This window comes from Melanostigma gelatinosum (genome assembly GCF_949748355.1).
Source record: "Melanostigma gelatinosum genome assembly, chromosome: 5".
NCBI lineage: Eukaryota > Metazoa > Chordata > Actinopteri > Perciformes > Zoarcidae > Melanostigma > Melanostigma gelatinosum.
Window position 1 is genome coordinate 17,023,376 of NC_136638.1, and position 141,976 is coordinate 17,165,351.

General features: G+C 43.6%; 11 protein-coding genes across 17 annotated transcripts in view; 8 read left to right on the top strand and 3 right to left on the bottom strand.

Moving 5' to 3' along the window:
- Window positions 1-8,369: 8,369 nt before the first annotated feature.
- Window positions 8,370-25,222, bottom strand: LOC306777665 (catenin delta-1-like). Of its 5 annotated transcripts, XM_079268866.1 has the most exons (22): window positions 25,102-25,200; window positions 20,263-20,375; window positions 19,425-19,588; window positions 16,223-16,291; window positions 15,998-16,117; window positions 15,595-15,857; window positions 15,183-15,470; window positions 14,838-15,078; window positions 14,512-14,734; window positions 14,232-14,424; window positions 13,998-14,115; window positions 13,741-13,894; window positions 13,509-13,526; window positions 13,185-13,253; window positions 12,556-12,683; window positions 12,213-12,363; window positions 11,834-12,026; window positions 11,491-11,687; window positions 11,343-11,384; window positions 11,164-11,231; window positions 10,864-10,965; window positions 8,370-10,027 (listed from the first exon to the last, which is right to left on the bottom strand). In XM_079268866.1, the coding sequence occupies exons 3-21, from the start codon at window positions 19,581-19,583 to the stop codon at window positions 10,906-10,908; spliced, it is 2,754 nt and encodes a 917-aa protein (XP_079124992.1). In that variant the 5' UTR covers window positions 19,584-19,588; window positions 20,263-20,375; window positions 25,102-25,200; the 3' UTR covers window positions 8,370-10,027; window positions 10,864-10,905. The 5 variants fall into 5 exon arrangements, with proteins under 5 accessions (XP_079124992.1, XP_079124995.1, XP_079124993.1 ...); XM_079268869.1 differs by lacking the exon at window positions 19,425-19,588; XM_079268867.1 differs by lacking the exon at window positions 13,509-13,526.
- A 1,004-nt stretch (window positions 25,223-26,226) lies between these two features.
- On the bottom strand, window positions 26,227-29,814 carry LOC306777884 (uncharacterized protein; the record flags this gene model as incomplete). The annotated part of the gene is made up of 4 exons (XM_079269191.1): window positions 26,227-28,099; window positions 28,366-28,441; window positions 28,525-28,619; window positions 29,532-29,814. The coding sequence occupies 4 exons, from the start codon at window positions 29,812-29,814 to the stop codon at window positions 27,330-27,332; spliced, it is 1,224 nt and encodes a 407-aa protein (XP_079125317.1). The 3' UTR covers window positions 26,227-27,329.
- Window positions 29,815-30,552: 738 nt separating this feature from the next.
- On the bottom strand, window positions 30,553-34,201 carry smtnl1 (smoothelin-like 1). Its single transcript, XM_079269259.1, has 5 exons — window positions 33,900-34,201; window positions 32,133-32,785; window positions 31,925-32,039; window positions 31,648-31,799; window positions 30,553-31,125 (listed from the first exon to the last, which is right to left on the bottom strand). The coding sequence occupies exons 1-5, from the start codon at window positions 33,978-33,980 to the stop codon at window positions 30,786-30,788; spliced, it is 1,341 nt and encodes a 446-aa protein (XP_079125385.1). The 5' UTR covers window positions 33,981-34,201; the 3' UTR covers window positions 30,553-30,785.
- Window positions 34,202-48,407: 14,206 nt separating this feature from the next.
- slc43a3b (solute carrier family 43 member 3b) lies at window positions 48,408-58,827 on the top strand. The gene is made up of 13 exons (XM_079268859.1): window positions 48,408-48,520; window positions 48,948-49,208; window positions 49,894-50,023; window positions 51,692-51,738; window positions 51,842-51,918; window positions 55,588-55,680; window positions 55,768-55,907; window positions 56,379-56,482; window positions 56,621-56,764; window positions 56,958-57,065; window positions 57,380-57,566; window positions 57,687-57,810; window positions 57,937-58,827. The coding sequence occupies exons 2-13, from the start codon at window positions 49,022-49,024 to the stop codon at window positions 58,045-58,047; spliced, it is 1,452 nt and encodes a 483-aa protein (XP_079124985.1). The 5' UTR covers window positions 48,408-48,520; window positions 48,948-49,021; the 3' UTR covers window positions 58,048-58,827.
- Window positions 58,828-66,182: 7,355 nt separating this feature from the next.
- On the top strand, window positions 66,183-74,735 carry LOC306777661 (equilibrative nucleobase transporter 1-like). The gene is made up of 13 exons (XM_079268860.1): window positions 66,183-66,243; window positions 66,644-66,844; window positions 67,157-67,286; window positions 69,154-69,200; window positions 69,315-69,391; window positions 69,869-69,961; window positions 70,039-70,178; window positions 70,604-70,701; window positions 70,833-70,976; window positions 72,368-72,475; window positions 72,880-73,066; window positions 73,332-73,455; window positions 73,582-74,735. Exons 2-13 carry the CDS (start codon window positions 66,658-66,660, stop codon window positions 73,690-73,692), a joined length of 1,446 nt encoding a protein of 481 aa, XP_079124986.1. The 5' UTR covers window positions 66,183-66,243; window positions 66,644-66,657; the 3' UTR covers window positions 73,693-74,735.
- A 15,445-nt stretch (window positions 74,736-90,180) lies between these two features.
- LOC306777662 (equilibrative nucleobase transporter 1-like) lies at window positions 90,181-97,873 on the top strand. The gene is made up of 11 exons (XM_079268861.1): window positions 90,181-90,402; window positions 92,142-92,188; window positions 92,303-92,379; window positions 93,086-93,178; window positions 93,256-93,395; window positions 93,820-93,917; window positions 94,049-94,192; window positions 95,588-95,695; window positions 96,102-96,288; window positions 96,511-96,634; window positions 96,761-97,873. Exons 1-11 carry the CDS (start codon window positions 90,200-90,202, stop codon window positions 96,869-96,871), a joined length of 1,332 nt encoding a protein of 443 aa, XP_079124987.1. The 5' UTR covers window positions 90,181-90,199; the 3' UTR covers window positions 96,872-97,873.
- A 4,101-nt stretch (window positions 97,874-101,974) lies between these two features.
- On the top strand, window positions 101,975-109,175 carry LOC306777885 (equilibrative nucleobase transporter 1-like; the record flags this gene model as incomplete). Its single annotated transcript, XM_079269192.1, has 12 exons — window positions 101,975-102,161; window positions 102,407-102,536; window positions 104,260-104,306; window positions 104,421-104,497; window positions 105,277-105,369; window positions 105,447-105,586; window positions 106,015-106,112; window positions 106,244-106,387; window positions 107,783-107,890; window positions 108,295-108,481; window positions 108,799-108,922; window positions 109,049-109,175. The coding sequence occupies 12 exons, from the start codon at window positions 101,975-101,977 to the stop codon at window positions 109,157-109,159; spliced, it is 1,446 nt and encodes a 481-aa protein (XP_079125318.1). The 3' UTR covers window positions 109,160-109,175.
- An 11,302-nt stretch (window positions 109,176-120,477) lies between these two features.
- LOC306777307 (reticulon-4 receptor-like 2) lies at window positions 120,478-125,396 on the top strand. The gene is made up of 4 exons (XM_079268367.1): window positions 120,478-120,617; window positions 121,978-122,204; window positions 122,321-122,551; window positions 123,078-125,396. Exons 1-4 carry the CDS (start codon window positions 120,569-120,571, stop codon window positions 123,921-123,923), a joined length of 1,353 nt encoding a protein of 450 aa, XP_079124493.1. The 5' UTR covers window positions 120,478-120,568; the 3' UTR covers window positions 123,924-125,396.
- Window positions 125,397-131,334: 5,938 nt separating this feature from the next.
- On the top strand, window positions 131,335-133,329 carry selenoh (selenoprotein H; the record flags this gene model as incomplete). The annotated part of the gene is given in 5 exon segments (XM_079269193.1): window positions 131,335-131,350; window positions 131,353-131,494; window positions 132,121-132,263; window positions 132,891-133,010; window positions 133,325-133,329. Coding segments are annotated over 5 exon segments (426 nt in total).
- Window positions 133,330-135,883: 2,554 nt separating this feature from the next.
- On the top strand, window positions 135,884-139,268 carry clp1 (cleavage factor polyribonucleotide kinase subunit 1). Its single transcript, XM_079269062.1, has 6 exons — window positions 135,884-135,950; window positions 136,664-136,981; window positions 137,081-137,188; window positions 137,295-137,414; window positions 138,001-138,138; window positions 138,284-139,268. The coding sequence occupies exons 2-6, from the start codon at window positions 136,688-136,690 to the stop codon at window positions 138,968-138,970; spliced, it is 1,347 nt and encodes a 448-aa protein (XP_079125188.1). The 5' UTR covers window positions 135,884-135,950; window positions 136,664-136,687; the 3' UTR covers window positions 138,971-139,268.
- A 1,230-nt stretch (window positions 139,269-140,498) lies between these two features.
- The window catches only part of zdhhc5b (zDHHC palmitoyltransferase 5b), a 10,004-nt gene continuing 8,526 nt past the window's right edge, over window positions 140,499-141,976 (top strand). For 2 of the 3 annotated variants that reach the window (XM_079268682.1, XM_079268680.1), the window contains exons 1-2: window positions 140,499-140,599; window positions 141,686-141,976. The exon at window positions 141,686-141,976 is cut by the window's right edge and continues 1,144 nt beyond it. The gene's annotated coding sequence lies outside the window, so the exon portion shown is untranslated. Of the gene's footprint in view, window positions 140,600-140,639; window positions 140,725-141,685 lie in introns of those variants that run through there. The other variant, XM_079268681.1, reaches the window with a different exon arrangement.

Genomic DNA, 141,976 nt, shown 5'->3' on the forward strand with positions numbered 1-141,976 from the left:
GCAGTCCGAGGTATTAATAGCAGCCAGACTTTGCGCGACAGCAGACATCATCAGAAGCTTTGGTGGAGACTCGTTAGAAAGGTTTGTCACCTGGACTTCCACACAGCTGTGCTTCTGCAGCGTAACTCTGGCTGGCAGCTGGTCACTCCTCTCCAGCTCCACCACAGGCCTCTGCTGCAGCTGCTTGTCTCTCTTTGCATCAATCCCCCTCACCCTCTTTTTCTCCAGTGACAACAGATACTCATGTTTTCTTCCCCTCTTCCGTTGTTTGGCTGGTGCTTTGACTTTCACCGGTGCTTCCTCTGTGTTTTTGGGAGGAGCGGCGCGGAGAGCAGGAGTCTTGCACGGCTGTGAACCTCTCGGCGTTTCTTCCGCTTCATCCCTCTGATGCAGTTCCATTTTTTGAGAGCGTCCGTTCGGCTTGCTCTTTCTGTACTTGCTCAGGCCGGTGTACGGCTGGCTCGCCTCTGAGTGGCTCTGATCACCCGTCTCCACCTCTTCCCTCGCAGCGCAGCTGTCACCATGCTGCTCAAAGGACTGGAGGAAGCGGTCCAGCATCTCATTCAGCTCTCCCTCGCATTGCTGCTGCAGAGCGGGCGGCTCGCGGTGGGAGCCGACATCTCCTCTTCCGACAACCTGCGTGAACCCGTGAAAAGCTGGACTTGCTTCCAGGAGGCCACTGGTGCGGTCACGGTGTTTGTTTTGGACTAACATATCGCCACAGGAGGCGTAACTGCCGCTCCCTGTTGGAAGAGGAGGCTGAGAATGTGGAGCACTGTTGTTGTTGTTGTTGTTCGGTAGAATGTCGAGGCCCATCATCACTTCCTCCAGCAGACGATCAAAGTGTTCGGGCTGTTCCTCGTGAGGTGGAGGAGCCGGAGGAGGGAGGGAGGTGCTGAGGAGGAGGGGCGATGCTGGAGGCACGTAGGAGGCTGCAGGTGATGGAGAAGGCTGGAGGGAGGGCCTGAGGGCAGATAAGGTCTGGACGTTGTAGAATCGTATGTGAGGGGAAGGAAAGGAAAGTTTCTATTATGATTACTTTTTTATCAATAATACCATCACAGATGTTCTTACTATCCCAAACGTGGATTATACCTCCACTCTTGTTTCTAAATAAAAATGCTCTTAAAGTGTTTGATTGAGAGTGGTGAGTCTGTAGATTGGACTTTATTTTCATACTTAGTTTCGTGTCATGTTTGGATGTTTAGTCAACCCTCTCACCTGGTTAGACTGCTGCGTGTTAGCTCCTCCTCCCGCACTGTAGGGCAGCGCCTCTCCACTCGGGCTGAACTCCCACACTTTGTCTCGCCCTCTTCTCCTCTGACTGCTCTTCGTGGATCTCAGAAGCTCTCTGGTCTTCAGGTGCAGCTTCCTGCCTACGGCTCCTCCCCCCTGACCCGCTCTGGACGGCCCCCACCTCTGCAGGAACAACGTCTGCCGCCTGCTCACCCCCACCTCCTGAACATCCACCGTCTGCGTCAACCCTCCTCTCCCTCCCGTTCTTGCTCGTGTTCTCCTGGCTCTTCTCTCAACCGTCCCAGCTCTCCTGGCCCCTCCCACTCCTGCACCCCGCCTCCTCCTCGCTCGCCCCCTACCGAAACCCTCCCCCTTATCTGGGTTTAGGAAGTAGCTGATGTATCCTGGGATGTTGCCTTGAAACTGCTCTAACCGCTCGTCCCCCCATTCTTCAACTGCTGTGACATCCCTGACAGGACTTGTGGTCACACTGCTGGAGAAAGGAAGCAGGGGTGGGGGGGCGAAGGTGTGTCCAGCTGCTGTGGATCCTTGCATGGAGACCGTGAGAGCAGATAAAGATTGGTGTATTTGGTTCTCATCTAGTGGGTAGACGAAGGATATGGGGATGTAGGGGATTTGAGGGGGAGCAAGATGTGCGTCGGTCTGTCCTAAATCCTGGAGAGCGGCCATGTTGATGGTCTCAAAGGAGGCTGCTGGGTGAGGAGGAGAACCTGAATGTACTTGCAGCTGCTCTGTCTGAGTCCATGTGTCTTTCTTACCGTCTGACGGCGTGTCTCTCCATGGGAAGGGGCTCCCATCCGTCACTTCTCTCCTCCACCTCCCCGGTCTCCCTTCATTCTCCTCAGGCATCAGTGGCTTCGTCTGCACTCCTACCTCCGTGCGCCAGCTCACCTCCTCATTTCTGTCCTCACCATCTCTTTTCGTGACCTCCACCAGCCCGTGGATGCCCAGCTTGGCTGCAGCGGAAATAGCCTCTTGCTTCTCCTTCTCCCCCTCCCCGGCCATCTCTCCACAGTACAGCAGTCTGACCATGTGGAGCAGGGTGCAGGCGCCGAGAGCCCGAAACTCCAACAGACGGCTCTGTCCCGCAGGGGGCGGCGGCGAGGAGGACAGAGCCGAGGAGATGTGGGGGCTGATGGCCGAGAGAATACAACTGTGTGCCGGCACTGATACACCTGGAGGAGGGGGAAGATGTCGGTGATGATGATGGCTTCCACAAGCACATGAAACAAGAACACGACAGTATCAATAACACTGATTAAGATGATGATGTTTGTGTGAGTGTGTTCATACCGTCTGTCTTGAGCAGAGTGTCACAGAACTGGCCGCACTGCTGCTGTCTCTGCAGCTCAGCGAGGAGCAGGGCTTCAAACCCCGGTTTCTGGTAGCACCACATCTCCCCATCAACTTCAGAGGAGCAGCAGAGTGACGATGAATTAATGAAGACGGTGAAGAAAGTTTGTCTTGGTTGCAAATATGTCTTTCCACACGACTAACTGCTTGAATAAGAGATGTAACACGAGTTCATACACTTACTTATACAAGTACCCTTGTGTCAAACACAGGTTGGACTTAAAACAAATAGTATTCAATACAAACATCAGTCCATCTATATATAAAATGACAAAAGCTTCATGCTCAGCACATTTCTAACTCTTGCTCTATGTTGATCTGATGTTATGAGTAGGATCTTGTCTGTTTTGCTGTTGGACTACTCACTTAAAGCACAAGTTACAGTGAGATGCATTAAACTAATCATAAATCATATCATAATTAAGGTTGGGATTTGAATTTATATATATGAATAATGAAATTTCTCGAGTTAGTACTGTAGCTATATTTTAATCCTAAATTCTTGTCTTGGAAGGGAACCGTGTAATTGACAGTATTACATTTTGCATATTTAATCAAACATTTAGTGCACTGACATCAAAAACTTAAATAGAAGTTGATGCTAATCTGCACACCTGCAGGTTAGCATCACTGCTGACAGCTAGCAGCCAGCTAACTGTGCACAACACACCCGCCCGGAGTGGGGAGGAGTAAACTAGTCACCTGTTCGTTAGCATTCATTAGCATTTAGATTATTGACTTTAACTAAACTAACGTTACCGATAACAACCTGAGCAGTTTGAACTACTTTCTCTCGGCTGGCTGTAGCGGTGTTACACATAAACGCGGGCTGGTGACAAGACATCGGCTTCACTCACCGTCTCAAAGCTCCTTATAAATCCGTTCCTACGTCAAAGAAACAACATTGGGTTGTGTTAAAAGTGATGTGTATCAAAGTGGTATTAACAGACAGTATATTATTTTCGTTTTTAGTTGTTTTCTTCTGTCCGTTTTTGGGAGGAGGTCATCCACAGGTCAATGTGGTCGTCAAGGGGCAGCGGTAGACTGTCGCGTATCGCTCCGCCACCAGGGGGCGGGCCTGTCTCCGCACGGCCAACGGTCAGGTACCACAGTCAAAGAGTAAAGACACAACATTAAACACGAGATAGTTCACTTCTGCTACTTCCCTTTTCGCGTTCATTTCATCAAGTACTGTACTTACAATTTTGAGGTGATATTTTCCAATTTATGCTACACTTCTTCGACACAAATATTGTACTTTTTACATCTCCACTACAATTACTTTAAGTTTAAGTAAGATTTAGTCACTAGTTACTTTACAAATGTATATTATCAATATAAAATACAAATCAACTAATGCATTGTGGCATATTATTATAAGTTAAAATGTAAAAATGTAATTAAAAGTATCCCCATCTTTACCTGCAGCAACATTAAAGTGATTTACACAATAATTGGGACATTTTGGATGATGATAGTGGCTTTGACATTTGCTACTTTAAGAAAAGTGAAATAGCAATAAACACCATTGCTAAACTCTGTATACTCAGTGTAAGAGCCATATGAGGCTTAGTAAGAAGTTTGTGGAATTGAAGAAAACACATACATTGAACTGCCAAAGGTGTTTACACACAGCCACATCCCAGTAAAGAAAGAAAACATCCCACAACACGAAGATATTGCACAATGGCCTTACCTGAAAGACGTGCATCCCCCGCACATTGAAGCAGAGGTTGGTCTGCTCATAGGGCCCAACATCCCAAAAGCCATGGAACCATAAATAGTGAAGGTGATGGGCCATATGCTGTCAAAACTGCTCTGAGATGGTTGATCAATGGACCTCTCAGAAAGGGAGAAGACCTTAAGACAGCCAGCTGTAAACTGCAGAGCTACACCGCTAATCGCATCTCAGTGGTGGAAATAGAAGAATTGCTAGTGAAGCAGTACAATACAGATTTCCCAGAAAAGAGCTGTGAAGAGAAGGAAGAAATGTCTCAAGAGGATCGCCAATCCATGCACCTAGTTACAAGGTCAGCAAAGGTGGTTGATGGACATTACTGCATGAGTTTGCCACTGAGAAGTGCCACATAATCGTTGCATTGCTCAGCAGCGGGTTGATACTCTCAAGAGAAAATTCAAAAGAAACCCAGACTTCCATGAAGATTACAAGACCTTCATGAAAAACATAATTGAAAAAGGCTGCGCCGAGAAAATACCCACTGATCAACTCAGTCGCAGTGACGGCGGAGTGTACCACCCTAAGAAAAAGAAGAGAAGAGTCGTCTTTGACTGCACTGCTACGTATCAGGGAATGTCACTGAATGAGCAGTTACTCCAAGGACCCGACCTCACCAACACACTAATTGGTGTCCTGTTAAGATTCAGAGAGCATCCAGTGGCAACAAAGAACCTGGCAGTCAGCCTCGTACAAGACCTCCAAGACTTGTGCTCAAGAGGTTTCCATCTGACCAAGTGGGTGAGCAACAGCAAGACAGTCTTGTTGTCTATCCCTGACAAAGTCACAGACCTGGATTTGGGTCACAACACACTTCCCATGGAACGTGCACTTGAGGTTCAGTGGTGCACAGAGACCAACAACTTCAGGTTCCAGATGCATGTGCAAGAAAAGCCTGTTAATAGACGTGGGATCCTGCCCACTGTTCTATTTACGACCGTCTTGGGTTTTGGCCGCCACTCATGTCGCCAGTGACAATCATCTTGCGAGACCTGTGTAAAAAGAAGCATGCCTGGGATGAAGAGATAGAAAATGGACAGACAGAGGTTGCAGACATTACAGAGGAACTTTGTGCAAGAATATATCATTTTGATCATGGATGAAACTGCTTCTGGCAGCTACTGGATCATTGGTCGTGTAGTAAAGACATTACCAGACGACTCCAGTGGAACAGTCAGTTAGTGTGAAAACCAAAACCAACACACTGGACAGACCTGTAAACAAACTCTGCCTGCTGAAGCAAGCAGTGTAAACAAGTACCGGTAGACCCCAAAAAGTGGATAAAAGACTCTGTATACAGTTTATTTACCTTTTGCATATGATGTGAACATGACTATGGATGCATGTTGAATGTTTATGGTTGAATACACTCTATACTGAGACACGGAGACATAATAAAACATAATGTGTTAATTGTCCACCTATATGTTGTCTTGTAGCCTGTCGACCCCCGGCCTCTGTTTGAGTGTTAGTGTAAACATATATGATACAGTGTTACAAAAGCTGCTATTAGCTTCAGGAGAATAGTGTTTACTCACAGCCACTGCTCCAGACTGTACCTACCAGGCAGCCACACCTTCGAATTAAAACATGACTACAGAGACAAACTAGATTCATAAATGGCAGCACGGTCTAATTGAAAAGGTCGTTACATGATCATGGCCCAGGTGAAAAACACAGGAGGACACTGATTGATTCAAGTTGCTCTTGATTTTAGAAGCACCTGATGCAGCCATGCTGATGGAAAATGTTCAACCAGTCTACGTTGGTATTTTTCAACCCGTAACATAACTAGTCCTGGGTTAAAAAGGACAGGCAGGTGAACATGTACAGCAACACACACACAACCAATAATAAATTACTCATGAAGAAAGTCAAAGTATCAGTCGGTGTGCTTTTAATAGCACTGAAACCTGGTGTAATCCCTGATGAGTCCTTGTTGCTCGTATCCAAAGTAAAAAGAAACATTTCCTCCAGTTCACATTGTCTCGTTGTCTCTGTGCAGTTCAGAGAGGACTTGCTCAAAGGACGAGGAGGGGACCGGAGTGAAAAACGTGGAAGGCGTTGGAGAGTCCTTTTGGTTCGCAGTGGGCCTCGGCCAGCGCTCGTTGAACTTGACAAAGAAGTGCGGGTCCTTGAAGGGCCCCCCGAAGATGATGGCCTGCATCAGGTAGATGAGGACCACGACCATGAAGCTGATGAGGAAGAAGGGGATGAAGGGCCTGAGGTGGTCCCAGGCCACCAAGACCCCGTAGCGCAAGTCGCTGAACCCGTCCTGCTTGCCGGTGTGGCGGGTGGAATCCGGGGCTGGAGTGTGATCGGGACTAGGGACAGCGAGGGAATCCATGAGTCACAAGTACAGACGGAGCAGTTCCTTTGCTCTTAAACGGATCCCTTTGGACTCATTTTCCTCCACAAATCAGCTCCTGGGATGATAAAGAAGAATGCTTTAGGCCTCACATAATCTCCCACTGACCCGGTGCTGTCCCGAAAGTGGACTCGCTCTGCTGAATTCCACCCAACAATAATTCCTCTCCGAGCATGCGTTATATTCCTTTGGTCTTTTCCAGTTTTCCTGCCCCCAACAGATCTTGGGCGCTGGAGTCAAATGTTGCTGCTTCTATTTGAGCTTGAGAGAGAAATTGAGAGGAAAATGAAGAACAGCGGTGGAGCCCGAAATAGATATGACTCCAAATGACAGGACACGGGGAGGGAGGGAGGATCTGCTGCGTTTGGTGGGCTCAAATTTAAGGAAGGGTGCGTGCATGTTACAAACATTACACACATGCAGTGACTAACACAGACACACACTTGTCACTCAGATATATGATAGTAGCAGCTTAAGGGGTCAAAATAACATGTATGTTTATTGCAGCTCTACTAATATGACACTGTGGCAGGTGCAGCTTTAGGATTCTTATTAACCTCCACACACTTTACACTTCAGGCTTCAGATACACTGGGGTCATGAGGCAAGGTACCACCAATGTACCTCCAACTCTCCACTGTTTTATCCATATAGAGTATATACATTTTCCAACATGAAGTCTAAACGCTGTTTAAAGCCAGTCTCCACACTATAAGGAGTAACGTTATACTTTACAGAGCAGACCTTAAAGGATCTGTCCATATTTTTTTTTTTTCTTACAGCAATACTCACTCGCCCACATGTACATTTCAGGAGGTATTTCTCTCTGTATTGTTCTCTCTCGATACCAGGCGTGAAGAAATTCCTTCCTAAAGTGATTCAAATGTAAGTGTTGGGGTCCTATGATGCCTCTGCCGCAGCTCAGCAATGAAACATCTGGGAAAAAAAATCATCAGAACCATATTACGGTTTGTCAACTGGACCAGCCTCTAAAAATACTTCATGTGAAAGATCATAATTGCACTGTCACCTGAACTAATAAAACCACGAGACATAACCCTCACGGTCTTGATCATCAGCTACAGCCCTGCATCATACACAGAACTGTAGCGTATCGTTCTCCATCAGCATTCACTTTATCATTTAGAAACCACTCCGTGAAGTTGTGTGACTTTGTAGGCCACAGCTGACTCATGCGCTTCATAAACCTGACGAATATCAAACTTTCACACTCCTGACCTGCACTTACAGCCCTCGTGATCCAGCAGCTGCTTCTCCATCTGCGCGAGATGCATTTAAGATGTGTTGCATACTGGAAACGGCGCGACACTTTGTTAAGCAGCGTAATGCCGACATGAAGCCGAGCAGTTTGGAGTCTTAAGTTGAGGGATGAATGCGTTTGTAGAGTTTAAAAAAGGTCTGGTGGTGACAAATTACCTCAGACAACGAGCCTAAAAAAAATATCCAAAATAGAGCACATTGGTGTTACAGAGTGAATATCTGACAGTGTCACGTCTGCATGTTTGCTTTACCAAGACAGGGGATGAAATTACAAAACCGGACAGACTGGCTCTCCTTAATTAGACGTGTTTATCTACACGATACCGCAGTCTCAGCACAGTCATATCAATCACAAGTCACCACATCTTGTCTAAGAAAAGATCTTTATTTAGAAAAACAGTTTTACCAGTTACAGACTTTACTGAAAAAGCAACTTCTCAGAGCCAAGGCAGGTATGAGTCGTACATCATAATTTTACATGGACAGGCAACATTACAAATATACTATGTGTGGAGTAAAAAAAACAAAGACGATTGGTCTCTTGCCTGAAAAACAAACTAAAACTGTTACGAACAAGTTGAACAAATTGCATAATGCGCTCTCCCACCTCTCCCACACATACACACCTGAAATAAAACACAAACCTGACAAAAGTGGAAAAAATATGAAAGAAATGAATCATAACAAATGGATCATAGACAAAAATGTGCTTTTCGTCCACCTCCCAAATTAAATTAAACGTCAGTATCTCTGCCCAATCCGCCTGTTGAGTCTCTGAGTGAAGACGTCTCCCATATTTAGCCGCTTTCTTTAAAACGACACATCAGGAATGCCAATATCAACTATTATATCGTAAAAAAAACAACTAAAACAGCAAGTAGTGATTATTTTAAAGGATTGAAAGAAGAGATGATTATTCTAGAAAGACCCTCCTGAAGTGTTTGCTACTTTAATGAAGAATAAACCGCTGAGTAGGTCGTTTCTATAGTGTATTGGTTAAGTAGTGTGTAATGTTCCCAGCTTCACATTTCAGATCCAAGTTTGATGCGTTGTACTGGTCTCGTTGGCTAAAAGTCAAAACACAGCAACTCAAATTGTAATTTTTCTTTCACTTGGGTGGGAAATTAAGGTTTAAAAGACAAAGAGAGGCAGTTGGTAGATAAAACAAAAGCGTTATCACAGGAGTAGGAGCACACCATGGAAACAGACGACATGAACGGATGAAATGAGTAACGCGTGGTCTTATGGGTCTGGTCCGTGCACACAAACACACTCACTCCAAGGTCCATATTCATTTTCCACACACACACACACACACACACACACACACACACACACTGTCGGACAAATATACACACACGCGCCCTTTTGTTGTCTACACCTGTGCTCATCCCAGCCGAGAGAAAATAACTAGACAGGAAAATAACTCCGATATAAACATTCTCTATCTAAAAAGGGCAAACCTCCCAACGACCCCAGTAAAGAGACGATTTAAATAAATGAGCCAAAACTAATGCAGTCATCCCGTTTTCCTTTTATATACAGTATATACCCTACATGGACGTCTACGTACAAATTCATCAGCGGGATGCGGGTGTTGGCGTGACGAGATTTACCGAAATGTTGACAAGAGCAAGAAAAAATAAAAACAAGCAGGGTGACAACACCGGAATCAAATGATTGTCAACAAAGGTGATTGCCTTTGGAAGAGAGTTATAATTTAAAAACTGAATACATTTCTGTTGCTACAATTGAATGAATTCGTAAAAAGAAAGTGTGTGTGTGTGTGTGTGTGTGTGTGTACGCGCGTGTGTGTGTTGAATGAAATGGTTTGCCTGCAACACGGCCACTTTCTTTGGATGCCAACTCTCATCTTCTAATCCCATCTGTGTGGTGATAGAGAGAGAAAGAGAGGAGGAGAGGAGGGGGGGGGGGGAGGTAGGGAGAGAGTCTGTGCATCTGGATCTTCTCTCCTCAGTAGCAGTGGTAGGGCAGCGACGGCCCAGTCTGGGTGATGCACACGATCAGTTTTTCTGGCGGATCAGAGAAAAATACGGCGATTAAAACAGTCAAAATGTGAACACAAGAAATATCTTGTGTGGGCAAAACAAAGACCGTCTGGTATCAGTGCACAGTAGTGCCGTCACAATAATCACATGTTCAATAAAACCAATCTAAAACTTCTCCAAATACAGTCAGCATGTTAATCTTCTGTTTCATCCTTATTCTCAAACTACTATGAAGTTACTTCGACAATTGCAAATATCTAATTCATTAAATCAGTTTGTGTTGTTGTGGCTCGTCTGTTGTTGTAATACTCTGCAGAGCCACGGGAGCACACTGAATCACACATCTAGCCCACGACCAGCAGGGGGCAGAGGACAGAGCAGCAGTACTTGGATCCTGTTCTAAAATGCAAAATTCAGTGGATTCAGATATTTCACAACATGGCAATAGTATCAACACACTACGTTCCTCAAGTGACTCTACTCAGGCAGATAAAAAAAACACAACTATATTGAGTGGAAAACCGATCACACAAGTCTTTTATTCTTGTTGTAGTAATTACGTAGTGTTTTCATTTTACAATTAGCATTGGTATCAAAGTACTGTGACAACACTACTGCACAAACAAAAGCTTTTAAATCTTAATGATCAGCTTTACGTTCCTCTCTACACGGACCACAATGCACCAGGAGCACCTTGCAGCATACTATACCAGCATGTACACATCACACTGGGTCGTCTTATAGTTAAACATCAGCACGCCGTCATAGACCAGGTTTCACTGGCGCTCTGAAGTTATAAAGATACCAAAAGGAACAGAGCTCATAGAGCCCATGCAGGACGAGAGGCGAGTTGGACATACCATGCTGTTACATGCAGAGGGGGTAGAGGGGAGGGGGAGGGGCTAACCATCGTAGGAGTCCAACAGGGGCAAGGAGCCCTTCCTGCCCCCATACACCCCTCGCTGAGAGACCACCAGAGAAAGAGAGAAGAGGAAGTGAGTGAAAGAAAAGAAAAATGTCAGTAATTGTGAGGCTTTTAAAAAGCTGCCAAAGGAAAAGTGTTAGTCAGGAAATACTCATATTGGAGCTGGAGATTAGGAGTTAGTGTAGTTAAGTGAGCATGACATGTGACATGTGAGCGGGGCACAGATTTAAAGTACCGGTAAAGTGTCTGTGGTGTCATCCAGAGTGTGTCTTCTCTCCCTCTGGTCCAGTGTCGAGTAGGCCTCTGAGGAAATAAGACGACAAGAATGAGAAAGAAAGAAAACAACGTCTCACCGTGATTGATCATGATGATGAATGAGTCTTTATTAAAAGCTGTAATGATACATGAACTAACCAGGGCCAAGGTCATTTAGTGGAATCATGTCTCTCTTCTCCCCTAAAATGAAACAAAACAGAGTCACAAGTTACACTCAACTTTCCAAATGAAGTGTTTAAAAGCCGTCCAAATGTTTTTAACCATTAGTTGCTTGTTGCACACTGACCTCTGTCCAGCAGTGGCGTGGTGCTGTCCTCGTAGGTGCCGTTGGCTCGGGTGCTCGGGCCGTTGGCGGTGCCGAGGTTCAACATGAAGTCAGTCTTCTTCCAGCCGTCCTTCTCGAGAGGCTTGCGCAGCTCTTTGTGGGCCCAGACGAGCTGCAGCACCTGGCCAGCCCCACGCACCTCACGCTCCGAGCGCTTGCTGTCGGATACACAGACGTGCGTCCACGCGTTTACCAAAGTATTCATATTTGCTAGATATTCTTAAACAGCCAGTTCATAAAGGGTCAGACGCTTCATTCCTCAACATGTCGGAGCTTTTTTTTCTCCTGTATCTGAAACACGTACCCGTCCTTGTTGATGAGCACCAGCCTCTCGATGCCCTGAGAGGCTCGGAGGGTCTTTGCTGCCTCCACACTGTTGCCTAGCACCTCGGTGAGCGTGCTCAGTACAGACACCACCGTCTCCTCTGACAGAGCGCGCCCAGACTGACTCTGGCCTCCGGGCAGGTTGGCCACAAGGTGAGGCACTGCATGCAAACCTGCAGGTGACAACGCGGCGAGGTAAGACTATGCGACCGGAGTGATACAAATACAAAACACCCCAAAATCAAAGTCTGAAAACTTGCACACGCTTGAAATATTGTCTGTAGAATAACTGGAGTTGTCCAGCAGAAGAGAAGTTCAGATATGTTACTCATTTTGGACGCACACTACGACATCCTTACCGAGCAGTTGGCAGTTGCGTCTGTCGATGGAGAGGTTCCTCAAGGCTCCGGACATTGCTCGAACCACGCGGTCGTTGCCGTGAGCCAGTAGCTCTGCCATCATGGGAAGACCCTTCTCCAGGCGCACAGTGGCCCTGATATACCGCCCATACTGAAGGCAAGCAGAGAGAGAGGGAGCAATGCATATGTTATTATTGCAGAACCATGGACCTTATCACAACCGACTACGTGTACTTTAATAGACCCAAAATGCTCATTCAAACTGAGACTTCACCTGAAAACACTTCTAATATATCCCCCCCCCAAACAGCAGAGGTTCAGTTTATTAAGAAGCGGTACTAACAGTCCATCGGCCAGCACACAGGTTCTGGATGGCTCCGGCAGCGGCCTCGAGCACCGAGGGGTTCTTGCTCTCTCGGAGCAACGATGTGTAAACACGAACCACCTCTGGTTGGAACAACAGCTCGTAACCTGAAGCCGACAGACAGCGAGAAAGAGAGGGAGCGAGAGCGAGAGAGAGAGAGGCGTTGGTTCAGATCTACAGTTTGAAAAACAGCAACATTTGTGTTATATTTACTGATTACTTCTACCAGTCTGGACTGTTTGTCTGTGTGACTGGATGGCAGCATTTGTCCATTAGTACACATTGTAGCCTCACTTAAATATTTTAAAGCACAAACTACTACCTACTATTGTGTCCACTAGTTTGAAACCATGATCATATTGTGAGTGTTAACGGAGGAAGTATCAACATGTTCAGCTGGTTCCCCATTCTTAGCTAAGATCTTATCTTTTTACAGGAGAACTAATGTTAATGTTTAGCAGTAGCAAATAACGCCAACAACCCCAAATAAATGTAAGAGCTGTCGGTTTTCCCGGTGGGAACATTGCTAAACAAGACACGACGAGATTTAAGATCAATTCATCTGATCAATTCTAAATGATTTGAAGGGAAAAGAGAGACATGCACACCTTTGGCGGGTGTTGTCCTCTTTGGAATGTCGACCTGATCTCCACTTCCATCATCGCTGTCCTTCTTTCCTGCAGCGAGAAATCAAAGAAAAGGAGCGAACGTGAAAGACTGAACTGAGGAAACAGTGACGATGTGACGCTGGTTGGGATGAGCAGGCAGTTATCCTCAGTGCGACCATGCGCCCAGTGGAACAAACACCGTGAACATGCGTCATGCTCATGAACTGAATGTGAATTTAATATTTCTCTAGCAACGTATTAATGAGTAATGATAGAGTGGCCAATACTTTCAAAAGTTCACAGACACCAAGAGGAGAAGCTTACCTTTTGAAAACCACTCATCTAAACATAGCAGAGAGAAAGGACGAAATGAAGGAGGGTTGGAAGAAAGACGAGGGGGGAGGGTGAGAGAGAGAAGAGGAAAAGGAGGGAGACAGATGTAGAGCGTGAAAAACAGCGACAGGCGCTTCCGCCACCAACAAGCTCACAGCCACCAGCAGCTTACCCATCGCTCAACATCTCGTGGACACACGACTCTGAGCTGTGGGACACTGACCTTTTCCCTTGCGAGAGCCAAAGCAGCCGCCCTTGGTAGCGGGGGCCGGCCCCTGGTTGACGGGCGTGGTCTCGGCGAAGCGCTCGCAGCCGGGGACTTCACGGTGAACGTGGTAGGACAGGTTCCTCAGGAGGCAGACGCAGTTCTCCACCAACTGCAGGAAGAGAAGAAGAAAAGGAGATGATCAAAGATGGCGGCAGAGAAGCGTTTTGGATTCATAAGATAAAATCTGTCATCCGACTTAAGTGAACAGGCACCTTATTGTCCACATTTTTGCGGTTGATCTGCGATTGGACAATGTACATGAGTGAATCCACCAATCCCGTGCATTCCCTCAGCTTTCGCCTGGCCTCGCTGCGTTCTGAACTCACATTCCTGTTGGACAGAGGGAGACGTTTAAGCACATAATTGCACGTTTTTCCCCTCAAAATAGTCTGCCTTTCTCCTTCTTTGACTTTGTATGCTCTCAGTCCATTGAGCCCCTTGCATACCTAAGGCAGCCAGCAGTGTTGGTCAAGGCGGTCTCCCACTCCAGATGGCGTGGTTTGCAGCTCTCCTCTCCGCCGTTGCTCGCTTGCTCCCAGCCGGAGTGAGGAACGACCACCTCGTCAGCGAGGGCGTGCAGGGCGTGGTCCACGATCTCCATCTTGACCGAGTCGTGGGATGAGAGGTTCCACAAGGTGCCTGAGACGATAGAATAAACACTGTTACCATAACGGCAGACAAAAGAGACAGTTTAACAAACTTCAAACGATGATACAACGCTGATACCTGTGATGGTGTCAGTGAGGTCCTGGTCGCGGGTTTTTCTCAGCAACCTGGTCAGTCCGGGCACTCCATCGCAGTTCTTGATGGCGATCTTGTTGTCGTGGTCTCGCCCGAATGAAATGTTCTTTAGTGCTCCGCAGGCCGAGTTGTGCACGTCCTTGCTGGGATGGTCCAGCATCGACACCAAGGACGGGATGCCCTTCAGGCGACGCACGTCCGACTTCACCTACAACACGCACGCACAAAATGAGAAAACTCACATTAAGGATTTGCCAAATAGATACAGATTTGATAGTTATAAACACATTTGAACGCGACCATTGCGTCACCTTATCATTTTTGAATGTGAGATGTTGGAGGAAGGCAGCAGCGTTGGTCTTGACCGGGTCCAGGCGGTAGTTCAACATGGCGATGACCTCTGGCAGCTCTGGCTGCCTCCATGAACCGGGAGGAGCCTTCCTCAGTGTGCTGTCCAGTGACGCCATGCTCCCCCTCTCCATCGTCATCGGAACACCCCAGGCGTAAGGGTCGACTCCCCTCACGTCACCATCCAAAGTGTCCTCGCAGCTCCTGCATGTCGCAGGAGGAGATAAAGAGAGAAACATTGGTTTGATTTGTTTGTTTGCTCACATACAAGAACGATATGACAACACAGCAATGCTTCAGTGTCATACCTGAGTCTCCGTCTGTCCATGCCCCCGGGGCCGGCCCCTAAGCGCGGCATGGTGCCGTAGCCTCCAGGGTGCATTGGTGGAGGACCCATGCCGTAGTCGTCGTATCCCACGCTGCGCTGGTCATCCTCCAGACCGTAGTGGCCGGGGCCTTGGCCGTAACGCACCTCCAGCGCTGAGCCCAAGGCCCTCATCCCCCGGCTCACCTGGGGCTGCGCTGCATACGGGTCAAGCTGCTGACGGCTGGGGGCGCGGTAGCCAGAGTCCAGGGTCCGGTAGCCGTCAACTGGCCTGGGGGAGGGAAGAAGGGAATGAGAGAAGTTGTTGAAGTGAGATCCCATCCTGTGTATAAACACAATGAAATGTGCCACACAAGAAAACAGTCACAGCACTCTCCTACGGAGGGGTGTTGTACCTGTAGCGCTCGTCCATGTGCGAGCCCCTGCTCAGGCTCGTGTAAGCCTCTGACGGTGGGCCGCCCCGGTAGTCATCATAACCCCCTGCAGGGGCATAGTGGTAGTTTCTGGGCACTGTGGCTGTGGGGTAGTCTGCTGGTGCAGGCTGGCTGTAAGGACGGTCCAGTGTGGCGCTGTAGCCGCCCATACCGGACACAGAGAAGCCCCCGTCAATGGACATCGAGTCAGAGGGCAGGACTGTGCGCGAGATCGGTTTCTTCATCTAAAAAGGGAGAGCGATGATGCAACGAAATATGTTTACGGTAGAGGATTACCAAGTGGTGTCATATCCTTGAACATGTTTTTTTTTCTTTTCTTCTTCATGTCTGATGAAATCACAGCTCATGCGTCATCATCACTTACGCCATTGTCCAGCCGCCGTGTGGGTCCCTCGTCAGAAAAGGCAGAGTGCACCTCCTGGGAGTCGTCCTCTGGTGTGTAGCTCTCATCTAGAGCGCCGTGTGCTGGGTCCACCATCCTGTACTGTAGTGCAGAGGCACACCGCACTGTTATATTTCAAATCACTGGCATTTACTGCTATAAATACAAGAAGAATTGGCACGATAAACTAAACAGACAAACACGTACCTGTGTGCCGTTTATGTACGAGTCTGTCAGTTTCAGTCGTTCTATGTCTGCATCCCCTAAACGCCCGTTCTGAGATGATAAAGAAAGACGAGAGAGAGATATATATATATATAGTACACATATTGAATACAATATAGTTTGGCTGAATCAACAAGTAAAAGTGAGGCTGAAGGCCTGATGCCCAGTAGCCGGGGCCGTCTACATTCTTCAAACCTCCCGGATGATATTACTCTTGCATTATCTGCTGACAAACTGTCCCTGCATGTTTATAGTCTGAATCACTGCCAGACATGAGGGAGGACATTTTGGAGCACAACCACTCATCCTCACACCCCACTTCCTCCTGCTGTATTCTGTTACATAACCAATGACTGTCGCACTGTAAAACATGTTCTAGCTAACCCAGAGCAACACTCTTGCAACATTAACTGCCTCAGTTATCAGCAATAGCCTCGAGCTGAATCACACGGGAATACTGCATAATTGGGATGCTCTGGCAGTCTTTCCCAGCAATGCCTTCTCCTCGCATCTTACTATCAGTATTTCTTCGGCACGAATAACGGCTGATGAATTTGTGTTGAATTGTCACTATAAGAGGCTGACGATCCGGCGCACGCAGCCTCATGCAGAATACACTGCATGCAGATTGATGCACGTAGTGCATAACCAAAGTATGAACCGAACCCTGACTTCTGTGTACCGTTATGCCCAATACAAACCGCTGTGAGGCTTATCAAACAACTCCATTTGCAGTAGTACGTCATACTGCACTTTAGATTATGTCCATGGGGAGGCAGAGCTGCTAGTGGAAATGAATGGGAAGTGTACTTTTACAACAAGTAGGGCTCACTTCCTCTACAGCTGGTTCTTCCTAGAATGCCACCTCATTTACCAACAACTCCGTCATGGTCTCAGATAAAAGCGCAGACTGAGGCGGACAAAGCACGAGTATCTTCATCAGCAGTCATATCTTTTCAAACATGCATAGTTATCACAAGGCCAAAAACACAGATGATTGATTTCTTAGCGTTCGTCCTCCAGCTGCCACATACTAATCACACCCAAGGACTCAAAGAGACAAAACACAAGATAGCCAATGTCAGTAGGCCCTTAATGAAAGGACAAGATTTCAAACTATTCTACTCAGCGTACAACGGCAAGGGCTGGACATTATGCTTTAATGTCAACCCATGAATACAACACTGATAATGAGTTTGCTTTAACTGCTCTCCAAAGCCTAACGCCATCTAATGGAAGCAGACTCATCTCCGTTTGTCAAGTCTTTTGGTAGAGACAACAGAATAGGAGAAGAAGGCAACAGTAAAGCCTCCGAGGAAATAACTCTGCTCTAAACAAAAAACAGCAGAGTTCACACCGGTCGCGTTGATTTTTTGACGCACTGCAAAAAAGCGTCCAACGCACTGCAAAAAAGCGTCCAACGCGCCGCCGGTTGTGTTCACACCGATCGCCGCAAAATCTCGTAGCGCCGGAGAGGGGGCGTGGTTTATCGTCCTGGAAGCCTCCATCTGGCCGCCATTGTTTTCCGCCGTCAACCATGACAGGAATAAGGACAATTGCTGCTCTGTACGTGTTGTGGAAGTCCCTCAAACATCGGAATGCCAAACGCCGTCATGTCTGGTTCATAATATTGTTCAGAGGAGCTCCGTGGATTGTATCGAGCTGTATTCACTGTGTCTAGCAAGCCACCGGTCGCTGTTTACTACAGCTGTAGGAACACAAAATAAACTGATTTGGCTGTGATTCAACGGCAATAAACCGACAAAAAGGGACTCCGAAATAACTACGTAATGATGCCGATTTGTACTTGTCTTCTCCGACAAAAAGGGACTCCGAAATAACTACGTAATGATGCCGATTTGTACTTGTCTTCTCCGACAAAAAGGGACTCCGAAATAACTACGTAATGATACCGATTTGTAGGTTACTGGTCTTCTCAATGGAGCTCTGATGGATCGGTGCTAGGCTATGCTAACATCGTAGCAGCTCCACCAGCACTCAATAACGTCACGTAGACGTAAATACGGCAGCGTCTATTCATTGTTTGTACCGTATGGTTTACACACACACATGCATACACATAGTTTGGTCCGGTCTCTGTTGATATGAGGTATCGTAGCGCTCTGGGTGAACACAGACGGCGACAGGATTTATTTCCTGATTCAACAACGGCAGGAAGCCAGTGATGACAGGGGGAGCAACTCAACGCTGATAGGCTATCGCGCCACAGCGTCACGCGATTATGTCGCTGAAGTTGAAAAATTTCAACTCGCGCGTTGGCGATTTTGCGGCGTCCAACGCGTCCACCGCGTCCACCGCACTGCAATAACGCGTCCAACGCGCCGCGGGATCGCAAAATCGAGGCGGGCCAGTCTCATCGCGTCTGTGCATAGACTTTGTATGTAATCTCGACGCGCGTCAAAAAATCAACGCGACCGGTGTGAACGCAGCATAAGAGCCTTTAAACTCTCAATACAGGAAAGCTGGTCTTCAACTACAAAACTGATTGATAAAACGATACAATAATGAAATGTCTGGTTTTAGTTCTCCTTGCAGATCAAAGCAAATGGGCTTTAAGGCAGATATAATGCAGCAGAAACCTAACACATAGCAGTGACATCTTAAAAACTATTTCATAAAAGAGCTTGCAATATCATGGATGGTCAACACACAAAAAGATGAAAGCGCTTGATACAGGATTGAAATGAAAATAAAGACAACATTTTTTGACGAAGGACTGTGCGACACATGCATGACGGATGCAGGACAGATGACTGCCCTTGATGACACGAGTCACGACATGCTGGAACAGCGAGGAGGATGACTGAGATTCCACAGCGGGGGCCACTGAAAGGCGTGCATGTCTGTGTCAAGAGTATCCGGTGAGCGACAGTGAAGGCATGCAGAAAATGTTTGATGACCATCTCAGGCATGTTGAAATAGTGGACCTATGTTCAGGAAAGCACTGTGTTGGCGGACGATGGCTGAACGACTTCAGCGACGCAAGCAAACACAAACCGACTTGCCGAGCGTGGTGGAGAGGAAGCAGGCGGCGGCGGAAGGGATGAATGATGGAGGGAGAAAACTTTCAGGATTGGATGAAAGAAAAATGGTGATCCATGGATTGGATGTTAATTGAAAGATGGGGGGGCTCTGGATGGGGGTGTTTATTGGAGAGTGTTACCTGTGTGTGAGGGAGGAGGTGACCCAGGGCAGAGGGGCTGGTGGCGGGGAGGCCGACTCTCCTCCTCTCCTCCTCCAGTGCCCTGGTCAGCTGTTCAAACTGCACCTCCTGCTCCCTGACAGACTCCAGCAGAGCGGCTGCGCTCTCACGCTGCTCCATACACACTACACGGCCCCAAGGGGAGAGGGGCATTACAAACATCCATCCACACACACACACACACACTCTCTGCAGCCCAGACATCTCTCTCCATACAAAGTATTGCAAACAATCCAGCGGATGCAGGATTTTTTTGGGGCCGATATTAAGTGGGAGGAGTTATTTCACCACATCTGCTTTGTTTGGTGATTACTGTCGCGAAGCCTTCTTGGAATCGGCACTGTGCGGATTGCACAATACTTCCTTTGAACTCAATAATGAATATACAGCAGTCACAACTGTAAAGACATGTTTCTGGCTCAATCGCAGACACAAAACATCCCCAATTACACTGGGCTCTTGTGTCCGACGTGTACTCCTTCGTTCTGGTTTGCATCACTCAACTGTAAGTGAAACAGTGAAACCATCCCAGGGTGGCATCACGCGAGAGGAAAATACAGCAGAATAATAAACCAAAGCCTAATTCATGACACGTGAATCTTTAAATTTTGGGTCGGTAAAAACGAAAATGAAAATGAAAATGAAAAACACCAATTTATGATGATACACATATCTACAGAGGATGAGGCCCGTTTCACATGAAGAGAAGCATCCATTATACTTTGTGGAGGCAGAATACCTTACAATTCAAGCACAGACACTCTCGAAGCTCATTTCAGAGAAAAACAGATATACACACCTTCCCCTGTGGACGTTGTTTGGTAGTAGATGTGAAAGGTGAGAGGTTGAGCTCTAGTTGCTCATGGGAAGAAGGTCACCGAACCACCGAGCCCAGAAACGGGGAGGAATGGACTGCAGAGAGAAGGACGGTAAATAAGGAGAAAGGGGGAGAAATGTTTTGGTGAAGAACGAAGGCACCCCGGTTTGAAAAACAGCAACATGGTGAGAATACCGTACAAGTGTGTCAATGGGATTGTGTTTGCTCTGTGAGCTGAAAAAGCCCAGCAAGAGACAGAGGCATACAGTAGCTTCAGGCTTTAGACACACCCTGTATTTACTCAACATAGGCCTGCATACACTGGGAAGTGACTGACCAACCGGCAGCTCTTTCTGGGCCAGACAACATCCACCGTCAGCATAAAGAGAAAAGGGATTTCAGAGATAGTAACAACCTTCAAGAACCATATCTTCAACTCATTATTTTCCTCTCCTTAAAGTTTTTCTTCCAGCCTTTCCTCTCTAATCAGTCTTCATCTACCTCTGGCACAACTCTGTCAGTCCTCTACTCTTGTTCGCTCAACTATACTGGCTTTTCCCCCCCTCCCCCCACGTCCCTTTGTTATGTTGGCTGTGCTATGAGAGAAAGACATTGTTATAGCGGAGCCAAACAAGTGTAGAATCAGATCCTCTTATCTGTTGATACACCCTCTACTGCAGAAGCCCAGCTCCCCACCAGCCCTGCTTTGAAAGGTGAATAAACACAGGCATTGTCACCACACACACACAAGACCGGTTGGACAAGGCAGAGGGCGGGGGGGCAGGCATTGAAGTTACTCAATGCCTGCCTGCCCGTCCTACCAACATGCACAGACACACTCTGACGATCTGGAGAGAAATTCCAGAGAGATTTGGGCAACAAACAGGGACCTGCATTTACATTTCAGGCAGCAGGTGTTTGTGTGAACGACAGGTAGAAACTTAACAAGCATAAGTGTGATGAGATAAAGTGGAGAGGTGGTGATGAATGACTCAGTTTCACCGGTATTAGATTGTGCAAACAAGAAAAAGAAAGGACAGGCATGGTGAAATCACCGTTTGAGCGACAGACTATTGCGACACCCTTTAACTGTTTAAATGAAGCCTGGAGAGGCCGAATCTGTTCCGGTACGTCTGTTAAATGAATGACTAACACACAGTCCCACGCACGTATACCATTTGTTGCATGAAAGAAACCCAGCTTGGGGTGTTCCCAGTGTGGGAAAAAAGGGAGGAAAGTGAGATGGCCTGATGAGAAAACAAGGAGTGGCTGAAATCTATTTCACAAGACAAAGGAATTACTCTGAACCAAAACCAGGATTTGTATTCGCAGTAAAAAGCCAACTGACGATATAAAATGACATCACATACACACACTATCCTTTGCATAGTGGCCGAGGAGCCCCGGAGCTATAACCTCCCACCTGAACATATCACACACTGCTGTCCTGTACCACACATGCCTATATATGGTCATAGCCAGGACAGGGCTGATATTATCCACGAGACAGACGGGGAAGAACAGAGTAAGAGCTGCCGACAAATACAGCAAGGCGAAAGACTGGCAGTGAAATACGCACAAGGAGTGTCATCTGGAGCAAACGAGGGGGTAGAGATAAGGAAAGGAATGCTAAATAAAAGATAATGTTGCATTCCTAGTATTGTCTCCTGCCAATTCAGCACAGCAGCCCACCCACTCATCCACTATAAAGCGACCGTAACAGGACACTGGCAAATGATCCTTTAGAGGTTTGTGTTTACCATACTGTCGCATAATTATAAGGCAGTTCACTGGCGGCAAATACCCAAAACACAGAACGGCCAACTATTTACTTTAGTGTCTTCTCCTCTGGCATCTTTCCATAATCTAAAGCCACATGTAAACACTGCCTCGCTCCTCATCTAATCTCAAGACTGAGCGAATAAACATATTTAACCATGCTAACCGCTATCGTATTTCACTAATGAGTGCAACTGTCATTCACGCCAGATATATTATAAACTGTGATTGATATTTCTTGGCAGGTGTACTTGCGAACGTAATTCTAAGTGTGCGCGTTTGAACCGCAGTCAAAGGAGGGAATTTGCAGCTGTCAGTCTGGGAGCTTGGTGTAACAATAAGTAGTTTGTGCAACAGCAGGCCAGGATGATATTATTGGACACATTTGAGTGAGCGTACATCCATGTTTGTATGAGTCTGGAGGGGGTCGAGTTAACGGCGCTCTTTACCCCCTCCTGACTTCTGTTCTCCACCCGTATTCCCCTTTCACAGCTGTTAGTTTTGGCCTTGAAAGTCACCGGTGAGTTTCGCTGAACAATGCAAACAATCACTGCTCTCCCATTGCCACTCCCCTCCCCCCTCTAACCCACTTCCTGAGAAACAGGATGTTATGAATTCAACATCAGAGATGAGTAGAGGGACGCAGCGGTTACTTAAGCTCACCAAAAAACATTTTCCTCAACAGAGCCGCTTGTACACAAAACCACAGGAGCCTGTAGGATATACACTCCAATAAACAACCTACTGACGGTTGGAGGAAGTCTGAGGTGAAAACCCCCCACGGTCGATATGTCGATCACTTCCCATTTTGCTAATATTGTTCTCCACCTACTGTTTTCTGTTCTGCTTTCAGAAGAAATCTTTGTGAACCTGCGTGGCCAAATAGCCTTCTTTTAGTAAGTTATTAAATTTTGATTTGTTCCCATAGTTTAACCGCTGAATCCTGATATTCTTACATTTTGATAACTGGTTAATGATAAAACTCATTTTTCTAAGCACATATAGGGAATATTCACCGGTTTCAATGTCTCAAATATGAAAATGTATTGTTTTTCTTACTCTTCTACCATAGTTCATTCATTATCTTTAGAAAATCAGTGGAACAAATAGATCCTAATGAACTATGAATGGCATGAACCATTTTAGTCATACATGCTGATCCTTCATTCACTATAAATGTATATTTAGACATGTAAAAGTTACCATCAGCAGCAAAGCAATACGTTTTTAAAAGCTTTAAAAAAGGGTGAGGAAACAAATATGCACAAAGAGACTTACGTTCTGCTGTCCCAAACATGACACCAACAAATGGTCAAGATGTCAGTCAGTGCCTTGAGGTCAACATGCACAGAGCCCTCAAACACCTGATCGAGTCCCGACACACCACAAGTCACATATCTCCATCTGATTCTGCAGCCATCAGTCAGCATGACTCACTCAGCCCCGTCAGAAGACATCTGTGATCCTGTGCACATGTAGCCAACAGTGCAGCCTTTGTCCACTGAATGGAACTGGTGAATGAAATAAGCGCCTACACCTGCCATCAGCAGCCAAAACTACCACTGAAACAACACAGTCACAGTAAAAAAAAGAAGCACATCTGTTCTTACGTCTCAGGGTAATAGACACTGCAGTTATAGCTGAAGTCATTGTGACGTCACATGGGTTGGTTTAACCGAGCATGGCTTGTAATGGGATTGAAGCTTTAGCCCGCTAATCCACTTACCTCCCAACACATACACACATGATGTTATGGTGCACGCACATACGTAGACACACAAATTAGGCCCTTTGTGGCTTAACCTGCACACCTCAAGAGCGCAGACACGCTTGCAGTTGGCATTTGGGAGCATGCATCAACAATCAAACAGTGACTTTAAAGTTGTGAGGAAAGATTCAGGGTGTTTACAGGCACAGCTCAGCTGGTGTTATTAGTGGTGGCTCCTGCAGCACATTAAACCACCTACATTAAACCACCTGCTGGTACCTACATAGATACTGTGTACACATAATCCAGGACAGTCCTAGAGGCCCCAGGGAAATCACTTGCGCTTATTTATTTTACATATACATATACATCCAACGTTCACAAGGGAAAAGCAAGTTTATTTGTTCTCACACACTCAAGTAGACAGTTAAGTTGTCCCCACCCTGGCATTTTCCTACCACAACAAGTTCACACAGGACCCACCCAACAGGTTCACAAGCGGACAAACTCAACTTCCCAGTCCGTGTGCCAGACTACAACCGGAGGACCACCACCCTTTTTAGACTCAAATACACACAACAGGCTCAACGTGTAAATATGTGGTCAAACTAGTTGCGAGGTTTACAGTTACCTTAAACCACATCAACGGTAACAGTCGAGGTGTGGACATCTACCTATCGGCCGCTAACAGTTAGCATCTCCCTGATTCAGCAAACCCCCCAGACTGTCGTCAACCGACTTGCTAACGTAGCATAGCAATCTATGGCAGCTAAAACACAGAGGCAGTGACAACACGACGTGGGTATAAAATGACTCTCGGGAACAAAGAGCAGTGGAGCATTGAGTAACTGTGTGCTTGTGCTAACGCTACTGTCCACTTAAATGACAATGTTTGAGATCAAATCAGCCCAGTTTCCCAGAATGTTCGCTCAGCACCCGCATGACCTGGTTTGTCTGTCTCGCTACGTTAGCATCACAATAACCCACATAACCGACCAAGAGCCAGGCTAGCGCTAGCATAGCAAACACAGATGAGCCACAAGTTAGCGTGTTTGGCTAAGCGGCGTTTTAAAAGATAATTTAGACGTTATTATCGGGTAAACCCGTCGGTGTCACGACCGCTTTTGAATAAGGTATACCAGTGTGCACGGTGAGCAACGGAACCGCGGGGTCGCGGTGTGAACTTTTAACGTTAGCATTGTTAGCTAACGTTAGCCTATATCGATGATGTGACCACTCCTTGCCAACGCTGCAGTGCACCCAGTATCTGTGGGGAAAAAAACCCACGGCCGCTGCTTTATCCACCCTCTGGTGACATTTATGAATGAACTTACCTTGCTCGTTGAACGCCTGTCCCGACCCCTTCCAGACTATTCCGTTTATTTTGTGTTTTCTCCCCTCTTTTTCCCCTCCTTCCCTGGGTTCTGGGTCAAGCTCGTTAAAGACGACGCGACATCACCGAGTTTTCTATCAAAGGGGGGCGGGATCAACAAGCAGGCCTTACCGTAAAGACGGCGCACTCAGAATTCCTTTTCTCATACAGGTGTTTGTCACAAGTTTTTAGACAGGCATTCAGTAGCTGGACTCGGAATAAGGATACAACACGCACAGACTGACAGGGCAAGCCTACGATTATAAAAAGAGGATAAGGGGGATTTAAATTCTGCTGCAGTAGGAGAATAAATAGGCGTCCTCCCACAGCCTCCCATTCATTTCCGTATGTCGCCCCCTCTCCCTCAAATATACACACACTGATGTCATTTCATTGATTGCCCAAGAACAATGGCCTGAGAGGAAGCTGCATTTCTTGTGGAAGTACAACAGCATTCCACACCAACATGATAGAACTATTGGCACATAAAACCCCTACCAGTGACCATCACATCCTCCGCATGTGCCCGATCAGTAAATAGATTGATGGAAAACCTCCTCTGCAATCACTTGACTCAAATAAATCATGCTTGACAGCCAAACTATTTGGGGATCTCTGCACGACTGTAACTCCAACTTAAGCACCAACATCATGTTTTCTCTTGATATTACAGTAATCATTGCACTTTTAGTACTATGTATTAGTGTTTGATAAAAGTCCATCTTTTTATTTTTTATCTTTGAGTGAAACCAAAGCCAAACAAGTAGGATGTCGATAAACATCACTCTAGTGTGGGCAGGGTGGAAAGAGGAACAATGCAAGGAATTTCCCCCAGTTTCCTTATGAGTCCCCCCACAGCCCGACAGTATGAGTAAACCTGAGTCACAATAATCACTGGGAACACAAACAATGCTGCGCCCTAGGGGTGTAAAATAATAGGCGACTCGTCAGACATTGAAAGCTGTTTTTAAAAATCTATATTTATTAATAATTGCATATCCAGGATACAAATCCACAGACAACATACACACTAAAATGATTATTGCAATCATTCTGAAACTATATGAGAAGTACAAAAAGAGTGTAAGAGAGCTGCAACAGAGACAACAGTGGAGGTAGTTTGCTTTTTAAATGAAACACACTTACACATATTAATGAAATAAAACGTGTCTCCTTAAAAGGCAGCTTACAATACAGTAAGCAAACATTTTAAATTCCTAATAAGTTATAATGTTCAGATTGATAAATCAGTCAGACATTTAGTCTGTGTATCTTTGTCGTCAACTCTGTCATGTGAGAGACTTTCAAAACAGTTTAAAACACTCAACATTAGCATTATTGTAACATTTGTACCAAATTATACCAAAGGTTGGCAATCAGTAGAAATGTATTAACCATATCACAACTGATTTTGCCAGACAGGTTATAAAATGCTTTTATCTACATTAGGCCAATGTGGGCACATGAATGAAGGGTATAAATCACAATATATATCAAAATCGTGAAAACACACTTTATATTTTATCCATAACACCTATCAATAGCTCTGCTTTTTTTGTATTTCAGTGTCATTGTTGTTAATTCTATCAATTTAAGTGTTCAAATCTGCATTTGTTGCACGCTTAGCGTTCACATGGTTTCCTCCTGCAACCATGGGAAAGATTCTCATGTGTTGCATGTGTTGTAAGATAACTCAAGATAGCAACCGTGAATGTTTCTAATAATGACTGTAATTCACACAATGCACGTTTACTTATCGAGCATTGAGCTACAGTTGTATCATATGCAGAGCTGGTCATGTTTTTGAGTATGTATTTAATTCAAATTAAATTAAGCTGCTGTATGTTCCATGATCAATGATGAATAAGGCATTCGTTTTTCTGCTTTTAAAGACAGTTTAAAAAAGGAAGGATGAAGGCATTTTAGTTCAGCAGGTTGTTTTCCTTGAATTAAAAAGTCTGTTCTTATTGAACAGATATCAGGCTTGTTTGTGTCCTTATGTTGAAACACAGTCAAATGTACTTGTCAAGCACATTTGACCCACGACAGGTTCTTGACAACGACACAAACACACATGAAACACATAGCACCCAAATACACACTGTGGCACACAAAGTGTCAGTAAAAGTAACATGCTGAAAAATGTTGAATTCCATGTTAATTCGTTTCTATCTTTGTGTACTTTCATGGTCAGAGCACTCCGTTAGTGTTGTGTGTGATCATGTGCCTGCGCAGATTGCTGGGGTTGTTGAAGCTGGCGATGCACTGATTGCAGGTGTACGGCTTCTCTCCGGAGTGAGTCCGCAGGTGGATCTTCAGGCTGCCGTTCTGCGTGAAGCGTTTCCCGCACTGCACACAAGCGTACGGCTTCTCCCCGGTGTGAATGCGCATGTGGATGCTCAGCGTGGTCTTGTTGACGAACGACTTGCCGCAAAAGGTGCAAAGAACGGGCGACTCCCCGGTGTGGCTCGCCCGGTGCACGATCAGGTCTTCGCGGCTTAAGAAGCGCTCGCCACAGAAGCTGCAGTCCAGGGATTTGCTGGCGCCGTGAGGGAAGATGTTCTGCTGCTGGGCGAACTGGCTGACATGACTGGGGTGCCCCACTTGACCGTCAGCTCCTACTATCTGTGTTTTCGTTGAAGCCATTTGGGTGGAATGATTCTGCTCCAGTTGGCTGTTTCTGTTATCCGGCATCCCTCTCGTTGGGGCTCTGTCATCGGCACCAGTTGTGAAATTCAGGAGGCTGTCGTGGCTGACGTTGTGGTTCGGAGACAGAGAGGTAAATGCCTGGAGTTCAGAGGCAGTAAAGAGGGAGTCGCTCTCCTCCTGCAGAGGCCCTTCCCCTCGTCCGTGAACACTCACGATTCTCAGCTCCTCATTATCACCCGTCAGGCAGGACTCATTCGGAGTCCCTGTAGAAACGCCAGCCTGCGTGCTGTGGTTTCCAAAGTTGTCCTGACCTAAAAAGACAAACCACAAAATTTGTTTTTGAATCAGTTGGTTTATGAAACTTTTAGACTGGGGCTTGTATACAAGGACATCATTTGTATCAAGAAGCTTTAAGTAGCTTCAGCAAAGTCTACGTTGTAGTACTGACTGAAAATAATGTCATGTCAACAAATCTCCTAAAAAGGCAAAACTAACAATGGAATACTACAATTAACAATACTAACTACGCATTGTCAGTGTAGACACTACATGAGAGTGACACTCCTGTGTCAGTCACCTCCAACTGGTCCACATCCTCCCACGTCGTCTTCATCTTTGATCAGGATGATATCTGGGCTCTCCACATCTGCACACTAACAAATAAGAATATTTACGCATGAGCAAAAAACAACAACTTTTAGTTACTGAAAGTACTTGCAATGTATTTTACCCCCACTTGAGTTTCAGAGGAGGAAATCTTGTTCCCCAATTGTAGAGCGATAGAAGCAGCTTCCACAACAGGCTTTGGAGCCAATGGTAGCTTAATGACAACTAGAGGGAATAAAAGACATCAAGAAGCTGAGTACAAACATCAATCTCCTAAACATGCTGCACCTACTTCTAGCTGTGAATTCACCAATTTACAGAGTAAGAGCTTTATAATTGGTCACACGGTGAAGCTATTGATAAGATATTTCAATATGTTGAGCACTTCCCCACTAGGCCCCTGTGTAACAAGTATTGTTTCTTTAGCATGTATATTATTTGAGATTTTGATGATTTAATGGCAAGTCCAATACATCCCCATTCAAATGAAACTTTTTTTTCCCCATTAGTTATAACATATCAAAAAGCAACAAATGTACAGTCTCCAAAATGTGATGAACAAGTTAAAAGTAGAAGCATGTTTATTAAAATAGTGAAACATCACAGTTTCCTAGAGTCCAAGGTGACATCATTATAGTCATAATAACAATTAGCATGGATCATTTGTCCAGCATTTTAACTTGCAATACATTAAGTTAGAGGTAGATATATTAAATCAATATTTAATCGAAATCGTGCCGGTCACAACTGAGTCAGTGATGTATCTGAAGAAGATAAACTAGTTTTAATCTAAATGTGCATTCACTTTATACACTCGAGCCAAAATACAATCAACATTAGAGATATCTATATTTAGCCATAATAATGAACTTAAATTAAACTAACGTTAGTCAGAAATCAAACATGTTATTTGAAGTGAATCAGTTAATTAATGGACCACCTTCCGGGTGACACGAGAGCAAAGAACCATGCTGTTGTGTGTGTCACGTGATGAAAAAACAGCAGTTCATTGACGTTTTCTTTTAGAACTAGAACCCCAACAGCAACTGTTACAGCTCGTTTTAATTAGAATACAACTAAATTGCTTGAAACTTTGCATTTGACAAAATACTCGTTTGAAGTAAAAGTACTCGTTACCGTGTGTTTTAGCCCGTGGTTTGGGGATATTCCCTCTGATCGGGGAGAAGCGGCTCACCGGCCGGTTGTTCCTGGTCTGCAGCCGGAGGGAGAAGAGCTCGCTCCTCATCACCTTCATCCTCATCCTCAGGGCTTCGTTCTCCCTCACGCTCTGCGTTAGATGCAGGCGGAGAGCTGACGAGCCCTCAGAGAACAGCTGACTGATCTCCGCCACCGCCGCCTTCACCAGCACGTCCATTACGGACAAAAGCTGAGACTCCAGATTCTGACTGCCCAGCGGCATGTCTGTGGACATGTTTCACTTTGCTACCGCCGAGAGTAACGTAGGGGGGAGAAAAAGAGCTCCACCCAGTCGTTGGGTTAGCAAACAAAAGGGTCAACACAATGGCTTTTCCGGTTGTGTGAGGCTGGCTACCGTAATCCATAGAAAGCAGGGGCAGTTTCAGTTCCTGTGTTTAGTTCATGTTTTTCTTGGTTATTCTGGAGCCTATCTGGTCAGAATTGTTTTTGTATTGATTTATAATAAAACCTCAACAGTTAAACTGGGCTCTGATATCAACGAGCAACAAAAAATAATTATTTAAGACACAATCAATGATATCTTAATGGTCTAATTGAGAGATGATAGAGTGAAACTACATGGAAAAAAAGGCTTGTTGTTTGACTCATGTGTAAATCTTTGTTTTATTAGAAACTATTATAGCTGGTAATCCACTGCTATTCATTTTAATGTTGGGGAAACTGCTCTTTGTAGACCTCAGATCCTCCCTTGAATAACATACAATAACAATAGCGTCATCACTGATAAAGAATAAAAACAGTATGCTATAGTTATTGGCTGAAAATCACAATGGATTCTTATCCACTGTATAGCTTTTGTATAAAGTAATATAATTTGTGTACTACAAACTGGCAAAATTGTGAAAATTCAATAATCCATTATACTTGTTGTCATTCATTCCCATTCATATTGGCTGAGCATCACATCAACACAAAGATTGTCTGCACAAATAACTTTCTAATTCACAAGTTTATTATTTTTTTGACTAAAAATGTATCTCAAAACAAACATATGCAAAAAATCATCAACACACAGCATAATACACTTTCAAAAATATAGCTAATTAAAGTCACATTGCCAGTAGTCAATCCAACACCAAACTAAGACTTACTCATTGAAGTACCACAACCATCAACCGTCCTTTTGGTCTTTTCAGTCTTTCTGTTTGCAGTCAGTCTGTTTTCTTGTCTTGATTAACACTCCTCCCTCTCACAGCTGTTTGATGCATTTTCTTCCTTGCCAGCACCCTCTGTCTCTGTAACATCTCCCTGTTGCTCCTCTTGGCTCTCCATCGCCCCGTGCTCAGTAGACTCACCCCTCTCCGGTGACACCTCTCCCTTCTCTTTCTCCTCTCCCCCATCGCCAGATTTGTTGTCTTTCTCCTCCTTTTCTTTGTCCTTCCTCTCTTTCTCTATTTTAGAGAGGCTATGGCAGAGGGACTGGACATATGTGAATACACACATGGGGTCCGGGTGTTTACCCATCATGATCATGTCCTCCACTTCCAGCAGAGGGCAGCAGTCGGCCAGGGACCTGAGTGAGGTGGGGGGGACAGAGAGGAAAGGAGAGAACTGAGGTGAGACAAAACAGTGACATACAGAAAAGTAACTACAGAGAGAAAGAGTGGCCTGATCTTTGCACTGATTTGGGTGTGGTCATTTTAAATTGTGGCAATGAGGGAACATACATGCAAAAACAGATTGTTTTGGCAGCAGAAACAAGTTATGAAGAGAACATTGACTTATCGTCAAGTTCAAATGGCGAACATGTTATCATACCTATATATATTCCAGGAGCTATGAGCAACGTTATCATTCATTTGGAGTCATGTTTCTGTCCTGATGAGTGTGAACATTGTTCGAACAACAACTGCTTCTCTGTAATTGTTGTGCATACTGGATGACAAAGAAGTACTTGAAACGCCATCTGTCTTATTGTATTGTTACTGTGTTCATGTTTCATGGTGCCTTGATGCAAAACAAATGTATTCTTGTGGGATGATAAAGATCTGAACTGAGAAAATAAATGAAGGGGAGGTAGTTAAATACTCCATACTCTGCAGTTTGGAAGGCCAGAGTGAAGTTTTTCTCCCTCTCCTTTGGACTTAGGGAGCTGTAGTCAAAAGCATCAGGAAAAAAACGATGGATCAGAGCGCAGAACGCCAACCCGTCACACCAGGATGATGAGAAGTTTTCTATGTCGACACCCTAAAAGGTCAAGGGACAGGAAGATAGACAGACCAAGGCTTATTTATGTTATTGTGTAAAATCTCTGGTCCCAAATGGGCGAAAAATCTTGAAATGTGGTGATGTAGGTTGTGTGTTGAACTCACATCATAGTTGCGAGTCTTGCTGCGACACCACTGAAGCATCTTCTGTTTGATTGACGCTCCTGTCGCAGCAGCTGCAGATGACCTCTGAACTTTGAAGTTGCGGGGTGTTGCTGTCCTACAAATGACACAATATCGCACATTTTCTACTGAAACCCCAATTTTCATATTTACTGTCACTGAGGTATACTGGTATCGTACAATCACTTACTCTGGCGCACCTTGCTGGAACTTGGCAATGATGTCTTGTTTAGCTGCTGCTCTCATAGAGCGTGCAGATTGTCTTGGTCGGGAGGCAGAAGAAGAGGGAGGACCACTCTTTCTTTTGGGCTTCCCTTGCTTTTCTACTTCCTTCATCTTTGCTTTGTCTTTCGTTTCTATGTCCACTTCCTCAACTTGTTTTTTCTTCTCTGCCTCTTTTGCTGCCTTTTCCTCGCTATCTCTTTCTGCTTCTTTCGCCTTTCCCTCTGTTTTGCTCTTCTTTTTCTCTTTGTTTTTGTCTGTCATCTCCTCTCCATCTCTCTCAGTCTCGCAACTCTTGACCTCTTCTACCTGCCGACCTTTCTTCTCTCCCTCCCCATCTTTTTCTCCACTTGTCGGTTCAGGATCTTTCACATCAGCGTCAGTGGAGGCTTTGTCTTCTGAATTTCCAGCCTCTTCAGCATCACCTTCAACATGCTCTGATGGAGGAGTCTGGAGCTTGTCTTTATCTCCAGCACTGGCCTCCCCGTCTCCTACCGGCTCTAGTACTGCATCATCCTCCCCTTTCTCCCCCACTTTCATTACCCCCAGACCTTCCACTGTCTCCCCTGCTGGAGGCTCCTTCCCTGGGTCTTTACTCTCCTCCAGCTCTGGCTCATCAGTCTGGAGGACAAGCGGCATAAAAGAGAGTTTAGTATAACGTCCATTTCCAATATGATCATTCTCCCTTGGCCAAGGTATTGATCGAATGGCAGACGAAAACATATGCTTATTTATTTTCTTAGGTAGGATAATGTATCTTGATGTATCTGCCAATAAATATTTTAAACATTTTTCTGATCTGACCTGTTCACTCATCAATGTGTCAAACGCAAATCATTTAAAATCAGCCTGACTGAGCCATGGGGGAAGTAGCTGTAGCTCACAACTACATCAAATATCTTCACCTCACTTCACTCATTCGACATGTTTATTAGTCTGGGAGCTAATGAAGAGTTTTAGTTTATAAAAACTATAATTATTACTTAAAGGATATACATGAGGGGAAGCCTGACACATTCTGTTGTTTTCTTGCTCCAGTTTCACTGCAGAGACACATTAAGGTCTCTGTTTAAAGGATTTTAAAAGTGCAAGGAAGAGTTTTCAGTTAATCTGGTGTAAGGGCCTGTTACACTGGTGACAGACTTTTTGGAATCATTCCTAAGAACATGACTTGTGTTTGAAACACATCATTTAAGATGTTCTAAAATTAGTGTCCACACTTTCCTCTGGGGATCACACAGGGTCCTCAAACTAGAACGCCTGATGTAACGTGAGACCTGAAGCTCCACTCTGGGACTTGTTGAGTATCTCACTTATTTGAACACAGCTGAGAGGTTGAACTTTCAGATAGAAAGTGTTCCTTTTGTATTTTGTTAAATCACACCCGAACCCTAAAATATGGGTCAACTTCATTCCAAGGACACCTTTTTAAAATCCACAACTACCGGTAATCAATAAACAAAGACCATGCACCGGTGACTCATCAGAGGGAACAGGAAACTCCACTTTGCATAACTTGTGTGTCTCTGTGTGTTACGCTCTGCAGCCAGGAGTAAGAACAGGTGTAGCACAGCAAATTCAGCCAAAACCAGGTCAACTGTCCAAACGCAACACCTGCCATGGCCACAAATAAACTCACTGCCTTTTCCTGGTACTGATGGTGACACCGGTCATTGCTAGAAGTGTGAACACTTTAAAGCTGCAACTTAAAAGGAAAATGCAAAGACACACAGACCTGGTTGTTGTTGTTGGTGTCAATCTGACTAGTGGTCTCTGTAGACCCAGATGTCTCCTGGCTGGGCAATTCCCCATCCATGATGACAATAAATGTCTGTTTGTCCACGGGATTAAAGGTCAAATCAGACTTTCTTTTCAACTAATGCCCCAGGACTCTGAAACGATCACTTCTGTCTTCCCGAGAAAGTTCTCATTCAGTCGAAGGTGAATCCTCCTCACAGGAAGCCTGCTCAAAGTCTTCCCACTACTCTACTTTGCTTGCCCTGTTCCTGTCTTACTCGCTCCCCCTCTGTGTCAGCACTGCCCGTGTTTGTGATGTGTGTGTATGTTGGTTTGTGGATACCCGCCTTCACCCCCTTTCACCAGACACCCCCACCCTCTGCTTTGTGAAGATGCCTATGCCTCTTTATCTGACCTTTTGAGCAACACAAGGTCCCGAAATAGAGTCCCAGTGACATAGGTGCAATCCAACGGGCCAGACAGCTGCGTCTGCTGTGGAAACCGTGGCTGTACACACACATATAATGCACACGTGGGTGCATGCATGCAGTTTATTGCACACGCTCACAGACACTCAATCTGCCACTTACATTTCACCCGTAATATGTATCGTTGATTTGTATATATACACCAAAGAATCTTTAAAACTGGATAAACTGGTGCACCATTCGACTAAGCTTTCACATATTTTAATCCATTTAGAAGTTCTCATGCGTTTAATGGGATTTTGAAAATGGCTGAGCAATGAAATAGTTTGATTTTTTCAAATGTCTTTTATTTTTTATAACCAATACAGGAAAATGTAAAGGTGCCATGACAGTGAAACAGAAACCAATGGTTGCTTCCACAAATACCATTTGGGAATACTTATTACTAGGTGTTATAATGCAGCTCAGTCGCCAGGATTATTTTTTAGTATTGTACGTTTTCATCCCTTTTTACTTTTTATGTCATAAAATGTTTACAAGGCGTATACATATAAACTATACATGGTTAATGAAACAAGACTAGTCTAGCTTTTCAACTTCCCGTCCTGTCCGAAGAGTGCATCTACTCAATCAACACAAAACAGATGTTTTTAAAAATAAATATCTATCTTTATTCCCACTCCGTATGTCATTATGTTCTCCTATCCCCCACATCCTTCTTCTCAGTCTTAGGGGCTATAAATATGTCAACGCCTTCTTGTGTTTCTGTCCCACTCTCCCCAACTCAATCTCGAAAGCACAACTGTGCATCTGTTGCACTTTGTGTGTTTGAAAACCAGATTTATAAAATTAAAAAGCAGAAACAAAGGAGATGTAGAGAGATCTACATTTAAGCGTTTATTAAAAATATAACATTGTAATAAAATTGCAATGGATGACAAAACCATGTTTCTTTGTTACTGTCTGTGTGTGTGTGTGTGTGTGTGTGTGTCCATGGGTGGAGTCGAAGCTGCTGTGTGATTACTGTCGTTCAGGGATCATCTGAAATTATTGTCTTTACTTTGAGTGAAGTGCCTCATGCCAGTCATGTTCTCCTCATCAAAATGTGTGTGTGTGTGGTTGTGTGTATGTGTGCGTGTGTGTGTATCTGGCCACAACAGAGGCTGCCTTGCATGCCTCTCTTTATGTGTTGGAGTAAACTCCTCCTGTTGTCCTTTACTTTTTGGACTAGATGCACAACAGTAGCAACATGCTGATAAGAGGTAATTGTTTTTTTACTTTCTAACATCGCAGAGTACACAGTTTGAAACTTTTGTAGACAGATCAAACAAGGATATATATATATTAAAAAACGGTCTGAATTTGTTGCTTCATGAATCGTCATTAATTGTAAACTCATCATGCACATTGAATTACAAATGCGGCAGGAAGTTACGCCTGTTTGACCGTGATGTGAATTGAACACATAATGGGTGGTTGTTACGCCCCCTGACTTAACGATGCCTCTTTAATGGTATTTTAGTGGGATGATCTTGAGTCAAGATCCAAAAGAGTCAAGGGACTACAAAACAATATTGCTGTGTCACAGAACAAACTAGTCTAGCGATCTTTGCACACAACCTTCTGATATTGCGCTGGAGGTCATTTAGGTAGGCTCAGCACTTTTCATATGACACGAAGGATGTAAGGGATGGTAGGTTCTCTCCTCAACACATTGTGTGGGGGGTGTTACGCCCCTAAAACTGACATGGCAGAGCCGTGCAGTCTGCTACATTTTATGTATCTGAGGAAACTCATCTAAAAAAGTGATCAGTGCAGAGACAGTCATACGAGCAAGCATGATTTTAATCCTGACAGAGGGGGGTTGATCATCACGGATTGGTCCAGTTAAAACACACTGACATTTGAGATTCCGACTCAATTGTCCCTTACACTGTTGAATCGTCTGTTCTTCTGCTTTCTCATAGAAACGGATATTGTGGGAGCATATACCTCAGCTTTGCTCTATACGCCACTGTGCTATCACAGATGTGAAAACCACGTCCACCATTGTTTCTTATCTCCTTGTTCAGTCACGTCAGTCATTTTGCTTCCTCTCGCTCCTCCCTCGCCCTTTCACACATTCACGGACACTCACCTAAACACATACTTGTTATAGTAGTTGTAGAATAGTTCGATTATTGATCGGTATTGCTGAATTTAATCAACTTTATTATACTTTTAAAGAGCAGTTGTCTGATCATTTGTGGATGTGTGTTGTGATCCCAGCTGGTCGTGATGGTGAGTGCTCAGATTAAACCCTTCACTGTTCAACTGATGAATGTAAAGCAGTCTTTAAATATTGCCATTCTGAGTGAACCCTTTGAGACCGTATCAACATTTCAGTTATTGGTCTCTGATCCCAGGATGGTCCCCAGTTATCAACGCTTAATATTTTTTTAATTGTGTATTTCTTCATAGTTCCATTGATACTAACCATCCATTTGTTTATAACTGAAGCTTTGATAGAACATGATTAAAGAGTTGTTTGACTCACATTCCAAAGAGCCAAGCAAGGACCAAGCTGGTCAACGAGGAAGCGTCAGGAAATAACATACAAGAGGGGACGGTGAACGAGTGAACTGTTCAGCCCGTCTACTGCAATCTGTAAACACTAAACAGGAGAGGACCAAGGTCGACAATGTATGGTCAGGCATATTAATCAATTACAACTCTATGCAGGCCTCGGACCTTCACTGTTAGACAGGTGAAATCTAGGTGCTTAGAATTCAACATAGTGAAGGTGGGGATATCAAACTAACCCAAGACCTGACTTGCATTTACTCCTGTGTTGATGCACCGAGAGCTGAAGTAGCCCTCAGTCTTCAGAATAAAAAGAGCCAATCTAAACACAGCGCCAGCAAAACACAGACACTCCAGACCTGTAATCAAGGTGAGCCAGCAAGCTGTTCGCAAGACCCAGCACAGTCCCTCACAAAAGTGATCATTTCACCTGCATAGACAAATGACAGCGCCTGGCAAATAAAATACATGTTGACATGAGCGTGCACCTTTAAAGCAGTGGCATTTTTACATAAGAATGAGGCCTGTGCAACACATCAAAAGCTCCTAAAAAGGTTCATCTTAAATTTGCAAAAGCAATATGAGCTATTTGTGTCCAGGCCATTAGATCAGTCCTTTTGTGGAAAGTGAAAAATACTGCAAAAAAAAAAAAAAAAAAAAAAAAAAGTCAGGCTGATAATCAGAAGAAACTAAATTAAGCTTACAGAGCTAATGGAAGGCCATACATCTTTTGGAAACATGACATTTCTACAAAGTAACCTCCTGTGAAACCAAATGAAGTTTTATTGCAGTACTCTGTGGGTCGCGTAAGGTTCTCCCAAGCCACACCTCACTGCTGTGCCACCGTAGGCCAGCTCCTCCATCAGTTCTCAAACAATCTACTGGGCCATCACATTTCCTGGTTCGTAAAGCCTCACCGCCACGAGGGAGCTAACAAAACATCCTTTCCTGGCGGTGTAAAATATGAGGTGGGACACCGCTGCATATGGCTGTTTTATTAGGTCAGACATGCAGAGGGGGAAGACCTGAGACCATTACTAAAACAATTCCATCGCAGTAACCAGTCAGCTTAAAGAAAACCAGCTACGTTGTTGTGGACAATTATTTTTATTAAATTCAGATCTTTGTTCACATTGTATAGATCCACACTCAGTATCCACCCTGAAAGGATAAGAGAAACATTAGTACTACCGGTAGTTACACAACCTAGTTATCATTAGTGCAAATACATTTCATCAACATACCTTGCCCAGGTTGTGGCCACCAGCTTGGCTGCCAACTGGCTGCCTGAAGCGTCCATGGGAAGAGGCCGGTCCACCAGCCTGTGCGCCACCACCTTGTCTATAACCAGCCATCACAGGATAGGGATCCTTAAAGCTCTGGGGGTCTGCAAACTGAGTGAAGGGCTCCATCGGCTGCTCGGGAACGTTGTCTCTCACATAGTGAACATCATCATAGTAGTTGCTCCCATGCTCGTAGCTGTTGCTGGCGTGACTGACTGTGCCTGGAGGATACTGGCCGGTCAGGAACATGAAGTCGTAGTATGGGTAAGGGTATGGGTAGGGGTAGAGAGAGCTTCCAGCGATGTTAGAGTCTGGATTAGGTTGGCTGATGAAGCCTTGTCCAGCATACTCTTGCTGCAAGAACAGTGGTGGAGGAAGAGGGAGCCTGCCTCGTTGCTCAGTCTCCCTCTCGTTGTTACCATAATCAAAGCTTTTCTCAAACTGGGACAACGCTCCCGCCTTGTACATTGGTTCAATTGGTCTCACTTCTTCAGGGAAACCTGGAGCAAACGTCTCACCTCCAGAGAGACTGGGAGAAGCCCAGTTGTCTGAGAAGAATGTAGACGAGTATGAAACTCACATTTGTTCAAGACATGGGCCAAACAAAGACTTGCGATTATGGCCGTAAACTTAACAAAGTTACCAAATTGTAGAGTCACAGAACAATAAGCATCAGATTTTTACCTTGAGGACCAGGTTGAAAAGCAGCTCCTGGTTGTACAGAGCCCACAGGGCTTTTCCTCACTGAAGTGTCACCGTATCCTGAGAACACAGGTCCAGAAGAAGAAATGGCGCCAACAGATGGTACCGGTACTCTTTGAGCAATAGGCTGAGGGACATTGGGCCCCGGCTGTGGTTCAGCCTGATAAGATAGTGGGATGCCTTGAGAAGGAGTTTTGTTCGGCAGAACAACTGCAGGTGAAAACGGGCCAGAAGGAGCTCCGGGGTACGAGCCCAAAACAGGAGCAGCGTTTGGGTAACTGCTGCCATAAGAAGCGCCGGGATTAGAGCCTGGGTACAAGAAAACACAATTTAAATCGGAAGTGAATTAAAGTGAAATATGTTTTACTGGAGTGGATGATACTTTACCTTTCTTATAAGGAAAGCAGCAAATGTCCACAATCAGCAGAACAAAGAGGGAAGCCCTGAAATAAAAGGACAACATCAACAAGTGTTTCCCAGTAAGCAGCCAACATGAAGAAACCAGCTACTTACCCTGAGAGAAACCGCACAGTCATCATGCTGAAGGACAAGGCATGACAAGCTGTCAGATGTGGAGGGTTATAAGAGTTACCTGAGATCAGAACCGACCAATCACAGCTTAACGAGTTAACGACAGACAGCTGCTGGTGAATGACTCTCAGTAGATGGATCAAACCTCAGCAAGGAGCCAATATTGACATCGAAAAAACAAAGTAGGGGGGACATATGCACATGATTCATTTACGTATTGACAGTCTGACATAAGGAAACAGGACACATCAGACCCCAATCCCTTTGTTGTATATAATTAAATTGACATTTAGGTGAATGATGTATTATTGCAGAAAAACTGTAAGAAGTTGGCACCAACTCAAACTATGTAAGAATACAATTTAAGACAACCGTGAAAACATGGACAAATATCAAGAAAACACCCAATTGATTATGACAACGCACTTTTCAACAGGATATTTTGTTCAGTTTGAATATATATATAGAAACAGAGGGAAGAGGGAAGACCTGAAAACATTATGACAATAATATTAACAATTGCTTCCCAGTCAAGGCAATAATGTGTTGCAGTTGGATTCAGCCATGATCCATTTAATCCTTCTAACATTGCAATTCTTTGGACTTTTACTGAACTGTGTGATTCTTGCGGCGCAGTATTGCCTTTCATCAGACGTTATTGTTTGGAAATATATTTAACATTTTTAAGTTGTGGAGAAGTATTTCGCCCAAATCATGAACTGAACAAAATATCCTGTTGAAAAGTGCGTTGTCATAATCAATTGGGTGTTTTCTTGATATTTGTCCATGTTTTCACGGTTGTCTTAAATTGTATTCTTACATAGTTTGAGTTGGTGCCAACTTCTTACAGTTTTTCTGCAATAATACATCATTCACCTAAATGTCAATTTAATTATATACAACAAAGGGATTGGGGTCTGATGTGTCCTGTTTCCTTATGTCAGACTGTCAATACGTAAATAAATCATGTGCATATGTCCCCCCTACTTTGTTTTTTCGATGTCAATATTGGCTCCTTGCTGAGGTTTGATCCATCTACTGAGAGTCATTCACCAGCAGCTGTCTGTCGTTAACTCGTTAAGCTGTGATTGGTCGGTTCTGATCTCAGGTAACTCTTATAACCCTCCACATCTGACAGCTTGTCATGCCTTGTCCTTCAGCATGATGACTGTGCGGTTTCTCTCAGGGTAAGTAGCTGGTTTCTTCATGTTGGCTGCTTACTGGGAAACACTTGTTGATGTTGTCCTTTTATTTCAGGGCTTCCCTCTTTGCTCTGCTCATTGTGGACATTTGCTGCTTTCCTTATAAGAAAGGTAAAGTATCATCCACTCCAGTAAAACATATTTCACTTTAATTCACTTCCGATTTAAATTGTGTTTTCTTGTACCCAGGCTCTAATCCCGGCGCTTCTTATGGCAGCAGTTACCCAAACGCTGCTCCTGTTTTGGGCTCGTACCCCGTAGCTCCTTCTGGCCCGTTTTCACCTGCAGTTGTTCTGCCGAACAAAACTCCTTCTCAAGGCATCCCACAATCTTATCAGGCTGAACCACAGCCGGGGCCCAATGTCCCTCAGCCTATTGCTCAAAGAGTACCGGTACCATCTGTTGGCGCCATTTCTTCTTCTGGACCTGTGTTCTCAGGATACGGTGACACTTCAGTGAGGAAAAGCCCTGTGGGCTCTGTACAACCAGGAGCTGCTTTTCAACCTGGTCCTCAAGGTAAAAATCTGATGCTTATTGTTCTGTGACTCTACAATTTGGTAACTTTGTTAAGTTTACGGCCATAATCGCAAGTCTTTGTTTGGCCCATGTCTTGAACAAATGTGAGTTTCATACTCTTCTACATTATTCTCAGACAACTGGGCTTCTACCAGTCTCTCTGGAGGTGAGGCGTTGGCTCCAGGTTTCCCTGAAGAAGTGAGACCAATTGAACCAATGTACAAGGCGGGAGCGTTGTCCCAGTTTGAGAAAAGCTTTGATTATGGTAACAACGAGAGGGAGACTGAGCAACGAGGCAGGCTCCCTCTTCCTCCACCAATGTTCTTGCAGCAAGAGTATGCTGGACAAGGCTTCATCAGCCAACCTAATCCAGACTCTAACATCGCTGGAAGCTCTCTCTACCCTTACCCATACTACGACTTCATGTTCCTGACCGGCCAGTATCCTCCAGGCACAGTCAGTCACGCCAGCAACAGCTACGAGCATGGGAGCAACTACTATGATGATGTTCACTATGTGAGAGACAACGTTCCCGAGCAGCCGATGGAGCCCTTCACTCAGTTTGTAGACCCCCAGAGCTTTAAGGATCCCTATCCTGTGATGGCTGGTTATAGACAAGGTGGTGGTGCACAGGCTGGTGGACCGGCCTCTTCCCATGGACGCTTCAGGCAGCCAGTTGGCAGCCAAGCTGGTGGCCACAACCTGGGCAAGGTATGTTGATGAAATGTATTTGCACTAATGATAACTAGATTGTGTAACTAGTACTAATGTTTCTCTTATCCTTTCAGGGTGGATACTGAGTGGATTCCTACAGTGTACGAAGCCTTTTGAATACAATAAAAGTGAAATCTCAGGTTGGCGTTCGGCTCGTCTTATTTCCTAATATCAGATTGTTTGTGCTCTAAACTCTTTCATGTTGCTCAGAAATTCATTGCATGTGTAAGTTTCTGAACACTTCATGTCTGCAGCTTGGGTCTTGGTGTCAAAGGAGAAATATACCATTTCTCTTCAGTAGAAGGTTTCTAAAATGACTAACTCTTTTACCTTGAAAGTCAACTTAAATGTTTAAAGTAGCAACCATCAGTATACAGCTATTTTATTTTTTATGTGCATCGAATCTGAATACTGCTATGAAAATTATGACTGGCGTAAAGTAGTTGCCTTACTTGAGACTGGACCTTGTGTCTACAACAGAAACTGCAGAATATCCAAAGTTAATGGCGCCTACTCTTGTAGCACTACGGATTAAACATTTGTTTAAACTGGAGCTCACTCATGTGCTATTGGGCTCTCAATGTATTTCTCAGGACATTGTGTTGAAACCTCACCCTGGAAAGTAAGTGCTGGCTGTAGGTGAAGTCACAAAGTGCAAGTACTTAAAATACTTCACACTTCTGCTGTAGCGGTCAATTTATCAAAGTAACTGCTGACTTTATTAGAGGGAATACCAATTGTCACAAGGCTGTTAATTGGTCACTAGGTGGCGCAAAGCGTAGTTTTCAATTAATATACTAACTTCAATGTTTTAGCCTGTATAGCAGAACTTCACGTAAGTGTACACCCTCCCACGAAAAGATGTCTGACAGCTATAGACTGAAAATGGATCAGTCTCTTCTGTGACCACATGCACATCTCTTACTTGCAGCTTATTACAGGACTGCCAATGTGGGATCCAGTTCAGTGTGGGCAGTAACCGCCCACAGCCTGACCACAGGGCTCAAACGCTCAAACTGCACCACGTAGCAATGCAGATTATCTGCTCCATGAAGTATGCACAACGTGTGCGTGATTGTGCGTTGTTTTTAACCAGCCAGGTCCTATGCTAATCAATTGTATTGTTGACTCACTATAAAACATGCATAACAGCTCGGTCACCCTTTAAATTAACTGTAGCTGAATTATGTGTAGTCTCACGCTATACTCACGAGGTGTCTGTGGTTCTTCAGTGTAACGCAGTAATTCTCTTTTTTTTTTTTAAATTTCTTATTTACATACAAAACTTATTTCTTTGTGAACCTCACAAGTTGCATAACTGAGCAGCTCAGAGTGATTTTCTTATCGGAGATCATTAATTTTGAATAATTGTAGAGTCTTGTAAAGTAGTTCACATATTCTTGCTGTAGCAGAAGGGAGCGTTACCATTCGCAGGGCCTCTGTGTCCCTTCCGCCAGAGCTGCGGCTACAGCCAACTCGGCGTAATTAAGGACGCTGCTGTTTTGTGTACCGGTGTTTTGTCTATGGCCTTTGTCCAACTCACTGCGTTAGCCTACGGCACTTGTGCACTTTGACCGGCGCTGTGTCACCTACAGAGTCTGACGCTGCTGTTATCAGCACTGCGCCCTGTCTTGTGCTGTTGTTAGCAACACCCTTGTTTTAATGAAACCACCTTTTAGCCTGAGCCATTCACTTCGTGTATTCTGACCAACGGATGTGACGGCCCACTCTGGCTTTTAGTGAGTATAGATTGGGTTACTGATCGCCCCCCGTGGCTGATCAGCCAACCCGAGCTATTGTTTTCCTTTTTGCTTATTTTTGTTTTATTTCCTTTCTTGAGAACCAGAGCCTTTTTTATAATTGTGTTCTTTGTCCCTGTAGGAGCTGCTAAGCCAAGGTGGTGGGGTTGGTGCTTCCAGGTGGTGGTGTCTCCCTTTGTGTGCTGTGTCGTTTGGTGTGCCCCGGGTTGAGACCCTCACGTGTGTGCGAGTGTTGTGTACACGGGTGATCGGGGTGCCTCCTCTTTCGGGATCCTCACCTGCACTGGTCCACCTCGCCACTGGTAAGCCGCAGTCCTCCTCTTTTTAAATGTATAACGGCTCTTTTAGGATTTCGTGTATGAACTGTAAACGGTGCACTGTTTAGTATAATAAAGATAATTTTGTATTGGAACCACGTCGCCTGCTCATTTGTATAATGAACCTGAGTGTCTTTGGGACCCTGATACAGATCAGGGGATAAGTGAATCTTTAGGTGCAACTCCTAGGGTGGCGTTGTTGTGCGCTCTAAGACAGTTCGTCCACGTTTCGCCACATTGAGAACACGCACTTCATATTTACATAACTTAATATCTCAACTGCTGGGGTCATGAACATGTGTGGATCTAAAATAGGATTACAGGCCATAAATGTAAATCTGAATTAAACTTCAGATATTTAACGGTTTTGAAAGACATAGTTACAAGGGCTTTACAACAGCTGAGCTGAAAGTTTTTAAAGAGTTTGCTTTCCTAAAATAAATACATTTCGAGAGCTGACAGCAAACTCCTTGTGTTTGAGTCTAGATCTTAAAAGCACATTTTATGCATAAATCTCAAAATTTAAGGGCTCAAAATATAGGACAACTTGAGCTGAAATATGAACTCAAGGTCGTCACATTTTATACTTATTTACAAATCCTCTGCAGTCCGTAGCCTCCGATACTTGGAGCCGACACCTCCCTAGTGACGCTCTGCAGGCCTGGACTGCAGGGTGCTTCTGTTTGAGGGGCTTCTTCCCTTCAGTCGGGTGCTCAGTTGGACTGACGTCAGGTGACCAATTTACAATTTATCGAATCAACACATTACCCAAAATGGTTTACATATGCACATCATTAATCTATAAGGTTAAGGCATTAGCTGTTGCGAGTTGTAAGCAACTCCATGTTCAAGCTAAGGAATGTTGATATGGTATTTCAACATGGCAAGATCTTCGGAGATGAAGTGGAACACAGACGTCACACCTCCACCTCTGTTGAACTGTATAAGGAGACAACATGCGACTTAAGATGAGTTTTGTAACAAGTAATAAACAATTTGAGAAATTCAACCATCTAAGTATTTACACACTATTACGTTTAAACCCATGAGGTCCCTCAATGGAATAATGCATTCCCAGGATGCATTTCCACTCCCAAGAAATATGTCCCAAGAAGGCTTTTCATGAAAAGAAATTGTGGGAAGTCTCTGCAAACTCAACTAACCAGTATAATCACATTGTTAAAGATCGATTACCAACATGCAGATTCCCCAGAACCATCAAGCCTCCAAAATCCTCAAGATCACTGTCAATTGGTTTGTAGTAACATGATCCACTGTTCCTCTGTGCTTTGGTGCTAAACAACAATACAAACTGACATGAAATGTGGCTTCTGCTTTATTACCTGATCTTAAGGATCCGTTTGTCAGGTTAGGTAATGTCCCTCTCAAAGAACATGGAGCTGCTTGTAAGTACACATTTCATCTTGCTAAACCTGTATGCCTCGTTTGCATGAAGCAATCGCTGTTGCAAAATAATACAACATTACGGGCCACCATTACACAAAGCATGCAACTTTAGATATGCCACAACCCGCATTGCATTTATATAATGCGGGTATGGAGTGGTCTCACCGACGTCACGATCTCCTTAGTTACGAGGTCGGTCGGCCATGTTGGAGTACATGCAGATCCTACATGGCGGCGAGTAAACAAGGAAGTGCGGCGAAAATACAATACTTTGAATCACTGGATAGTGCATCAAAGGTTCGCTACCTGGCCAAATTGAAGGTTATTGGTAACTTGGATCCCTATACGATGAGTGCAGATCGTTTCAGTGCCGATCCTACTTATCTTCCATCGGTAAACTACGCCAACATCTAGGCGTATCTCGTGAACACCCCCAGTCCTTACACAAAAGACGAGTTTGAGTGCTACAAAGGGCTCGACGCTTATAATCAGTTTGTCAGTGGATGGGTCCGAGATGTCAAAGCAACGGTCGTCGAGAATTCTCATCTCGTCATTGGAAGGGTAAATATATACAGATCTGGTCCGATATTTAGCAATATTCAATGTTTACTCAGCGCAAACAGACACGTGTGTTTGTTTACATTGTACGTGCATGTCATTGTGTGCGTGTGTGTAGGAATTCACTTTCAACTAACTCCTAACTTCATCCCCCCCCACACATATATACATATATATATATATATATATATATATATGTATGTATATATATATATATATATATGTATATATATATATGTATGTATATATATATGTATGTATATATGTATATATATATATATATATATGTATATGTATATGTATATATATATATATATATATATGATCCGACGTTAAACTCATATCACGCAATGCTGAGGCTGCATCTCTGTGTTTCGCCTGTTGTACACGCTCGACACGTCTCTGGTACCGACTGCTGTCACGGGCCGATGAAGCTTCGGTAACCTTCTCATGTCCACGTTTAATTTATATTTCCTTTATTAAATACTGTTCACAAACGAATTTGCAAATAAAATTACTGACCACTTATAAAGTGATCCGCACATACTCTAGTGTACGCCAAATTCCATTCCTTTATATCTCGAGAGATGCGTGACAGCCATTTCTGGCGACGTCGCTTGGATAGCTCCTTCGTGTCATTTCCTTGATGTGTAATGACCGCTGGCAAACGAAAGAATGATTTATTGTCTCTAACAGCTCTGCTGCCACAACCAAAGACAGCACAAAAGTTCACCACCGATAGGTTATGCGACTCAGCCGTGCATGCCAGTGGCTTTGTGTGTACTCCAACATGGCCGACAGCTAAACTGTGACGTCACACGAGACCACTCCATAGTAATGGGAAACTATGTCATAGTCTCATGTGAAGGTTTAAAGAATGTAAGTCCTAAAAGTGCAGATACCAAACAGTAGTTTCAGTGGAAGATTTAAATTAGTTTTGTATCCAGGTGTCTTATCTGTTATCTTGTACACTGTTTCTTTCTTGGTAAGACGGAGACACAGAGAGGCCTTGACTAACAGTTCCTCTGTCCTTCTTCCCTCTTGCGCAAGAGAATAAACGGAAAAAGACAACTCTGAAACTTCTGATTGACTTCATTATTAATTTGAGAACACAAACTCTCTCCTCCCGATTAACCGAGAAATTTTCCACCACAGTATCCATTTATATCCAAGGCTGCTGCTATTCAATGCACAACAAGCACAGCTTTTTGAGTGAGGGAGGCCCGATTCCTGCATTGGGTTGTGTAGGCTACTTGGTTTGAAAGTTCAGCTTGATGGGGCTTCTGTTGTTTAATGTAAGAACATGTAAGCCAGTGCAACAGTACGGCTTTAATGTGTTATTACAGCTTCAAGACAGTAATGGAGGTACATATGATGTGTAATTTGTTGATAAAAAGTCAAAAGATTAAACAATGGCAGCATTATCCTCATGTGGTCCTCATGTGGAAGTCATGTGGCTCTCGACCTTTGCTGATGATCTGTGGAGTTGGTATCTGCAGGCTCTATCACACGTACACACATACACACATATAGATGTGTAGGGGGTTGAAAACGGCATCAAAGCCAATGAGCCTTGTACATTGTGTTAAGTATCTGGGCCTAACAACGAAGATCATGTAACGGGCAGCCATTAGTGCATTTTGCATCCATCTTCATCAATTAAATCGAAGGTGAAACACTGAAATCAACCATTATCATCAACAGAATGACAATCAATAATAGTCGCTGGAGTCTCAGTGGAGTCTGCCTTGGTAGTCTTACATGATTCCTTTGATAATGCCACAGCTGGATGACTCAGTGGACTTAAGTAACTTGATAACATGCTGACATGCCAATGCCAAATCATCTTGTGTATTTAATAATTTGTTCTGTTGTTGCTGGTCCTGTGATATCATTGTCATGTTGTTTGTCGTTATCAGTGCCAGTAACTCTTTTTGATTTGTGGAATTTGTTCAGAATAATGTCGAGTTCATCATCAAAAGTGCAACATGTCATGTGTGCAGCATTTGAATGCAAGACATATTTACCTATGGGGATAATTAAGTAAATTGTATCGTATCATACACTGCTAAGAATAAACGTGGCGTAGTGTCTCTTGAATTCGTAAGCTTTTCATGCATTTTCATGATTATATATCGATCTATCGATCTATCTATATATATATCTAAACCACTGCTGTGTCGTGTGATTGAATGACAACCCACATTTGGCTCAGCTCTGTCTCACGGGTGTAACTCACTCACTCTCACTCATTCACACGCGCGATTGCATAAACATACTTTAGAATTGAGACTCTGCAAAAATATAATGCCGAGCTGACTGTTAACACTCTTATGACTGTTATGTTAGGTTCTACGGACTGATAATATCCATTCAGTGGCAGCTTTCCTGTGGTTTGGCTTGCAGAAGTGTTTATTTTCAGCAGCCACTGGCATCGCAAGGGGAGAGAGATGCAGAAGTCACTCCTCTGTTGCGCAACAGAGATTCATTGAGGAAGAGAAACACATTTGGGAGTGAACAGATGGAGGGAACTGATGTGATAGAGGAAGGAAGAGATGGCCTTTATTATGACAGAGTGGAGCAAGAGCACAGTGGTGTGGTTTGTGAGAACGGTTGAGGTGACCTACAGAGGCTGAACTGTGAGTACTAGAGAGTAGTAAACTGGAGAATAATACAACTTAACAACTGTGCTTTTTGTTTTTTGTGACTTTACAGGAGCTTACTCTCTTAAGAATCCATGTTTGTACGTTTTAATTGATTCCTATTGTTGTTAAAATGGAAGTTTCATGACCTACCAGTAGGTTTCCATCTGAATTCATGCAGAAGTCTGTGTTTTTTTTGGAAGATGACTCACTTTACGGCCTGGACTCAAGCACAAGATTTTGTGTCTAGATGCTTTAGCGCATGTCTTACTTGTGCAACTTTAAGATTTTCCATTAAAGGGCTTTTGACATGTCATGCAGGTCATGTTCTTTTTCTATGAAAATGTATTTAAAGGTGCAGAACAGGAGTGTGTCAAATGTATCAAAATTACATTTCTCACTTTTTATTTCCTTTGTTTGGCAGGTGCAGTGACAGGAGACATCCGTATGTGTCCTAGTTGGTGAATTTCCTGCCTGTGTGTGAGTGTGTGAGGGACCATGCCGGGTCTTGGCAAAAGCTTGTCGTTGCGACGCGGCCTCACCTTTGCTACGGGTCTGGTGGAGTGTCTGTGTTTCGCTGGAGCCGTGTTCGGATGGGCTTCGCTTGTTTTTGTCCTGAAGACGGAGGGCTACTTCAGCTCTCACTGCACCAACACCACAGGAGTCAATGCAACGCAGGTCTTAGGTCAGTTTGAAATCCTCACCTCCACTGCTTTTCCTTTTGCCTTGATTAGATAGTACAGCCGAAGATAGACAGGAAAGAGGGAAAGAGGGCGTCCCATCACCTGGATTTCTATAATCATTACAAATCTAAATGTTTTTGTGTGATCTGATCACCTGGTCAGCCACTGTGATGGAACATTTCTACGTTAATCGGGAGAAGAGAGAGTTATTCACAAATCAATAACAAAGTCTTCAAAAGATTCAAAGTTGTCTTTGTCCAGTTATTTGCTTGCAAGGGAAGAGTGCACCACAGATACTCATTCAGCAGTCTGCTTCAACGAGATACAACATTCAACGTCCTTTTATACCTACAGAGGCCCCCGCCCCACATGACTCCCATGCAGGAAGTGTCTAGTCTGGTCTTATCTGGTTCATGCAGGTAGCTCAACTGTGAGTCGGTTGTGGTTTCTATGTTCTTGTTTTAAACGACCCTTCCAAGAAACAGAGTATGTGAACATGTCTTCAGTTAGGAAAACGGCTCTTTAGGTGCTAACATCTGTGTCTTGCAGGGCCTGTTTTACTTCTCCATTATACCAAGATGTCAGACTATGTTCTTTAAACACTGTACATGATGCTCATACATATTTTACCATTACACCACATATTTCAAAACCATGGTTCTCTCTTTCTCTATGTTTTATGCGCAGATTGCAGTGGACAGGACGAACAGTTCTCTCTTGTTTTCACCATCGCCTCCTTTATGAACAATTTCCTGACGCTGCCTAGTGGCTTCATCTTTGACTGGTTTGGTACTACAGTGGCTCGGCTCTCTGGAATGTGAGTCCAACAAAACTTTAATGACTGAAGAGTTACAGGTCATTGGATTTAAAAGATTTCCTGTGTAATTTCTCATCAAAACAGTGACTCTGTAGAGGACTAAAATCCCACCAGTTGGGTAGTGAAATGACAAACAGTCAGGTAGTAAAGATCAACAACAAGAGGTTCATCATTAGTGTGATTATTGAGCAACAAGTGTGAGGTGCAGCAAGTACTTTTTCCCTGTAGGTTGCACTTCATGTGTACTGACTAGGGGTGTGATGGTTTAATACGACAGTTTGATTGGATTTTATGTCATTAAGATTCAATGCATCATCTAATTCTGCATCATCAAATGTCTATTATGCCAATGATTGAATTGTTTTAACATGGAGTTTGTTTAATTTTGATACTTAAACACCAAGATACCACTTCAAAGAGGATTGTTATTTTCAAATTCTTTGAGGATACTTTTTAAGCTCTAAGGATCACACACATTACGTCTGAGTCTGTTTGTCTCTTTTAGCTGTGCAGGCAATACACAATTTCGTGTTTCAATGAAGAAAAAAAGTTAAATATTCCAATCTCTTTATTTTAGTCAGCAGGCTTTTATATGACACTGGCTTTAAGAAAGAAATAAGTTAAAAAAATCAAGGAACTGAATAGTTTTTACATTGGGAGTATTTATACCCAAAACAAAAAAAAACTGCAACCGGTTACTTTGCTGTAACTTCCAGTTTTGGATTCATCAATGAAACTAAACACAACAAAGAGTCCCTGCAGCCTGATGGTTTTTAATAAACCAAACACATTTCACGAAAGACATCCCCCCCCGCATGGCTGTAACTCTCTCTGCCTGTGGGGGCTAAGCGAATGCTACAGTGCAAAGAGGCAATTTGCTGTCTGTGGTATTTCCATCTGAGGGATTTCCAAATATGTTTGTTGCTAAAAATAATTGACAAGCTGTACTGTAGGAAAACTGGAAAAGTGAAAGGCCAGAGTAGCTCCCTCGAGGGATGTTACGTAAAGTAGCTGAGGTTTCCAGACAGCAACAAGAATAGAGATGCAGCGTACATCCCAGAGCCACTTAGCAATGCAGAATGTAGAGAAAGTGTTTTATGAGAAAACAAAGGGCAATGAAATGGAAAGAGGAAGAGTGAAAGAATATTTAAGAAATAGAAAGGTCAGGACCATGAATCACCGGCGGATGGAGGAATGTCAGAACGAAATATGTTGAGTTTTTTTGTACAGATGTTCACACGATGTGAAGAAGAAGCCCTCCATACTGCCTCAGAGTTAATATTTATCATATAGCATACTACCACACCCAGCAGATATATCCAAATCCACAGTAACAAACTGGTACTAAAGTTTCCACGAAAGAGGGTGGAGGGAAAACAAAAGGCAAAGGAATGCAAATAATTGGACAAGATGCAGCAAGTGGAGCTGAGAATAGATCGTTGCTAGAAAGCCGGCCAAACTTCTTCTAACAGCAGAAGAAGAACTTGCTTTTTTTGTGACTTTTGACTGAACGTGTATTTCATTTAATTTATTTAAAAACCAATTGTCCCTGTCCCAAATTCTTTGTTGTATAACATATTGTGGCTGGTTACTGTGAAGCTCCCAATAAAGCAAGATGAACATCAGACAAATGACCTGAAAACACTGACATTTCTTTTTTCCCTCCAGATTTCTGTACACCATGGGTACTTTGATGGTGGCCTTCTCGACTGCAGGTGAAAAATATTTCTCCTTCTCTTTGTTTTGTGGCCTCACTGTTTAAAAAATAAGAGTAAAGTTGTAACAGCTTTGGATGCTCATTTCTTCATATGTTTTCAGCTTCATCCAACCTGCTGTTCCCAGCTCTCTCCGTCCTGTCAGCAGGTGGCATCTTGTTTCTAATAACAAACATGCAGGTACTGAAGCACTCGTTCAGATTAAAAAGATTATTGTCCGTTTTATTCTTAACTCATTTCTTATTTTCTTGATTATTTAATTGATTATGTGAAATGTCCGGAAGTTGTGAAAGCTGTCGGTCACAGTTCCACATGGCCCATATTGTAATAGCTGAGTTCATCCATACAAGAGTCTGAAAGCCCAAATATTCAATAATAATTATATATAAATACAAATAATTTCATAATACAGAGAAAAGCGGCATGACTTCAAAGTGGACTGGAGAATTGAACCAAAATTGTTGTTGATGAAGTTCGACGAATCTTTTAATTGTTTTAGCTCTAATTCACATTGTTGTATCTCCGAATGAGATGGTTGATATTTGCTCTAAATTGTAATTCAAAAATTGCTGCAAGGGAAAGTGAAAAAACGAAATGAAAGCTTAGTCCATCAAATTATTCTGTCTCATTATTTAAAATTTGGTGGTACATCTTTTTATTCATTTGACTTTTTCTGGATGCCTGTTTGCGTGCTCTGTCAGTGGAGTATCACCTAAAGGAGAGTAGAAAATGATCAAAAACAACTAACTCTAAATCGCACTGTGACCCATTTGTAAGGAGAGACTGAGAAACACAGTTGTAAAATATTTTGTATCTGTATCTATAAACAGCAAGTAACGAGGGTCCTCAGAAATGTGCAAAACTGAGAAGCCTCCGCCGGCGACCAACAGATTCACCCTCTCCGAGTGTCTGTTTGTCGGGGTGATAAGGATCAGCGGAACGCGGTTTAGCTGGCCCGGAGCCCTCAGAGATAAATTATGGCTTGGATTCTCGGTCCCACAATCCCTTCACCCCCAGTAGAAGCCCGTGTGCGGACTTAATCTCCGTACCTCTCCTGGTCCTTGTCTCTGACTTAAGGAGCCCAGTGGGTCTTCAATAATACAGGAAACAATCCGTGAGAAGGGGGAGAGGAGCGGAGAGCCAGCCCTCCTGTATGAGTTAAATACTTGGCCTGACCGTTGTGTGGAGGTGCGTCTCCGTGCATCTTGCTTCTTAGCTCAGCACAGCTGAGACGGCTCTCACACTGTACACTCACCCAACCTTCGCCTCTAACTCTCCGCTAAGAGAAACCTTTACGGGTCGTCAATTTTATCGAATAAGAATATTGCGTGGAGCCGCGAAGTACGTTTTGGTTAATTCCTTAACTTTTGGTATCTAAGTTGATATAGTGCTCGGATAGCAGTCACTTTAACAGCTCTTTATTAGGGCCCGAGCAACCGACAACGTCGGGCCTGCGAAGGCCCTATTGAAACTGTAAGGGGTATTATTATTCGGGCCCGAGCAACCAACAACGTCGGGCCGGCGAGGCCCTATTGATATTGTACCCGTTGGGGTAAACGTATGCATGGTTGGAGGACTTGCCATGCATGAAAACTCACCAAATTTTGGGGACTTGTCAGGCCTGGTGAATATAGCCATCTGAAAAAGAATGCATCTTTCTGTGTTAAGAAATGGCTCTCTAGCGCCCCCTACAAGTCGGACCGGCGACGCCCCTTGGCCAGTATGTCCGATTAACTTGAAATTTGACACACATGTCCACTTGCGCTAGAGCTACAAAAAAGCCAATCAGACCCCTAAGCTCCGCCTACTTAGTTCACGCGGGATTAAAAACGTCTCGTTCGCGGACACGCCGTCCGACGGTCGCGGACGTTCTCGGACGCGCAGGCCGGAGTCCCGCCGGCACCCCGACGTGCAGATTGCGAGGGCCCGTTCATCGCTGCTCGCAGCTTTAATTTTATAATTTATTTTCTCGACACAGAGATCTAACTGCTCCACATCTCTTTACAAGCTCACAGTTATTTATGACCTGCTATTGATGTGGGAATTTCCCCAGGCTTCTCTTACTGACTGTATGTCTGTGTTTGATCTATATCAGTAATGTCACCGTGGTGGGGACTCCGTTCGCTCACCCAGGGGCTTCACGCTGCCCTCTGTCGAAATCCCCCTACTCGTGTGCGTTGCTCCGTCCACAGAGAGAAAAATAAAGAGAAAAGAAAAACGAAGAAAAGTCAAATTTATTCAATCAGCAAAGTTATTTCTCTAAGTCCGGAGAAGAGTTTTCTTCAGAGGTCAAGAGTTCTGCCTGATGATAGCGCTGCTGTCACTCCACCAGCAACTCCAAGAACTTCCTTACTGGCTCAAGTCCAGGGTTTATATCCTGCCCTGCGCAGCGGAAAAAGACATGCACGTGCTTAAGCCACGCGACCGTTTCTAGACTTCTTGGCGACACAAATATCCCTGACATCAGGGATATTTGCAACTCCCTTCCCCCTTTCTTGTGCTCAACTCAGTGACCTCTGTGTGAACTCTTAGACCAGAATCAGAACCGTTTATTGCCAAGCAAGTTTTCACCTGAAAGGAATTTGTCGTGGCGGAAGGTGCATAACATTCAACAATAAACAATAACATTTAACTATCAAAATAACAAACTATCAAATACCACTTAACTATCAAATAACATTTAACTATCAAAATAACAAACTATCAAATACCACTTAACTATCAAATAACATTTAACTATCAAAATAACAAACTATCAAATACCACTTAACTATCAAATAACATTTAACTATCAAAATAACAAACTATCAAATACCACTTAACTATCAAATAACATTTAACTATCAAAATAACAAACTATCAAATACCACTTAACTATCAAATAACATTTAACTATCAAAATAACAAACTATCAAATACCACTTAACTATCAAATAACATTTAACTATCAAAATAACAAACTATCAAATAACATTTAACTATCAAAAACAGTCAGCACAGTGCAGGACATAGAAACATATTTGAAATGTACAATAAGATATGTAATATGGGATAAAGTGCACACAAAAACAGATAACAGGACTGTAAACCAAGTGAAGTGTATGAATGTTAATAGTGACGAGTGTGTTTAAATAGAGAGACAGGGATGTGCGGGGGAGAGACCAGAAGGAAAGAGACCAGAAGGAAATGTCCTGGGGATGACAGAGTCAGTGGGGGACCCGGGCTCTGTTAATAAGCCCGACTGCCGACGGAAAGAAACCAGGGGAAAACAAACCCGCCCCCCTGGTGGACTTATACAATAATTTTTGTTTCAAATACATCATTGTAGAGTTTTTTGCAGGTTTACATTGGTAACTGGCTTACACAGCATAGAATCATGACAACTGATATCACAACAACTCATAGATGTGACTAAAAATCTAGATTATTGTGTTAATACAATTTTGGCAAGCATAGAGTAAATAGCAGAGTCATCTTTGAAATAGATGTACTCTTTAAGCAAGGTTTGTCGTCTCTCCACTGTTTCCAGGTAGAGTCGCATCCTTAAGCACAAATGATTATTATAAATCAACATAAAATAATTCAAGATGATTAATAATTTTGTGTGTGTGTATGTGTGGCAGTATCATGTGTATGAAGCATAATACAAGAGCCGTATACGTGAGTGTGTGTCATGCCGAGGCACCGTTGTGCCTTTAATATCCTTCTCATGCTGTCATTGCAGTTTAAACAGTAAAATGGCTCATTTTAATATACCATTATCATTATCTGTACCAAATCGCTCCTCGTCTCACAGTAGACACTTAAATGCAACATCTGTTTAAATTCATTTAAATGTCCCTCCTTAAGGTAGGAAACCTGTTTGGCTCACGTCGCTCCACCATCATCACTCTCTATAACGGGGCTTTCGACTCTTCGTCAGCTCTCTTCCTTGTCATCAAGGTGAGAAACATTCACACACACATTTACAATTAAATATATTTATCCCATCTAATAATGTAACGATGATCTTGACATCTTCTCCTGCAGCTGTTACACGAGTCTGGCGTCTCTCTGCGCTCCTCTTTCCTCTTCCTGTCCGCCTGCAGCGCCATTCACCTCCTCAGGACTTTCTTCCTGATGCCCAGACACCACATTCCCTACCCGCTGCCTGATGACTTCACATACGGGTACAAAACCCCACACACACGCACGCGCACACGCACACGCACACGCACACGCACACGCACACGCACACGCACACGCACACACACACACACACACAGGCCTCAGGAATGCATGAAGTGAATAAAGATAATAAGGAAGTTTAGCCGCTGTTGATTTTTAACGAGCCATATCACTTTGTCGTCAATGTGTATGCCCGGGTATCTGCTCCTTTTACCAAAAAAAAAACAGCATTATTTCAGCATTATTAAAAAAGCTCATGATAAATACATTCAGTTGCAAATATTTAAATGCAAATAAACAACTGATTCTGATGAAGTTATTAGCGGTACAGTTTATTTTTACATCAGCATGCCATATTCCATGGAAATATCCTTCATTTGCTGTTATGTGATTGTAGATGGTAAATTAAAGTAAGATTTCCCACAATGCTCTCAGTCTGTGGTTTACCCACTGTAACCTTTGACCTTTGTCAGATTGACCTGTGGTAAATCAAAGACTCTGAGCTTGGAGACAAACGGTGACGCACTGAAAGCGACGGAGGACATGGACCTCAACAAGAACGTCACTGTGCAACAAGGTCTGTTTACTTTACCGTGACATGGATTGACACATAGTAATACGGAACTGAATAAAATAATCATACAATCTATTTCTCTTCATCTTTGTCGTTTCCTCGTCTTCATCAATCTCTGTGGTCTCCCCTCGTGTCTCTCAGAGAACAGTTTCCGTGAGTGTTTGATGTCCAGGTTCTTCGTGTTGCAGCTGCTTTGGTTATCGATTATGCAGCTCAGACATTACCTCTTCATCGGCACCCTCAACCCCATGCTGCAGCGGCTGACGGCGGGGGAGCCGTCACTGGGTAAACACACACCACATCATGTCTGCCTGTCTGAGCAAAGATGGACGTTTGTGCAAACTTTCTTCATTCGGTCCATGAATACTTACCAGTTAACCTGTAAAGGACGTGACTGAAGTAATATCGAAATAGTAAAAGAACTGTTGTTGAGTCTTTTGTCTCTAAGCATCTTGCCCTTGCTTGTGTGTCCCTGCAGTGAGCCAGTACATCAATGCCTTTGCTATAACGCAGCTGTGTGGTGTGCTGTGTGCTCCCTGGAACGGCCTCATCATGGACAGACACAAGGGCAAACCTCGTGCTGCAGGTAACATACTAATACTGAAAAGGACTAGTTTAGAATCCAACAGGCCACAGCCATGGCAGACCTACTATCAGTGTGTCCCAGGTGTGCTCTCAGGGCCCAGCATGTCAGTGGGCTCTTGCATGTCTAAAGAGATGATAAATATGAATTGAAAAAGTCCCATTAATGACTGTGGTGGATGAACAGCAGTCCAAGGACCTTGGACACCAACCACATGTTCCTTTTAAGGAAGTTATACGAACAAAATTGGGCAAGAAAAAGACATATTATTTAAAATGAACAGGTGTGTTTTCATTTGTTCTTGTGTCTGTTTGTAGGAGAGAGTGAACAGGAAGCAGACCTGCGGGCCTCGGTGCTTTCTCTCTTCCTGACGGCGCTCCAGTGTCTGCTGTTCTCAATTTGTGCCTCCATCCCGTACCTGCCGCTTCAGTATTTAACCTTCGTCCTGCAGGTGCTCAACCGCTCCTTCCTCTACGGCGGCAACGCAGCCTTCATCAGTGTGGCGTGAGTACAAAACACACAATTACACACAGCACACACGTCTTTTAGGGACTACACTTCAGTATTCTTGTATCTGCCTATAATGACATCGTAACATGTTTTATTATTTGTGTGTGTGTGTAGTTTCCCATCATGCCACTTTGGGAAGCTGTATGGTCTGGTCATGGCTCTGTCTGCAGTGTTTTCTCTGCTGCAGTATCTCTGCTTTGCCCTGGTGAATGGACCTCTGGAAGGAAACCCTTTATATGTAAGTACACAACATGTAACTGTTAAAACTATAAACGTTACTCTGGTCCTTCTCCTCCCTTTATCACCATCTGTATGAACTCTCCTCTCCCTGCGTCCTCTTTTCTCTCCCTTCATGTGTCTGCAGGTGAACATTGCTCTGACGCTGCTCAGCCTGGTCACCTTCATCCATCCCCTCTCTGTCTTCCTGCACTGTCGAAGTCTCGCCTCCCAGCGAGCCATCAGTGCCTCCTCTTAAAGTCTGTCAAATGGGACTTGCACTTAAAATGTGTTTAATTCCACGAGTGTCACTGTTTAGTGCTCAGTGGTAGTTCAGATGACACTCAACAAGATTAACAACGATATATGATACAAATATAAGACGGACAACAGAGCGTTTTTGAAAGGATTTATTGACGTAGGGTAAGTATTTTGAACAGGCATCGACACCTACCACCAACTTTGTCACTCACTCTGGTCCTCGTTATGTGTGATATGAATCTCAACCACAGCCTCGCGAAAGAGAAGTACATTTTCCAGCAAAGTGTTCCGTTTATATTCCATCAACTCCATCAACAGCCACTCCTACCACACATCTGCCTCAGGCACTCTCACATAAACCAGTTCATCCAAAACCAGTTGATCGCGCCTCTCAGTTAAGCTGATAGCTTCTGAAATCAGTATTGTGCCAAATATCAACCAACAGTAAATATATATTGTTTTATGTTTTAGTTGTATCCAACATATGACGCTTCAGGTGCTCAGTGTGACTGTGAATGATTCTGATTCTGTTTTTTAATGTAAAGAGGGAAATATGTATGATTTTGTTATACCAGTAAGTTTATGTTTAAGCTCAAATGTATATCTTTCTGAAGTGCCAAGACTGCAGAGGTTGCAATGTTGTTTAAATGTAACTTTACATATGCAAACTCTTCAGCGTGCTGCACTAAATATCTATTGATATGAACTTAAAATCCTTTGTGCTAAAGGGAATTACTTTTTAAGATTTACTTTTGTCCAAATAAAAATTGTGATATGCTTTTGCAGGCATTTGCCTAATTCATATGGTATAGAAAATTTAATTGTCATCTGATGAGAAGTTATTTGAAACATAAATGGAACTACACCATATTGTATACCTCGACATACAATTCCATCCGTATGTTTTGCATTTTGATGAGAATGTTGTCGTCATGTTGTGTCACCAGCCTACATAACAAACGGAGTATGAAAGTCACAAACATTTACCAGGCAAATCAACATATGATGTTGATATTGATGATATTAGAGGATATTTTGGGACTTAAAGTCAGGATATTTCTGCTTCTGCTACACGGATTATTTATTCGTCTCTCGCAAGGGTAAAAGTGAAATAACAGGTACACAATAACATCCTTGCAAACTGTGTGTGTGTGTGTGCCACAGTGGAGCAACACAAACACTCATGTAGTTATGCATGACAAAACAATCTTCCACCAGAGCAGTGATTCTCAACTGGTGGGTCACGACCCAAAAGTGGGTCGCGGGCCCGTTTTCAGTGGGTCGCGGGCCTTTGCCTGACAAAAAAAAAAAAAGTGATTTTAATTTGAAGGGCATTTTTTATGCAGCGGAATTATTCCAGCATTTACGGTACTTGTTCAGCGGTGCAGGAAAAACACCCCAATGCGTTGTGAATCACATCACGTGATGAAGCCCAGCCAATCAAATATGGGTATTCTGTCAAGTTTCCTAACTTGACTGAGATGTACACACACCGTGACACACGGGGAGAGACGAGGATACAGAGAGCAGAGGAGACTATTTATTGAGGTGTGAGTCTTGAAAGTCAAATCATAGGACAATCTCCAAAAGAGAGAAATGGCCATAGAGACCAGACTCATTAGACTCTGAAGAATTCACCTCTATGAGTCTGTCCAGTCAAACACTAATTTCTCTTTTTAGAAGATGAGAGAAATATAATATTATGGCTTTTTCACTTCACCCTGAATGAACTGAATTTAAAGCTGCAGGGAAATTCAGTGAAAATTATTTTGCTAAAATTAATTTTGTTAAGTAATTTATTTTTGAATCCAGCTGTTATTTTACTTGAAATGAGAAGAACATTTATTCATGTATTTCTATGTATTATTTATCATCCATCCAGTTAAATTTGAAAAATGAGAATAATATTTGTTAAAATATAATTTATGTGTACTTTCTTTATTTGATTTGACAGTTGTTTACGACACAGACGTTACTACTACTAGACTTCTTGAATATAGTCGTGGGTCCCGGCTTGTCATTAAGGGGTGATGGTGGGTCCCGCAGCCAGACCAGTTGAGAACCACTGGGCTAGAGAATAAAATCCAGAAATATATCAATGTTTACACTCGTGAAACAACATCACACGTCAGAGCCATGATGTCCAAACCAACAACAATGACTTTATTGTCTAGAGCAGCGGTTCCCAAACTTTTTAGGCCGCGCACCCCCTTCTACATCCCGACCGGGTTCGCGCACCCCCCCCCCTTAATAATAATTTTAAAAAAGCAACAGAGCCTTTTAAGCCTTTATAGCCGCATAAGAATCGGACCAATGAGAGAACAGTTTGCTCGCGAGATTTAGTCCGCTGTTAAATGTTGCAGTGTGAACACAAACCGAACAAAGGGGCAACTGCAACATTGTATCATATTAATCCCTGAATCAGAACAAAGCAAACAAACTGAAGGTGTGAAAACGCCCTGAAACACTGCAACAAAGTTTCAATAACTTTCAGTTACACAAGGCGTCACTTTTAAAGAGCAATACGGATGCGAGGACACACGCACAGGCTCAGAGGCAGATTATCACATTTAATTTACAATTAATGAGCGACTAATGTAGCCAGGATGTCTTCGGACAAAGCATCGATGCGGCGCGACACAGTGTTGTTGGACACCGGGATCATGTCCAACTTTCTTGCTTCTTTCCCCCCAATCATACATTCCACCATCTCTCTGGCAGCTGGTGAGCACACGTCTTCAGTGATTGTGTGCGGTAGCCCCTTTCTCGCTATTCTGTAACCAGATATGAAGCCCGTAGTGCGTCATTTATAGGCCCAACACATGAATGAGACTCCAGTTGTTTTTGGCTGTTTTGTAACTCCTCCAATTTCGATATAAACTATTGTAAGGGGCTTTTGACTTGCACTGGCATGCTTGGTGTTCAGGTGGCGACGTAAATAAGAGCTTCAGACTGTTAGCCGGAACCTCACTGCACACCACGCACTGTGGCTTTGGGGAATCTGCGTTGCCAATCCAAGTGAAGCCCAGACACACATACTTTTCATCATATTTCCTCTTTTTTTCCCAGTTTTTTCCCAGAGGTGAAGCTCACCCTCGTTTCCTCTTTTTTACCTTGACTCCGCGATGGGCCGATGTGCTCCCGATTTGTCTGTGCAATCCCTTCCTCCTTTTCGGTCTCCTCCGTCTCATCTTCCTCTGACTCTGGCTCGATTTCTTCTCCCGGTCTCTCCCCAACGCACCTCTCCGTTCCCCTCGCCTCCGATTCCTCTATCTCTCTCTCTCTCTCTCTCTCTCTCTCTCTCTCTGTCCCTCTCTCTCTCTCTCTCTCTCTCTCTCTCTCTCTCTCTCTCTCTCTCTCTCTCTCTCTCTGTCCCTCTCCTCTTTTACGACTGATAGCTTCAGATGTCCCACCTGACAGTTTCCCCGATTTCAGCCAGTTTAGCATATTTAAATGAATGTTGCTGAATGCATGAAGTTCGCTATTAGCTGACGTTAGCTGCACAAGCTAGGCTGGCTAGTGTGTACGACTGGCGGCAGGTGGCAAGTCTGCCGGAAGGAGCTCAAGTGCATTTATTAAATTGTAAGTTTTTAATTTTAAATGTTACAAAGGGGATTTTTATAATTCATGTTTTTATTTTGTGAAAAATCCCACTTTTTAAATTAAAATTAATTTTTTTTTAAATATTTAATATTATTACACCATCAGACGCCATTACACTTTTCCTCTCGTGCACCCCCTAGAGGCAGCTCGCGCACCCCCAGGGGTGCGCGCACCACACTTTGGGAATTCCTGGTCTAGAGAGAAATATTTACAGCCTGTGTATGCAAGTGATTATCCCCTAACCAATACAAAGCCTGAATCAGTAATGCCTTACAACAATTAACCAGAAAGGATAAATAAAATACAAAAAAATGACCAACAATAAATTAAAAAGCTATGAACACCTTGGCGGGTCAACCATTATAGGGTTCACAAATTAAACAACCTGCCACTTTAACAGCAGAATGAAACATCACTGAGGCAACAACACAGGGATGTATAATGTAATGATAAAAATGTTTTAACATGTCCTCATCATATTTTCTGTGAGATATGTTTGTCTGGATGTCTGAACACATTGACCTATTTGGTTTAGTACAAAGGTCACTTTTTATCTTAGTCGGGACAAACAACCGACGTGTTCTTTCTGCAATCAACTGCTTCTTGTTAGACTAAACATTTCTGCCTTAGTCTCCGGTGTGTTATCTGTCTCCTCTGTGCCGGCCTGCCGGCCGGTATAAATACCTTGTTTTTATTCTGCGTCTCTAGAGCATATCCACAGTTCACTGCAATACGTGGTTGTGTTTTGTGTTCTCTGTTTGCAAACATTAAATTGACTTTTTGAAATTTGATCATTCATCAAGACTCTGTTTTTATGTTAAACACTTTGGATAAAACAAACTTCACTCCTGAACTTTTGAAGGAAATATTCCACAACAATAAACAATATAAACTCCAAAGGAGCTACAGCCAGCAAACATATGAAAGCATACACATAACAGTGCACACACACAACACTGTAGGCAACACAGTGGTTGTAGACATTTAACTCTGTGAGAGGAAAGACAAATTACTCCTTGGCTTCCCATTTTGCAGCGCATATATTGATATATTGATCACAGTTAAAATGTATTTTTCCTGATCCCATTGCTTAAGTAATCACTTCTATATTTTTAGAAAACAATGAACCCCCAAATAGCCATTCTCCACCATAATCAAAAGTAAACAAAAAAAAAGGCCATCTCTTACTTACAGGTCAGTAGCAAACAGATGCAATTGAGGTTTTATTCCTGATAGATGGGAGAAAGAGTTTTGCACAATAAAACTAGTTTGATACTTCTCGTTATTACCCAGACCATCTCTGGTTGGTATGACAGTGACCAATGTTCATGTGAAACTGCCTTTACTCTTTTAAATATATTGTTTTATTTTTTTAAACATATTAACATATTGACATTATACTAGATACCAAAATGAGGTTCCATCGATAGCAATACAAAATAAAATTCACAACATTCTTGTTTTTACTTAAAAGTGATTGCAATTTTCTTTATTCTATTACTTGAAAAAGCACAGATGGAGGAGTCACAATGTTGTTTCAATAAAATTCAACATAGACCATTTTGTTACAATTTTGTTGGGACGGTGGGGCATGAACATTTTTCTTCCTCCAAAGTGGGTCGCGACAGAAAAAGGTTGAGAACCACTGCCCTAACAGATGAGAGGGTTATTCCAAATGGAGGAGTAGCTTTGTTTGTATTGAGAAATCCCCAGAATCTACATGCAAAAAAGCCATGTTTGCATGTAATTTTAATTTATTCCTATTGCTGTTCAAATTTAATCTTTATGATCTACCAGACCTTGATGAAGTTAACTTTTTTTCTAATCTGAAAATCATCTGAATTTATGCAGAACTCCATATTTGTTTGGAAAAGACGACCTAACTGCCTGAACTCAAGCAGCACATTTAATGGCCAGATGTGTCCCTTTAATAATTTATGTTTAAGTGATTTCAATGTGTCATGCAGATTTGATATGAAAATTACTTTGCTTTACAAAGGTGCATAATAACATTTATTTTCTTTGTTTGGCTTGTGGAGTTGTGTGAGGAACCATGCTGTGTCTTGTGAGCAGCTTGACAGTGCGTCGCTACCTCACCTTATTTGCGGGTCTGTTTGAGTGTCTGTGTTTTGCCGGAACCATATTCGGATGGGCTTCCCTTGTTTTTGTCCTGAAGACGAAGGGCTACTTCAGCTCTCACTGCACCAACACCACAGGAGTCAATTCAACACAGGTCTTAGGTCAGTTTCAATTACAACAAGGGGGCTGAAGGGGCTGCATAAAGAGTTGAAATTGATTGAAACTCATATAATCAAAACTGCTATGCAGGCTCTTTGAACTTCATTGTCATCTTTGATCTAAAAGATGTCAATGAACGCCCATATCAAGAGTTGTATGTGACAACAACTCTTAATGCAGGCCTCACGTCACACGTTGCTGTATATCATCTTGGCTCTCTCGTCCTCTATGTTTTATGTGTCTACAGATTGCAGTGGACAGGACGAACAGTTCTCTCTTGTTTTCACCATCGCCTCCTTTATATTCCATTTCCTGGTTCTGCCAAATGGTTTGCTCTTCGACCACTTTGGTACTACAGTGGCACGACTCTTTGGAATGTGAGTCCAAAAACACTTTAATTAAGAGTTAATGGTGAATGGATTTAAAATGATGGATGTACCCCTTTATATTAGAGCAAGTACATTTGGTTGCATTTGAGTACTTGCCAATACGAGTAGCTATATGAGTACTATATGAGTTTCACTATCTTAGGGCCCCACCTCGGTGATTTGGCCGGCTGGAGAGTTTTAGGGATGGTTGGTGGAGGGTAGCCTGAGCGAAGCGGTTTGGGGAAAGGCTAGTTTGAGGGTCCACTGCGGCTCCCGGGCCTTGCACACCCCCAAAAGCCTGCCTACGGGAGCAGTGCCGCCTGCCCGTTGCGCATGTCGGTGGCGCTGTGGCTACACTCGCCACAGCGAGTTGGTAGGCGTGGGAGGACCAGCGGCCCAGGGCTTTGATGAGGTGGTCTGGGACTCCTCTGCTCGCTGCGGTGGTGGCGGCTCCTACGCGGGAGGAGTGGCCAGGGAAGGAGCCGGGATTGATCCCGGAGATGGTTAGGATTCCCCTGAAGTGCCAGAGGAACCAGGATCGGTCGGCGATGCGGCCGGTCTCTGTGGTGAACAGTGGTTCGTGGGGGGCGGTTTGCTGTTTTCCTGGTTTGTAGTTAGCGCATGGGGGGTTCGTAGGGGCTCAGGTGTGAGTTGAATTTGAAATATAGTACGGGGAACGGCTCTTCTCTTTCTTCAAGGCTGGTCTCCGGCAATGTCGTCCATCGTGAAAACCCCCCAAAAGACGGCAGAGGGAGCGGCATCGTTGTTGGCCAATTGTGTGAGTTCATCGCTGGAAGTGGGCGGGGTGGGGGCACTGGCATCCCGGTGCCAGATGTCCCGGTTATGGTCACTTGCTGTGTTTTCTGAAGTAGGCGGTGGGGGCACTGGCGTCCTGGGTTCCGTTGTTGCTTTGCGTTCCGTGCTTGCTGCGTCTCGTTGCCTGCTGCGTTGCGTGGCTGCGTTCCGTTGTTGCTTGATGTGATCCGTTGTTGCTTGCTGCATTGCTGAGTCGTTACTTGCTGCGTTGTTACGTTGCTGCGTCCGTTGCACTGTGTTGCTGCATCCCGTTGTTGCTTGCTGCGTCGTTGCGTTGCTGCGTTACGTTGCTGCGTTACGTTGCTGGGGTACGTTGCTGGGGTGCATTGCTGTGTTCCGTCATTGCAATGCGTGGCTGCTGCGTTCTGCCGTTGCTGCATTCCGTTCCGGCGTTGCTGCGTTCCGTTCCATTCCGGCGTTGCTGCGTTACGTGGCATGGCTGAGTCGTTCCGTGGCTGCGTCATTGCACTCCGTGGCTGCGTTGCTGCGGTCCGTTGCTGCGTTGTTGCGTTGTTGCGATTCGTTGCTGCGTTCTGTTCCTGTTGCTGCGTCCCGTTGCCTGCTGCGTTCGGTTGCTGCATTGTTGCGTGGCTGCGGTCAGTGGCTGCGATGCGTGGCTGCTGCGTTCTGCCGTTGCTGCATTCCGTTCCGGCGTTGCTGCGTTCCGTTCCATTCCGGCGTTGCTGCGTTACGTGGCATGGCTGAGTCGTTCCGTGGCTGCGTCATTGCACTCCGTGGCTGCGTTGCTGCGGTCCGTTGCTGCGTTGTTGCGTTGCTGCGATTCGTTGCTGCGTTCTGTTCCTGTTGCTGCGTCCCGTTGCCTGCTGCGTTCGGTTGCTGCATTGTTGCGTGGCTGCGGTCAGTGGCTGCGATGCGTGGCTGCTGCGTTCTGCCGTTGCTGCATTCCGTTCCAGCGTTGCTGCGTTCCGTTCCATTCCGGCGTTGCTGCGTTGCGTAGCATGGCTGAGTCGTCGGCGGCTGGTTTGGAGGAAGGGGGGGGGGGGGGGCAGTGTGGTGCCGAGAGGCAGCGGAGAGGGGGGCAGGAGGAGAGGGAGGGAACTGGTGAGGCAGAGGGAGGAAGAATTGGCTTATGTCAAGAAAGAGAGTAGAGCAAGAGCAGAGAGGTGTGGTTTGAGAGAACGTTTGGAGAGACCCACAGAGGCTGAACTGTGAGTACTAGAGAGTAGTATGCTGGAGAATAATACAATTTAACAAGTGTGCATTTTTTGGTGGCTTCACAGGAGGTTACTTTGTTAAAAAGCCATGTTTGCATGTCATTTTAATTTATTCCTATTGTTGTTAAAATTGAATCTTTATGATCTACCAGACCTTGATGAAGTTAACTTTTTTTCTAATCTGAAAATCATCTGAATTTATGCAGAACTCCATATTTGTTTGGAAAAGACGACCTAACTGCCTGAACTCTAGCAGCACATTTAATGGCCAGATGTGTCCCTTTAATAATTTATGTTTAAGTGATTTCAATGTGTCATGCAGATTTGATATGAAAATGACTTTGCTTTACAAAGGTGCATAATAACATTTATTTTCTTTGTTTGGCTTGTGGAGTTGTGTGAGGAACCATGCCGTGTCTTGTGAGCAGCTTGACAGTGCGTCGCTACCTCACCTTATTTGCGGGTGTGTTTGAGTGTCTGTGTTTTGCCGGAACCGTATTCGGATGGGCTTCCCTTGTTTTTGTCCTGAAGACGAAGGGCTACTTCAGCTCTCACTGCACCAACACCACAGGAGTCAATTCAACACAGGTCTTAGGTCAGTTTCAATTACAACAAGGGGGCTGAAGGGGCTGCATAAAGAGTTGAAATTGATTGAAACTCATATAATCAAAACTGCTATGCAGGCTCTTTGAACTTCATTGTCATCTGTATGCATAACACATGTGGAAACTTTGACAATAAAGTGAACTTTGACTTTGACTTTGACTTTGATCTAAAAGATGTCAATGAACGCCCATATCAAGAGTTGTATGTGACAACAACTCTTAATGCAGGCCTCACGTCACACGTTGCTGTATATATTTCATCATCTTGGTTCTCTCGTCCTCTATGTTTTATGTGTCTCCAGATTGCAGTGGACTGGACGAACAGTTCTCTCTTGTTTTCACCATCGCCGCCTTTATATTCCAGTTCCTGATTCTGCCAAATGGTTTGCTCTTCGACCACTTTGGTACTACAGTGGCACGACTCTTTGGAATGTGAGTCCAAAAACACTTTAATTAAGAGTTAATGGTGAATGGATTTAAAATGATCGATGTATCGATACCCCTTTATATTAGAGCAAGTACATTTGGTTGCATTTGAGTACTTGCCAATACGAGTAGCTATATGAGTACTATATGAGTTTAGTTGCATGAGATGTTCCTCACTTCAACAAATTAAATACATAACATTATGCTGTTGCTGACATTTTAACACTCAACTTTCTGTTTTCCTGATACAAACAGACCATAGTTTGCAGTAGGGATGTTAAAGATGTATTGTGCTGTCGTTTAAACAGTTAAAATAAATAGAAAATAAAATAAAAGCTGAGCAAAACTCAGGAGGATTACTGGTCCACCTTAAGTGAGCCTGAGTTGTTGCTTATTTCAGGGCAGACCAAGCAAAATACAAGAACTTAGCTTGGGTTTCCCAAAGAATTGTAGCATTTACTCACTTGCAACAGCTGGCGGAGACCCTGACAGAGTATATCAAGCAGACACATCTGACAACCTCACAGCTAAACTAACTGATGTGGTGGAGACTAAAGAGGATGCTGATGCTAGTAACTCTCCCGGAGGACTGAACTGGGGACTTTCTGTTTTGTGCATACACTGCAGCTGGAGATGAATGATGGATTCAACCTGTTTGTGCATTGAGTTATCGTTGCAGCTGGGCGGCTTCTTAGGCTCTTCTGATGAGAGGTTAACGTCATGTTGCCATAGTGCGTAGTGTAATTGGGTGTGGTTGTATTGGAGTAGTTTTATGAGTAAGAGTGCTTTATTACAGTATCGATGCATCCCTTTTTCAAATGTGTTCCATGTAATTTCTCATCAAAACAGTGTCTCAGTAGAGAACTAAAAGCCTACCAGTCAGGTAGTTCAGAGTAATGAAATGACATCCAGTAGAGCAGTAAAGAACAACAAGGGGAGGTTGTTGAATAGTGTGATTTGTCAGGGCTTCGGAGTTTAAAGAGGACCCCAATGCTTAACACCAGGCAAAAGCTGGTTCTAAAAACAAAACTGACAGGGAATACGAGCAACAAACGCAAACAACCTGACGACTGAAGAAGGGAGAGCATGCAGATGAAATACACAAGGAGAGCAGGGTGATTAGATAATCACTATAGGATTTTCCAATTGATGCTGTTTACTGTCAACCTGGAAGTGATGGTGGTGTTATGATATGACACTAATTGTATGAGGTTACGAAACAGTGACGCATAACATAACCAATATAATAAAAACATAAATAATCGTAAAAATCAAGAAACGTTGTTAACTCGATTTTTAACACCAAGAAACAAAAAAGTACAGAAACCTGTTTGTCTTGTCAATGGGTTGCTCTCTGAAAATTTACATTTTTAAAGGGAAAAAACCCGGCTATTTTTACCAAACCAATCACATTGTCATCACAGATGGGTTTCTGTCCTCTTTATCTTCCTGCGTGACTCTCTCTGCCCATCGTTGACAATTTAATGCTCCAGTGCAAAGAGGCAATATCTATCATGTCATATGGCAATACACATTCTCATTGGTTGGTCCAGATACATCAAGATCAGCAGTACTCAGGACAAAGCCTACATATGTTTCCACTAAACAAGGGTGGAGGTAAAATAAATATGAAGCCAAGTGCACAGAGTGGAGATGAGGATAGGTCTCGTGTAGTTTAGTTTAGAAGTGTGTTTATTGGGATATTATTGTATCAAATGTCACTTTTCTTGATTGCTGAGAGTGCATTGATTTGTATTCATTTTAAGACCAATTTTTCCGTCTCAAATTATTTTTTGTAAAACCTTGAAAACATCACTTCGCTCTCATAACAATGAAATGACATGTTATCACTGGGATTTCTTTTTCCCACCAGATGTATTTACACCACGGGGACCTTGATGGTGGCCTTCTCGACTGAAGGTGAAACACATTTCTCCATCTCTTTGAGTTGTGCTCTCTCGTGAACCTCATTGTCTAAAGAAACACTGACAACAAGTGACAACTGTCAATGCACGTTTTTTCTTTTCCTATCAGCTTTGTCCAGCCTGTTGTTCCCAGCTCTCTCCCTCATGGCAGCGGGGGGCAACTTATTTCTGTTGACCAACATGCAGGTACTGAAGGAGATTAATACGATTATTGTCAGTTTTGATTCATCTGACAACTATTTTTGTGATTATTATTTTGTAAACAGCAACAAATCCGAAACGAATAGAAGAAAAGACACATGAAAGACCATTAACTTTAAAACACTATGACATATTTTTGAGGAAAGCTGACGCTGAGAAACAAAGTTGGAAAAGCTTTTCATGAAAGCGACAGAGGGTCTGCCCGTGACTCACTTTTGTTTAAATTGTGGTGAAGAAAATCACAAAATCCTAAACTGTGATGTTGAATGACTTTGGATGGTGTAGCTGTGAGTCCAACATTGCATCCTCATATTCAAACAGGTAATTAAAATCAGCAAGAACCAATTTGACATTGAAGTTCAGAAAAGTAAATGCAAAAAAATATAGGAAAGCCCCACAGAGACGTAGACACTCAAACGCAACATTTATCTGTTTAAACCATTTAAAATTTCTCTCTCAAAGGTTGGAAATATGTTTGGCTCACATCGCTCCACCGTCATCACTCTCTACTCTGGGGCTGTTGGCTCTTCATCTGGAATCTTCTTTGTCATCAAGGTGAGAAACATTCACACACTGCTCTTATATATGAAATGTATTTTTATTATTGTGTTTCATGATGTCTTCTCCTGCAGATGTTGTACGAGGCTGGCATCTCTCTCCTTTCCTCTTTCCTCTTCCTGTCCGCCTGCAGCATCATTCACCTCCTCACGACTTTCCTCCTGCTGCCCAGAGATCACATTCCCTACCCAATGCCTGATGACTACACATCCGGGTACAAATCACCAACAAACCACACACACATCAACACCTCACACAGGGACACATCAAGTGTAAATGGGGCTTGTTATTTTCTCTTGTTAAAAAAAAAACAAAACATGAATTTATCAGTTTGTTTCAAATAATGAAAAAAAAAGTATTAAACATTGAATTGAAACAATACAACAACAATACATAATGTACAACATTGCACAAATATTAGGTTTTAAATATGACATTTTATTGCAACTGATTTGGCTTACTTGGTAAATGATGAAAGGATTTACATCTATAAAGTACCTTTTTAGTCTTCCGAACACTCAAGTGAAGTTGTAGCGGGTTATGACCTGAAAAATGAATTTGTAATGTAAATCATATCAAAGAACTCCCCCAATGCCCTCAGTCTGTGGCTGCCCAACTGTGACTTTTGACCTTTGTCAGGATAACCTGTGGTAAATCAAAGACTCTGAGCCTAGAGCAGATAACTGGAAATGCACAGATGACGACAGAGGAAGTCGAGGACATCGCTGTGAAACAAGGTTTGTTCACTTTACTGTGGCATGGATTGATAAGATACAACAGAATAAAATAATCATACAATCTATTTATCTTCATCTTTGTTCTTTCCTTTTCTTCATCCATCTCCTTGTTCTCCCCTCGTCTCACTCAGAGAAGAGTTTCTGTGAGTGTTTGATGTCCAGGTTCTTTGTGTTGAACGTTCTTTGGTTGTCAGTGATACAGCTCAGACATTTCTTCTTCATCGGCACCCTCAACCTCATGCTGCAGCGGCTGACGGCGGGGGAGCCGTCACTGGGTAAACACACATCATGTCTGCCTGTCTTAGCAAAGATGGACGTTTCTTATCAGCTCCATGAAGTTGCATGGATACTGACCAGTTACCCTGTGCTTCAACTAAGAGGACGTGGCTGAAGTAATATTGTACTGTGAAGCCTTCAAATCATGGGCTATAGCTGGTAGACCCAGACAAGGGCCAGTACTTGAGTACAAGAAGCTCACCAATGCAAGATATAAGTATGCCATTCGCTTCATTTGCAAGAATGATCAAGCCATGAGTGCTGACTCCATGGCCAAGAAGCTGCTAAGCAACAACGTCGTTGATTTTTGGAAACAAGTGAGAGCTCTTAACTGTAAAACATCTTTACCATGCACTATAGATGGAATTTCAGGAACATTTCCTGAACATTTCCAGGCAATGTCGTATGTTGTATGCACAAGAAAACAGTCTCTCACGCAAGTTTGGTCTGTGTACAGATGGAGTGAAGATGTCTCTGTTCAGAGCATATTGTACTCCACTCTACACTACACACTTGTGGTCAAACTACAAAAAAAAGAGACTACAGAGACTTCAAGTAGCGTACAATGACGCCATGAGAATACTTTTAAAGAGACCGAGATGGAGTAGTGCCAGTGAAATGTTTGTGGCTGCACGAGTCAACACTTTCCAAACTGTTTTAAGAAATGTACAAATTCATCTGTAGACTGAATGACTCTGTAAATGGGATCATACTTGTTTGAACCAACATACGGTTTAGCACCACACGCTACCAGTCCCAGCTGTGGCGACATTGGTACAGCTGTCTCTTTGTAAGCCATTGATAGGCCTATGTACTTTTATTGTTTGTGTCTGTCTTTTTATGTATCTGTCTGTATGGACCCAGAGTCTGAAATAAAGTCTATCGATCTATCTATCTATAAGCAAGAAGCTGCTTTAGAAGATAGAAAGAGCAACTAGCAGAGCGCTATAGAGGTCAACATGGAGGTGAACATGGTGAAGCATTTTGTCTGACGCAGAAACATGAACCTTTCAAACAGTTGCGTTGTCAAGACTGTGGACAGACACTGAAATAGATGGTCTGCTGGTACTTTCACTCTGCTTTCACTTTCTGCTCCTTCACCCAAACATCACATCGTATCCCAGCCTCCTCTGTTGCTCAGGTTGTCTGGTATGACAGAAAAGTTCTGCACCGCAACTTAACAACGCAATTGTTTGAAAGGTTCATGTTTCTTTCTGCGTTGGAAAAAATGCGTCATGTGTAGCTACGTAGTTCATGCCTACGTCCTTAACAGTCTGTCTTAAAGATTTGATTTGAGAAACAAATCACGTTTGCTTGGAGTCTGAAAGTAGCCCTATTCTGGTAGACCTTAGTCTCAAACCATCTTGCCCTTGCTTGTGTGTCCCTGCAGTGAGCCAGTACATCAATGCCTTTGCTATAACGCAGCTGTGTGGTGTGCTGTGTGCTCCCTGGAACGGCCTCATCATGGACAGACACAAGGGCAAACCTCGTGCTGCAGGTAACATACTAACACTAAAAACGTCTAGTCATGAATAAAACAGGGCACAGCCATGGCAGACCTACTGTCACAAAAGATATTCTTTGTGACAAAGTAGTGCCCAAATGTCTCATAATTTACACAAATCTTTGTCTATCTAAGTCTGTATTCAGTTTTCTAAATTAGTGTTATGCATGCTGACTGAAGAGATTTTATACTTTGAATAAGAAAAAACTAAATGTGTGTTAAATGGGATGATAAATGATCGCAAATATACATACATTAGCGCTTAGTTGGAATAAAAGCCTACAAACAGTGCAGTGAATAGATGATGTTGAGTACTCTGTTCTGTCTGTATGGACATGTCATGTCTGTCTCTTAGGAGGAACAGGTGTGTCTTCATTTGTGTGTGTTTCTGTTTGTAGGAGAGAGTGAACAGGAAGCAGACCTGCGGGCCTCGGTGCTTTCTCTCTTCCTGACGGCGCTCCAGTGTCTGCTGTTCTCAATTTGTGCCTCCATCCCGTACCTGCCGCTTCAGTATTTCACCTTTGTTGTGCAGGTTTTCAATAGCGCCTTCCTCTACGGCGGCAACGCAGCTTTCATCAGTGTAGCGTGAGTATTTGCCTAAACCACGAGATAAAACCTACAAGAGACCTTGCGCGTAATTGTAACTCTATACAGAGATGACTTTTAAATAATTATACCTTTTATCTTTCAGGAATATTCTGATGCTTAAAAATTCTAGGATTTTTCTTTTTTACTCCCTTCCTTATTTTTTTTCCCTGTTCCTTGTCTTTGCTGTGTCGTCACTCTCTGTGTGTGTGTGTGTGTGTGTGTGTGTTTGTGTGTGTGTGTGTGCGTGTGTGTGTGTGTGTAGTTTCCCATCATGCCACTTTGGGAAGCTGTATGGTCTGGTCATGGCTCTGTCTGCAGTGTTTTCTCTGCTGCAGTATGCTTGCTTGGCCCTGGTGAATGGACCTCTGGATGGAAACCCTTTATATGTAAGTACACAACATGTAACTGTTAAAACTATAAACGTTACTCTGGTCCTTCTCCTCCCTTTATCACCATCTGTATGAACTCTCCTCTCCCTGCGTCCTCTTTTCTCTCCCTTCATGTGTCTGCAGGTGAACATTGCTCTGACGCTGCTCAGCCTGCTGGCCTTCATCCATCCCCTCTCTGTCTTCCTGCACTGTCGAAGTCTCGCCTCCCAGCGAGCCATCAGTGCCTCCTCTTAAAGTCTGTCAAATGGGACTTGCACTTAAAATGTGTTTAATTCCACGAGTGTCACTGTTTAGTGCTCAGTGGTAGTTCAGATGACACTTGAACATCATGGGTCGGTCGACGGTTCGATTCTTGTATGATGCATATTTCGACTATTTTTATGTCACCAGACAACAAATCTTATTTTCGAAATGAAGTTGGATAATTGGTCGTGGTAATGCTGTCGAAATCCTAAATTAATACTCCAACAAGCCTCTCCATCGTAATGTTTCAACAGACACCCTAATCCCTGCGTGTTATTATCCCTCGAGTAACAAAACAAGAGTTACCAGTCATGTCTAATCTGGATGAATGTGTGCTGCACAGTGTAGAATATCGTGAACATCAGATGCATGTCCGTAGTCTTTAATATGAATCATGATCGATGGTGGATAGCGTACAGAAATTGAATCACAAATTAATCTGGGTGGATCACAGCTTCCCACAGTCATCTGTATGCGGTGTTTGAGCTCATATGTTTAACTCACAGGCTGTATGGATGCACAGACAGGTCTCAAACCGACTTGACATGAGATTGTAATCATAAATTATGTACATAATATGCTCTATACTTGTATGTTTATATTGCGGAGTTGTGAGGTCACATGTAAGTAGGTCAAAAACTCCGAGCAGGGCATTCCGTCGCCTGTTCGCACGATAGAAACAGATACTGTGGCCCTGAAAAGAAACACTTGCTTAAACCACCAGATTAGGGCGGAAACTGCCATCTTAGAGTAGGAGAAGAGTTCTCTTTATCTATTCACACAGAGACTTCGAAATAGCTTAGAACTGCACCCTTTCCGGCACCTTGAGTGTTAACAACATGCATACACACTGACGATCCAGAGAAGGCGGGATCCGGACGTGAGCCAGTGTGGGTGGAGATGCCCAGTGCTCCAACCAGGCTGCTGTTCTGCTAAACACAGCCCCGCCTGCAACTTTGCTTTAACCAATAGGCTTCCATCAGAAGAACCTATAACACGCATGCGCACTCTGTTTAAGCGCCTTTTAGCTTTCACTTTTCTAGGTCCGTGCACGTATAACTGCTGGACATAATACTTCTGTTTCAAATAAATGTTATTGCTTGAATTGAGCTAAACGCCTCGATCTCAGTCTGTTCACTCGAGTTACATCCTCAACAAGATTAACAACGATATATGATACAAATATAAGACGGACAACAGAGCGTTTCTGAAAGGATTTATTGACGTAGGCTAAGTATTTTGTATTGACGTAAGTATTTTGAACAGACATCGACACCTACCACCAACTTTGTCACTCACTCTGGTCCTCGTTATGTGTGATATGAATCTCAACCACAGCCTCGCGAAAGAGAAGTACATTTTCCAGCAAAGTGTTCCGTTTATATTCCATCAACTCCATCAACAGCCACTCCTACCACACATCTGCCTCAGGCACTCTCACATAAACCAGTTCATCCAAAACCAGTTGATCGCGCCTCTCAGTTAAGCTGATAGCTTCTGAAATCAGTATTGTGCCAAATATACGTCCACACCAGATGAACATGCGTGGCAAAAATTCAAAATCTGATCAAGAAGGTCCGATTGTTGATTTAATGTGACAGAAACACGGGTAGTCATTTCTGGAAAGCCTCCCATACTGGTCAAGGGAGTTTGGGTTTCCAGAAAATGGATCATTAAGTTCCGCTAAACTTAAAATGTTACGAGGGGATTTCGAAATTAAAATGAAAGGAATGAAGAGTGGCAAAAAGGTTCGAGTTAAAGATTTAGATATGATTGTGAAAAATCGGACTTGCCTGAAAATATGGGAAAAAGAGTGTGAATATAGGGAGAGAAAACAGATGATGAAACAAATGACGTGTTTGAAAGAAGAAAAGAAAAGCGTGGACACAAGCGAGGACACTCCACACACACACACACACTCAAATAACCCATTTCTTTTTTCTTCTTCCATGTATCCGAGCCTCACGGGTGCGGGCGGTCCGCTCCTCGACGTGTGTCCTCGACCTTCCCCGCAACCCGTCGTCCAACTCGACCCCAGACCTCAGCCTCCTCCTCCTCCTCCTCATCCAGAACACGGACCCAAAGCCACCCAGCCCGACACACGCCAGCTCCGTGGACGACAACAAGTGGCTGTACACAGCAACGCGGCGTACCAACAGGACCCAACTTCTCCACCTTCAGGCTCTGACCCATTCTCAGACCAGCCACAACATGGCTCTGCAGGACCCCCGAACGTGAAACCTGAGGATGAATTCATTTTCAGTGCCCCGATGATTCAAGTACCAGGAGTGGACGGTACTCCAGGGCTCGTGTTCAGAGCCTGGACGCAAACTGACATTCTGCAAGCCTCATCACATCTGCCAAACATCCACAACGGTACAGCGTTTGCAAAAGATTTCCTGATATTCTGTAAAGAATTCATGCCCACAGGTTCAGAGGTCCATAGACTGCTGGTTAAACATGTCGGCCCGACTGACTTCAGCAAAATCAGAACTGTTGTCACCGGAAATGGCTGCGATTCCAGATTGATAAAACTCGACTGGAGCGACAACGAGAACGGACCCTACAGAACCTTCATCGAGGCTGTCTGCGCTGAGATCGCCCTCAGACTTCCATCCAAAGTCACCATGGCTCTCATCAACTCCACCAAACAAGGTAAAACCGAAGATGTTACTTCCTATCATCAACGTTTAATGTCTGCATTCCAAACGCACAGCGGTCTTGAGGAGCCAGGTGACAAAGCCATCATGACTGTGTGGGAGACACATCTCAAAAACTCCTTTGTCAACGGACTGCTGCCCGACATCAAAGCTGCCACCGAACGCTCTGTGATCGGCCTAGAAGACACCCGACTCGACGAAGTGGTAAAACATGCACGCCACAATTACAAAATGTTTGATGACAATCAGACCCGCCAGGACAGGCACAGCAAACAAACGGGAGAGAAGGCTCAACTTGCCATGCTTCAAGCTGTCCAGCAGATGACGCTAGGCGCAGACGGAGGGAAACCGACTCCTCCTTTCCAGCCACGTAATAACTATGGGAGGGGCAGAGAGAGAAACAGAGGAAGGGGGATGTACCGTGGTAGAGGGCGTTTCCAAAATGGCCGCCAAAGTGGAGTTTTTCGCCAGCAACCAAACTAATGTTTCGAATGTGGCGAAACTGGTCACTGGTATAAGGACTGTCCTCACCACGTCAACCAGGGAGATCCTCGTTTTCGAAACACAAGAGGAGGGGGGACATGACTCATTCGGCACCTACTGACGTGATGCGGGGGAGGGAGACGGCGCCCGGACGGGGGGAGCGGCTTCCGGCCCCAGGCCTCCTATGCAGGGAAGTAATATGCACACACACATGCAAGACACACTCAAACAATCCTTCCTCCTTTCCTCTGACACACACACACACACATACTGCAGAACAACAAGCTGCTCTCCTGTTCGCCATTTCACATTTGGAGCAACAGCGCCTGCTATCATCCCAACGACACACGAAACACATACATGCAATGTTGTCATCACGATCATTCAAAAACATGCCGACTACTGTTGTTGTTGTTGAGGGAAAGGAGTTAGAGTTTTTGGTAGATTCAGGGGCCACTCACTCAGTAATTCAACAAACATTTTCCTCATCAGAAGATGAGCGGGCGGTATGTTTATTCACAAGGGGCTTCTGGTTTAACAGTAACTGAGAAATTTAGCAGTCCAATGACGAGTGTGCAAACTGACTTGACTGACGAAAAACCTGACATTAGAGTGAAACATTCGTTTTTACTTTCGCCACTCTGTCCCATTAATCTGATGGGCAGAGACCTGATGTGCGCTTGTTATGAATGAAGATCGAGTTAACAGACTGAGATCGAGGCGTTTAGCTCAATTCAAGCAATAACATTTATTTGTGACAGAAGTATTATGTCCAGCAGTTAAACGTGCACGGACCCTAGCAAAAGCAAAGAGTGCAAAAGTGAAACCTAAAAGCGCTTATACAGAGTAAGCAGGCGTGTCCATCTGGTTCTCCTTGTGGAGCCATTGGTCAAAATCAAAGCAGAGGCGGATTTGTTTTTAGCATTCAAATAGCCTGATGGAGCACTGGGCAACTTCACCCACAATGGCTCATGTCCGGAACCCGCCTTCTCTGGAACGTCAGTGTGTGTGAAATGTTGATGTCCAGCATATTGTTAACACTTAAGGTGCTGAGGAAAAAGGAAAAGGGTGCAGTTCTAAACTATTTCGAAGTCTCTGTGTGAATAGATAAAAAGAGCTCTTCTCCTACTCTAAGATGGCAGTTTCTGCCCTAATCTGGTGGTTTAAGCAAGCGTTACTTTCAGGGCCACTGTATCTGTTTCTATCGTACGAACGGGTGACGGAATGCCCCATTCGGCGTTTTTGACCTACTTACAGTGACCTCACAACTCCGCAATATAAGCTTTACAAGTATAGCGCATATTATTTAACAGTGAATGAATATATTTTATTTACAAATCCCTCTTTTCACACCTGCTAGGTGTGAACTTCTTAGACTGGTGTGTCGTCGTCTAACTGGGAGTTAGTCAATGAACGCAACTCTGGTTCTTCTTCCTGGTCCCATGACCCCTCTGGGTCAGGGGCCGGCAGGTCTCCATTCAACAGTGGATAAGCACCATGTGGAGGCGGCTGCCTTTCCTTGGAGAGAGCTGTGGTAATAAGACGGCCCATCAAAGTTCGGAGGCAGGGGATGCAACAACAGCCACAAGTGATGAGAATAGCTAAGAAAACCGCAATGGAAGCCGCTATGGACATGATGAGGGCCTTCCATTTGCCAAACATGGATTCCATCCAATCAGAGAAGGGATTGTCTATGCCTGATGCCGCATGCATTTCTTCCGAGAGGGTGCGCAGACTATTTAAAGCCCGAGTGACCGAACCGTCTGGGGCAGTGTTGTTCGGAATGATGGTACAACACATTTCTCCAAACATTGAGCAGACACCCCCTTTTTCAGCTAACATGTCCAAAGCCATTCTATTCTGCATAGCCATAAGAGAGGTCGGCGCGAGTTGTGCAGGTAAGCCTTCAACGGCGTCCCTAGTGAGGTTAACAAGACGAAAGACATTGTAATGGACATAGTTTATGCGGTCCACGTTTTTGTTGGGAGTGATCGGAAAGAAGGCTGCGATTATGGGAATGTTTTCAAAACCTGCGGCGACTTGGTCAGCTAGTTTGTATTCGTCAGGAACGCCTCGTGGGATGCCTATTGAGTCTATATAGGTGGGGCCTCCAGTAAGCTCGAAGGAGCCTGAGGCAACTTCTCGCTTGATGATGTGTCGCCTTCTGCGTTTGGTGAGAGAAACGGCTAGACCGTCTGCTCGTGCTAATCTATGACCTATTAGGGTAAGGGGCGGTAGAATTAGATGGGTGCTGGTGTGTCTGATACATGGTTTGTAGTCCCCACAACATGAGGGCAGCAAGTATCCCCATACCCACCCCCACCCCCATCATAGTTTTCTTCACCTCGGCGGGGTCTACATGAGGGGCCCCTAGAGAGCGTCTAGACTCTCGGTGCATTTTTCCAAATTAGTGCGAATTTCTCCCAGTGTTCTGGTTGGTACCGGTGCTGGGACACAATGTGTCAGGTGGTGCCAAGGGGCGCCTGATTTTCCCTTGACCTGGACTGAGTGTGAAGTAACCTCCTTCACCTCGTACGTAACCTCCTTCACCTCGTACGGCCCAGTCCACCTGGGGTCAGTCCACTTGCGCTTGTGAACCTTGGCCCTGACCCAATCACCTACTTGTATCTGCTTTCCAGCTGCCGCTGCTTCAGGTACTGCTCGAGTCCTCTCGATCTGTTTGAAGAGAGCTTCAGTAAGAGAAGTTAGGGCACTCATATAGTCAGACATTTCAATCTGCTGTACATCCAGAGGTGGCATATGACCTCCATCTCTGGGTGGACCTGGCATCGGCCGGCCAGTCATGATCTCGTGTGGGGAGAAATGTGTTTCTCCCCCTTTTCCGGACCTCATGGCCATAAGGGCCAGGGGCAGGGCCTCAACCCATGTTAATTTGGAGCCCGCGCAAACTTTGGCAATTTTGGCCTTAAGGGTCTGATTCGCTCGTTCCACCAGGCCCTGAGATTGCAGGTGATAGACTGACCCGAATCGGTGTGTGATTCCCAGAAATTGCTCTACCTGTGCGAGCATGGTGTTGCTAAAGTGTGATCCGTTATCAGAGCGGATGCATCTCGGCACTCCGTAACGGGGAATCAGTTCTGTCTGCAGCCACTTTACAACTGTCTGCGCGTCTTCTCTCTTGGTGGGAATTGCTTCCACCCATCTTGAAAATCTGTCTACCATTACCAAGATGTACCTCTTTCCCTGCACTCTGTTCTCTGGTCCCATATCTGTATAATCTATGCTGATGTCTTGGAAACAGGCAGAGGGCACGGGATAAGATCCCATCGGTGTCTTGAATGGTTTTCTTGGGTTGTATTTTCCACAAATTTGACATTCATCGCAGAAGAGGAAAGATATCGCTTCCATGTGCGGATGCCACCATAGTTGTTTTAAATTGTCCAATGTCCGTCTCTTTCCCTCGTGTGTAGGTCCGTGGGCCCCTGGTAGGAGTGCTGCACACAGTTCTGCTGAGGCAACCACTCTGCCGTCGTGGGCTCTCCACAGACCTTCTTTGTCTTTTGAGGCTCCTTTCCGTGTCCATTCGGACCATTCATAAGGTCCTGCTTTCTTTTGATGATCATTGATGTGTTTGATGGTAAGCTCAGGTGGGCCGGATGTTGGCTTCATAACCATTTGGCGAGGTGTGTAGCCTCCAGTTTTCTTGGCTGCTCTGTCTGCCGGCACTGATTCGTGATCTGATTGTGTCATGTCCTTTGCATTTCATGATGGCCACCCCCTTTGGTAGTTGGATTGCTTCTACCAGCCTTCTCATAGCTGCTTCGTGCTTTATGGGGTGGTCATTTGAAGTGGTGAAGTTGCGTCTTCGCCATACAGGGCCATCGATGTGGGCCGCTCCATGGGCGTAAGCCGAATCTGTGAAGATATTTACAATTTTGTCCGTGCTCCACTTCAGAGCCTGAATCAGTGCTTCCACTTCCGCTAGTTGTGCTGAAGCGGGTTGTGGCAGAATCCCTGACTCCACTGTTTGGTGATAGCCATCACTCTTCTGTTCGACCACTGCATAGGATGCAATGTTCCCTTCTTCTCCTTTGTAGCAGCAACCATCCGTGTAGAGCCAGGCCTCAGCTGTGAGGTGGGGAGTGTTTTGGAGATCCGGTCTCAATTTGTTTTCTTGTACTGCAACTTCCTCGCACACATGTGGTTGTCCATCCGTAAAGTTAGCCGACATATTTCTTGTGGCTGGCACAAAGGTGATGTGTGGCATGGTGCAAGTGTGTTGAATCTTTGTTTTTCTTGCGGTACTGAACGTGAATTCTTTACTCATCAGAAACGCTGCCACGCCATGGTGCGTGTGTACTTCCAGTGGATGGCCCATGACAATATGAGAAGTTTTTTCAATTGCTTTTGCCACTGCTGCAACATATCGTGCGCACGTGGATTGACCATTTTCCACAGCGTCCAGTTTTGATGAATGATACATCAGTACCTGTCTTTCACCCCCCTTTTTCTGGAAGAGTACAGCATTGAGTAGGCTGTCTCTTTCAGAAACATCAAGGTGGAACGGTAGGGAGTAGTCTGGGGACATGAGTGCGGCGGCATGTGCAAGTGCTTGCTTCAAGTGGGAGAAGGCTGCTTCAGCCTCTTTTGTCCATGTGAGGGTGGCAGTAAGATTTCTTGTGCCCACTTCCTTCAACATCTCTCTGAGAATGGTGGTGTTGTTGGTGTAGTCTGGGATATGGGCTCGTGAGTAGCCAGAAATGAGAGGAGAGCGGCAACAGTGAGCGGTTGGGGATGTTGCAGGATGGTGGCCCTGTGCGTGTGCGACAGGCCTTGACCGTCTGATGAAACATTGCGACCCAAAAACAACACTTGGCGTCTGATGAACTGTACCTTTGAACGTTTGACCTTGTAGCCCTTTTCGGCCAATAGGGTGAGGAGTCGGACAGAGGAATCAAGACAGAGAGCAGCTGACATTGCTGCCAAAAGCAGATCATCGACATATTGAATCAGAACTACGCCTACTGGGAGGGCGAGGTCAGCAAGATGAAGGCGTAAGTGGTGGTTGAATAGACCTGGGGAGCACCTGTAGCCCTGGGGTAGGGAGGCATACGTATACTGCTGATTATTAAAGGTGAAGGCGAAGATGGGCTGAGAGTCTTTGTGCAGTGGGACACTGAAGAAAGCGTTGGCCAAATCAACTACTGTGAAGTGGGTGTGTGCAGGGCTCAAATTGCTGAGAGAGAGATGAGGATCTGGAACCGGATGACCTGTTGGAACCGTGATTTCTCTCTGCAGTCTGTGCTTGAGCCACTCGTTTTGTCAAATCGTTGGTGAAGAGCCGAAGGTTGTTGACTGATGGAGGTAGTGGACTGGCCGCCTTCCACCATCCCTCCTCTTGCCATCGTTTCATGCAGTTATCCCAATGTGTCTTGTCTCTTTTCCATGCAGTCCTGCCTCCAGTCTCTGTTACTGCTTTTTCCAGTTTTGCACGCAGTACTTCTGAGTAGCCACCAGATGGAGCCACAGCTCCAGCCATGTCTTCTTGTGTTCTTCTTCTTCTTTTTGTCTTTTTTTTTCAAATCAAGTTTTTTCTTCTTTTTTTTTAAAATCAATTCCAATCTTCTTTTTTTCAAAATGATTTTATTATTTTTTTTCAAATTTCAAAGTTCAAATTTCAAATTTCAAATTTCAAATTTCAAATTTCAAATTTCAAATTTCAATTTTCAATTTTCAAATTTCAATTTTTCAATATAAAATGTTTGGATGCAGTACTCCCGAATGTCCACCAGATGGAGCCAAAGCTCCTGTCGAATGTTCTTCTTGCAGTTCCTGAAGTACCCACAGAGGGAGCCAAAACTCCTGTCAAATTTTCTTGTGCAGTTCCTGTAGTGCCACCAGAGGGAGCCAAAGCTTCTCCCAAATTTTCTTCTGCAGTTCCTGTAGTGCTACCAGAGGGAGCCAAAGCTTCTCCCAAATTTTCTTCAGCCCTCTGACCTTGGCCTAGTTACTACACTCCCTTAGAGCTGCAGCTGTGTTTCTTATCTGCAATTTTCACTCCCTTTTTCAGTGTCTCTCTGACTGTCTGAATGCCTGCTCTGTCTTCGCTCCTAAATTTGTTGACGGTCCCTATGGAACACAATTTCCAATAAATCTGTAATCTTTGTAACTACACCAGTAAAACTGACACGTATATTAACCCTCAGCTTTCCTCTTCTATCCTCGTGTTCGTGTTTCTGTGTTGAGTGCAAAACTTGTGTCTCATGCGTGTGTTCTGCTCCACTGACCGTCAATCACTGGCAAACACACACGAGCCTCTGCAAACTTCAACTCCAAATCTCAGCTGTCTCTCACACATGTACGCTTCACGCAATCACTCTCATCCATACCAAATTGAAACCATACACTGCCATCACTGAAATACGCACAAATCACATATGGATCTGTTCTTATAGCGTTTTCACGAGCCCGGTCCCGAAGGAAATGGATACCTCCCTGAGATATTACTCAACACTCAATCGACCATACAGTGCCGTGATTCCACAAATAATCGCACACAAACATCGTCAGGGAATATCTATTGATCTTATTGTTTACAGTGTACGCCTTGTGCGAATACGGTCCCGAAGGAAATGGCGATATCTTGTGCTACAATTGAATCGATGTCTTCCCAGAGTACATCTATGCTGCATGCAAAACCATACACTGCCACTTCTGCAATACTGGTACACAAACCATCAATTCAACCTCATCAATTTAACCTCATCAATTTATTTTTCTCAATTAAAATTCTCTGGATGGATCTTCGTTTTACAGTGTACAACATGCATTAACGTGGTCCCATTAGGAAATGGCGTTTTGCAGTCTCCAGACACACTACTTTCACATCAGCATATTTCAACAAGAATTTCTATATACTTGATCCAAACCTCAGTTTGCAACTTCGCATAAATCAACAGTGTGGCCCGGAATTCAGTCTTTCAGACCGTCATTGGTCAGCGAACCGAAGCTTTCGCCACGGCTGTGTAACCTCTGAACAGTCAATCAAAGCTTACGCGGTGAACACAATGGCAGCTTATACAATGTTAACAACCATCAATTTCTGTTAGATCCACTCACACACATGTACATGCTATAGTAAAAACCCCCACTGCTGTCATAACAACTCTGTCACAATGCCCGGCAATTTATCTTTAAAAATTTAGTCAATGCAATTCATTACTCACACTCCAGTACTTCTGATCAATTCAATTTAGTTTTTCCTATATACAATCTGCAGAATTCATTTAAATAGGCTCTGCTTTACCTTTTGATTCAGCGCGCTGTTTGATCAGTTTCTCAGAGTTGATAAGAATGGCTCCGGTAGGCCTCCGGCCTTCCCAGCCTCTCGGGAAAACGCCCTTTTTTCTTTCTGTCGACAGAAGAAAGTCTGTTACTCGATAAAAAAACACTTGGATCGTTATAAACCAAGCTCTGCTACCATGTTATGAATGAAGATCGAGTTAACAGACTGAGATCGAGGCGTTTAGCTCAATTCAAGCAATAACATTTATTTGTGACAGAAGTATTATGTCCAGCAGTTAAACGTGCACGGACCCTAGCAAAAGCAAAGAGTGCAAAAGTGAAACCTAAAAGCGCTTATACAGAGTAAGCAGGCGTGTCCATCTGGTTCTCCTTGTGGAGCCATTGGTCAAAATCAAAGCAGAGGCGGATTTGTTTTTAGCATTCAAATAGCCTGATGGAGCACTGGGCAACTTCACCCACAATGGCTCACGTCCGGAACCCGCCTTCTCTGGAACGTCAGTGTGTGTGAAATGTTGATGTACAGCATATTGTTAACACTTAAGGTGCTGAGGAAAAAGGAAAAGGGTGCAGTTCTAAACTATTTCGAAGTCTCTGTGTGAATAGATAAAAAGAGCTCTTCTCCTACTCTAAGATGGCAGTTTCTGCCCTAATCTGGTGGTTTAAGCAAGCGTTACTTTCAGGGCCACTGTATCTGTTTCTATCGTACGAACGGGTGACGGAATGCCCCATTCGGCGTTTTTGACCTACTTACAGTGACCTCACAACTCCGCAATATAAGCTTTACAAGTATAGCGCATATTATTTAACAGTGAATGAATATATTTTATTTACACGCTTATGGCATCTGTTTGACATCATCCCCTGACGGACTGAAAGTGACTAGACACAGAGCCATACAACACATGATGCAGATGACTGCTCCTGTTCCACTTCATGTTTATCAGTGGTGGATTCCTGTGAAGGAAGCCACACGACTGGTTCAAGACGTTGACACTCGTGTCTCGCCTCATGCGGAACGCATGAATCCAGAACATCTCCACTGCACCTCCTATGTCTCTCAGGGTGCAGATGAATCCTATGAGGATATGTTTTTTGAAGGCATCAATGATGCGATTGTTTGCTCTACCTTGTTTTGGTCAACATACAAATCTGCTGTTTCTGTGTCTCTCTCTCCCACACAGAACTATTTAGAGTGGCAGACTCGTCTCCTCACATCTCGCTGTCCAAGGGTCGAAATGACCAATGGCGTGATCTGGGACCGTTCGTGGCACAATGCGAAGCGCTCACTGACTGGGAATCAACAAATGATCCACTCGTGTTACGCTCAAAGTCGACTGGGTACCGTCGTGGTTTTTGTGTTCTCCTGACGGCAGCTTCACGTTCTGTCTATGTTTTTTATGAACATAACAACAAAGCTAAAACGTTCGTCTCTAACGCTGTCTCTATTTCTCCCGCTCTTGCCTCTGTTCCACAGACAATCTGGGCGGCGCACAAATATGACGTGGGTTTAATCAAGAACTGCCAACCGGTCGTCATTACTCCACGCTCTGACTTCCGACCCCACAAACACCAATATCCTCTGCGACAGGAGGCCATTGACGGTATTACACCAGTGTTTGAATCACTCCTGAAAGCAGGAGTGATCGTTCCATGTCCGGATTCGCCAGTAAGAACACCAATTTTTCCTGTGAAAAAGATCAGAGACCAAGACAAACCCACTGAGTGGCGTTTTGTGCAGGATCTGAAAGCAGTAAATGCTTCAGTCTACGCACGCGCCCCGAATGTGCCTAATCCATATACTATTCTAGCTCAGACTCCACCTGATGCTAAATGGTTTTCTGTTGTTGACCTGTCAAATGCTTTTTTCAGTGTCCCAGTCAACAAAGATTCTCAATTTTGGTTCGCCTTTAACTTCAATGGGAAACCTTACACCTTCACACGGCTGTGTCAGGGGTATACAGAATCACCAACAATCTACAATGACGCTCTTATGCTGCGTTCACACCGGTCGCGTTGACTTTTTGACGCGTGTCGAGATTACATACAAAGTCTATGCACAGACGCGATGAGACTGGCGCGCCGCGATTTTGCGATGGCGCGTTGGACGCGTTATTGCAGTGCAGTGGACGCGTTGGACGCCGCAAAATCGCCAACGCGCGAGTTTAAATTTTTCAACTTCAGCGACATAATCGCGTGACGCTGTGGCGCGATAGCCTATCAGCGTTGAGTTGCTCCCCCTGTCATCACTGGCTTCCTGCCGTTGTTGAATCAGGAAATAAATCCTGTAGCCGTCTGTGTTCACCCAGAGCCCTACGATACCTCATATCAACAGAGACCGGACCAAACTATGTGTATACATGTGTGTGTGTAAACCATACGGTACAAACAATGAATAGACGCTGCCGTATTTACGTCTACGTGAAGTTATTGAGTGCTGGTGGAGCTGCTACGATGTTAGCATAGCCTAGCACCGATCCATCAGAGCTCCATTGAGAAGACCAGTAACCTACAAATCGGTATCATTACGTAGTTATTTCGGAGTCCCTTTTTGTCGGAGAAGACAAGTACAAATCGGCATCATTATGTAGTTATTTCGGAGTCCCTTTTTGTCGGTTTATTGCCGTTGAATCACAGCCAAATCAGTTTATTTTGTGTTCCTACAGCTGTAGTAAACAGCGACCAGTGGCTTGCTAGACAGTGAATACAGCTCGATACAATCCACGGAGCTCCTCTGAACAATATTATGAACCAGACATGACGGCGTTTGGCATTCCGATGTTTGAGGGACTTCCACAACACGTACAAAGCAGCAATTGTCCTTATTCCTTTCACGGTTGACAGCGGAAAGAAATGGCGGCCAGGTGAACGGCTTCCAGGACGATAAACCACGCCCCCTCTCCGGCGCTACGAGATTTTGCGGCGTTTGGTGTGAACACGACCGGCGGCGCGTTGGACGCGATTGTGCAGTGCGTTGGACGCTTTTTTGCAGTGCGTCAAAAAATCAACGCGACCGGTGTGAACGCAGCATTAGGGAAAGTCTAACTCTCTCACCAGGCTCTGCCCTACTTCAGTATGTCGACGACTGCCTTATCGCAGCTCCTACTCAGGCACAGTGTCAGAAAGATACATTAAAGCTGCTACAGCACCTAGCACAGGAAGGCCACAAGGCCAGTCTCTCAAAGTTACAGTTTGTAACACAAAACGTTCATTTTCTTGGCCATGACATTTCAGGAGAAGGTAAGACTCGCTCCCCCAAAAGAATCGCTTCAATTGTTTCGTTGCCTCAACCTAACACTAAAAAACAGATGATGTCCTTTCTAGGAATGTGTTCATACTGTCGGTCTTTCATACCTAACTACTCACAAATGGAACAGCCATTGTCATCTTTGATCTGCGGAAAAAATCTCACAGCACATGACAAAATAATTTGGACAAAAGAAGGCCATGACGCTTTCACACAAATTAAATGTGCTTTGCAAACTCCTCCTACTCTAGGGTTGCCAGATCCGCAGAAGCCGTTCACTCAAACAGTAGATGAAAGACAGAGCTGCATGACTTCCGTGTTGCTACAATCTCATGGCGACAAACTCAGACTAGTTGCGTATTTCTCCGCAAAACTCGATCCAGTCGCTGCTGGCCTGCCACAATGTTTGCGTGCTGTGGCCGCGTGCGAAAGAGCGCTCGCAGCATCACGTGACATTGCCGGTTACGCGCCGCTGACACTGCTCGTACCTCACTCAGTCTCTTTGATCCTCCTCGACCAAAAGTCCTCTCATCTCTCTGCAGCGCGATACTTGCGTTATCACACATATCTCCTAGACATGCCGAACGTAACTGTCAAACGCTGTACTAACCTTAACCCTGCATCGTTACTTCCTATTCCTGGGGATGGTGAGGAGCACAACTGTTTGGCTGAGCTCCAAGCTCAGTGCACTCCTCGTCCTGACCTGTTGGACACTCCGCTGGCCAACAGCGAGATGGTAATGTATGTAGACGGATCAGCCTCTCGCGATCCTCAGACTGGTACTAATCTTGTGGGGTTTGCTGTTGTTTCTGACTCTGATGTGCTGTGTTCAGGTTCCCTACCATGTCACCTCTCAGCATGTAAACTTGCTAAAGGTAAGGCCGTTACTATCCACACTGACACTCGTTACGCCTTCGGCGTTGTGCACGATTTTGGCGCTTTGTGGAAACATCGCAAATTCCTGAAGTCTGACGGTAAGCCTGTCCTTCATCACACTCTCATTGCTGAGCTGCTAGAGGCCATTCTTTTGCCTACAGCCATTGCAGTATGTAAGTGTGCAGCACACACTAATCAGACTAATGACACAGTGAACGCGGTAGGAGATGAGGAGAGACCAGTCTGTGTTTTATGTCTGAAAACTAGCTGCGGATAGTTTGAAACTTGTTTTGTTTTGTTTTTCACAGGTTGCACTTTATTGTTATCTTGAAAAGATGTTCAGTGCAAAACAGGTTAATTGCAGCAAATTGCAATAAGCAATTTTTTTGCCAAATTGTAGTTCTTTTTTGCACAGATATAACTTTATTTGCATTGTTCTAACAAAGTGATTTCACATTTTATTTGTTTTTGTCTGATGGAGCAATCTGGTTTACTTAAAAGTGATTGCAATTTTCTTTATTCTATTACTTGAAAAAGCACAGATGGAGGAGTCACATTGTTGTTTCAATAAAATTCAACATAGACCATTTTGTTACAATTTTGTTGGGACGGTGGGGCATGAACATTTTTCTTCCTCCAAAGTGGGGCGCGACAGAAAAAGGTTGAGAACCACTGCCCTAACAGATGAGAGGGTTATTCCAAATGGAGTAGCTTTGTTTGTATTGAGAAATCCCCAGAATCTTGTGTGCCTATGCCCTGTCACTATATTCATAACACATGAACAACATTCTTAGGAACATAGGAAAATAGGAATTATAACATTGGAAATACCAACGTACTCTCCAGAATAAGTCTACACTCAATCCACATGGGATTTAACTGAGATGTACAGTGTCCTGTACAATATACCACCACTACACACACTGCTAGAACTGGACTGATTTTCACTTGTGACATTGGAGCAAACAAAAACTCTACACAAAGGAATTTTAACATGGCGAATAGTAGCTTTACTGAGGTGAGCTGACTTCTTATCTTTGATTAATTGAGAAAGAGAAAAGCATTGGGGCAGGAGGAGAGGGAGGGAACTGGTGAGGCAGAGGGTGGAAGAGTTGGCTTATGTCAAGAAAGAGAGTAGAGCAAGAGCAGAGAGGTGTGGTTTGACAGAACGTTTGGAGAGACCCACAGAGGCTGAACTGTGAGTACTAGAGAGTAGTATGCTGGAGAATAATACAATTTAACAAGTGTGCATTTTTTGGTGGCTTCACAGGAGGTTACTTTGTTAAAAAGCCATGTTTGCATGTCATTTTAATTTATTCCTATTGTTAAACTTGAATCTTTATGATCTACCAGACCTTGATGAAGTTAACTTTTTTTCTAATCTGAAAATCATCTGAATTTATGCAGAACTCCATATTTGTTTGGAAAAGACGACCTAACTGCCTGAACTCTAGCAGCACATTTAATGGCCAGATGTGTCCCTTTAATAATTTATGTTTAAGTGATTTCAATGTGTCATGCAGATTTGATATGAAAATGACTTTGCTTTACAAAGGTGCATAATAACATTTATTTTCTTTGTTTGGCTTGTGGAGTTGTGTGAGGAACCATGCTGTGTCTTGTGAGCAGCTTGACAGTGCGTCGCTACCTCACCTTATTTGCGGGTGTGTTTGAGTGTCTGTGTTTTGCCGGAAACGTATTCGGATGGGCTTCCCTTGTTTTTGTCCTGAAGACGAAGGGCTACTTCAGCTCTCACTGCACCAGCACCACAGGAGTCAATTCAACACAGGTCTTAGGTCAGTTTCAATTACAACAAGGGGGCTGAAGGGGCTGCATAAAGAGTTGAAATTGATTGAAAATCACATAATCAAAACTTCTATGCAGGGCTCTTTGAACTTCATTGTCATCTTTGATCTAAAAGATGTCAATGAACGCCCATATCAAGGGTTGTATGTGACAATAACTGTTAATGCAGGCCTCACATCACACGTTGCTGTATATCATCTTGGCTCTCTCGTCCTCTATGTTTTATGTGTCTCCAGATTGCAGTGGAGAGGACGAACAGTTCTCTCTTGTTTTCACCATCGCCACCTTTATATTCCAGTTCCTGATTCTGCCAAATGGTTTGCTCTTCGACCACTTTGGTACTACAGTGGCACGACTCTTTGGAATGTGAGTCCAAAAACACTTTAATTAAGAGTTAATGGTGAATGGATTTAAAATGATGGATGTATCGATACCCCTTTATATTAGAGCAAGTACATTTGGTTGCATTTGAGTACTTGCCATAGTTTGCAGTAGGGATGTTAAAGATGTATTGTGCTGTCGTTTAAACAGTTAAAATAAATAGAAAATAAAATAAAAGCTGAGCAAAACTCAGGAGGATAGCTGGTCCACCTTAAGTGAGCCTGAGTTGTTTCTTATTTCAGGGCAGACCAAGCAAAATACAAGAACTTAGCTTGGGTTTCCCAAAGAATTGTAGCATTTACTCACTTGCAACAGCTGGCGGAGACCCTGACAGAGTATATCAAGCAGACACATCTGACAACCTCACAGCTAAACTAACTGATGTGGTGGAGACTAAAGAGGATGCTGATGCTAGTAACTCTCCCGGAGGACTGAACTGGGGACTTTCTGTTTTGTGCATACACTGCAGCTGGAGATGAATAATGGATTCAACCTGTTTGTGCATTGAGTTATCGTTGCAGCTGGGCGGCTTCTTAGGCTCTTCTGATGAGAGGTTAACGTCATGTTGCCGTAGTGCGTAGTGTAATTGGGTGTGGTTGTATTGGAGTAGTTTTATGAGTAAGAGTGCTTTATTACAGTATCGATGCATCCCTTTTTCAAATGTGTTCCATGTAATTTCTCATCAAAACAGTGTCTCAGTAGAGAACTAAAAGCCTACCAGTCAGGTAGTTCAGAGTAATGAAATGACATCCAGTAGAGCAGTAAAGAACAACAAGGGGAGGTTGTTGAATAGTGTGATTTGTCAGGGCTTCGGAGTTTAAAGAGGACCCCAATGCTTAACACCAGGCAAAAGCTGGTTCCAAAAACAAAACTGACAGGGAATACGAGCAACAAACGCAAACAACCTGACGACTGAAGAAGGGAGAGCATGCAGATGAAATACACAAGGAGAGCAGGGTGATTAGATAATCACTATAGGATTTTCCAATTGATGCTGTTTACTGTCAACCTGGAAGTGATGGTGGTGTTATGATATGACACTAATTGTATGAGGTTACGAAACAGTGACGCATTACATAACCACTATAATAAAAACATAAATAATCGTAAAAATCAAGAAACGTTGTTAACTCGATTTTTAACACCAAGAAACAAAAAAGTACAGAAACCTGTTTGTGTTGTCAATGGGTTGCTCTCTGAAAATTTACATTTTTAAAGGTAAAAAACCCGGCTATTTTTACCAAACCAATCACATTGTCATCACAGATGGGTTTCTGTTCTCTTTATCTTCCTGCGTGACGATAAAGACTCTCTCTGCCCATCGTTGATAATTTAATGCTCCAGTGCAAAGAGGCAATATCTATCATGTCATATGGCAATACACATTCTCATTGGTTGGTCCAGATACATCAAGATCAGCAGTACTCAGGACAAAGCCTACATATGTTTCCACTAAACAAGGGTGGAGGTAAAATAAATATAAAGCCAAGTGCACAGAGTGGAGATGAGGATAGGTCTCGTGTAGTTTAGTTTAGAAGTGTGTTTATTGGGATATTATTGTATCAAATGTCACTTTTCTTGATTGCTGAGAGTGCATTGATTTGTATTCATTTTAAGACGAATTTTTCCGTCTCAAATTATTTTTTGTAAAACCTTGAAAACATCACTTCGCTCTCATAACAATGAAATGACATGTTATCACTGGGATTTCTTTTTCCCACCAGATGTAGTTACACCACGGGGACCTTGATGGTGGCCTTCTCGACTGAAGGTGAAAAACATTTCTCCATCTCTTTGAGTTGTGCTCTCTCGTGAACCTCATTGTCTAAAGAAACACTGACAACAAGTGACAACTGTCAATGCATGTTTTTTCTTTTCCTATCAGCTTTGTCCAGCCTGTTGTTCCCAGCTCTCTCCCTCATGGCAGCGGGGGGCAACTTATTTATGTTGACCAACATGCAGGTACTGAAGCAGATTAATACGATTATTGTCAGTTTTGATTCATCTGAAAACTATTTTTGTGATTATTATTTTGTAAACAGCAACAAATCCTGGAGAAGCTGGATTCCAAAAATATGTTATGTTGCATTTTTGCCAATAAAAACTTTATCTAACTGATTAATTGAATCGAACCAAAATGTTTTTTTGTTTTTGGATTTATTAGAATGTTTCAGAATCAGTGGTTGGTATTTGCTCCTAATTGTAATTTCAAGTTTTGTGACACATTTTTAGTTTTTTTACTATTTCTGGATGCCTGCATGTTCTGTCAGTCAAGTTTCACCTAAACGAATAGAAGAAAAGACACATGAAAGACCACTAACTTTAAAACACTATGACATATTTTTGAGGAAAGCTGACACTGAGAAACAAAGTTGCAAAAGCTTTTTATGAAAGCGACAGAGGGTCTGCCCATGACTCACTTTTGTTTAAATTGTGGTGAAGAAAATCACAAAATCCTAAACTGTGATGTTGAATGACTTTGGATGGTGTAGCTGTGAGTCCAACATTGCATCCTCATATTCAAACAGGTAATTAAAATCAGCAAGAACCAATTTGACATTGAAGTTCAGAAAAGTAAATGCAAAAAAAATAGGAAAGCCCCACAGAGACGTAGACACTCAAACGCAACATTCATCTGTTTAAACCATTTAAAATCTCTCTCTCAAAGGTTGGAAATATGTTTGGCTCACGTCGCTCCACCGTCATCACTCTCTACTCTGGGGCTGTTAGCTCTTCACCTGGAATCTTCTTTGTCATCAAGGTGAGAAACATTCACACACTGCTCTTATATATGAAATGTATTTTTACTATTGTGTTTCATGATGTCTTCTCCTACAGATGTTATACGAGGCTGGCATCTCTCTCCGTTCCTCTTTTCTCTTCCTGTCCGCCTGCAGCATCATTCACCTCCTCACGACTTTCCTCCTGCTGCCCAGAGATCACATTCCCTACCCAATGCCTGATGACTACACATCCGGGTACAAATCACCAACAAACCACACACACATCAACACCTCACACAGGGACACATCAAGTGTAAATGGGGCTTGTTGTTTTCTCTTGTTAAAAAAAAAAAAAACATGAATTTATCTGTTTGTTTCAAATATTGAAAAAAAAAGTATTAAACATTGAATTGAAACAATACAACAACAATACATAATGTACAACAATGCACAAATATTAGGTTTTAAATATGACATTTTATTGCAACTGATTTGGCTTACTTGGTAAATGATGAAAGGATTTACATCTATAAAGTACCTTTTTAGTCTTCCGAACACTCAATTGAAGTTGTAGCGGGTTATGACCTGAAAAATGAATTTGTAATGTAAATCATATCATAGAACTCCCCCAATGCCCTCAGTCTGTGGCTGCCCAACTGTGACTTTTGACCTTTGTCAGGATAACCTGTGGTAAATCAAAGACTCTGAGCCTAGAGCAGATAACTGGAAATGCACAGATGACGACAGAGGAAGTCGAGGACATTGCTGTGAAACAAGGTTTGTTCAATTTACTGTGGCATGGATTGATAAGATACAACAGAATAAAATAATCATACAATCTATTAATCTTCATCTTTGTTCTTTCCTTTTCTTCATCCATCTCCTTGTTCTCCCCTCGTCTCACTCAGAGAAGAGTTTCTGTGAGTGTTTGATGTCCAGGTTCTTTGTGTTGCACGTTCTTTGGTTGTCAGTGATGCAGCTCAGACATTTATTCTTCGTCGGCAACCTCAACCCCATGCTGCAGCGGCTGACGGCGGGGGAGCCGTCACTGGGTAAACACACACTACATCATGTCTGCCTGTCTTAGCAAAGATGGACGTTTCTTATCAGCTCCATGAAGTTGCATGGATACTGACCAGTTACCCTGTGCTTCAACTAAGAGGACGTGGCTGAAGTAATATTGTACTGTGAAGCCTTCAAATCATGGGCTGGTAGACCCAGACAAGGGCCAGTGCTTGAGTACAAGAAGCTCACCAATGCAAGATATAAGTATGCCATTCGCTTCATTTGCAAGAATGATCAAGCCATGAGGGCTGACTCCATGGCCAAGAAGCTGCTAAGCAACAAAGTCATTGACTTTTGGAAACAAGTGAGAGCTCTTAACTGTAAAACATCTTTACCATGCACTATAGATGGAATTTCAGGAACATTTCCTGAACATTTCCAGGCAATGTCGTATGATGTATGCACAAGCAAACAGTCTCTCACGCAAGTTTGGTCTGTGTACAGATGGAGTGAAGATGTCTCTGTTCAGAGCATATTGTACTCCACTCTACACTACACACTTGTGGTCAAACTACAAAAAAAAGAGACTACAGAGACTTCAAGTAGCGTACAATGACGCCATGAGAATACTTTTAAAGAGACCGAGATGGAGTAGTGCCAGTGAAATGTTTGTGGCTGCACGAGTCAACACTTTCCAAACTGTTTTAAGAAATTTCATGTACAAATTCATCTGTAGACTGAATGACTCTGTAAATGGGATCATACTTGTTTGAACCAACATACGGTTTAGCACCACATGCTACCAGTCCCAGCTGTGGCGACATTGGTACAGCTGTCTCTTTGTAAGCCATTGATAGGCCTATGTACTTTTATTGTTTGTGTCTGTCTTTTTATGTATCTGTCTGTATGGACCCCGAGTCTGAAATAAAGTCTATCGATCTATCTATCTATAAGCAAGAAGCTGCTTTAGAAGATAGAAAGAGCAACTAGCAGAGCGCTATAGAGGTCAACATGGAGGTGAACATGGTGAAGCATTTTGTCTGACGCAGAAACATGAACCTTTCAAACAGTTGCGTTGTCAAGACTGTGGACAGACACTGAAATAGATGGTCTGCTGGTACTTTCACTCTGCTTTCACTTTCTGCTCCTTCACCCAAACATCACAATGTATCCCAGCCTCCTCTGTTGCTCAGGTTGTCTGGTATGACAGAAAAGTTCTGCACCGCAACTTAACAACGCAATTGTTTGAAAGGTTCATGTTTCTTTCTGCGTTGGAAAAAATGTGTCATGTGTAGCTACGTAGTTCATGCCTACGTCCTTAACAGTCTGTCTTAAAGATTTGATTTGAGAAACAAATCACGTTTGCTTGGAGTCTGAAAGTAGCCCTATTCTGGTAGACCTTAGTCTCAAACCATCTTGCCCTTGCTTGTGTGTCCCTGCAGTGAGCCAGTACATCAATGCCTTTGCTATAACGCAGCTGTGTGGTGTGCTGTGTGCTCCCTGGAATGGCCTCATCATGGACAGACACAAGGGCAAACCTCGTGCTGCAGGTAACATACTAACACTAAAAATGTCTAGTCATGAATCCAACAGGGCACAGCCATGGCAGACCTACTGTCACAAAAGATATTCTTTGTGACAAAGTAGTGCCCAAATGTCTCATAATTTACACAAATCTTTGTCTATCTAAGTCTGTATTCAGTTTTCTAAATTAGTGTTATGCATGCTGACTGAAGAGATTTTATACTTTGAATAAGAAAAAACTAAATGTGTGTTAAATGGGATGATAAATGATCGCAAATATACATACATTAGCGCTTAGTTGGAATAAAAGCCTACAAACAGTGCAGTGAATAAATGATGTTGAGTACTCTGTTCTGTCTGTATGGACATGTCATGTCTGTCTCTTAGGAGGAACAGGTGTGTCTTCATTTGTGTGTGTGTTTCTGTTTGTAGGAGAGAGTGAACAGGAAGCAGACCTGCGGGCCTCGGTGCTTTCTCTCTTCCTGACGGCGCTCCAGTGTCTGCTATTCTCAATTTGTGCCTCCATCCCGTACCTGCCGCTTCAGTATTTCACCTTTGTTGTGCAGGTTTTCAATGACGCCTTCCTCTACGGTGGCCATGCAGCTTTCGTCAGTGTAGCGTGAGTATTTGCCTAAACCACAAGATAAAACCTACAAGAGACCTTGCGCGTAATTGTAACTCTATACAGAGATGACTTTTAAATAATTATATCTTTCAGGAATATTCTGATGCTTAAATATTCTAGGATTTTTCTTTTTTACTCCCTTCCTTATTTTTTTTCCCTGTTCCTTGTCTTTGCTGTGTCGTCACTCTGTGTGTGTGTGTGTGTGTGTGTGTGTAGTTTCCCATCATGCTACTTTGGGAAGCTGTATGGTCTGGCCAGGGCTCTGGCTGGAGTGTTTTCTCTGCTGCAGTATGCTTGCTTGGCCCTGGTGAATGGACATCTGGATGGAAACCCTTTATATGTAAGTACACAACATGTAACTGTTAAAACTATAAACGTTACTCTGGTCCTTCTCCTCCCTTTATCACCATCTGTATGAACTCTCCTCTCCCTGCGTCCTCTTTTCTCTCCCTTCATGTGTCTGCAGGTGAACATTGCTCTGACGCTGCTCAGCCTGGTCACCTTCATCCATCCCCTCTCTGTCTTCCTGCACTGTCGAAGTCTCGCCTCCCAGCGAGCCATCAGTGCCTCCTCTTAAAGTCTGTCAAATGGGACTTGCACTTAAAATGTGTTTAATTCCACCAGTGTCACTGTTTAGTGCTCAGTGGTAGTTCAGATGACACTTGAACATCATGGGTCGGTCGACGGTTCGATTCTTGTATGATGCATATTTCGACTATTTTTATGTCACCAGACAACAAATCTTATTTTCGAAATGAAGTTGGATAATTGGTCGTGGTAATGCTGTCGAAATCCTAAATTAATACTCCACCAAGCCTCTCCATCGTAATGTTTCAACAGACACCCGAACCCCTGCGTGTTATTATCCCTCGAGTAACAAAACAAGAGTTACCAGTCATGTCTAATCTGGATGAATGTGTGCTGCACAGTGTAGAATATCGTGAACATCAGATGCATGTCCGTAGTCTTTAACATGAATCATGATCGATGGTGGATAGCGTACGGAAATTGAATCACAAATTAATCTGGGTGGATCACAGCTTCCCACAGTCATCTGTATGCGGTGTTTGAGCTCATATGTTTAACTCACAGGCTGTATGGATGCACAGACAGGTCTCAAATCGACTTGACATGAGATTGTAATCATAAATTATGTACATAATATGCTCTATACTTGTATGCTTATATTGCGGAGTTGTGAGGTCACATGTAAGTAGGTCAAAAACTCAGAGCAGGGCATTCCGTCGCCTGTTCGCACGATAGAAACAGATACTGTGGCCCTGAAAAGAAACACTTGCTTAAACCACCAGATTAGGGCGGAAACTGCCATCTTAGAGTAGGAGAAGAGTTCTCTTTATCTATTCACACAGAGACTTCGAAATAGCTTAGAACTGCACCCTTTCCGGCACCTTGAGTGTTAACAACATGCATACACACTGACGATCCAGAGAAGGCGGGATCCGGACGTGAGCCAGTGTGGGTGGAGATGCCCAGTGCTCCAACCAGGCTGCTGTTCTGCTAAACACAGCCCCGCCTGCAACTTTGCTTTAACCAATAGGCTTCCATCAGAATAACCTATAACACGCATGCGCACTCTGTTTAAGCGCCTTTTAGCTTTCACTTTTCTAGGTCCGTGCACGTATAACTGCTGGACATAATACTTCTGTTACAAATAAATGTTATTGCTTGAATTGAGCTAAACGCCTCGATCTCAGTCTGTTCACTCGAGTTACATCCTCAACAAGATTAACAACGATATATGATACAAATATAAGACGGACAACAGAACGTTTCTGAAAGGATTTATTGACGTAGGCTAAGTATTTTGTATTGACGTAAGTATTTTGAACAGGCATCGACACCTACCACCAACTTTGTCACTCACTCTGGTCCTCGTTATGTGTGATATGAATCTCAACCACAGCCTCGCGAACGAGAAGTACATTTTCCAGCAAAGTGTTCCGTTTATATTCCATCAAAAGAAACCATAGAAACTACGTGAAAGACAGAGGCGAAACGATCAAAATATTTATTTCCTGTTTATTCTATGTGGGTCCTGAAATGCCACTCCTACCACACATCTGCCTCAGGCACTCTCACATAAACCAGTTCATCCAAAACCAGTTGATCGCGCCTCTCAGTTAAGCTGATAGCTTCTGAAATCAGTATTGTGCCAAATATCAACCAACAGTAAATAGATATTGTTTTATGTTTTAGTTGTATCCAACATATGACGCTTCAGGTGCACAGTGTGACTGTGAATGATTCTGATTCTGTTTTTTAATGAAAAAAGGGAAATATGTATGATTTTTTTATACCAGTAAGTTTATGTTTAAGCTCAAATGTATATCTTTCTGAAGTGCCAAGACTGCAGAGGTTGCAATGTTGTTTAAATGTAACTTTACATATGCAAACTCTTCAGCGTGCTGCACTAAATGTATCTCTTGATATGAACTTAAAATCCTTTGTGGTAAAGGGAATTACTTTTTAAGATTTACTTTTATCCAAATAAAAATTGTGATATGCTTTTGCAGGCATTTGCCTAATTCATATGGTATAGAAAATTCAATTATCATCTGATGAGAAGTTATTTGAAACATAAATGGAACTACACCATATTGTATCCCTCGACATACAATTCCATCCGTATGTTTTGCATTTTGATGAGAATGTTGTCATGTTGTGTCACCAGCCTACATAACAAACGGAGTATGAAAGTCACAAACATTTACCAGGCAAATCAACATATGACGTTGATATTGATGATATTAGAGGATATTTTGGGACTTAAAGTCAGGATATTTCTGCTTCTGCTACACGGATTATTTATTCGTCTCTCGCAAGGGTAAAAGTGAAATAACAGGTACACAATAACATCCTTGCAAACTGTGTGTGTGTGTGTGCCACAGTGGAGCAACACAAACACTCATGTAGTTATGCATGACAAAACAATCTTCCACCAGATGCAATGGATAATCCTTTGTGGAAAACAGAAGAGCTGAAATAGAATCTGTTTCACACTGCTGGAGACTATTGCAGCCACTTGGGTGTATCAGAGAGCTCACTTGTATGAGGGAACTTAACTTGCCAATAAATCAAGGCTCTGGCATTAGCTGCCGGAATACTATTTTTTGGATTATTTCACTTAAATTGTCCAACTTCTTCATAATAATAATAATAATGACTGAGTAAGGTCTGCTGATGCTGCTGTGCACACTACTCGCAGTGAAGCAATCTCCTGGCAGCGGGAAGGAAGAAGCTCATTTCTGCCACTTTGGATTTAATCCAGTAAACAAACTATGCAAAACCTACACAGGCAATGGATGTATTATTGATAAGCCCTTCTACTACTGGTGGATGAAGAAAAGACAATTGATTATCACGCATTCTGAAACCACATTGACAGGTTTATTTTTTCACGCCGGCATTATGTTTTTCAGGTTGTCTGTTGAATTTTTGTGAATGCAATATCTCAATGTTATGTTGACACTATTAAAGAACACATACAGGCTAGAGCAGTGATTCTCAACTGGTGGGTCGCGACCCAAAGGTGGGTCGCGGGCCCGTTTTCAGTGGGTCGCGGGTCTTTGCCTGACAAAAAAAAAATGTGATTTTATTTTGAAGGGCATTTTTTATGCAGCGGAATTATTCCAGCATTTACGGTACTTGTTCAGCGGTGCAGGAAAAACACCCCAATGCGTTGTGAATCACATCACGTGATGAAGCTCAGCCAATCAAATATGGGTATTCTGTCAAGTTTCCTAACTTGACTGAGATGTACACACACCGTGACACACGGGGAGAGACGAGGATACAGAGAGCAGAGGAGACTATTTATTGAGGTGTGAGTCTTGAAAGTCAAATCATAGGACAATCTCCAAAAGAGAGAAATGGCCAGAGAGACCAGACTCATTCGACTCTGAAGAATTCACCTCTATGAGTCTGTCCAGTCAAACACTAATTTCTCTTTTTAGAAGATGAGAAAAATATAATATTATGGCTTTTTCACTTCACCCTGAATGAACTGAATTTAAAGCTGCAGGGAAATTCAGTGAAAATTATTTTGCTAAAATGAATTTTGTTAAGTAATTTATTTTTTAATCCAGCTGTTATTTTACTTGAAATGAGAAGAACATTTATTCATGTATTTCTATGTATTATTTATCATCCATCCAGTTAAATTTGAAAAATGAGAATAATATTTGTTAAAATATAATTGATCTGTACTTTCTTTATTTGAGTTGACAGTTGTTTACTACACAGACGTTACTACTACTAGACTTCTTGAATATAGTCGTGGGTCCCGGCTTGTCATTAAGGGGTGATGGTGGGTCCCGCAGCCAGACCAGTTGAGAACCACTGGGCTAGAGAATAAAATCCAGAAATATATCAATGTTTACACTGGTGAAACAACATCACACGTCAGAGCCATGATGTCCAAACCAACAATAATGACTTTATTGTCTAGAGAGAAATATTTACAGCCTGTGCATGCAAGTGATTATCCCCTAACCAATACAAAGCCTGAATCAGTAATGCCTTACAACAATTAACCAGAAAGGATAAATAAAATACACAAAAATTACCAACAATAAATTAAAAAGCTATGAACACCTTGGCGGGTCAACCATTATAGGGTTCACAAATTAAACAACCTGCCACTTTAACAGCAGAATGAAACATCACTGAGGCAACAACACAGGGATGTATAAACAATATAAACTCCAAAGGAGCGACACCCAACAAACATATGAAAGCATAGACATAACAGTGCACACACACAACACTGTAGGCAACACAGTGGTTGTAGACATTTAACTCTGCACAGTGAGAGGAAAGACAAATGACTCCTTGGCTTCCCATTTTGCAGCGCATATATTGATATATTGATCACAGTTAAAATGTATTTTTCCCGATCCCATTGCTTCAGTAATCACTTCTATATTTTTAGAAAACAATGAACCCCCAAATGGCCATTCTCCACCGTAATCAAAAGTAAACTCAAAAAAAAGGCCATCTCTTACTTACAGGTCAGTAGCAAACAGATGCACAAAGGAATTTTAACATGTCGAATAGTAGCCTTACTGAGGTGAGCTGACTTCTTATCTTTGATTAATTGAGAAAGAGAAGAGCATTGGGGCAGGAGGAGAGGGAGGGAACTGGTGAGGCAGAGGGTGGAAGAGTTGGCTTATGTCAAGAAAGAGAGTAGAGCAAGAGCAGAGAGGTGTGGTTTGAGAGAACGTTTGGAGAGACCCACAGAGGCTGAACTGTGAGTACTAGAGAGTAGTATGCTGGAGAATAATACAATTTAACAAGTGTGCATTTTTTGGTGGCTTCACAGGAGGTTACTTTGTTAAAAAGCCATGTTTGCATGTCATTTTAATTTATTCCTGTTGTTAAAATTGAATCTTTATGATCTACCAGACCTTGATGAAGTTAACTTTTTTTCTAATCTGAAAATCATCTGAATTTATGCAGAACTCCATATTTGTTTGGAAAAGACGACCTAACTGCCTGAACTCTAGCAGCACATTTAATGGCCAGATGTGTCCCTTTAATAATTTATGTTTAAGTGATTTCAATGTGTCATGCAGATTTGATATGAAAATGACTTTGCTTTACAAAGGTGCATAATAACATTTATTTTCTTTGTTTGGCTTGTGGAGTTGTGTGAGGAACCATGCCGTGTCTTGTGAGCAGCTTGACAGTGCGTCGCTACCTCACCTTATTTGCGGGTGTGTTTGAGTGTCTGTGTTTTGCCGGAACCATATTCGGATGGGCTTCCCTTGTTTTTGTCCTGAAGACGAAGGGCTACTTCAGCTCTCACTGCACCAACACCACAGGAGTCAATTCAACACAGGTCTTAGGTCAGTTTCAATTACAACAAGGGGGCTGAAGGGGCTGCATAAAGAGTTGAAATTGATTGAAAATCACATAATCAAAACTGCTATGCAGGCTCTTTGAACTTCATTGTCATCTTTGATTTAAAAGATGTCAATGAACGCCCATATCAAGAGTTGTATGTGACAACAACTCTTAATGCAGGCCTCACGTCACACGTTGCTGTATATCATCTTGGTTCTCTCGTCCTCTATGTTTTATGTGTCTACAGATTGCAGTGGACAGGACGAACAGTTCTCTCTTGTTTTCACCATCGCCACCTTTATATTCCATTTCCTGGTTCTGCCAAATGGTTTGCTCTTCGACCACTTTGGTACTACAGTGGCACGACTCTTTGGAATGTGAGTCCAAAAACACTTTAATTAAGAGTTAATGGTGAATGGATTTAAAATGATGGATGTATCGATACCCCTTTATATTAGAGCAAGTACATTTGGTTGCATTTGAGTACTTGCCATAGTTTGCAGTAGGGATGTTAAAGATGTATTATGCTGTCGTTTAAACAGTTAAAATGAATAGAAAATAAAATAAAAGCTGAGCAAAACTCAGGAGGATTACTGGTCCACCTTAAGTGACCCTGAGTTGTTGCTTATTTCAGGGCAGACCGAGCAAAATACAAGAACTTAGCTTGGTTTTCCCAAAGAATTGTAGCATTTACTCACTTGCAACAGCTGGCGGAGACCCTGACAGAGTATATCAAGCAGACACATCTGACAACCTCACAGCTAAACTAACTGATGTGATGGAGACTAAAGAGGATGCTGATGCTAGTAACTCTCCCGGAGGACTGAACTGGGGACTTTCTGTTTTGTGCATACACTGCAGCTGGAGATGAATGATGGATTCAACCTGTTTGTGCATTGAGTTATCGTTGCAGCTGGGCGGCTTCTTAGGCTCTTCTGATGAGAGGTTAACGTCATGTTGCCGTAGTGCGTAGTGTAATTGGGTGTGGTTGTATTGGAGTAGTTTTATGAGTAAGAGTGCTTTATTACAGTATCGATGCATCCCTTTTTCAAATGTGTTCCATGTAATTTCTCATCAAAACAGTGTCTCAGTAGAGAACTAAAAGCCTACCAGTCAGGTAGTTCAGAGTAATGAAATGACATCCAGTAGAGCAGTAAAGAACAACAAGGGGAGGTTGTTGAATAGTGTGATTTGTCAGGGCTTCGGAGTTTAAAGAGGACCCCAATGCTTAACACCAGGCAAAAGCTGGTTCCAAAAACAAAACTGACAGGGAATACGAGCAACAAACGCAAACAACCTGACGACTGAAGAAGGGAGAGCATGCAGATGAAATACACAAGGAGAGCAGGGTGATTAGATAATCACTATAGGATTTTCCAATTGATGCTGTTTACTGTCAACCTGGAAGTGATGGTGGTGTTATGATATGACACTAAATGAGGTTACGAAACAGTGACGCATTACATAACCACTATAATAAAAACATAAATAATCGTAAAAATCAAGAAACGTTGTTAACTCGATTTTTAACACCAAGAAACAAAAAAGTACAGAAACCTGTTTGTGTTGTCAATGGGTTGCTCTCTGAAAATTTACATTTTTAAAGGTAAAAAACCCGGCTATTTTTACCAAACCAATCACATTGTCATCACAGATGGGTTTCTGTCCTCTTTATCTTCCTGCGTGACGATAAAGACTCTCTCTGCCCATCGTTGACAATTTAATGCTCCAGTGCAAAGAGGCAATATCTATCATGTCATATGGCAATACACATTCTCATTGGTTGGTCCAGATACATCAAGATCAGCAGTACTCAGGACAAAGCCTACATATGTTTCCACTAAACAAGGGTGGAGGTCAAATAAATATGAAGCCAAGTGCACAGAGTGGAGATGAGGATAGGTCTCGTGTAGTTTAGTTTAGAAGTGTGTTTATTGGGATATTATTGTATCAAATGTCACTTTTCTTGATTGCTGAGAGTGCATTGATTTGTATTCATTTTAAGACCAATTTTTCCGTCTCAAATTATTTTTTTGTAAAACCTTCGCTCTCATAACAATGAAATGACATGTTATCACTGGGATTTCTTTTTCCCACCAGATGTATTTACACCACGGGGACCTTGATGGTGGCCTTCTCGACTGAAGGTGAAAAACATTTCTCCATCTCTTTGAGTTGTGCTCTCTCGTGAACCTCATTGTCTAAAGAAACACTGACAACAAGTGACAACTGTCAATGCACGTTTTTTCTTTTCCTATCAGCTTTGTCCAGCCTGTTGTTCCCAGCTCTCTCCCTCATGGCAGCGGGGGGCAACTTATTTCTGTTGACCAACATGCAGGTACTGAAGCAGATTAATATGATTATTGTCAGTTTTGATTCATCTGACAACTATTTTTGGATTTTTTTTTGTAAAAGTTGACAAATTCAAATTGCTTTTTTTGTTTGAAACTCTAAAGAAATTCAATTTCTCATGATATAAAACAATTAACAGCAACAAATCCTGGAGAAGCTGGATTCCAAAAATATGTTATGTTGCATTTTTGCCAATAAAAACTTTATCTAACTGATTTATTGAATCGAACCAAATTTTTTTTTGTTTTTGGATTTATTAGAATGTTTCAGAATCAGTGGTTGGTATTTGCTCCTAATTGTAATTTCAAGTTTTGTGACACATTTTTAGTTTTTTTACTATTTCTGGATGCCTGCATGTTCTGTCAGTCAAGTTTCACCTAAACGAATAGAAGAAAAGACACATGAAAGACCACTAACTTTAAAACACTATGACATATTTTTGAGGAAAGCTGACACTGAGAAACAAAGTTGCAAAAGCTTTTTTCGAAAGCGACAGAGGGTCTGCCCGTGACTCACTTTTGTTTAAATTGTGGTGAAGAAAATCACAAAATCCTAAACTGTGATGTTTAATGACTTTGGATGGTGTAGCTGTGAGTCCAACATTGCATCCTCATATTCAAACAGGTAATTAAAATCAGCAAGAACCAATTTGACATTGAAGTTCAGAAAAGTAAATGCAAAAAAAATAGGAAAGCCCCACAGAGACGTAGACACTCAAACGCAACATTCATCTGTTTAAACCATTTAAAATCTCTCTCTCAAAAGGTTGGAAATATGTTTGCCTCACGTCGCTCCACCGTCATCACTCTCTACACTGGGGCTGTTGGCTCTTCATCTGGAATCTTCTTTGTCATCAAGGTGAGAAACATTCACACACTGCTCTTATATATGAAATGTATTTTTATTATTGTGTCTCATGATGTCTTCTCCTGCAGATGTTGTACGAGGCTGGCATCTCTCTCCTTTCCTCTTTCCTCTTCCTGTCCGCCTGCAGCATCATTCACCTCCTCACGACTTTCCTCCTGCTGCCCAGAGATCACATTCCCTACCCAATGCCTGATGACTACACATCCGGGTACAAATCACCAACAAACCACACACACATCAACACCTCACACAGGGACACATCAAGTGTAAGTGGGGCTTGTTATTTTCTCTTGTTAAAAAAAAAACAAAAAACATGAATTTATCTGTTTGTTTCAAATATTGAAAGAAAAATGTATTAAACATTGAATTGAAACAATACAACAACAATATATAATGTACAACAATGCACAAATATTAGGTTTTAAATATGACATTTTATTGCAACTGATTTGGCTTACTTGGTAAATGATGAAAGGATTTACATCTATAAAGTACCTTTTTAGTCTTCCGAACACTCAAGTGAAGTTGTAGCGGGTTATGACCTGAAAAATGAATTTGTAATGTAAATCATATCAAAGAACTCCCCCAATGCCCTCAGTCTGTGGCTGCCCAACTGTGACTTTTGACCTTTGTCAGGATAACCTGTGGTAAATCAAAGACTCTGAGCCTAGAGCAGATAACTGGAAATGCACAGATGACGACAGAGGAACTCGAGGACATCGCTGTGAAACAAGGTTTGTTCACTTTACTGTGGCATGGATTGATAAGATACAACAGAATAAAATAATCATACAATCTATTAATCTTCATATTTGTTCTTTCCTTTTCTTCATCCATCTCCTTGTTCTCCCCTCGTCTCACTCAGAGAAGAGTTTCCGTGAGTGTTTGATGTCCAGGTTCTTTGTGTTGCACGTTCTTTGGTTGTCAGTGATACAGCTCAGACATTTCTTCTTCATCGGCACCCTCAACCCCATGCTGCAGCGGCTGACGGCGGGGGAGCCGTCACTGGGTAAACACACACTACATCATGTCTGCCTGTCTTAGCAAAGATGGACGTTTCTTATCAGCTCCATGAAGTTGCATGGATACTGACCAGTTACCCTGTGCTTCAACTAAGAGGACGTGGCTGAAGTAATATTGTACTGTGAAGCCTTCAAATCATGGGCTGGTAGACCCAGACAAGGGCCAGTACTTGAGTACAAGAAGCTCACCAATGCAAGATATAAGTATGCCATTCGCTTCATTTGCAAGAATGATCAAGCCATGAGGGCTGACTCCATGGCCAAGAAGCTGCTAAGCAACAACGTCGTTGATTTTTGGAAACAAGTGAGAGCTCTTAACTGTAAAACATCTTTACCATGCACTATAGATGGAATTTCAGGAACATTTCCTGAACATTTCCAGGCAATGTCGTATGATGTATGCACTAGCAAACAGTCTCTCACGCAAGTTTGGTCTGTGTACAGATGGAGTGAAGATGTCTCTGTTCAGAGCATATTGTACTCCACTCTACACTGCACACTTGTGGTCAAACTACAAAAAAAAGAGACTACAGAGACTTCAAGTAGCGTACAATGACGCCATGAGAATACTTTTAAAGAGACAAAGATGGAGTAGTGCCAGTGAAATGTTTGTGGCTGCACGAGTCAACACTTTCCAAACTGTTTTAAGAAATTTCATGTACAAATTCATCTGTAGACTGAATGACTCTGTAAATGGGATCATACTTGTTTTAACCAACATGAGGTTTAGCACCACACGCTACCAGTCCCAGCTGTGGCGACATTGGTACAGCTGTCTCTTTGTAAGCCATTGATAGGCCTATGTACTTTTATTGTTTGTGTCTGTCTTTTTATGTATCTGTCTGTATGGACCCCGAGTCTGAAATAAAGTCTATCGATCTATCTATCTATAAGCAAGAAGCTGCTTTAGAAGATAGAAAGAGCTACTAGCAGAGCGCTACAGAGGTCAACATGGAGGTGAACATGGTGAAGCATTTTGTCTGACGCAGAAACATGAACCTTTCAAACAGTTGCGTTGTCAAGACTGTGGACAGACACTGAAATAGATGGTCTGCTGGTACTTTCACTCTGCTTTCACTTTCTGCTCCTTCACCCAAACATCACAACGTATCCCAGCCTCCTCTGTTGCTCAGGTTGTCTGGTATGACAGAAAAGTTCTGCACCGCAACTTAACAACGCAATTGTTTGAAAGGTTCATGTTTCTTTCTGCGTTGGAAAAAATGTGTCATGTGTAGCTACGTAGTTCATGCCTACGTCCTTAACAGTCTGTCTTAAAGATTTGATTTGAGAAACAAATCACGTTTGCTTGGAGTCTGAAAGTAGCCCTATTCTGGTAGACCTTAGTCTCAAACCATCTTGCCCTTGCTTGTGTGTCCCTGCAGTGAGCCAGTACATCAATGCCTTTGCTATAACGCAGCTGTGTGGTGTGCTGTGTGCTCCCTGGAATGGCCTCATCATGGACAGACACAAGGGCAAACCTCGTGCTGCAGGTAACATACTAACACTAAAAACGTCTAGTCATGAATCCAACAGGGCACAGCCATGGCAGACCTACTGTCACAAAAGATATTCTTTGTGACAAAGTAGTGCCCAAATGTCTCATAATTTACACAAATCTTTGTCTATCTAAGTCTGTATTCAGTTTTCTAAATTAGTGTTATGCATGCTGACTGAAGAGATTTTATACTTTGAATAAGAAAAAACTAAATGTGTGTTAAATGGGATGATAAATGATCGCAAATATACATACATTAGCGCTTAGTTGGAATAAAAGCCTACAAACAGTGCAGTGAATAGATGATGTTGAGTACTCTGTTCTGTCTGTATGGACATGTCATGTCTGTCTCTTAGGAGGAACAGGTGTGTCTTCATTTGTGTGTGTTTCTGTTTGTAGGAGAGAGTGAACAGGAAGCAGACCTGCGGGCCTCGGTGCTTTCTCTCTTCCTGACGGCGCTCCAGTGTCTGCTGTTCTCAATTTGTGCCTCCATCCCGTACCTGCCGCTTCAGTATTTCACCTTTGTTGTGCAGGTTTTCAATCGCGCCTTCCTCTACGGTGGCCATGCAGCTTTCGTCAGTGTAGCGTGAGTATTTGCCTAAACCACAAGATAAAACCTACAAGAGACCTTGCGCGTAATTGTAACTCTATACAGAGATGACTTTTAAATAATTATACCTTTTATCTTTCAGGAATATTCTGATGCTTAAAAATTCTAGGATTTTTCTTTTTTACTCCCTTATTTTTTTTCCCTGTTCCTTGTCTTTGCTGTGTCGTCACTCTGTGTGTGTGTGTGTGTGTGTGTGTGTGTGTGTGTGTGTGTGTGTGTGTGTGTGTGTGTGTGTGTGTGTGTGTGTGTGTGTGTGTGTGTGTGTGTGTGTGTATGTGTGTGTGAGTGTGTAGTTTCCCATCATGCCACTTTGGGAAGCTGTATGGTCTGGTCAGGGCTCTGGCTGCAGTGTTTTCTCTGCTGCAGTATGCTTGCTTGGCCCTGGTGAATGGACCTCTGGATGGAAACCCTTTATATGTAAGTACACAACATGTAACTGTTAAAACTATAAACGTTACTCTGGTCCTTCTCCTCCCTTTATCACCATCTGTATGAACTCTCCTCTCCCTGCGTCCTCTTTTCTCTCCCTTCATGTGTCTGCAGGTGAACATTGCTCTGACGCTGCTCAGCCTGGTCACCTTCATCCATCCCCTCTCTGTCTTCCTGCACTGTCGAAGTCTCGCCTCCCAGCGAGCCATCAGTGCCTCTACTTAAAGACTTACACTTAATATATCTTCTATAACTCTTCAGTTTGTTTGACCAAAATTAATTGTGTCTGTTGATATGAAATTAACTAGTATGGTAAATGGAAAAAATTATTGTTATGCCCTTGCAGGCAACAGCTATTACAGATGGTGTAGAAAATGCTGAATCATGTTTTATTGTAGGTGCAGCCACGGGGCACGTTAGAATATGTTCTGTTCTGAAATGCAAAGTTTGGAAATGCACTGCTGTATTGATTGCTTTTACAATGTGGAGATAAATAAATATTTTCATCGGTGTGCACTTCAACACTCTTGAGTGTTGTGCTTGATGAATATATTCATGCATTCAATTTTGCTAAAAGTTCAAACCCAAACAATGTCATTAGAAATGTTGAACGTGTTTTTGAACTGTATGAACCATGTGTGCGTGCAAGACGGTTTCTAATTGGATTTTTATAAATGATTGTACATTTGAAAAATATACAATAATTTTGAAAAATGATTGTTACGCGTGGGTTGAAAAATTTCAACTCACGCGTCGGACGCGATGGACGCGGTGGACGCGCCCAACGCGCCCAATGCGCCCAACGCGCCCAACGCGCCGCGCCATCTCAAAATCGTGGCGCACCAGTCTCATCGCGTCTGTGCATAGACTTTGTATGTAATCTCGACGCGCGTCAAAAAATCAACGCGTTTGGTGTGAACACGGCATTAGATATTCAATGTTCATCTGCAGTTTTCTATTGTGGTCCCAGTAATGTTTGTTCTTAACATCTGCCATAGCAGCATATCACATGACATGGTTAGGTTTATTATATTATATTAAGTCAAATAATTGAGGAGTTCTTCAATAATTTTATCATTTTATTTTCAGCCATTTGTTGTTCTTGATGACTCATTTATTGGAGATAAACCTTAGCTGAATTTCAGGAGCAGGGCCACACCTCCACGGGGCCACTCCCGGCCACACCCTACAAATACCCACGGCCACCATAGCTCAGCCTGCTACGCCTTTCGCACGACACGCGAGTTTTCTGCACGCAACCGGAACACCGCGATCGTACACCACGGACGCCGCCAACCGCCATCAACAGGGTCTGGTCAGCCAAACCCGCGTTCTCCACCTCGCTGACCAGCCGCATCCACCCGCCGGATTCTGACAATACGAAGAGTCGGACTCACGGCCGTCCTCCCGTTACCCACATCTCGGCGGCACAGGGAGACCCGCTACCTCCTAACGTAGACAACGTAAACGTAAACCCAGCTCTCTCTTTCTTCGCTCGCTCAAGACCCAGCTCAGGAACGAGCCTCCGACGACTCTAGCTGCCGGCACGTAGCGCCCAAGACGGCGCCCTCCCCCCCCCCGTGCTCAGGCAAGGTCCCCATCGAAGACTCACCAGCTGATCGAAGACGCGCCGGCTGATGAAGACGCGCCGGCTGATCTCCAACTCCACCACAGTCCGCCGCGGAGCATCGACGCAACAAGCCTCCCCACAACTATCCCAAAGTCACGTTAGGGACCAACAAACAAACACAACGGACCGACATGCAATCACTCCGGCGCGACGCCAACGACCGCGACGCCAACGACCGCGACGCCACCTCGCACCCCGAGGCTCCGCCCCCAACCCACAAGTTCCGGGTTGCCAGGTCGCAGCGCCTCACCTCTCATCCCCCTCCACCACCAACAAGGAAAGAGAGAAGAAAGGGAAAAGAGAGTCGACGCAACAAAGCACACCGTGCCAACTCCTCCAAACCTTCCCAAAGTCACGTCAGGCACCAGGTAAGTCCTGGCACCGGGTTGCCAGGTTCCCTCTCCTCCGTCCCCCTCTTTAAGTCCTGGCACCGGGTTGCCAGGTTCCCTTTCCTCTGTCCCCTAATGCCGCTTTCCTACTACGCATACTCTGCCCACCAGGCGATTCCTGGCACCGGGCTGCCAGGTCTTCTGGCCCCGTCCCCCTCTTTAAGTCCTGGCACCGGGTTGCCAGGTTCCCTTTCCTCTGTCCCCTAATGCCGCTTTCCTACTTCGCATACTCTTCCCACTAGGCGGATTCCTGGCACCAGGGTTGCCAGGTCCTCTTGCCTCTGTCCCCCTCTTTTAGTCCTGGCACCGGGCTGTCAGGCTCCCTCTCCCCCATCCCCCTCCCCTATCACGCTTTTCCTACTACGCATACTCTTCCCACTAGGCAGATTCCTGGCACCAGGGTTGCCAGGCCTTCTTGCCTCTGTCCCCCCCTAAGTCCTGGCACCGGGTTGCCAGGTTCCCTCTCCTCTGTCCCCCTCCCCTATTCCGCTTTTCCTACTAGGCAGATTCCTGGCACCGGGCTGCCAGGTCTTCTTGCCTCTGTCCCCCCCTAAGTCCTGGCACCGGGTTGCCAGGTTCCCTCTCCTCTGTCCCCCTCCCCCATTCCGCTTTTCCTACCATGCAGATTCCCGGCACCGGGTTGCCAGGTCTTCTTGCCTCTGTCCCCCTCTCTAAGCTGTCCCCCTCTCTAAGCGCAACACGCAGCCATGGAACGCAACAACGCAACCACTGAACGCAACAACGCAACCACTGAACGCAGCAAGCAACAACGAATCGCAACAACGAATCGCAGCAACGCAACACGAATCGCAGCAACACAACAATGCAGCCACCGAACGCAACAACGCAACCACTGAACGCAGCAAGCAACAACGAACCGCAGCAAGCAACAACGAATCGCAGTAACGCAGCAACGCAGCAATGCAGCAACGGATCACAGCAAGCAACAACGAAACGCAGCAACGCAGCCACGGAGTGCAATGACGCAGCCACGCAACGACTCAGCCATGGCTGTTTTTATATATGATGATTTTAATGTAAAGTGTCTTTGAGTGTCATGAAAAGCGCTATATAAATAAAATGTATTATTATTATTATTATTATGCTACGCAATGCCAGAACGCAGCAGCCACGCATCGCAGCCACCGACCGCAGCCACGTAACAATGCAGCAACCGAACGCAGCAGGCAACGGGACGCAGCAACAGGAACAGAACGCAGCAACGGAATGTAGCAACACAGCCACTGAACGCAGCAACGAATCGCAGCAACGCAACAACGCAGCAACGGACCGCAGCTACGCAGCAACGCAGCCACGGAGTGCAATGACGCAGCCACGGAACGACTCAGCCATGCAACGTAACGCAGCAATGCCGAAATGGAACGGAACGCAGCAACGCCGGAACGGAATGCAGCAACGGCAGAACGCAGCAGCCACGCATCGCATCTACGCATCGCAGCCACGCATTGCAATGACGGAACACAGCAATGCAGCGCAACAACGTACCCCAGCAACGCAACGACGCAGCAAGCAACAACAGGATGCAGAAACAGTGCAACGGACCGCAGCAACGTAACAACGCAGCAAGTAACGACGCAGAAATGCAGCAAGCAACAACGGATCACAGCAACGGATCACATCAAGCAACAACGGAACGCAGCAACGGAACGACGCAATGACGCAGCCACGCAACGTATCGCAGCAACGCAACGCAGCAGGCAACGACACGCAGCAAGCACGGAACGCAAAGCAACAACGGAATGCAGGACGCCAGTGCCCCCGCCGCCTACTTCAGAAAACACAGCAAGTGACCATAACCGGGACATCTGGCACCGGGATGCCAGTGCCCCCACCCCGCCCACTTCCAGCGATGAACCCACACAATTGGCCAACAACGATGCCGCTCCCTCTGCCGTCTTTTGGGGGGTTTTCACGACGGACGACATTGCCGGAGAGCAGTCTCGAAGAAGGAGAAAGAGAAGAGAAGAGCCGGTCCCCGTACTATATTTCAAATTCAACTCACACCTGAGCCCCTAGGAACCCCTCATGCGCTAACTACAAACCAGGAAAACACAGCAAACCGCCCCCCACGAACCACTGTTCACCACAGAGACTGGCCGCATCGCCGACCGATCCTGGTTCCTCTCGCACTTCAGGGGAATCCTAACCATCTCCGGGATCAATCCCGGCTCCTTCTCTGGCCACTCCTTCCGCGTAGGAGCCGCCACCACCGCAGCGAGCAGAGGAGTCCCAGACCACCTCATCAAAGCCCTGGGCCGCTGGTCCTCCCACGCCTACCAACTCTATACTCGCCACAGCGCCACCCACATGCGCAACGGGCAGGCGGCACTGCTCCCGTAGGCAGGCTTTTGGGGGTCTGCAAGGCCCGGGAGCCGCAGTGGACCCTCAAACTAGCCTTTCCCCAAACCGCTTCGCTCAGGCTACCCTCCACCAACCATCCCTAAAACTCTCCAGCCGGCCAAATCGCCGAGGTGGGGCCCTAAGCTAGTGAAAGGTGTTTTTTACATACCTGTGTGTGTGTGTGTGTGTGTGTCGGTGTGTGTAAATGTCCCAGCCAAATTGTATTTTCAAGTTCTTTAATTAATGTCATAAGCTCAACAGGTACAGAGCAGCAGTCATTGGCAATGAAAATCCCAGATCTTAAGCTGCCTCTAAAACTGGAGGTGTGTCCTTCGCTCTGTCTCTCCTGCAGTCTGACGTTGAGATGGAGGTTATTGTCTGGGCACCAAGGTGTCAGGGCTCTGACCTCCTCTGATGTAGCCAAGCCATGCAGTCATGGGTGAACAGGGTGGGCTCCCCATTGAGAGTCAGGCCGGCTTGGTGGTGGTGCCTATTGATAAAAATATGCAATCTTATTTCTTCTAAGGTGTAATATTTTACACCTTCTACTGTTTCGCAGTTAGTATGGATAAAATAGCTTTATAGCAGCAGCTTTAATAGTCACTAAGCTTTATAGCAGCTTTAATAGTTTTAGCTTTAATAGTTACTCAGGCAATACTCATATGAGACGGTAGGGCGAGGGAGAAGCAGTGGAAGATTACTGGCTTAACTGCGTCACAAGGGCAGTGCCGCCATCTTAGGTTAGGCCCAACAGCCTCGGGCTGTATTAAACCAGCCCCCCCCCCCCCGCAGTCTACAACATTTCATACACACTGACAGATGACGACGCCTTCTGGGACGGGCCAGTGTGGACGGATTTGTCCAGGCTCCTACCAGGTGGCTTACTTGTACAAACAAGCTCCGCCTGCTTCTTTGATTTTGACCAATGGGCTTCCATAAGAAGTACCTATATCAATTACTGCGCTGTTGTGTTCAAGCGTTGTTCTCATGGCAGATCTCGATTGAGAGTGAAGCTATTAGAAAACCCATGCATGTTGAATTGCTGGGCTGCATAACTCTGTTGATAATAAACCTATTGCTTTTGATATAACTAAACGCCTCTTGAGAGCTTTCGTTGTCCTCTTAAATCCGCTCTGAGTGTGGGAGATAAGTTTTTCTCACAACATGCCTATCCGCACTGTCTGGGTCTGATTGTTGTTGAGAATGTAACTCGAGTGAACAGACTGAGGTCGAGGCGTTTAGCTCAATTCAAGCAATAACATTTATTTGTGACAGAAGTATTATGTCCAGCAGTTAAACGTGCACGGACCTAGAAAAGTGAAACTAAAAAAGGCGCTTAAGACAGAGTGCGCATGCGTGTTATAGGTTCTTCTGATGGAAGCCTATTGGTTAAAGCAAAGTAGGAGGCGGCTCTGTTTCTAGCTTTCAGAGAGCCTCGTTGGAGCACTGGGCATCTTCACCCACACTGGCTCACGTCCGGATCCCGCCTTCTCTGGAACGTCAGTGTGTATGCATATTGTTAACACTTAAGGTGCCGGAAAGGGTGCAGTTCTAAGCAATTTGAACTCTCTGTGTGAATAGATAAAGAGAACTCTTCTCCTTGTTCTAAGATGGCGTTTCCGCCCTAATCTGGTGGTTTAAGCAAGTGTTTCTTTCAGGGCCACTGTATCTGTTTCTGTCGTGCGAACAGGCGACGGAATGCCCTGCTCGGAGTATTTGACCTACTTACAGTGACCTCACAACTCCGCAATATAAGCTTACAAGTATAGCGCATATTATTTAACATTGAATGAATATATTTTATTTACATTGTCAGGGAGCTCAGGATCCATTCACATAGGGTGGTGTTGAGTCCCAGCTCTCTGAGCTTGATTTTAACCTTAGAGGGCACAATGGTGTTGACTGCTGAACTATAGTGAATGAATGGCATTCCCACATAGGTGTTCCGCTGGTCCAGGTGAGAGGCCAGTGTGGGGGGCGAGAATGATGGCGTCGCCTGTAGATCTATTTGTCCTGTAAGCAAATTGAACTAGGTCCAGTGAATCAGGGAGGGTGGAGGTGATGAAGGATTTGACTAAAAGCTCAAAGTTCTTCATGATGGCGGAGTTGAGTTGGACGAGTTCAGGTAAAGGGCTTCGGTCTGATTGGAGTCTTCTTGACTCATGTGGGGACAAAACACTGGAGCAGTGAGAAGTTAGAAATGTCTGTGAAGACTTTTACCAGTTAGCCTGCTCTTCCCACACTTTAAAATCTCAGTCAGCGATGCCATCAGGTCTAGATGTCTTGCATGGACTAACGCTTTTGGAAGATTTACACACATCTGCCCTGGCTCTCGTAGTAGACAGGGGTCCTGGGTCTTTTGTACTTCCTCAGCCGGGGAGCTGGTCTCAAACCGTGCATAGACTGTCTTCAGGAAATGTAATAGATGCAGATGTTACCAAAGCACAGCTGGTTTTCCTCTTGTAGTCTGTAGTACCATACAAGCACCACAAAATTGCAGGAGCTACATTTGAAGTACATATGAGAACCGAACAGGACAGACTTTTCCATTTTCCATTTTTTGCTGTGTTGGCAAAGATGTTACAAGCAAAAACACTGTCGCGCCTATTTAATTTGAAGGAACAACGGCCAGTCGTGTAACTCCATCACTAAATAATGTTATCACTCAAAAAATAAAACTGAAGAAAAACAATAGACGAGGTGTGTGTGACGCACACACGAGACCAATCGCATGATTCTCCTGGCTGAGATGATACTCAAGGTGCAGATAATCATAAACCCTGTTATTTCTTCATCTCTGTTCTTTTCTTAATCCATCTCCTTGTTCTCCCCTCGTCTCTCTCAGAGAATAGTTTCCGTGAGTGTTTGATGTCCATGTTGCACCTTCTTTGGTTGTCAGTGATGCATCTCAGACATTACTTCTTCATCGGCACCCTCAACCCCATGCTGCAGTGGCTGGCGGAGGGAGAGCCTTCACTGGGTAAACAAACTCACAAACACTGCTGTGCACAAACTGGAAATCAAAGCAGCTACCGGTAAATGGAATCCAGTCGTCACAATTTCACTATTTACACATTTGCTTTTCCTACTGTGAAATGTTAAAATGTCTACTGTGGAAAAGGCATATTAATCCTGAAACCATCATGCAATAAAGCCACAGTGGTCTTTCTTTGAAAACATCTGTGGAAATATTTTAGAGGAGTGAGAAGCTGTCATTTTGAAGATAAGAGGACAGTTTGTGTGCATTAAGAGAGTGCCACATCAGGAAATGGAACTTGCAAAAGACAGCCAGAAGAGGATGCCAAAGCCCTTGGCAAATGCTGAAGAAGGAAATCTGAAGGCTTGAGAATGAGAGAACAGGTAACACGATGAAGATTGAAATCCTCAAGAAAGATAAAGCTCCTCAGTACCTCCTCTTAAAGTCTGTCAAATGGGACTTGCACTTAAAATGTCTTTTAATATCTCTATAACTCTTCTGCTTGTTTGACCCAAATGAACTGTGCCTGTTTATATGAACTTAAGTATGGTAAATGGAGTTATGCCCTTGCAGGCAACCGCTGTTACAGATGGTATGTAAAATGCAATTGTAATCTAGTAACATAATATCTTAAACATGACTATGGAGTAGAAATAAATGGAACGGTATGTTGAAAACCATGGCAATAAAAAAAAAGCATGAAAGTGACATTTAAAGACTGAACCCTGAATTTCCCCACTTGTTTTTCCAATGTTCAGTTAACTGCGTGCATGTTTTCAGTGGATTTTTGATTGACTGGTGTGCTTCATGTGACATCAGCTGCACAAGGTCTTGTTGTCAAAATGCAACATTTATTGTCAGAGTTTTTTTTGCATTTTTTGACAAATACAAATAATGCATGATGTCTCTGGTTCTGCTGCTGCATGGATTTTGTCCATCATGAGTTAAAAAATGTTTCATGACTGCAATGTTGGATTGTTGGCGAACTCTTTTAAAACTATTTGATTTTATGGCTGCCTTCCAAACCTGCAGGATTCACAGTGTCTGTATCACCCATAGATTTGACAGGCTCACTAACTCATGTCTGTTCTCGTTGATTGGAGCAACAGAAAAAAAAGTTATCAGCTTTAACGTGTTGCTTTCCATCTGCTGTGGGGAGCTGGTGGGAAAACAAATTATCTCTGACACTGAATGACTGAACAGGCTACAATGTGTACAGTGAGCTTATTGATGATCTGAGTTTTGGGTTGTAACGCAAAACAAAGCAAATAACTGCTCAAGACCAATAAACACGCTGACATTTAGCTTTCTCTTAATAATAATGAAAAGAATGCAGTGGAAGCTATATGGACAGAAGTATGTGGACACCCATGCTCGTTCTTGGTCTGGGGTTGTTATGAAATATTCATTGTAAACTATACTGTAGCATCACCTGGAACAACTGTAAATGCTATTTATACATGAAAGCAACTACAATAATGCCTCACATGGGGCACTTTTCTTCGTGTTTCCTAATATATTTTTTAACGAATACTTGTTAACTTTTCCTTGAAATAAATTATTATGCAGGACTTACGTGTAATGGAGTATTTTTACAATGTGGGTTTTTCTTTAATGAAGTATCTGAATTCTTTATCCCCCTCTGCTTTAGGGAAATCCTAACGCTACACCGCATATAATGTAAACAACAGGCCTTTTTAACCAAAGACATTTTGACATGTATCAATAGGGAGACTGTGTGTCTCCCTATTGATGTAATAATAACAAAGAATAATGATGTCTGAGTTCCATTTAGTCACTTCAGTTTCAGGGTCCTGGTATTGTTCATGCTGGCTCTGTCACACTGGAGCACAAAGCACAGAGCCATAATTAATATTAGTATCAGATATTTAGATCAAAGGTCTGGAAAGAGGATTTGAGGCTTTAAGGCATCCGACCTGTTTATAAAACACAAGTTGAATAGGATTTACGGTATGTTATTTGAGATTTAAAGTGAAAAATGAATAGCAACATGGCTCTAATTTCCTGAAAAAAGAACTGAATAAATTTGGCACATACAGGAACATTTTTGAAACGCTCACATTTAACAATTTCGAGGCCTTAAAGAACCTAAGCAGGCGTTTATTTAAAAGGATTGCAGATCAGAAGCTTCTCTTCTGCCACGACTAAATATAAAATGATTTATTATTTTGTAAACAAAGTCTTGTCAGACCTTTGCTGTCCCAAATGACATCCATATTTTGATTCATACACTTCTACACACATCAGCCTCACGCTGCATTTAATAGCTTGGATTTGAAGAATGTGGAAAACTTTGGTATTTAATTACCAGCTATTGTTGAGCTATTGCCATGATGTACCCAGTGGACAGATGCACACACTCTGTCCACACACAAGGTTGTGAGATGTGTGTGTGTGCGTGTGTGTGTGTGTGTGTGTGTGTGTGTGTGTGTGTGTGTGTGTGTGTGTGTGTGTGTGTGTGTGTGTGTGTGTGTGTGTGTGTGTGAGTTTGTGGGGGTTATAGACGGAGTCAGCAACACATTTTCTCCTTGAACAAGCTGTGATTACACCAGAGTAAATGCCAGTGTGCCCGTGATTCACTTTGACACAGCAGGCTAGTGAGAAGATAAGAGAGGGGATGAGTGGAGATGTGCATGCGTGTGTGTGTGTGTGCGTGTACATCTTGCCTATGCATTTGGGTGGGTCATAATGTTAGCATCACACACACACACACACACAGTAAAATGTTTAAATAACAGGTGTGTACAAGTCTCAAATCATAAACAATGCAAACACACACACAGGTACGCACACGTCAGCCTGGATACTTGATCAATATTGTGTAAGGGGCACTAATAACTTCCCACACACACACTCCCACAGCCTCCCTGAAGATGTAGTCTGGTTGGTGAGCTGGCTGCCTCCCCCAGTTGCCCTGGGGCCAAGAACAGTGTGAATACATGTCATGCACCCCAACACACTTACACATGTGACCTTCTGTGTCCCAAAGACCCCCATGGAGACTGATGCCTGACTGGTGAGCTGTCTGCCTCTGATCACGACACCACAGCCAAGAAATAGTGTGACTCCAGACACGCAATTTATGCCCTGCGCTGCTCACAGCTTGGCTCTGCAGATGACCTATACCATGAAGCAGGTTTTGGAGTGTTTGTTCACTTCGGAACAGACGATGTGCATCATGGTGGACCGGGCGTTGACTCATGTTGTGAAGGGAGGAATCAGCTGTGAGTAAACCTGGCCCACCTTGCACTGACAGTTTGTTCCACATGCAGAAGACCTCTGTGTCCCACCCACATGCTGCACCGCATCTTCCCCAGCAAACCAAGGTAACAGCGTCCTCAAGCACATCCTTCGTCAGTCTTACCCATTACAGCATTTACAGCAGGACTTAAATAATCTTTCATAAATGCAATATCGTATTTGTTGGTGACACACGTTCGATGTACAGTGTAGTCCCACGGATATTTGTTACTGTATGTCACCTCTCCTCCTCACATTCAGTCCATATGTTGTGTTGGATCGTTTCGATCCACTGCTGGGTTTCCCCATCATGTTCATCTGTTCTGCTTCTTTCGAAAACTGGCCTACACTATGAGACAGATGATTTTTGGGCTTTAATGCCAAATGAGTTTTCCCGCCTTCTCTTCCAACACTCTAATTAACTAGAAGTCACGCAATAAATTTAAACTTTGACCCAGAAATTCTTAGTTTGGTGTCACCACAAACCTCCATCCATCCCACTCCTCCGCTGGCTTTCTCCCACACACGGAATTTCATCAAACCACTAAAAGTAAATTCAGGATATATTCCTAAAAACAATGACAAAAGGTAGAATACTTTGTCTGTGTTCTAACATTTCTTATGTAGGCTAATAGAATGTGTTCTGTGGTGCCATTTAAGTGCCTCATCATTATGAATAATCTAGTAACAATCTTACTTTTGACAGACAGTGATGCGTTACTTTCTTAGGTAACTCCACAGTGAAGACAGTGACAAAACCCGCCCCATCACTGCCTTTCTTGTCACTTCCTCCGGTGACTCTCACCCCTCCTCCCGGGCTGACGTAGAGTGAAACCTCCGCTGCCTACACTGTGGGCGAAGACCCTGCCGCGGATATAAACAGCTTCCCGGGACTCCAGGACGTCACTGCTTGAAGCCGCAGCAACTCGCTCACCAGAGCTGAACCTCAGCAGAGATAGCAGCAAGCAGGCACTTACACGCCGCGCAGGCTAACTCGCTTTCAGCTTTGGTTCGAGATGGGGACTCGGTGCACCGTGAGGCGCTCCAGCGCACGCAACTTTAAAGGTGAGTTGCTCCATTTGATGCACCTGCAGTTTGAATGCAATGCAGTGTTGTGATTTAGTACGTTTATTGCCGTCGTCTTTTTTAAGTAGCAAGTTTACGGAACGTTCATATTTTAAACTTGACAATCACATTAATGCTTGCATGAAAACAACTGCATTTATAGACTTCATGATGCTTTTACGCGCAGTCATTTTGCATATAGGCCTAATTTGAATGGTTAACCAAGCTGCACCCATTTAAATTAAAATCATGTTTGTCAATTGTGGATCTTACAAATGTAGAGGAATGTAGAGGGAGACAGCCTGCGCACATTTGGAGCATTTTAGCGCAAACATGTGACAATAAAAGCAAGAACAAAATCAAATGTATGCATGAATTGATGTGATATCGAAGAAAAACGTCATTTACAGCACGTGATCAAATTAGTGTGTCTGTTTTGGCTCACCTATAAAGTCAACCAAAACCTCCTTCAATCTCTCCATATCTCTTTTACGCATGAATATATGATTCATGCGCACACGATTCCAAATGTTTCCGAATCTCGTGTCGACTGTGGAGTAAATAAGACGGGCAGAAACTCGAGAAAGGTGTCTCGTTCCACTTAACAGCCCAGTCTGCAGTTCTCCCTCAGGCTCCAGCGCTGCTAGTCCGACATGTTAAAGGTCAAGAGGTGAGCCACTGGAAAATCGTGCGCACAACAGCTGAATGGGAACCTCATCATTATTACATGTATGTGCTTTCCCCCCCGGTGGCCACCTTTGTACGCCGTTATCCGAGCTGTGCCAAGAAGCTGTTGCAATATTGATAAGAACCGAAACTGATCCGGGTCTGGTTGCCAATTTTACGCGTGCCCTCTGCATGGTAAACCTCTCAACGGGAACGTCCTTTTGATAACTTGAGAATGAGGAAACCAGGTTAATGTAACGCATTGATTTCTAAAAAGCTTAAATACAGAGTTATGTAACAGTGTCACAACAGCCATGCAGACCTTTGTAAAGTGGTCTCCAAGGTGGATAGGAATGGGTGAATGATTTCTGTGATGTAACCTAGTGACATTATACATGAACCCCAAATTACTGGGAGCCATCAACAAGTCACGGGCGCCAGCACAGCAGTGCTAAAAATAATCACTATTGACAGCAACAGGTTTGACAGACAGACAGTGAAGAAAGACTGGTGCCAAAAGCTGAAATCAACCTCTCTTTCTTTGTCTGTCTGTCTCTCAGACTAACTGCTGCAACAATGGTCATTTGCTGCTAACCGGACCTCCAATTGTGTTCCATTTCTTCTCAGGAGAATTAACCTTCTCTCTCTCTCTCTCTCTCTCTCTCTCTCTCTCTCTCTCTCTCTCGCTCTGCAGGTGGACTATCTCTGTGGCTGATTCTGTGGCTGGTGGTGGTGAAGCCGGGCGGGGTATCTGCATGTCCCAGGCTGTGTGTGTGTTACCCCACGCCCATGACGGTCAGCTGCCAGTCCCAGAACATCACCATAGTGCCGTCCGGTGTGCCATATGACTCACAGCGTGTTTTCCTGCAGAACAACCGCATCACAGAACTGCGTGCGGACTCTTTTGGCTTCGAGACACAGGTAAAAATGTCTCAGTGTGTATACATCTGTTGAATTTCCCAGAAATATTTGCAGACATTCTTATTTGTCTTTTTTTCTCCTCTCTAATCCCATCATTTGTTCTTCATTCTGTGCAGGTGCTTTGGCTATATGGCAACAACATCACATGGATCGAGGCCGGGGCCTTCAGTAACCTCAGGGTGCTGGAGGAGCTGGATATGGGCGATAACCCGCTACATCGCCTGGAAGGTGGAGCCTTCAGGGGCTTGGAGAAGCTGCAGAGCCTGCACATGCATCGCTGCAAGCTGGCCGCTCTCCCCCATGACCTCTTCCACAAACTGTACAGCCTGCAATTCCTCTACCTGCAGGTAAAACCAGCACACACACTCAACACACTCTTGCAAAAATACATATTTGATAGTCATGCATAAGTGTGTAGATATGACGCTTGCAGGAATACACACTTGTGTTGCAGAATTAATTGATGGACACATCAGCTGCCAACATGCAGGCTGAACACCCACACACAAAGAGACACACTTTTACACAGTGCATGTTGAAGAATTGTTTTAAGTAGGTTCAGTGATTTGCACACAGCACACAGTCACACAAATGCAAACTGAGACTATATTTATTTTATACGTACATATTTAAACACTCATAAGATCTAGAACCAGTGCAGCACATCTCAGGTTCAATAAGCACTATTCATCATACGATTAACCAAGCACAACCTCAAGTGTACATATATGTTACGGTAGGGATTAATTCCCTCCTATCAAAGTTGATAGTTACCACAGATTTTTTTTTTTCTAACTAGAATCACACAACAGCCTTACTTTTCCTGAACTTTTCCACAGCACTAAAACTTCTTGTATTTTGACTTTGTTCCAGGACAATCAGCTCCACTTTCTGCAGGATGACCTGTTCTCAGATCTGGTCAACCTCACCCACCTCTTCCTGCATGGAAACCGCATCCGTGCCCTCTCTGAGAATGTGTTCAGAGGCCTGGTCAACCTGGACCGCCTCCTTCTCCATGACAACCGTGTCAGGCAGGTCAACCGTCGGGCTTTCCGTGACCTGGGCCGCCTGACCATCCTTTACCTGTTCAACAACTCCCTGGCCGAGCTGCCAGGCCAGGCCATGACAGACACCCAAGGCATCCAGTTCCTCCGCCTCAATGATAACCCCTGGTCCTGCGGCTGTGAGGCCCTTCCCCTTTGGGAGTGGTTCCGCAAGGCCCGCATCTCCTCCTCTGAGCTCATGTGCACCTCACCATCCCAACGTCGCGGCCAGGACCTCAGATTCCTCCGGGAGATGGACTTCGCCCTCTGCCCTCTGCCTGACCCCGGCTCTCTGGCAGGAACCACCACGACCACCTTCAGCACCAAGACCCGCTGGTGGTTCTCCAAGCACAAGCCCGCATCTTCATCCAAGGCCTCGTACAAGAAGAGCATTGAGGGAAAACCTCAGTACCTCCCCAAAACCCCCTCTGAAACCTTCTCCTCCAAGTATGAACTGTCGGAGGATGAGGTGGCGCTCCCCAAGCTGGACCAAGAAGAATACTGGGCCAACTATGGAAACGAAGACGCCTCTATTCCCTGCTTCGACCTGGAGTGCCCCCCAGGCTACAACAACCCAGCCTTCCCCTCGTCCTCCTCCTTACCCAGCACCCCATCCCTCGTCCGCCTCCTCTCCCTCTCCGTAGTCACATTTTCCATCCATTTCCTTTTTGGCTGAACTCTTCTCTCCTCCATTCCCTTTTTTCCCCTCTGATTTCTCTTTCCAACTCTAACACAAACCTGGATCGTGATTCCTTTCAGTTACCTCCTCGACTTGCAGGAGGTGCTACACTGATGCAGGAGACAGGCAGGCGAGGCAGCAGGGAGCTGTTGTAAAGAGCAGGGATCCGTTGAGCTGATGGAGAGCAGGGCAGGATTTCAATGTTGAAGTAGCTGCTGCTGATTAGTACAGGCTTCAAAAAGCAGGGCTCAGATCATGGAAACTGACTCTGATAGTGACGGTACTAAGGCAGAAACCTACAACAACATGAGGAAATGACAGAGACACAACACACACAGAGACAGTTGGTGATGTCTCCAGAAGTTTTTTAATATCAGCCGTAAACAACGCAGGCGTTGTGGATCGTCGACAGCTATTTTCTATATCAAGTGCACAACATCCACTCACCGCTTACGTTGTCCCTCACTAATTTCTGTCTTTCGCCGTGAATAAAAGGGATGGTTAATGGTACCAGAATGAGCTTAAGATATGCATCTAAAGGCAGAGAAGGATGAGAGGATCATTACAGCTGCAGCCAAGAGCGGCTCTCCTCTCTCCTTCAGATTCAAAACCTTGTGGGATCCCAGAGATGCCAGCAAACCATCACCACCACCCACACTTGTACAATACCACGCATGATACAATCATCCGAAACTGCTCCGTACTTTAGACTCGCTGGATTTTTACTTTTCATATTAATACCATTCAGGTAACGACAGCTTGTGGTGATAGAAGAGATACTTAGATTGTAAATGGAAGGCAAACCAACGAAAAGTGGAAACTCCTCTTTTTGCCCCTCGCTTTTTTTTTGTCTCGTCTTCTTCTCTCAGGCAACCGACTAATGTTGTGCTCCTGGTTCTGAGTTTGTCTGTGTGTGGGATTCAGTTTTTGTTGACCAATAACCAAAGTCCAGAGAAGACCAGTTTGATCAGGTCTTCTCTTAAAATGCCTGTGTGTATGTTCCTGTTTTTCCTTTAGAAATATGGCTCTTGTTTGTCTGTTTGTCCAAACTGACACAGAACAAGGCAAAAACAACATCAAGGCTGACTCATTTACAGCCCTTTGTGTGGTTTGATGCCTCGGGTATCTGTTCCTGCTGGCTCCTGTTACATTACACACTGACCTGTAATTCGTCTGTCAGTGTGCGTATGTAAAAGGTTGCATGCATTTTTTCTCAGCGCTGATTGAAAGTTGAAAAAATCCCACAGATAAACTATTGGGACCCAGGGTTTGAAAACTGTATTGTTTCAGAAATGCATGGGAATGTGTCTGCTTTATCTGAACACATTTGTTAAATCGAAGGATTTCATCTGATTTTTGTATTGTATGGTACGAGAGACCATAAACAGACCACGAGGACAATCAAGCTGTCATACATCAAATCATCTCTTTCATAATAAAGCTGTACTTTATAAGATAACCTTTCTGACTTGAAGGATATTGTGACACTGATAGTCTGTATTTTTTTTAAACGTGTTGGGAAAGTGTTTTGCTTTACTAAAATAAATAAACAATCAAACAGAAGTATGTGGGGTGTTGCACTGTTGTTGTTTTTTACTGTCTTTGTTCGCTCAGGAACAGAAAGAATGTGCAAAAGTTAGTGAGCTGGCACATCAGCACAAACACAATGTATACAGATGGCAATAGATAGTAGAAACCTGAAGTGATGATAGCCTAGCATCACAACATTTTGTTGAATCAGTAGCCTCCTGAAGAGAATTTGAGACAGGCAATATTTTCCACTTTCACAATAAAAGCACAGTTAAATGAGAGAAGCATGAGCATGAATATGGTCTGAAGAGCAGTCTTTCATTTTGACATGTGATAGCTTTGACGTCGTTCTTCAATTAAGTCAACAGTCTGGACTATTTTTTTCAGAGAGTCACGTCACATTGCTCCTGTCAAACATTTTAGAAAAGGGAGGTGATATTTGTGTCTGTGTGTGTGTGTGTGTGTGCGTGTGTGCGTGTGTGCGTGTGTGTGTGTGCGGGTATGATTCAGGGAAGGGGCTGAATGGGAAACACGCCAGGATGACAATGTGACGATGTGTCCCAGCACACCCCCTCAACAGATTAACTCACGCCGTCATAATGATGCATACACTCATGTGTTGCATGAACTTATACGTGCAAATACACACTTACACAAGTCATAAAGTTCAGAGAAGTTTCGCTGAGCGGCCCTCTAATCTTTTTCATCTTCAAGCTCACAAATCATTCATCACTTTCACACCTCTCTTTTCTTCTGCTTTTCTCTCCTTTGTTTTTCTCCTCTCTGTGACGAAAGCTTCCTCGATCCTCCCGGTCATTGGTCGCAGCAGATAAATCCTCAAACCCACATACATTATTGTCCTAAACAGCATCTTTCTTTCTGAACTTTTCATTTCCTCAAATTTAACATGCACAGTTTGACCACGAAGAAGGTCAATTTAAATCTGAGGTTGTTAAATAACCAATTCATGTGTGAACCAGTGTCATAGAGGTTTGATTGGTTTATTGTCCTGTGATTTGCTGCAAAAGCAACAGCATTTAGCAATCTAGCAGTAAACGTTGCAATTTGTTGATGTAACTATAATAGCCTACAGACATGCTAGCTGCTCTGTTAGGCTGCACTAAGGAAGAGTAGTGTTTTGTAAGGTTCATTGTCAGCATGCTCTCTGTGTTCCTGAGGAGATACAAGCAAGGTATCATGCAGTAAATTCAATATTCTGTCAGTACAGTAGTGGATGTTGTAACCACAACAAAAAAAAGTTGCATCTCCAGTGGCAAAAGATACCAAATTCCCATTAAGATACAAAATTGTAACAGTATAGCAAACCGTGCTGTGTTTCGATGAAACTATCTCTGTCCCCAACATGCAACTATACACAGTTATCCCTCTTTTCATCCCAAAGTACTGACAAGTTTACAGTATTACAGCCAGTATTACAATGTCAAACAATCCATGGGGTTGAGTTTTTCTTTGACGTAAGGATGTTAGCAGTTTGAAGGATCAGTTTTGCGAAATCCACTTCTGGCATAGAGCGAGATGAGAGGATTGATACCACCGTAAAGTGAATAAGTATATTTCCTAAAATGTCTAACTTTTGCTCAGGATTCATGAAAACAAGAGCATGATTTCTGGCAGTCAAGGCTCCAAACAGCATGTGGGTTTAGACTTTTTATGGACATTATTTGTGAAATAGGAAACAAAAGAAATATCTTTACTGTTGTCCAGAATTGTCAAAGGACTCTGGTCGATTCAAGCTTTTGATGAACAGTTACATGCAGATTGTCACTAAGCTCAACTCTAAGAATCATAAATATTGAACAAAAATCAACAGTAAAACAGCTTTGGAGGCAGCTTTGAAGTTAAGTAAAAGGACTATGATCATAATTTCACAGAAATATGCAGAAGGCAGTTATGGACGACTGATATCTTATCCTGCCAGGGTTCACCACCTCGAGAAATGCACATCAAAAACTTGAATCGTGACCAACGTGCTCACACTTCCTGTATTTCCAAGTTGCTATTTCATGGCAGAAGTGTAGGCGTTTGCTCTCTAGGCCCGTAAGCAGCTGCCTGGGCGGCCACGGGACATATTTGCAGTTTTTCCGGTGCAGGAACACAACCAGACCATTAGCAGAGAGAATTCCTCTGAAGTCATCAGACTTTGATGATGAGCGGCTTATCATACACTGTGCCCACTCATTCTCCCCCAACTCTCTATCCCATTTGTCTTGCCTCTGCCTTTCTTCCTCTCTTTTGTGTGTTTGCCTGCTTTTCATATGCTGTCACTCGTTGTCTGAAGCCCTATCACTCCAACACTTATATCCCTCTCTGTCTTTCTTTCTCTCTCTGCCTCCCACACATGGTTATGCTTGTCTTGGCCACGCCTGTGTGTTGGCTCGTGTGAGTTGGCGTGATTGTTTGCATGTCATTGGCGTGTTCGCTGACGTTCACCCTCACACATGTTCTTATTTGCATAGGAAGAACCGAGACTCACACCCTGACGTCAGAGGGCCCTGGAAGAGAAACAAAGAGGCTGAGTGGAACATTCTGGAGGATGAAATGGATTATTCACCCGGGTTTTACCCTGAAACAATATACACAATACAAAGGTCATCTTTTCTTGACGTTAAAGAAGAGAATAGGTTTAAATTACCATGTGACAATGCAGTGCTGCATAATTGATGAAAATCATTTGCAGCACCGTTGCGCTCAGCAGCTCACTTGTCCAGCATGTGGAAACATGAGCCTCCGGAGCAGAGGTTCGCTGCTCCGGATAACTCACCAAACGGAAGAGGAAGGAAACGAGTGAAAACAGAGAGATGAGGAGATCCTCCGACTATCTGAATAAATCATCGAAACACTGACTATCCTCACTACAAAGGGCGACTTTGCCACGAGTTCACCCACTGAAAAAATAATATGCCCATTGCTTGTGTGTGTGTGTGTCACTGGATAAAATGCCAGCAAATCATCAGTGTGAAGCAATATTTACCAAAACAATATTTACAAAAAGCCAAAAAGGAGACTTTTGAAGAATAAAATGAGGTTGCTTTTAACTTGTACCGTTTTATTTCATGCAACTGGTTTGAAATGTTTCATGTATTTTAGGGGGGGAAATATCTCTTTGGTTATCAATGCATTGTATTTTCAAAGCTTTACATGCTTTTTTATTTCAAAGCTAAATCAGAAACTTAACTAGTAAGTCAAGTCCAACTGTCAGATATATGTAGTGCAGTAAAAACTTTCAACATATTTTATCATCAATCTAATGTAAATTCAATAGCTTATTAATCAACTAAAACTAGTTTTAGAACCCTTAAAATAAGACTTTCCAGCATTTATGGTTTGAGTTTTAAAACTCTCCAGACCTTGAAAAAGACAGACACGATGGATACTTGCTGTTTCTTTTAACAAGCAGCATCATGTATCATCTTTCTACAAAGGAGCAGGGCCAGCATACTGTAAGTGTCACGGGAGTTCACCGGTAGGACCCAAACGCAAGACCACAGGAGACAGAAGTTAATGGAAACAGGTTTTATTTAGCCTGACTAAGACAGGAAGGTGTGGAGCCCGTGGTCCGACACCAGAGTAGGCAGATCGACGGTGTGAGTCCCGTGGCTCGACACCGGAGGGCTGGCAGCTTGACGGCGTGTGTAGTCCGTTGAACACAAGGCGGGCAGGGGTTGAAGCGGGTGAAAGACGGTACGACTTGACAACCCCAGACTGCAGGCCCAGAGTTTATATAGAGACAGGACACTCATTAGTGGGCCCTGAGTCTGGTGTGTCAGGCTGCAGGAGGTGATCGGCTGGAGTGTCCTCAGCTGTGCACAATCAAGGGTGTGGCCATGGGAGGTGTCTGGAGGCAGAGGACAACACAGAGCACATGGCACACAATAACAAACAGGGGAATGACAGGACACATGAGGAGAGGAGATCAGGGGAAACACACAACGGGTCAGACAGGGATCCTGGATCCTGACAGGAAGCAAAGACCTGTGTGAACTGACTCTTCAAACTGAGGAAATGTAACTGCAAAGCCAATTTAACTGTAACGTGTGTCAGTGTGACTAAACAGTTGTTGATTGAACTTAAAATATTCCGTTTATTGAACTTGTTCGATCGGCGAACTCAACTAAATTGTTTTTACATGACAATAATTCAGAATTATTCACGTTTGGTTCGTTAACTCACATTCTTTTGTCAGCGGTTGAGCTCAAGTTTTTAGTGAACCAATTGGCAATGTTTCACACTGCAAAATGCGTAACAGATTTCCAAGAACAATTGTAGGAGGGAGATTCACAATTAAACAATTAAACATCAGAATGTATCTTTACCAACTGGAGAGTCCTAAAGATTCAGAAAAGGAGGAGCAAACACACATGAAAAAAATAGATTTCTGAATGAAATATCTGCCTTCTGTTGTGTACCTACACCCACAGTAATCTGTGAGTGTTTGTGAGTGTGTGCACATTTGTGCAGCATGGACGCAACCAGGAGCTCTGTGCATCTGGTCTTGAGTCATTTGGAAGAAAAAGAGGAGAGCGGGGCGAAGACAGGGCACATCTGTCCCACGGTCTGTTAGCTCTTGAAGCTTTACGCACGCGGCTAAAAATACACTGCAACAGACTGCAAAGACAGATTGGGATCCAAAGACATCGGAGATTTTCTGCGTCGTTGTGTCTGGTCTGTTTCAGAGAGAGTGAAACACTGAGTGATAGATTTAATCATGTGGTAAGGACAGCAAGAATGAAAGTGACAGCACGGCTAAGATGAAGTGTGTTTCTTCAGTTGGTTGTGAACAAAAGAGCAGTTATCCTTTGAGCGCTTGTGAGTCAGTCACACCGCCTCGCTCTGGGAGGCTGTATAGCCCATGTTTGATGGCACGGACGCAGCTTGTGACGTCCTTTCAGACAATTTAGTTTTGAATGCCCAAAAATGTGACTGCCACATCCTCTACTGAAGACATGTGTGTTCGGTATTGCTATTCCGGTAACACCATATTTGCTCTTGACTTTGGAGTATACAAACACATCCGTCTGTTGCTCTGCAGGGTTTTCTCTCACCTGTTTCTTTGCTGTCTCTCTGCCGTCTCTCACAAGTCAACAATTGGGAATCTTGCAAATGATTAAAGGACATGGGAGCGCAACCCTTGGGGCCTGCAATCATCTGTCACACTGTTTGAAGAGGACATTACACAGATCTTCTGTTGGAATAGCCAGAAGGGGAACTTCATCTCAAAGTGTATCTACCTTTTAGCTGAATGGGATGACGCAAATATGAAGGCCAAAACGTTTCTGATAAATCTGAGATTTCTGTGTATCAAGAGTTTCATTTCAAATGTAAACTTGTTTAAAATGTGTTACATTGTAGCATTTTATGTCATTGTCAAATCAATTGTGATACAATTGCTGTAAACGAAATAAAAGGCAGAAACAACTGCACTGGTGGCCTTTGTGTCAAGCTGTCACATCATTCATCATCATCTGTCCTGGATCTGTAGAAAGGAGCTGTGGCACATTCCTGAAGTTGTCAACAACTGATGCTTTGTTTGAATACGATTGATGAATTAGCTTAATGTTAATGACAAAAACACAGTAAACTGTATGTGTATGTTTCTATATGGAACACCTAAACCTTCCTGGTAATGGTTTCGTCCGTCACACTGAAAACCCTGTCAGACGAATACCGGTACTTTGGTACAGTCCACGTGCGCGCAAAAATTTGACAACTGCAATGGCATCCAAAGCAGGTCGGTGTGTAACGTTAGAACAAATGTGAACTGTGAACAAATGTAACTCGGACATTTAGCAACATGATAGACATGTGGTGTGTATTGCTTTTAGTTGATGAACGGGTTAGAGGTTGCACGGTACGCGGTATGAAAACGAACGTAACATCACGTGTGTTTCAGGTCGACGTGGGACGAAACGCAAAGCGGAGGTTGAGGCAGAAGAGGAGAAACCACATGTGGGGGAGAAGAAGGACAGAGGAGAGGAGGAGAGAGGCCAGGAAGGCCTAAGGGTGGTCATTGAACACTGGTGCGAAACACTGAAATACTTAAAGGCATTTCTCGTTCGGCACGAAAGGAAAGACTAACGTCACCAGCACAGAAGTGAAGCAATGTGCTGCTCAGCTGTGTAGCCACCAGTGTGCCTGTGCCATCTAAATCTCAAGGGCTCACACCCAGCATAATCCTCAAAAATAAATGAGTAGCAGAGCTTTCCATTAGACCTAATGCATATATTTTCAATATAAGTAATGCATGAGTGTCTGAAGAGCTAAAAGGAATGGATATATGGTTGAGAGTTGTGAGGTTTGACCAAACTTACCCCCAAAACCCCCAAAAACCTGCAGTTCCAAGATCAGCTAGGCTTTTCTGGATTCACATATGCAGCCATAGACAATCATAATTTCATAAAAGAAGAAGCAGCTCTGATGGCCATGCATTATAGACTTAATTGAATGCAATAAAGTCTACACTGCAAGTGCTTCTTAAAGTTATTGTATTTTTTTTATTTCCCTCTAAAATGTACCGTAGTTGAATATGAGATAAATGATAGCACTAAAGGACAGTACTTAAGTAAATGTACATGGTTGTTTTGTCATATGCAGACACGCTAACTTGATAACTTCCACCTGATGGTTGATCTGTTATTTCTGGCAGTAAGAGCTGACGAGTGTACGGGCGTAATGCTGAGGAGGTGAAAGCTGCCCTCCTGGCTGCCCGTCCTGACATGACTGTGGTCTTCAACCCTGAGAGGCCGTGCAGGAAGAGCTTTGACATCACTCTGCTGGATGGAGGCAAAGGTGAGGAGGATGAAAAGGGAAAATCCAAGAATAACTGCCATTTTTGACTCCCCAATGGATGAGCGAGTGTCAATACCTCAGTTTTGGGATTCACCACAATTACAAACCAGAAATAACCCGATTTAAATGAAACACATTTGCTCCAACCGTTCATTAAAGCCAGTCCACAAAATTTCCTTTCATCCATATAATAGATTTCATATTAGTTGTAAATCTAAGGTGTCAACTAAGGATGTGAAGAAAGTATAATCTCACCCAATCTTTCACTCTGAGTGAATGTCTCTTCTGCCTCATTAAAGCCTGTACACACAGTCAGCAGGAGGCTGTGTTCAACAGGCGTGCAGAAGAGCCACCAGAGGATAACATTTGCATTAAGAATGTGACACATGCTAACACGCAATAACCAGTTCTCTAAAAATGCATATGTGCATGTGTGGGGCACGTGTTATGTTTGTGTTAATATGTAAAATAGTTTTTCTCCAAATTGATGGATTATTCACTGTTTGGTTTTGAGTATCAGAGTCAACACATCTTAAAGTCTTCTAGAGGCCGCTGTTATACATTAAAAGTATTGCTTATCTTCTAAATTGTTCCTACAAATGACACTGTGTCCTTATGTTCCTATAGAAACATCTCTGTGGACTGGAATAAAGAAGGGTCCGCCTGCTCGGCTCAAGTTTCCTCAACCTGATGTCGTAGTTGCTGCTCTGCAGGAGGCTCTGAAGGCTGAGTCGACGCCCAGTGAAGGTTTGTCCTTTCAAAGCAAACAGACAGAATATTAAAAAACAGAAAACTCTCGATACAAATATTAATGAAGGAGTGCACTGTCGCACTAAATAGTTCTTCTTGTTCTGCTGTAATACATAGAAAAGCAAAGTCAAATGATAGCTGTGAACTGTAAGGTCAATGGAGTTAGATGTAAAAACACATGAGGGAACCAAACATGGGTTTAACATGTACGTATACATACACGTGTATTATCTGTGAAAAACACGTGTTGGAAATGTTACAGTCCACAAAGTTATTTCGTTGCTTTTTTGTTGTCACCATATTCTTGACAGCCTAGCTTGTGGACAAGAATGAACCTTTTAAACGTTTTTTTGAAACCTTTGCAATTTCTCTTCCCTTTGAAATTGTCTCCACTAATTCATAGACAGTGCAATAACCAAACTGTAGACAAATATAATTCAATGTTTAACCTTCTACCGTTAGATTAGTTTGGCTCAAAAGACATTTACTTGTTGATCGTTAGTTGTATTTACCATCTCTGAAGATTTAATGCTGTTGAATGCTGTTGAATATTTTTTGGGATGCAATGTTCCCTTATGTAAATTTCCCCAGAGCCATGTGTCACAGCCTTGGATTGCCTTTCGTGTCTTCACATTTTATGAGTCACCAGCCGAGAGCAGAGCAACTGCTTGTTAGTCGAGCTCATGACACAACCTTCAGTCATTATCGCGAATCCGTAAACATCGACTTCTTTGTCCTCCATATTTGCTTTTGCACAGCAGTGTGCTGTGTGTGATGTATTATTGTTTTTCTTCGTTTGTGTGGACTCATTTCTTCACATGTGGATTAAGGTTGAAATAAACTAATTCATTTTATTAAATGTACTGCTTCATACAATCTTATTCCTGTGTTTTATATCAGTGTCTATACTGCTGGTTGAGAGTAGGCTATAGTACACAACAGTGGTGTGTTAAGAATGTTCATATTTCAGAGTTAAACTAAAGAAATGATTTGTTTTACATGCAGCCAAGAGTTCAGGAGATGTGGTCAGTGGAAGCAGAATGATGAGGAGTGACCAATGGGATGTCCCCGTCTCTTTTCTGATGATGTGAGCGCCAACAGCTCGGGTCTCCTGGACGCATGGTGACACCTAGTGGAGCGTCTCTGAGCCACTACATTTATCAGATGCACAGTGCTGCTGTTTACAGTTTTTCTCGATTGCTAAGACACATTTCTTGAAACGGTCACCCATTCTCTCAAAACTGTAAACACAAAACCTCATCTTCAAGCACTATTTACAAAACCTCTGAATCCTCTTGCAAAATGAAACTTTCGCCTCAAAACAGTTTTACCTGTGCTCAAAATCAAACACTGCTCTCAAATCACAAACAAAGTGATCAAAATAATATACACCATCAAGCAGTCAGTAAACAATACACCAATAAATAGAAAACACATTGTTCAAAACATATAGTTCTCAGGGAGAAGTCGATTTTTAATCTCAAAACAAATGATACAAAACATATGAACGAAAACATGTTCTATTACAGTCGCTCAAAATTGATCAGAAATTACTACTGTGCTTTGCTCTTTGCAATTTATTTTGTTCTTCCTCCTCCTTGTACCCCTATTTGTACAGTACTGTACCCTGCAGCTCACAAACGTGTCCTTTGTCTCTGTGATACTGTAATTATTGTTCTTTGTTGATATGAACCTGTCAACCAGTCAAAATCTATTGAGCAGTCAGTACTGTTACTGTAACAAATAGAAAGCACGATGTCCTCTCACATTGTTTCTTCTATCCATTCTCAGACTTTCTCCTTCCCACCTTCAACCACCTGTTTGCTCTCTCAACTGGCTTATATTGGTTGTGTCACATCATTTGCTACAAGTGAAATCAATTTTGAGTGATTGTGTTTAATCAATGACATGTGTTCTCTATTTGTATTTGATTGTTGCCACTTGTGTTTACCAGTATGGATGACATGTGCATTAGAGTGCAGAATGTGTTTTGAGACTGAGAATGTATTTAGAGTTTTGCTGAAAAGTCTAAGTGAGATCTGCAAATTGTGTTTTACCATGTGAAACAGTTTAAGGTATTGACAACAGACTGCACAATTAGCTAAATGAGTTCAGGCAACTGAGAACTTTGTTCAGCCAATGGGTTTTAGTGTTTTAGCAATTGAGAAAAACTGTAAGAACCAAAAAACAACCTCATTTATAGTTTATTGTGCTTTGAAAGCTTGTGTTTAGTAAATATAGTCTTGTTTCTCAATTATTGTGTAAGTGTAGGTTATTTTCTCTTTTGTAACTCCAGTCAAGCAGTTATTTTTATCTGGGAAGGTTTTTATCTCACAAAAACATTCCAACGAAATGTTGTTTCTCGACAGGTCAGAGGTGGGAAGTAACACAAGTATATTTACTCAAGTACTGTGCGTAAGTACAATATTATGGTATTGGTAATTGAGTAATTCCTTTTCTGATTGACTACATTTCACAGGGAAATGTACTTTTTACTCCACTAAATGTATTTATCCGCTGTAGTTACTTTACAAATGGAGCAAACAGTTTGGACAGCATGTTTATGAAGAGTTTGACCATAAAACTTAAAAAAAGGTTACAACTTCTCAAATGTGAAGATAATCCTCAAATGCATTTCTTAAAAGTGAATTTCTCTGTTGAAATTCACTTTTTTGAGAAGCAGCAAGATAACATAAAAAATGTAAGTGTCTCATTTAAAAAAAAAAAAAAGTTTTAGGTTTTAAATCGACATCGAACGACAAAAAAAACAATCTTCATTTAAGATGTATTTCCAACGTTTTGCGCGAGCCTCCAGAGGACGTTGCACATTATTGGTTGAGAGGGACGTGACATCATCATCACGCGTCCAACCACAGTGTTGGCTCCGCAAGTGTTGGGAACCTATTTTTCAAACTACAATAAGCTTGAATTTCGTCCGTAAGTACTACAGATTAAACTAACTAACCAGTAGACATGCACCTGGCAATGTGGGAGTATAGTAATGGCATTGCAGGCGCTTATAGGTTATTTACTGCTAAAATAGGGCTATGTTACGGCTACGGCGTGCTAACTGCTAGCTAGCTGTTTTTTGCCTGCATGTGACCCACGAGCTAAACTGCTTCGCCAGTGTGCTCACACTTTGACTGTCGGTATGATTAAGTAAAAACTTACATTGTTTAAATATAACATGCAAAATACATATTACATAATCCCCCTTTTTTCAGTAACCAAATGCTAGCACGTCTGTTTATAGCTCCAGTTTGTCCTGCATACATAACATTATTAGCGATAGCCACAAACTGGGTCTAACGTTGACGTTACTCTCTTTCATACCTCTCAGGTAGTGTTTTATCTCTCTGTATGTGGATATAGTTAATAAACTGTTTGTAACTACACCATGCTGCCATTTTGGCTTGGTCTCTTATGTAACGTTAACAGAGCTGGTGTGTCGAAATACTTCCTGGTTAAATCAACTTTTTATCTCAGCATTTCACAGAAGTTTGTCAATATTGTTAACATTTTATAGCGTCAATGAACATATGAAGTATAAATGTATTGATACAAAATGAAAATGATCTTTAAAAGTATGGCAGTGTTTGAGACATTGTGATAACTTGTCCTTACATCATTGTCCTTTTCTTTTCAACTAGACGTTATTTCCATGTGTTTGTAACATGGACTCTCTCTTGTCAGTCATGGCAACAGAGGGTGTGGAGACCACTAGTGAAGATGTTGCAGTACCTGGGAAGGTCAGCACCAGGTTTGACCTGGAGAAGGAGACTGAACTTAGGTTTGAGGTGGAGGCAGGGGAGGCCGCAGAGCAGGTTGACCTGGAGCTCCTTACAGGAATGGCTGAGGTGTTCGGCTCCGAGCTGAACCGCAACAAGAAGTACACATTTGGACCGGGCTCCAAGATCGCCGTTTTCACCTGGCAAGGCTGCAGTGTGAATCTTTATGGGAAGCCAGAGGTGAGCACCTGGAGGCGTGTCCATGCAAATGTCTGAGCGTTTCTAATGTGGGTTCTATGAGCTGATCAAATAACCAGCGTCTACCCCTCATCACCACAGGTGGCTTATGTGTCCAAGGACACTCCCATGCTGCTCTACCTGAACACACATGCTGCCCTGGAACAGATGAGGAAACAAGCAGAGCGGGACAACGAGAGGGGGCCGAGGGTAGGTTTGAATAAAACACAACTGTTTTCAGAGTTCATTATATGCAAGGTTGCCAGATCTCAGTAAATGCATTTCAATAGACCGTGTATAATGAATTATCCCACAGGTGATGGTGGTGGGACCTACAGATGTGGGAAAGTCAACAGTGTGCCGCCTGCTGTTAAGCTATGCTGTAAGGGTGGGCCGGAGGCCAACATTGGTGGAACTGGATGTTGGACAGAGTGGGGTGAGATGAATTGGAGTTATCATAATAAACATCGGCACAGACTACCTATATTAAAGGAATAACACCAGCTGACATTTTAATTATTTCGCTTCATGTCACACAGACTTATCATCTTGAATGCAAAGTGTAACTACAGCATCTGTGTAGGATAGATAAGATGCCTCATCTCTTGGTGTAGGAGCACAGCATGCCCCTATGGCTGGTTCTGTCAATCACATGCACAATAAGTTCTGGAAAACTAATATTTTGAGTTCCCAAGTGTTCTCTGTTTCTATGACAGTAAAGACGAGGAGAAGTGTTGTATTTCTAGCACAAGATGGACTAAGAGTGACTTACTGCTTGGGATGTTCATATTCATTTACTCCATCTGGAAGTGTTGAAATATGTCAGTTTGAGTGCCATCTGTCCATCAAATGAATAGCATTCAGAGTAGTTATTCATGCCACAGTTTGTCATATACCATCAAGGGTTGACATTTACTTTATGCATCCATAAAATCAGGATCAACCAGCGATCTCAAATTTGTTTTTTTAATGTGCCAGAGCCGACTCAAATCTTATTCTGTCATTTTAATTCTGCTCCTCAGGTGTCTGTACCTGGTACAGTGTCGGCACTATGCATTGAGCGCCCGGCGGACGTGGAGGAGGGTTTCTCAGTCCAGGCTCCTTTGGTCTACCACTTTGGCTCTACTACCCCAGGGACTAATATCAAACTTTACAATAAGGTGAGAAAAAAAGATTCTGGCAGTGCTTAACATGACAGTATGAAGCCAAATGCCCACTGCCAGCCTGCAGATTTAATCTGCCTTATCATCAATTTTAAAAATGTTTTCTGCCCAGTTTAATCGGTTCTTTTCTCACAACTTGTAGCTGACATCATGCTTAGCCGATGTGTTTTCCCGGCGCTGCGAGGTGAACAGGAAGGCAAGCGTGGGAGGATGTATCATCAACACCTGCGGCTGGGTGAAGGGCTCAGGATACCAGGCTCTAGTCCACTGTGCCTCTGCCTTCGAGGTGGATGTGGTGCTGGTGCTGGACCATGAGAGGCTCTACAATGAACTAAAACGAGACCTCCCTCACTTCGTACGGGTTGTTCTCCTACCCAAGTCCGGAGGGGTGGTGGAGCGCTCCAAGGAGTGCAGGCGGGATACTCGCGATGAAAAGATCCGCGAGTATTTCTACGGCTTCCGTGGAGTGACCTTCTACCCCTTCTCCTACGAAGTGCGTTTCTCAGACGTCCGGATCTACAAGATCGGAGCACCGTCCATCCCGGACTCCTGCTTGCCGCTGGGAATGTCTCAGGATGACACGCAGCTGAAGCTCGTGCCTGTTACACCAGGGAGAGACCTCACGTATCATGTGCTGAGCGTGAGCAGTGCAGAGGACGGAGATGAAGGTGCCAGAAAGGGTATCGTAGAGAGCCCTGTGTGTGGCTTCATCGTGGTGACTAATGTGGACACGCAAACACAGGTGATGAAAGTGCTGTCCCCAGCGCCCAGACCACTGCCCAGACACACTCTACTTATCATGGACATCCGCTTTATGGACATGAAATGAAGTGCTACACTTAAGGAAAGAGAACTTTGTTGTAAAAGAAGTGGGGAGGAGTTCTGTAAAGAAGACCTTTTGTTTCCTAGTTGTGTCTTTGTGTCTCTTTGTACGGGCTAAAGAGGGCAAAAGAGAAAAAGTTTCAGGACAATTGCTGTAAATTGAACACCATTTTATGGACTATGCTGTTTGGCCAATTTGTGGCCAGGGATGTTTTTTTATCAGTGCAGCAATTATTTTCTTGATAAAATGTTTTATGAACATTGTGTTTCTTCTCTTGCGTAATAAATTTTGGAAATGTAAAACATTTGGTGTCAGATATCAGTTTAAAGGTCGCACATTGTCCTGTCCTACATATGCACAATATACGTATATCAGTTCACATTTATTTTCATTTTTATATGTCCGGTATTTAATGGACTAGTTATGAAAACATTTGTGTGTTTTTAGTTAATTACAACTGAATCAAGTCTGGGGAAAGTCTTTATAATTCCATGGCTTCACATTAGGTTCTATTAAATATTTCTACAAAGCCTCATCAAACAAAGCAAACTTATAATGAATGTGTCCGTGAAGTGGGAGACGTGTCCTGTCTTCTCTGTTATATACATCCTGTGGTGTCATGTCTATTTGGACATAAGTGTAACTGATATATAGTACCAGTAAGGCAGTAAACATGAAGGACCACTATGATTTGTTGTTTATACTGTCCACACCTACCAGCTCACTGGAGCTCATCAAATATTCCACAGGCCTCCATGCTGTAGTATTTAAGTTGGACACTTATTTCTTAACAGACAGTAACAATATCTCACATTTAAAGAACAGACTTTGTGATGCCCAGACAGATGCTTAATTACTTTATGTCCTGATTTTCATATTTAGCATGTTCTTAACTGTTAATTGTCTGTGCTATTGTTCTGAACATTGGCGTTAATACGCCGGATTGTGGCTTTGTTGTCGGTTTGTTGTCCCCAGATGCTTTTGTTAGGTGGCTTCTTCTTGACGTATGGATTGTAAGCCATTTGGCTTGGACTAAAGCTGAATAAATGTAAAATTATCCGGTATTTTAAAAGAAAAGACTACAGACTAAATATTCTTGACTTGGGCACAGAAGTTTGATGGAATCATCTGGCTATAACGTTTCCAGTATTACAACCCACAACAAAGACATCTGACTTTTTGAGTTTCTGAAGTAAAACGTTAGAGATGTCTCTTCATAAGTCGGCAGAGTTGGGACGTTAATTAAGTACTCTTCCTCGTTGTTGCACAATGAGCAACTTGAGGACATGTTACATGTAAATGCATTGCAAGGATAATATTAGTGTGTAACTTTAAGATGTTTGCCAGTCATTTCAGAGGAAGCCGTTTCATTATGTGGTAATAAAGATGTGTGGGCGGTCAAAACAATACGACAGCGAACCAATCCTGTCAGTCATGGTTGGTTCAACGGTTTCTGCAGACCACACCTGCTCGGCCTCTGATTGGCTGTTCATCCCACCTGAGGGACGACGGGCGACTTCCGGGATTCCGATGTCGGCCTAGCAAGCGAGCTAACTAGTTTGCTAGCGGCTAACTCAAGGAGGACCGTAACGACCCACACCCTACAGGCAAGACAGCTCGCATGATCCGTGTTAGGTATGTCCTGCTTGTTTTACCCGCTCTTTGTGGTGAATATTTAGCCGAACGTACGTTCGTTTATCCGGCCAGCCGTCAAGGAAAGCTACTCCGCGAGTGTAAAGCTCCGCATACTAGCCAGCCAGGTAACGTTAGCTAACTCTTCGCTGTGGTAAAGGACTGAGCAGTGTCGCAAAAAACTTTCGAGGCTAGGTAAGAGCTAACTGATCACTAAGTATAGGTCGCGTTTAAATCTGTCATAATCTCAATGAACGTTTAACACAACGAGCCAAAACACCGCATCGTCTGTTACTTAACTTAGTTGAAGAAAGTGAGGTGTAACGTTATTTTAATGAGGTTCATTGTTAGTTGTCTTGGCTGATACTAGCACTGCCCTGGCCTGTTGTTTCACGCTTGGTCTCCTTCAATGTATGATCCAAATATGAAGTGATACTCAATTAAATTACATACAATCAAACAAGACATTAGCTAGAAACTAATAGTGTGTAACTGCTGCTGGGGAAATAGATCAAATGCATTGCTAGACTGGTCATTTAACGATGTTGCTCGGATCTGCAGGTGGTGACAGGACAGGCTAGACACAAGAGATTTTAGGATTATCATCCGTTATTATCGAGAGAGAGAGAGGGGGGGGGGTGTTTGGCAGGTGAGATTATTGACTGCACCGCCACGGCTCTGGTGATTGTCGAAAAGAGAGGTGTGTCTAAACTATCGGGTTACTCCGGATCCGTTTTCAGTGTGTTCACACCGCACGCACTACTTTTTCATTTGGAGATGAGGTGTGTGGGTGGGGGTGGTGTTTTGACTTTCCAGAAGTGGGAGGTGTTTAATTTGAAATCCTGAGGGCATTGATGTGACAGTTGTTTGATTTAACAACAGCACACTGTTGAGCAACTTTGTTTATGAGCAATGCTAATGGTGAGAAATGAACTGGTTCACAGTCTAACGCAAGCTTTTTAGGACAGCAAAGAATGTATTAGCTGGCCTATGTTGTGAAATCAGAGTGAAACCTTCTCTTCGATGCCTCTGTCCAACAAGGAACTTTACCGTTGACAGTCAAGCTTAAACATGTACATTTTTTTACAGAGGCATCCGACAGCTGACCCACAGAGCCAGTGGGTAAAAGAAGACAAAGAAGTAAAATGCATCAGACTACATAACATCACTGCTGCACATGGCTTTGTTTAGGAGATGCAACATGGGAAAGGAGGTCTATCTGCAGAGAGTTTGGAGGTGGGAGAGGCCTCTACACCCAGACCCGGCCAAGTGCGGCGACAGCTCGATGACGTACACAGGCCTTCTTTTTGGATTGAGTTGATTTTGTCCCCATATTGAAGCAAAGACTGAAAGCGGGGGGTCTCACAAGAACCAGAGGAC

Excerpts from the sequence above, each read along its gene's own strand:
- LOC306777665 (XM_079268866.1), bottom strand. The coding sequence starts at position 19,583 with ATGGAGCAGCGTGAGAGCGCAGCCGCTCTGCTGGAGTCTGTCAGGGAG. Across the intron at positions 14,735-14,837 it reads TCACATTCAAAAATGATAAG|GTGAAGTCGGACGTGCGTCG; the intron begins GTGACGCAATGG and ends TGCGTGTTGTAG. Across the intron at positions 10,966-11,163 it reads ACACCACAGACACTTTACCG|CGAGGGGTGTATGGGGGCAG; the intron begins GTACTTTAAATC and ends GTGGTCTCTCAG.
- smtnl1 (XM_079269259.1), bottom strand. The coding sequence starts at position 33,980 with ATGGATGGGGAATTGCCCAGCCAGGAGACATCTGGGTCTACAGAGACC. Across the intron at positions 32,040-32,132 it reads TTCCAGCAAGGTGCGCCAGA|GACAGCAACACCCCGCAACT; the intron begins GTAAGTGATTGT and ends TGTCATTTGTAG. Across the intron at positions 31,800-31,924 it reads GCAAGACTCGCAACTATGAT|GGTGTCGACATAGAAAACTT; the intron begins GTGAGTTCAACA and ends TTGACCTTTTAG.
- slc43a3b (XM_079268859.1), top strand. The coding sequence starts at position 49,022 with ATGCCGGGTCTTGGCAAAAGCTTGTCGTTGCGACGCGGCCTCACCTTT. Across the intron at positions 51,739-51,841 it reads GGTGGCCTTCTCGACTGCAG|CTTCATCCAACCTGCTGTTC; the intron begins GTGAAAAATATT and ends ATATGTTTTCAG. Across the intron at positions 55,681-55,767 it reads CTCTCTTCCTTGTCATCAAG|CTGTTACACGAGTCTGGCGT; the intron begins GTGAGAAACATT and ends CTTCTCCTGCAG.
- LOC306777661 (XM_079268860.1), top strand. The coding sequence starts at position 66,658 with ATGCCGTGTCTTGTGAGCAGCTTGACAGTGCGTCGCTACCTCACCTTA. Across the intron at positions 69,201-69,314 it reads GGTGGCCTTCTCGACTGAAG|CTTTGTCCAGCCTGTTGTTC; the intron begins GTGAAACACATT and ends TTTTCCTATCAG. Across the intron at positions 70,977-72,367 it reads GGCGGGGGAGCCGTCACTGG|TGAGCCAGTACATCAATGCC; the intron begins GTAAACACACAT and ends GTGTCCCTGCAG.
- LOC306777662 (XM_079268861.1), top strand. The coding sequence starts at position 90,200 with ATGCAGGCCTCACATCACACGTTGCTGTATATCATCTTGGCTCTCTCG. Across the intron at positions 90,403-92,141 it reads GTGGCACGACTCTTTGGAAT|ATGTAGTTACACCACGGGGA; the intron begins GTGAGTCCAAAA and ends TTTTCCCACCAG. Across the intron at positions 95,696-96,101 it reads GGGCAAACCTCGTGCTGCAG|GAGAGAGTGAACAGGAAGCA; the intron begins GTAACATACTAA and ends TTCTGTTTGTAG.
- LOC306777307 (XM_079268367.1), top strand. The coding sequence starts at position 120,569 with ATGGGGACTCGGTGCACCGTGAGGCGCTCCAGCGCACGCAACTTTAAA. Across the intron at positions 120,618-121,977 it reads CAGCGCACGCAACTTTAAAG|GTGGACTATCTCTGTGGCTG; the intron begins GTGAGTTGCTCC and ends CTCGCTCTGCAG. Across the intron at positions 122,205-122,320 it reads CTTTTGGCTTCGAGACACAG|GTGCTTTGGCTATATGGCAA; the intron begins GTAAAAATGTCT and ends CATTCTGTGCAG.
- clp1 (XM_079269062.1), top strand. The coding sequence starts at position 136,688 with ATGGACTCTCTCTTGTCAGTCATGGCAACAGAGGGTGTGGAGACCACT. Across the intron at positions 136,982-137,080 it reads ATCTTTATGGGAAGCCAGAG|GTGGCTTATGTGTCCAAGGA; the intron begins GTGAGCACCTGG and ends TCATCACCACAG. Across the intron at positions 137,189-137,294 it reads ACAACGAGAGGGGGCCGAGG|GTGATGGTGGTGGGACCTAC; the intron begins GTAGGTTTGAAT and ends ATTATCCCACAG.